The sequence below is a fragment of the Zosterops lateralis genome (assembly GCF_965231275.1).
Source record: "Zosterops lateralis genome assembly, chromosome: 1".
In the NCBI taxonomy this organism is placed as follows: domain Eukaryota; kingdom Metazoa; phylum Chordata; class Aves; order Passeriformes; family Zosteropidae; genus Zosterops; species Zosterops lateralis.
Genome location: NC_139762.1, coordinates 124,208,341 through 124,352,519, shown reverse-complemented (window position 1 = coordinate 124,352,519; position 144,179 = coordinate 124,208,341). Strand labels below are relative to the sequence as shown.

General features: G+C 39.6%; 4 protein-coding genes across 5 annotated transcripts; 3 read left to right on the top strand and 1 right to left on the bottom strand.

The window, feature by feature from the left end:
• Positions 1 to 37,549: 37,549 nt before the first annotated feature.
• Positions 37,550 to 65,862, top strand: SNX16 (sorting nexin 16). Of its 2 annotated transcripts, XM_083861846.1 has the most exons (8): positions 37,550 to 37,611; positions 42,162 to 42,627; positions 46,796 to 46,882; positions 51,682 to 51,830; positions 56,301 to 56,370; positions 60,551 to 60,687; positions 63,683 to 63,799; positions 64,064 to 65,862. In XM_083861846.1, the coding sequence occupies exons 2-8, from the start codon at positions 42,256 to 42,258 to the stop codon at positions 64,167 to 64,169; spliced, it is 1,038 nt and encodes a 345-aa protein (XP_083717972.1). In that variant the 5' UTR covers positions 37,550 to 37,611; positions 42,162 to 42,255; the 3' UTR covers positions 64,170 to 65,862. The 2 variants fall into 2 exon arrangements, with proteins under 2 accessions (XP_083717972.1, XP_083717973.1); XM_083861847.1 differs by lacking the exon at positions 63,683 to 63,799.
• Positions 65,863 to 74,524: 8,662 nt separating this feature from the next.
• Positions 74,525 to 90,888, bottom strand: CHMP4C (charged multivesicular body protein 4C). The gene is made up of 5 exons (XM_083881843.1): positions 90,662 to 90,888; positions 83,462 to 83,639; positions 82,149 to 82,263; positions 79,847 to 79,955; positions 74,525 to 77,652 (listed from the first exon to the last, which is right to left on the bottom strand). The coding sequence occupies exons 1-5, from the start codon at positions 90,855 to 90,857 to the stop codon at positions 77,588 to 77,590; spliced, it is 663 nt and encodes a 220-aa protein (XP_083737969.1). The 5' UTR covers positions 90,858 to 90,888; the 3' UTR covers positions 74,525 to 77,587.
• Positions 90,889 to 91,630: 742 nt separating this feature from the next.
• ZFAND1 (zinc finger AN1-type containing 1) lies at positions 91,631 to 99,778 on the top strand. The gene is made up of 8 exons (XM_083872930.1): positions 91,631 to 92,202; positions 93,228 to 93,270; positions 94,517 to 94,556; positions 94,911 to 95,038; positions 95,124 to 95,215; positions 96,033 to 96,157; positions 98,987 to 99,142; positions 99,286 to 99,778. Exons 1-8 carry the CDS (start codon positions 92,148 to 92,150, stop codon positions 99,454 to 99,456), a joined length of 810 nt encoding a protein of 269 aa, XP_083729056.1. The 5' UTR covers positions 91,631 to 92,147; the 3' UTR covers positions 99,457 to 99,778.
• A 3,450-nt stretch (positions 99,779 to 103,228) lies between these two features.
• IMPA1 (inositol monophosphatase 1) lies at positions 103,229 to 111,483 on the top strand. The gene is made up of 8 exons (XM_083867232.1): positions 103,229 to 103,473; positions 104,788 to 104,921; positions 106,794 to 106,898; positions 108,140 to 108,185; positions 108,336 to 108,444; positions 109,155 to 109,263; positions 110,560 to 110,711; positions 111,140 to 111,483. The coding sequence occupies exons 1-8, from the start codon at positions 103,411 to 103,413 to the stop codon at positions 111,256 to 111,258; spliced, it is 837 nt and encodes a 278-aa protein (XP_083723358.1). The 5' UTR covers positions 103,229 to 103,410; the 3' UTR covers positions 111,259 to 111,483.
• Positions 111,484 to 144,179: the final 32,696 nt, after the last annotated feature.

Sequence of the window (144,179 nt, the reverse complement as noted above, 5' to 3'; positions counted from 1 at the left end):
GGTTTGTTGGGACATTTCAAATCATTGATGATTCTTGATCCTAAAACAAATTTTGATTTTAATCAAGCTTCTGAGGAAAATACATCCTCTTTCAACTAATGAACTTAATGGAACATTAATCTACAAAAAATTACTAAGAAAAGCCCTGTTTTCCCCTTCTTTTCCTTTTATTCCATGGTGTTGTGAATAAAAGTTTTTCTGACTCAGTCTCAAGATCAATTCAATACTTCAACAATACTCCTCAGAAATTAGCTGTGGTGACAAAACCAGCACATATTGCATGTTTAAAATGCTACTGAAGTTTCTGAGTGGAAAGGAAACATTTTAAGGTCCTCATTGAATCTTATGCACCTTCACTGGAAAATAAGGGGGGAAAAAAAAGGAAAAACAAGGAAAAAATACTGTCTGTGCACTTCTGCCCTCTACTGGAAATTAAATAGAAAGGCACTTGGAAATAAAGCAGCATACTCCCTACAATACTACCCATAATATGTGCCTTCCTGACTTGATCTAGTAAGAAAATAGTTTTAGTTACTTGTGCAATTGCTTCAGCAAATTCATAGACTGATTTGTCTGAACTCCTAGGCTTTGTAGCATTTTTGAGTCTGTATTTTTCTTAGGTGGTCTCAGATGGTTTATTCCCACATATCACCTTCTCATCGCTTCAATAAACAATCTGTTATTTATACTAGGTAGTACAGTTCTTCAGACTAGGAATATGCCTCTTCTTTTACAATACCCTGAACATCAAATGTTTCAGCACATGGCTGAGGTGACACTTCAAATACGAAAAGATGCACCTCACCGAACTCCAGCTTTCACAAAGACCAGCATCAAGTTCAGTATTACCATTGAGGCTTCTTCTCTGCAGTCAGTGGAGAAAGTCAGACACCTCCAGAGTGTGATTCAGCTCTTCTGTTCCAGGACAGATAAAGCATTGACTGGAAATACCTGCCTCTCTCCTTTTGAGGCAACCAACCAGTCCAGAACTGATAGCTAACCCTCCAACACCTTCAGTTAAATGAGATGACTCCTACCCTGACTGCCTGAGGCTGTACCTAATTACCAAGAAAAAAAAAAAAAAAAAAAAAAGGCATACTTCAGGATTTTGATTGCTGATCTGGGATCCTCCAGGACTTTGCTTGGCTTTCCTTTCTGCAGAAATCAGGGCAATAAAACAAAAGGAAGAAGCAGCCTTGTGCACTCCAGGGTCACAGTCTGACCAGGAGCAGGATGCAGTCTCTGACAGCCCCTCAATAAGACTAGCAATAGCAGCTTACAGCTGTACAACCTTCCACTGCTGGAGGTGTGCCTGCTCAGCATGGTGCAGTGCTGCAGAGAGAGCCCTGAGGCTCCTTGGAACAAGCCAGTCTGGAAGCAAGGCAGCTGCCTTGACCCAGCCCTGTGTATCAGCTTTTCATCACAGCTAATTAGCTACTTTAATTCAGCACACTATCCTTGTTATACAGGCTCTACACAGTTCAAAGACAGCTTGGTTATATCTTTATTTTAGATTGAGCCAGAATGCCTGGGAGCTCACACAGACTTAACTCACTTATACTTTTAAAAGTGCCTCTGCAACTAAAGGATTGGAAACACATTTTCCCCACATGAAAATTTATTTTCTGGAGCATAGTTCAGGCTCAGGGAAGATAAGAGAGGAGACCAGGACAAGGACAAGCCCTGAACTACAGGGCTAGAGACAGTCTACCAAAACACAAAAAAAGGATATTTCCATATTCAGGAACCTCCACAACTCCAAGGTCAACCTGCTCCCAGTGCTTATAGGCTCAGATAAGCTTCTAAAGCAGAGGTGGAAAACAAGTGTCTTTTTCTATTCCTTCAAAAATTTTGAATGCTAAAACTTTCAATCACATGTTACAACCAGGTATTATACAAAAGTTTGTCCTCTTTGATCTATGTTTCAATGAAGAGGTTTGGAGAGGACGGTTCCTTTGGGATCTCCAGCAGTGACAGAGCTGCTGCTGGGAAGAGCTCCACATTTCAGTCTAGGATAGCTGAGGCATGGGCCCAGAGTGACCAGAATCAGTCTCACCCTGCACAGCTTGATTTCTTAAAAAAACTGGTATAAATACTAAAATTGCCTTGGGCCTCATCTGACAGTCAGTGAATTCAGTGCACAGTGATTGTATATTTGCTGTATGTCTTTCTGACACATCATCTCTTTTGTTGGGTTTAGCCTGCATGTTTTTTGGGAAAGAAGGTTTCTGGCTCACAATACACTGAAAGTCAACAGGGCAATTACTTTTTTTGCTACTTTTGGCTGGGGTAGAGTTAAATTTCTTCACAGTGTGGGGCTATGTTAACAGTGTTGATAATTCAGTGTTGATGATTGCTGAGCAATGTCGAGGCTTTTTATGCCCCTCCCACTGTCCCAGCAGTGAGCAGGCTGGGTGTGCATGAGGAGCTGGGAGGGAAAATAGCCAGGACAGCTGACTCCAATTGAACAAAGGGATATCTGATACCATATGACATCATGCTCAGCATAAAAAGCTGGGGGAAGGAAGAAGGAAGTGGTGGGGGAGACAGCAGTGAGAGTTGTGATGCTTGTCTTCCCATGTCACTACTATGTGCCATGGAGCCCTGCTTCCCTGGAGATGACTGAACACCTGCCTGCCTATGAGAAGTGGTGAATTAATTCCTTGGTTTGCCTTTCTTGGGTGTACGGCTTTACGGCTTTTGCTTTACCTGTTAACACTGTCTTTATGTCCTTTTTCTTTACCTGTTAACACTGTCTTTATGTCAACCCACAAGTTTTCTTTGCTTGTACCCTTTTGATTCCCCTCCCCACCAATGGTGAGTGAGCCAAGAGCCTGTGTGGGGGTTTATTGCTGTCTGGGGTTAAACTATGATATTTCCAGGGTATTCATGAGCAGACATCAAAATGACATGGAATTTAACTTTGCTATATATTTTTTCTGAGGGCAAGGAGCAGCTTAATACATCGACAGCATGTAAGGCCAAATGCTCTACTTCCACAATCATGTACATGGTGTGCAGAAATGAGTTGTACATTCCTCCTTCTCATAATCCCCCAGGTAAAGGGAGCTCTCGGAAGAAAAAGATCCTCACCATCACCTTTACAAAAAGCTCTAAAAACAGTGATGGGGACTGACAGGAACACAATATTTCCTAGAAGTCTCCAGCTAGTATAGAAGATATTACAAACTCATAAAACACTCAGCTTCAAGCTTCATATTGCCCCACCACCAATAATGGCAGCTGAGCAATCCTCTTTTTTTCCTTTTCCACACAGCAGAAGAGAATCCATACCAGAAAGATTTGATCTTTTGTCTACTAGGAACAATAACAGAATTTGCTAGAGGTAGATGTGGGCTTTTGATGGTTCACTGCAGTTATATCTGTGCAATAAAACTACCTACCTTTGAATTCTGTATTCTAAAGATGATTTGGTATGCTATGAAAAAGGGCCAGTATTGTTCCATGGGTTTCTGAGCACAGTAATTCCACAAAGCTTCCATTTTCACCATCTCAATAAATGTACCAGACCACCCACTGACATCCACTACTGAATATGCATGTCTTTAACTAAATTTACTTTACTGAAGCCTGATACACTATGTCAATGAAATCCAAGTGCAGTTTATTTAGGACCTGTAAGAAAAGGTTTTGAGGTATATCAGCACGCTGTGACTCTCAGCACAAACAAAACTCAGTCACTGAATAGAGTAGCCCTGTCTGCTAATACAGTCTGGGAAATAAATGTCAGGCACATTTATGTGCTTTCACATTTATGTGTGCTTTCAGCCACACTCAAAACTGCACCAAGTTGTCTAAAGGGACAACATACCCTTTCACATATCCACTCATCTAGAATTAAACACTTTCACCATGGTATGTGAGACTGGGGAAAAAAACCAAGAAATTAATTCCAACTCTGAGAGGAACTCTTTTTTTCTGTTTTTAATATTCAGATTTGCACACATTACTCTCTATGTCTTGTTTAAAATGTCTGATGGAAATTGGCTTCAGAGTTGATGACAGGTCTTGATCTCATGAGACACAAGGAGACAACAGCTTGAGCTACAAATGAAAGTACAATTAGAGTTAGTTACATCATGCTTTGATTTTTAGTCACCCCACAGTATCAATCACACATAGTTTATACTGGAAAATAAGCCTTAACCAAGGAACATGGGTTAAAAATCATGCAACTAAAAAGAAGTAAAAAGAAACATCAGTACCTTTCTAAGCAGTTTTGGGTGGGGGGTTGATTCCCCAGGAGAAACATAAATGTAGGTGTGTTTACTGTCTTCCAGAAGGATGCCTTGCTCCACACAGAAAGTTGGTCCAAATCAGATTCAACATACACAGTATCTGAAGGAAACACTCAGCTGCACCAACTGTAATTCAGATTTTTTAAAATACAAATAAGATTTTTTGAGAAGGGATATACAGTTTTTATAGTCTCTTCCCTAAATAATTAAATAACTAAAATATTAGCAGATTTTTATTTTTAATTATTTTGCTGTTTGAATAGTTCTGATCCTCACTACCCTCATATGGCTCCTACTAACCATGTATTGAGGAAAAACATGTATTTATCAATTCATATTTCCTACAGAATAATATGAATCCCAGCTCCTTAATGTTCAGGAGAAATGCCTAAGAGCAAGCATTTTGTTTATACACAACTTGGTTAAAACTAAACATAATGCAACTGCCCATAGGTGATGAGACAACTAAAACAATCTCCAGCTCCCTTCTGAGTTCTGGGGGAAGAAAGGGGATTCAAAATGAAAAATTAGTTTCAGTGTTTAAAATGAAATTATGTGAGCTATCCAGACACAGTGTAAACGCCACTGAATGTTAAGCCAGATAATCTTTTCCCCAGGGAAGAAAAAAGAACTTCTAAATTAATGTTCAAGCATGGGATTAAGTAAGTAAAATTACAGTCTAACCTCTGTTTCACCAACTCCAATCATAAGCAGCCCAATTCTACAAAGAAACAAGTATACTCCTTTCACACTTATTGCCAATAAAGCCAGTGTTTGCCAGGACTGTATCTTGGGTTGTTATTTATACCATGTTCACAGTCAGCGTTGATTGGCAAAGAGACCAAACCAGACCTGACTCCCAGCTGGGCTGTTTGCCTTACCATTAGTTTAGCAAGACAGAAGCAGGGAAGAACTCACTGTCACAATTTCTCAGTAGTTTCTGACAGCAGCTGCTGACTTCTCCTTTGCAGACAGTGGGACAAAGTCATTCCCGATTTAATAGGATTGCAGAGTAGTTTCACATGCAACCCTGATAGAATCATGATGAAATCAAAGAAACAGAACATAAATGAATCCTTCAGTGTGATAAATAGAAACCTCAGCCCAACCTCCAGACTCGCTGTGGTAGAAGAACTGATGTAGGTCCAGGGCATCAGGAACAGCCTGAAGAGTGATGCTGATGTGTGAAAATGTTTGTGCAGACATGAAGAGAAGTTCTTTCTCTGAAGAAAGCCCAAGGCAAAACAAAATGTTCTTGCTGTGTGGTGATTATCCAAGTGGTCTTGTACTAAAAACCCTTCACAACCACTCAAGCCACTTTATACCACTCAAGCCTTCTGAGCTCTCTTTCCTTGCAGGTGCCCCTATAGAGGGTACAAGCACAGGCACACTCTCAGGGTGCTTCTTACCTTGAATAACCTTCAGTCCATGATCCTGGTTTAAGAAAGGATTTAATGGCATATATCTGTGCTCTTTTAAGCAAAACTGGAAACACAAACTTCTGATATAGTGGCATCTAAGTTATGTTTAAACACTCTGCAAAATAAGTTTCTTCTAGAAGAAGAATGGGAGAAAGGATGAATTATCAACACTCCTCCTTCCTTTCAACAGACAGGGAAGAAGGCTCAGGACCAGTCAAAAAGTCTGTGGCAGAGCTTGGTACTAGCACTGTTAATAAGCTTAATAATTTTAACATCAAAACATTTTATCTATTACAAGAGTAATTTTAGCATGCAACTGGATAGAAGAGTAGACAATAAGGTGAAATGCACTACTCTAACAATAAAGAAGCATGTGTCCATCACTGAAAAAATGTGAAAGGCAATGTAAATATATTAACATAACATATCCAATTTATAATGTTTGGACCACTGATCAGATAGGAAAAAAAAAAGCTATCAACAGACCAAGATTGTAAGAATTCAAACTAATCACTAAGGTCTCCAAAATATTACTAAAATATTACTATTTAAAAATTTCTGAATTATATTAAACAGCTGTACTATTGTATCAAGAAAGTGAAACATTCTTATCCGTGTAGTATCTCAGGTAAACAGAGAACAACATCAAAGGAAATAACTGACAAAACCTTCCAAGCACATAAATTAGTCCACAGACACACTTTTATTATTTTTTATTCCTTGCAACCTGCTGGTCAGGTTTTTGATTTTAAAATAAATTACTTCAGAACTTGGCTCCCTCCTTTCACTTCAAGAAAAATGGATAAGAATGGTTCAACGAAAATTTCTTTGCATTTGTAAAATGTATCTTCTCCTTCAGCTAGAACCCATAAAAGGACATTTTCCTTATGTCAAATTTTTCCAGAGAAATGTAATTCTGGCTCAGTTACTTTAATTTCTCTTCTCACCTGCTTGATCAATTCAAATTATACAACTGGCAAAACTGAGTGTTGTTAACTGAGCTGCAGATTAGTTAGTTCAAAGGTAGCTGGGAACAATAGGTATCTTCCAGGACATGCCCAAAGAAGAGGAGAAACCTTTGCATTTGTTGGGGAAAGTCAGACTACAAAAATTTAAGAGAGAATTAAACCAGGCAAGAATAATGTTCTGTTTTGTCAGATGCATTCAACATTTTTAAACTGAATGGCAGAGTTGCAAGCTCAGGATTTCTCCCTTGCTGCCTGCCAAGCAAGTCAGACCTTCAGCCCTTTCTCAGTCTCCTTAATGAATGGCAACACAACACAAAATCCCTGATTCAGTTCTGAGCCTATTTACAATCCATCAGTCCAAAAAAGAGAATCCTGAGGTTTTTGCTAATAGGCTAAACTCAAAATGAGCCTGTCCTTGTGTTTAATATACAGACATTAGCAGAGAGGCATCATTTTCCCAGGGTAAATACAACGGGTGAAGTTGCAATGAGCTTCTACATAATATATCATCAAGTCTAAACATCTATGTTGACATCCTTACTAAAAGTTACAACTTTTAAAATCACTAGGTATTACTCATTTTTTACCTCCAAAGAGTAGGTACATGCCTAACACAAAATTCACTTGCTTTGAAGACACAGGTCAGAGGCCTTACTCAAGTAAGGGGATGTACTAGCAAGCTAGGTGAAAAATATGTTAAGCTTAACCTAATTTCTGACAAAACTTTATTACATGCAAAGTTTTCCAGAATGAAGCATTTGTACTTTTGTGTTGGACGCATGTCTTAGATTTGTTTGCCAGATCAGAGAACAGATGAAGAATGACCTAAAGAAGAGCCAAATGGTAAATTATATTGTATTGACCTCAGAAAAGAGAGATAACTATATTTAAGTCCTTGTTTCAGGCCAAGGAAAACAGAGATTCAGAGTTTTATTTACCATTATATAATTTTAGTGTCCTAAATACCTGAATACTTTCTGTTCCATTATAGCAGGTTTTCACCTTTGCAGTCATTATTTCCTAGCAAATTTCAAGCTATCTAAAGTTTTCCCTATGTTCAACCAAGGCTAACAAGAAAGGCTTATTTCAGATGGTGTTCTGTGCACTCAGAACTTTTGCAAACCCAACTCACAGCTCACTATACCACACTCAACTCTGCATAAGCAATTTCATTGACTTGCACAGATTTGTGCCCAATTCCTCAAGGTGTGATTAAACAATGATCTCTAAAACACTTTTGAGCAGACCTCAGAGCTGCTCACATTTATTATTTTGTATGACAAGCAACTATTCTACTATCCAGCATAAATTTAAAATCAATTGCACAGTACCACAGCCAGCTAGTTACCTAAATATACCTGAGATAGGTAAGAAGTGAAAAATACACAGAAGAAATTCATCACCAATTCAGATGGATCTCAAAAAAAGATATAATCAGCAAGGGATTGCATGAATATATAAGAATGTGTACCCATTTTGTGAGCTAATTCTCTTGTATTCATTACAAACCGTTTTCAATCATTTCTTTTTCTCATATTGATTAATTGGGTGGAGTGAACAAGACAAAACCTTTTAAATAGTACAAGTCTGTGCACAGAGCTCATGATCCAGCCCATAAAAATAAGTGATTTTTGTTGTTGTTGTGTTTGTGGGTTTTTTTCTGGTTTGTTTTTTTTTTTTTTGGGAGGGGGTTCTTTTTTGTTGTTGTTGTGTTTTTTGGTTTGGTTTTGTTTTGTTTGTTTTTGGGGTTTTTTTGTTTTGTTTTCTTGTTGTTGTTGTTGTTGGGGTTTTTTGTTTGGTTTTTTGTTTGTTTTTACTGCTCTTGACACTATCTTGAATTATTCCAATGACAGACTCTAGCCAACACTCAGACCATCTGGTAAATTTTATCTTGGCTAGGGTCTAGGTGTGGATTTCACTGGTGGAACTCTCCACATGGATTTTTCTCACCATCCTCCAGCCCACGAGAGCAGCCTCAGCAACACAGCAGATCCCAGGCACAGCAGAGCAGATTGCATGGCAGACCCAGACCTGGCACACAGCGCCAGGCAGAGCAGACTCTGGCAGGAGCAGTCAGCAAGTCACCAAGGACTGAAGGTTCAAGGTGACCAAAAAATGGGGTGGAAGCTGTGATGATGTTCTCAAGCCAAGCACTCTGAGGATGTGCTTAGAGATGTTGCGTAATAGACCAGGAACCTTAAATGAATCCCAACAACGCATTGGGTATATGATGTATTTAATAGATAGTATGAGTAGCTCAAGAGCAGTGGGAGAAACAGGCTGAAGGAATATTCCTCATGATCAAGAGCAAGCCAATGGAAACAATAGAAAGAGGCATGTGGCTCCTTTTCTCTTATTTCACCTTCCTCCCCTGAGAATTTTATTGGGTATTAGAAGAATTTGGATATTTATTCTCCTTGTTTGATAGATGCAAAGACAGCTGGAGTTACAGCTTATATACTGGCATTTCAGTTTTATGCCACACATGAATGTAGAAAAGCAAGTAAAAATTGAAGACTTTGGGACATCTACTGTCAGTCAAAGCCTCAAATCCACTCCATTTGTACAGTAGATTGGTTTTGTTGCTTCTTTTAATTTAAGGACAATAAAAAGTTTTCTTTTAGAATGAATAACACACAAAGCTTTGGAGCTCTGCATCCAAACAAGGCTTTAGGAGTGAAAGCATACATTCATCTTTTATTATTGCTATTATTACTATCACTATTATTGTTATGTGATTTTCTTTCCCAAAGCTTTGTTACCTGAATGAGTTCTACCCTTATCTATCATCAGAATAATTTATCAGTCCCGTATCCATGGGAAAAGGAGAGGTTTTTCTTTTCTACTTCCTTGAATGTTTTCTTCTCCAAGATAAAATATAACACCTGCTGTTTTCTATCAAATACTCATGAATAGAAAATAATAACACTATATTTGATATTGTATCTCTTTGTGAATGCCACCCAGTTATATTTTTCCATGGAATATACAATTAAGCCATATATACAAGAGAAACAAAGCTAAAAACAAGGATCCATCCAAGTCTTCTTTTCTAAGCAAAAAGAGTAGCAAATGTAGAAATAGGTAATTTTACAGAGCCTCCTGTCCCTACAGATCTGCAGACAGGTTTCTGATGGCTGCTGGGGCTCTGCTGGGAGTTACAGGCAGAGGCAGGGATTGCTGGTGTGATGCAATGCCCAGCCCACCCCACAGTGGGGATCTCAGCCCTGCAGCACCTGCAGGAGCCAGCCTTTGGGCTAACACAGCCTCAGGAGCACTCACTGACTGGGATGCTCACCTCCCTGCACATGTTGAGGGTGGATTTGATCCTCTTGGAAGTCTTTCCCAACCTTAACAATTCTGTGATTCTATGACAACACAATGGCCATAACCCTCTGCAGCAGGAAGGAGGAGAAACAATTTAACAGACACTAAAGCAAACTAGAAAGGCCAGAGTGATTCAGGGGCAGAAGAATATTTTTGACACATTCTGCATCCTATTTTGTCAGAGCAAACATGCTGGACTCTGCTGAGGATGCAAGCCTGTGCCTCTGCATGCATCCTCCTTTCTTCAACATGCACAGACACACTCTGGTCCCCTACAAACATTTGCTGGTACTAAGAGTCTTTGTGCCTGACATACCAGTGCCCTGGTGTCCTTGCCCAGATGTGTTTATTCCAGAAAAAACTGCAATTTTGCAGAGAATGCTGAAAGCATCCCATAATTTTCCTGTTACAAACTGTACCCTCAGAAAGAGCACTTTGATAGCAGAGATCAGCACAACTACACCAGCATATCCATACCAGCATGATGTCTGGCCTCAAGTCCTGCACCTTGACCCCTCTTTCGTCTTCAGCTTTCACCTGTCTGAATTACCACCTTTCACTTCCTCTTACAGCCTTTTCCTTCAGCCTTGATCATCAATTTCCCTGCTGCACAAAGGATGCTGAGGCAGGGTAATGTGCACAAAGATTTATTAGCAGGATCCACTGCTGATGACACACATCGACTCTAATAGACAAAGTAATCTTGAGAGGAAAAAAAAAAAAAAAAACAAAAACAAAAGCAGAGAAGGGCAGAGAAAAGAAAACAGGAGAGAGGAAAATGCAGAGAGGGAGAGAAAAAACTCTCTGGTGGCCTGTCAGTCAGAGCAGCCGTGGGGTCCCAGATGAGCCTCATCCCCTGGACAGTGTCGCCGGTGATGATAAAGGAGGAAGACTTTTCCCCTCAGCCTAAATGTTTTACTGAAACAAACTCAAATTCTCTATGGACTGCTACTGCTTATGATGGTGTTAGCACAGACCAGAGTACACTAAAATGATACAAGCACTGTACATCGGCTGATTTTTAAGCTTTTTTCCACTTTTATTATTGGATAATGTTTATTGACCATTTGGATGACTATTATCTACTTGTTGTACAAGGCCTTTCATTTCTCTAATATAGATGAAAGTCTATGCATATTTTAGTGATTGTAATTATCTCACCGTCTTTCCTAACGTAGCTCTCAACTCCTACTGAGATAGCAATGCCAGAACTGGGCATCTGTCTTCAAATTAAAGCAGAACTGAGCTTTCTGATTTCCAAAGACTGAAACCAGAATTTGTACCACCCTATCCCTGAATTAAACTACTATACTCACTACATTTCTGGTTATCACAGGTAGGGCAGGTTTATGTATGAAAACAGCCTCCAAACCACAGGGGTATCTCAGCAAGGAGGCCAAGGATAAAATGCACATGGTGAGTAAATTATCCTCTCATCTTCCAAACTGCTCCCTCTGGATGGCATTAATGACAGACATTAGTTGTGTGCACCAGCACAGAAAAAATCTGAGGCATGTTTCTGAACGATTAATGATCATTTTATTGAGATGGAACAGGTGGACTACATAGGATGGCAGCAGCTAGACAAATAAACTAAATTGTCAAATAAACCATTTGTGAACTTCATTTTACTTCCAAGTTTTAGCTCTAATCTCTCCATTTGGATTCTGTCCTGAGCTTGCATTACAGCAAGGTAAACTCACAAGTGTTTGATATGTGCAGCCTTGCTGAGCCTCTGATCATATTTCTCTGAATAAAGACAGGATTCAATTACTAGCATTCAAAGGTTAATAGGAGAAAAAAATAAGACAGAAAATTATTCAGAAAGTTCCAGAAAACGCACTGAATGTCAAAGACTGCGATCCAAGCAGTTACTTTCTAGCACAGCATATGATTAGGTGACTAAATCCACCTGTCAACATTACAGGCTGCTAAATGCACTGGGAGACCACTGAACCTGAGAGTGAAGATCCAGAGCAAGACAAGGCAGACAAACACAAGGACTCCAGTCCCTGAAGAAGTTACAAGTGATTTACAGACATTGGCAAGGGAGGGAAGAATACAGGCCCACTATCCTGCATCAGGATAGAGAGCCAGCCTGCAGGGCACCATCCTGGGAACTGGGAGAGGCAGAGACAGGCAGTGGGGCTTCCAAGAAGCCCACTCATGCCACAGATGAAGGGAAAGAGGGGTCAGTGAAGTCCATTCCCTGGGAAGCATGCCTGTGCTTATCTGGTGATCCAGCCATGCGAAGCACATGCCACTCCCCAGGAACAGGGCCTGTAATCTCAGTTTCCCTTGATTCTTGTGTAAAAGATGTTGACTTTTCAGTGTTCCCTGACTCTTGTAGAAGATGGGTGACAATCCCAATACCCAACTGGCAATCAGGACCACCCTGTCTGTCCTGTGGTTTCCTGTATTCTCAGATGAAATGTCCCAGTGCGAGTGAATTCCAACACACACTGGGGATGCTCCATTCCCTGGGCTGCCAGTAGAGAGAGAAAGGAAGACCACATTAGGACAACTAGATCCTCATTTGATGCTGGTGGCTTTTCTTATACCAATTTCAAGACATTTCCATGCTTACTTAGAATACTCAAAATTCATTTCCAAAGTGGTGATATTTTAAAAAATTGATGTCCTGGGTTTCTTCTAAACAACTCAAATTAAACCTGATAAAGCAATACTCCAGCAAATGAAAATCTTTAACAGCTAGTATCTTTTTTTTTTTTCATTATGAATATATGAACTTTATTTGGAAAAAGAACAAAAACAGGACAAAAAATAGGTCAGAAGAGTAATTTCAGAAAATTGGTAACAAAAAGCAAGTCTTTCAGCTCTCACAAAACTCCATACACACAAAACCATTAGGTCACACACTGTGGCAATGGAATAATTTGCCCTTTCAGGTACCTATTAAAAACTCAATTGTAAACCTTTGAATATATAGTATGCTGTTAACTCAGAAGACTGCTTGTGTGACATCTTTTACAAAAAGCTGGTATTCACTAAAAGAATAATAATAGAGAATGGGACAACAGATTTATATACCAAGAGGCTGTAGTTGCAGTTACAGACAGGATAGATGATCATCCTGTACTCTAAATTTCACCATTACAAAAGTTTGGTATAAACCAGAAAGTATCACCCAGTTAGAAACTTTTATAAAGAAGTCTTGAAAAAGAATAAACATAAAACCATTTCCAGCAAGCCTCCAGGTCCTACTGAGATGTGCACTAACCCTGAAGAATCAATCTACACGTAGTCCTTGGCCAAATTGTGCTAGTGCTTAAAACTAACAGACTCTTGCTAAAACTATGTGATTTAAATTGTCCTGGGATAGCTTAAGCTTCTCAGGTGACCACCTACTGCACAGCACCACAGGAGTGAATTGGTTTAAAGCACATGACATCCTCCAAGTACAAAGTTACAACCAGAGTCTTTTTTCTGACCCAGAAACTGAGACTGGCTTTTTGTTACAGAACAGATGGTAGCAGGAAATCAGGACTAAAGCATGCATCTTACAATTGGCATTTAGCAATGTTTCTAGTTTCTAAATGTGGTTTTCCTCTAAATAAATGCAACCAAAGCATTGTGAGAATTGCATTTTTGTCTTCTCTTATAGATTTGCAGGTTAAATATCTCAGTATACCAGCAAAATTACTTTTTCTTCCAAATCTCAGGCCCACAAATTCACTCTGGGGAACAGGAAGTCAAGCTGGTTTTTTCCATCTTAAACATTACTACCAGAAATAAAGGCTTCACAAGACAAATTTAACTCTCAGTTGTGCTTCTGTAAATTCCCTATGTTTAAATAAAGCTTTTAGTTTTGAACACCACATCAGGTTAGTTTAAATCTCAGATGGTTCTCAGGGCAAATACTTAGGTTTTGGAGTTGAGTTTGGAGGACTAGAGGTTATAGGAGCGCTGCTGATGCAGGGACTTGGCACCCTGATACATACTGTCCTATGAAGGGTCTCTGTTAGTGGTCACCCTCACCCTGCACACTTGAGTCTCTGAGCATGACTTGCTGTAATGTCTGCTTATTTGTCTTGAAACTCCTTTGGCCCTCAGAGTGCTGACTCACACGGAATCACAGAATCAACTAGGTTGGAAAAGACCTTTGAGATCATCAAGTCCAACCTAAGTGACCTAACACCACCATGTCAACTAGACCATGGCACTAAGAGCCACTTCCAGTCCTTTTTTAAACATCCCCAGAGACAGTGACTCCACCATCTCCCTGAGCAGCCCATTCCAATGCCCAATCACTTCTTCTGTGAAAAACTGTTTCCTAATGCCCAACCTAAACTTCCCCTGGTGTAGCTTAAGACCACGTCCTCTTGTCCTATTGGTGGTTGCCAGGGAGGAGAAACTGACCCCCATGGGGTTACAACCTCCTTTCACACAGTTGTAGAGCGATAAGGTCTCCCCTGAGCTTCCTTTCCTCCAGGCTGAAGACCTGCAGATCCCTCAGCTGCTTCTCACAGGACTTGTGTTCCAGACCCTTCACCAGCTTCATCGTCCTGCTCTGGACATGCTACAGCACCACACCACACTCACTAAATTTGGGGACCCAGAACCGGACACAGGACTCAAGGCACGGCCTCACAAGTGCTGAGTATAGTGGAAAAATCACTTCTCTGGTCCTGCTGGCCACACTACCCCAGATACAGGCCAGGATGCCATTGGCCTTCTGGCAGGGGACAGATGTTAAGCAAAAGCAGGCACACCCATGCTTAGCTCTCCTTCTTAAGTGAACACTCCACTCATGCCAAAAATTTACACAGCTCAGTTAGTATTCTCCTGCACGCTTCAGAGCTTGTGGAAAACTGCTTCAGCATTGGCTTGGGTTCAGTGAATTTGGTAAAGTCAGTTTGGGATCAAGTGCAAGGCCTGGCCCACACTGGCAACACATTCTAACCATTGCACTGAGTTGCATAAACAACAAAGTTGTTTCATGGGCAAGCAAGGGAAACTATTGCCAGACCTGCCAATCTGGGACATTTCATTAAAACTAAATTCAACTTTAAGCCCTGTCTCCAAGTCTTTAGCAAACCCATTAGTTTTAGACCAGCTTTAAAACACTGCAGCACAAATTCCAGAAAGCCCAGAAATTCTGTGCCACATCATTTTTACCTGTTTGTGAAATACTTCCTAATAAAGCAGACTGTCTTGATTGAACGGAGCCCCAGAGAAATCTGATAGATCTCCTTACTTATTTGGATGCACACAAAAAGCTCCACAGCAACATGGGTACATTTCTGAAAAAGCTGATGGCAAGCCATGTTTATTTATTTGTTCAGGTCTACAGGTTCAGATTGCCTCAGCTAACTTATTTGGAACTAATGCTATTATAAATATTTGTAAATGTCAGAGATTATCCTCTTGGTTGATTTTGTATTACTTACTCTTCAGTGCTTTAAAATGATACAGTGCTGTCCTATTTAAAATTACTTTCTCCAAGTACATGCAAAGGCACCAAATTCAAGAGTTTCCTATTGTTTTCAAGTTCTCAAATGGTGGCAAAAATCAACAACCTGATTCCAGAAATAAAGCTTCATTGTACTATCACTGCATTCACTTATGGGGGAAAAAATGCAATAAATAGCTTTAGACTGCAGAACTGATAACATTAAGGCTCTTACTTGTCTATCAGGGAACAGACATAATTAAATATGCAATTCACAGTATACACTAAAGATTTACTGCAGTTTAACCCCTGTACCCCAGAGTTATCAAAAGAGAAAGATAAATATACCAGTAGCACTTTCTAGGAGAAAAGCCAAATGTTTGCTTTGAAAAGAAGAAATTCTCCCCACTATTTCATCTCTAAAACCCCTTTTAGACAAATAGTTAGAAAGGGAAATATTATGAAAAATAATACAGAAATTACACAAAAAGTAGGCCAGGTAACAATACAACCAATCTTGTCATAACCAACACCTACCATCATATAATGGATACAGCTTCAGTGCATATTATGCTCCATTTTTATTTCTGAGTCTTAGGTATATTATACTTTGCTTGAAATATAAAGAAATAGGGGCCAGAGCTGTCTAAAGACACAAAATCAAACCTTACTTTAAGTACTAAAAATTGCATAGTTCTTGTGTACTTACAATCAGCATGACTCTTACTACTTAGAGAATGGAGCTATATATATGAGACATAACAATAGGAATTCATGTATTCAGAGTTTGTTCATTTTTCTCTTTTTCCTTCCTGTTACATTCTTAAAAAAGGCTAATAGTCAAGGATGCATATCACTGTAAATACTTGATAGCACACTAAAACACAACATTCCCATTTTAATCCTAAAATAATGTGAACAATAACCTAAACAGCAGCCCATGTATTTTTCTGTCAGACTACTTAAAGAAAATCAGGTTTTACAAAAGCAAAAAGTGGCATGGGAACAAAGAAGCAAAGAAATTACTTTGAAAGAGAATATCCAAGAAAGCATTTCTATAATTTTCAATGGTCAAAAAAATGCATTAATATTTGGATTTATCAGCTAAGGACTAATTTTGGTGATAGCACTAGATCCATTCCTGAAATAGGAGTCTCACTGTTTGGAAAGGTGGAATGAGGTAACAAACTGAGACAAATCAGGGGAAGTAACTTTGAAATTATGTATTTGCCAAGACTATTGAGTGTTCTATACTGAGCAAAACAACCTACTAAAGCAGCTTCACTGCAACATATACTTCTTCCTAACAAGATACAGTTTATGCAAATCTTAGCATTGACATACTTTATTATGTTCAGGAAGCCACTACATAGTCCATGGTAATTCCATATCAATAAAATTTTCCTATTTGAAAATTCTGTTTACATTGGCAACATTCCTAATCTAGATAACCAGATGTTAAAAACAATTCTTTGTGAATACAATTAATTCCATTCCAAAATACAGATTCTATTATGATAGCAAAAGAATTCTTTTCCTGATATAATACACATCTTCTTTGGAAGACGTGAGGGGTTTACCAGAAAATCTTTTAAAATGATAACAGAAAGCAATACTTCTGACTTCCAAAAGTGATAAATATGCAAGACACAAGTTCTTTATTGTCATTTTGTGAATGAACCTGAGGGGTTTTATATGCTGGATGAGTTCATAATATCTCCCTTGCGATTTATTTGAACTTTTCCAGAGAAGAAAAATTATTTGCCTGGCCACATTTTATTACTTCTAGCACAAATTAGAGAGAATCTTCCTTCCTCCCCGAGAAATATTGCAGGTCTCTTTGCAATGTCTCCTGAACACTCTTCTTTTGTGGGAGTCTTTCTTCAAAAATAGCAAAGGTGACCCCATGTAGATGAGGCATGTGATGCAACAAAAAACCTTAAGCATCATTAGCTATGGAGATCACACTGTTTTAGGCAAACTACCAAAGATGAGCAAGCAGTTTGCTGGAATGTTCAAAGTATTCTCACCAAATGTGAGTTAGTGATTCATCTCTGAGAAATCCATAATGCAGGATCAGCACAAATGCACACCATGCATACCAATTCAAATTGCCCTCCTAAATTCACAGAAGAGCACCTTCCTCATTTGTTTCTCTGAATAAGAATTGTTCTATACAGACAATAACTGATATTAAGAACTTTCCTAGGGCCACTAGATTCAACATATTATGTAAATGATGGAATTCATTACTTTTCTCCATCTAAAATGCAATTATAACTCTCATCTCTGATGTAGCAACAGAAAATCCCTTTCTGCAAGGAGATGATCCTAATCAGGTTAACCTGAATTTTGACATTGATTTGCATAGAAAAAATATTGGGACTCTGACTACTTATGCATGAAACAGCAGTTATCTACCTCCAAGACATCTCCTACATTGGTACAGACCTGTCACCTTGCATGACTCTCCCAGTTTCCAAATTGAGCTTCTGAAGTGGTCTAATTTTCACATCACTGTTCCAAAGTCAGCAGCTATTACCCATAACTAATATAATATGACAACACTCCTCAATGTCTCACTCTTCAAATGCCCTTAGTAATTGTCATCACTCAATATTCAGAGTTATGCATGCTGGGAAAATGTAGCTTTCAACTGTAGGGTCTGTTATGCACAGAGATTCCTCTCAAACTTTCAGTCTTGAGTTTTCAGAGGTAATATGAGCCCTGTAGATGCAAGTTCTTCTAAACAAATACATTTCAAAGCAATGTTTCCTTCTATGGGGAACATCCTTGAAAATATAATAGAAGGCATTTTGACCAAGTTGTCTTCTGTTTGGCTGCAAACAATCACGTTCAGTTCACATTAGTTAAGCCATCCGGTTTACCTGGATGCCAGCAACCCACTAGAGCTTATCCTGAGCTCTGCAACCAATTTTGCCAACACAGTTCTAGATTACAGAAAAGGAATATTGACAAATAATGAAGTATAATCACTGTTTGTGCTCCTCCAGGTGTGTTATCCTGCTGACTAGTTCTTTCTCTCTGAGAATCAAACATTTATTTGATGACAGCTTTTCTCCCGTAAGTTAATATCTCCGTGAGTTAATATCCTAACTGGGCTCAAGTGCAAACACCCTGATTTTGTTGCCCTGTCTCACATAAACAGATACACTGAACCAAGAAGCACTTTTAGCGCAAGGCATTTTATTATCTGAAATGAGTCAGGGTGACAGAACCAAACTCTTCCTATTTAAAGGGGGCTTAATCTGTAGATACATGCCACTGCTGCCCATTTGCACTGCTCTGCAAGTATAAAAGGACCTTGAAATGGGTGCAAATGCAGATGCCAGATCAAAACCAGCACTGTGCATGCATACTGCACAATCATTAGCAAGGTACAGAGTGTGAATGATGGACACAGCAGACTGACAAGTGACTAGAGGGTGTGCATGGCTAAATAACATGAATAAAAAGAACCCAAGAATCAGTGCTCCACTCTTTTATCAGAGGTTCAAATGTCCAGATGTACATCTTTGCAGAGAAAGAGGGGAACAAAAATGCCCTACAATAGCAGCAACTGCAACCCTTAGACCAGCAGTGGAAGTCACTGAGACCACAGGAGCTTTCCTGATGCTTTATAAAAGTCTATCATGAGCATTGAGACATGACTGGGGCCCAAAGAAGCATGGCTCAAAACTCAGTGTGAGAAAGTTGTCATTGAAAAAAAGTAAGCACTGTCTGAAAGAACTCACTCTGAAGGAAATTAGCTCATGTTCTACCAATGATACGCAAGATTAGGTTAAAAGAGTAAAGCGTGAACTAAGAAAAAGGCAGAAATGTAAAAATAGCTTTGGGCAAAAAGCTGTCTCCGAAAAAATTGGCTTCACATCACCTGACTTCTTGGCACCTTAAGGTGAGAGAAAGCTTTAACAAAAGCAACATTTTTCCCTCTACCCTGAAATCTCAAGACTGTGACTTGGTCAGTCAGCTGAGTGATCAACATACATTCCCTCCATCATCAAGTATTTGACAGGGTGTTATTTTACCAGTGCTAAAAAGCCCTGATGTCTCAGTCCATTACAGAGAGTTTCTGAGGGTAGAAGTTTTTTCAGCCTGCAGAAACATGTACAGAAGTGCCTAGAGAAATCTTTAAAGACTTTCAAAAAGTAAAACAGTCAATTTCGTGTACTTGACTGGTGACAAGTTTTTACTGTCACAGCCCTTGAAAGCATCCTCTATTTGCATGGAAGATAAAAAGTAAAGGGTATTTAATTGTGTCAAAAGCAAACTTCTATGTGCCAGTGTATCTACTCTGCAATAAGCCACATTTTTGGTTTTTTCCCAATGGAAATAATTTAACGGACTCAAACATACTGAAGCAAATGAAATAGAAGACAGTTTTCCCAGAACTCATTTATTTAACAATGTCTTTCTTCCTTTTGGGGATGTTAACCTAACTAAAGATCAGGTAAATTTTGCTTCTCTTAGTTTTAAGAGTTAGAAAAGAAACAGAAAAGAAAACAGGGAAAAAGAGAAATGGCAATTTTTTCTGATTATACTTAACTGAAAACATAGCCAAAGATGATAGCAAAAGCCACCAAAACCAGAAGAGTTTTAAACTAAACAAGCAGACAGCATATGCAATTAAATGGGTATAAATTTAGAATAAGCCTAGCAGCAAAAAAAACATCCCAAACTCTCTAAAACTGCACAACTTTTTCTGTTGAACAGGAAAATGCTAATATAGTGAAAGAGAATAAAGAGAGCAATATACATTGCTAACAGTTAATATGACCACTTATTTTTTGTTAGCAAAAAGGAAAATTGTGTTCTGTTGGTGGGACTAGTTATCAAGATTCAAAATTTTGCCTAGAAACACTTATAGCTCATAATGGAAGTAGTCTCTGGTCTTTAGGAATAAATAATTTTTTAAAAAGTGGAGATACTGCAGGTGAGATAGAAATTGAGAGCGCTAAAGTAGAATAACTATGAACAAGGTCTAAAAGTTTTGGAAAATAGTCCATTTTTCCCCCAGTGTGATTAAATTTAATTAGTGCTAATCTTTCATTAGAAACCCTTTTTGAAAATAAATTATGGACAATTTATTACACACTGTCCCTTTTTTATGGCTTTATAGAATAGATAATAAATTTATTGCCTTTTATTTTAAAAACCCTATTGAAAATATATGCGCTAATTTGTTGCACCTTTCAGCACTAACTAAGCTACGGGAAGACAGCAGTTTTGTCATCCAGGAGAAGTGCTTGAATTATTGATCTGCTCTTGGTGTGGCTGAGCCTGTATCTAAGTAAATATCCCAGCATTCATCAGCAAATCACACAGCATGCTCTATGCAGCAACTATCACCATATTATCTTTCAGGGACACCCACTGAGATTCCATTACTCCTACTTCCAGCTTTTAAAACTTGCATTCAGAGTCCCCTTCTGTCTTCTTTTCCTTTATGGGGATTCTCAAACTGAGATATGAGACTTAAAGGAAAGCTCAAATACATTTGTGGAAAACCTGGATGAAGACAACAGATTTTTTCAGACCACTCAGAAAGCTGGGATGCCTCATCCTTTTCTTTAACCACACTCACTTAAAATCACACATGACAATAGGGAGTTAGCACAGAAAATGATAGTCTTCTAATTTCACACAGCTTTATGAGAGCATTATTCTTTCACTGTTGGAAAGCAGAAGAAAATGGTTCCCATACCATCACTCCTGAAGAGGTTGCTGAGATATGTGTAGAGATTCAAACAACTGAGACTGATGCTGCAAATTGCAAAACAGTATCTCACTGAAAAACATAATGAGCTATTTCAGGAAGCCAAAGTGGGAACAGAAAGTGTTTCAGTGCATTTATCTAAGCAATCACAATTCACGCTTCAAAGCAATAGAAGCAGTAAAATAAGTATAATCAAAGAAACTCACTTGTCTAGGTACATTTAATAAATAGGGATGGATGCAGTCCTTAAGAAAGAGTGCCGATCTGTTGGTTCACCAGCGTATTTTCCCTCCTAAGTCCTAGTAGTGGACAGGCTATATAATATTGCCTTTTCAGTATAGAAAATGTGAATTCTCTGCAATACAGAAAGTACATACAGCTGCTAAGGGTAGAGGCAAAGAGGGACCTTCACCCAGAAATCAATCACGTTACGGTTAGTTATCTCTTTCTTCATTAGCAGCACTGGCTCTAGAATAAACATCTGGTCCAAACACATGAATCTTTAACATAGCATGGCAATAATTCATTTCTCAATTTCCCATAACATCCAAATATGTAATCAAGAGCACACCTTAGAGTAACCCTTATCCTCTGTATTTTCCCTCTGAAAATAAAATAAAATAAAATAAAATAAAAATAAAAATTAAGGCCAAAAAGGAACCACAAAGGAGGGCTCAAAAGCAGTAGCTGAAAAATGTCTAACTTACATTTGTTGCCTGATAGAAATGTGATAGATATCTAAGCCTATAACACCCACTTCAAGAGATCTTGGTGTTAGTCTGGGCCTTTGAACACATACAGCACATACCTACCACTGTTGACCTGTAATTCAACACTGAATTCTTAAGTAACATTTTTTGAGGGAGAGAGAAAACACTGTTTTCCCAATTTTATTGACTCCAAAACTGAAACAGACACCTCAATGACTAATTTGAGACCCCTGAAAGAAAAGTTACTATAGACAAGCTTTCACTGCAGGAAGTCACAGAAAGTCCATGCTTTTAAGTAACAGGAATCATTGCTTTCTGCCTCCAGGGTGAATTTCATCACTAAAATTTTCAGCATGAATATTTAACATTCACTAAAATATCACATTCTCCTCTTTTGCTTTTCTTTTCTTAACAGGAAGAGTATTCCCCAGCACATATATAATACATCTTCTGTTCATCTCTGCTCTTAATCTTGCAGATTAAACTCTCATGGAAAAGTTTAACCCATATGTCATTTTATTTGAGAGTTCTTGCATGCATTTCCTCTCTAGCCATACAAACAAAACTGAGACCCAGCCATGGATGAATTGACATCCAGTATTGATGTACATGGAAACCTATGCAAAATGATCCAAAAAGAATTTCAAATAAAGATTATCACAGAAAAATCAATGTCATCTGAAAATACTTTTGGTTTAGTACGGGCTACTAGGGATACCCACTTTGAACAGAAGTTTAGATGGCTAAACAAAGGTAAGAAGAAGCTTTGTTCCTGTGTGAGTAGGAAAGAGACTCCACTGATGTGACAGTAGACCAGATGGCACAAGAATCTAGTCAGCAAAAAGGACAAGTCTCCTCACCACTCTACATCACTCACTTAACTTTTTTCTAAAAGAACTGTCTGTCTGTAGTGTTAACTACAATTTTCTCTCTGCAATGAATTCTCAAACCACTGCTTATTCCTTAGTATCAATTGGGTTCTATCATTCCAGGCAATTTTTAATTTTTTTTTTTTAATGTAAATATCTAACAGGAAGGAGAAAAAACAACCAATTCATACCAAATAGACCACTGAATAATCTCCTGGTGATGACAACTTCAAACCACAATTGACATGGCTGGAAAAGGACTAATGATTTAGATAAGAAAGATGCTTTACAATATTGGCAATCCTTTTGCCCTCTACTTGCCCCCACATTACAATCTTTCTACAACTTTTCTTAACCTCCTCCATCATGGAAGGAGGTTAAGGAAAGATGGCTTGTAATGCAGTATCAGCTACAGTGCTTCAAAAACTTCAGCTTCTAATCACATTTCATTTTTAATAGTCATCTCCTAGATTATTTATTTTACAGACAGCAGCTTAAGTTATTTGAACAACTTTGTGAGCAATTTCCTTTACCCCATTTCTTCAGACATTTGCAGTAATTTCATAGGTACTAGCTCTTTACATTATTTTCTAGCTCATCACTTTTACTATCATTTTGACTCAGAGCTCATCTCTTTGATGTGCAATAATTTGTTGTGAGAGCACAGAATATCAAGGGACAGAAATATCTTCATCATCTAATGTGCAGCACGATCTACATGTCAGGAAGAAGTAGTAAGGTTGTTATTTATGCTTCCTCTCAACCATCCCTCTTGCACAATAGTCAGATTGCTACATTCAAATTACAGCACACAATTCATTTCACACCAAGAAAGCTCCATTTAATATCAGGCAAGGAGCCTTGTGGTATAAAATCCTGTATTCTACACTGCACAGACCAAGAAAAGTACAGCTCGCTTTGTCCCAAAACTGTTCACTGCTCTTTAAATTAATCTGCAACACCATCCAGAACAGGGTTTGGGTTATATATACAACTCTTTTTTTTTTTTTTTTTTTTTTTTTTTTTCTTTGCTCTGGTTTATTTTTGTTCTTTCCTATTTCACTTTTTCTTTTTGGTGGAAATCTGTTTTAGCCAACCAGCACAGAAACTCTCTTTATTTCATTGTCAGCCCATGCACTGAAAGGTGGTTGATGCAGGTTAGCCTGGGTTTTGGGCTGGATGCAGAGATGGTATAGTGTACCTATCATTCTAATTCACAAAACTGCAAGACAAAAACCAGCATAAACAATAAAAAGTGAAACAACAGCTTTTGTCGTTCTCTTCTCTTTTACGTCTATTTGTCTTGTTTGATTCCCAGCAAAATTATATCAGAGCAAAAAATTTGGGAAAACAAGAACTTGAATCCATTCCAAGTACATTTTTCTTTTTCCAAAAAGGACATTCGATAAAGTCTATAATATCACCTATAATATAGTTTAACTAGAGGAACTCCCTTCTAAAACCTTTTTATACACAAAGGAAAACAATTAGGGGATGCCAATGAAATTAACACTTCTTACTTTTTATCATATTACATATTTTTACAGATTTTATTTTAAAATGTATCTTTTAAAATCCCACTTAAATTATCCCTCAAATTTTCCAAATACTTTTCTTTTTTTTTTTTTTTCCCATATCTTTTAATAAAGATTAAAACAATTTGCAGTGTCAATTCTAGACCTAATAAGCCAAGGTCTTCATGCTGAAACTTCACTCTCATACAGGGAGTCAGAATAACATGAGACCATTTAGGAACACTTATGAAAGTAACACCATCAAGAATAAGAGGTTCTTTTCAATTATTCCTGTAGTACACATTTGTGGGAATGTGGATAATAATGTCTGAAGTGGTGAAAGGCAATATTGATTTTTGATTAAAACCTGACTGGTGCTGTAGGACAAAAAAGACTCCAAATATTTCAGAAGGCGAAGAACATAGAAAAAGAAGGCTTTATTGTCTAAATTCTTACTACCTTTTATAATGTGTTCCAATACAGACTTAACATGATCGGTGAATAGGAACAACAGCTCCCTAATGCCATTGGTTAAACTAGAGAAACAGCAAACATCAGCTGGACAAAGATTGTTTTGAGAAAGGACAGTTGTTTACCAAGATTGTTTCGAGAAAAAAAGCTTTCTTGAGAGCTTTTTCCTTGGGGAAAAAGTTAGCAGCTGCTAGCAGGCTAAAAATCTCTCAGGCCCACTTCTGATCATTCTAATATTGTCTTTGTTCCATTGTTTATGATGTCTCCTTTGATATGCCTGTGACAGTTCTGACAGCAAATCACCATCTTGCTTACCTTTCTTACATCCACTCTTGTTTTTTGCCACCTCACCCTGTGCTTTCAACACCTGCCTTTCCCATTACATCCAGCCACAGCAATGTTTTCATTCAAAGGGAATATTAATGACTGCCTTCCTCATGAGCACACAAAGGATATTATTCACTCATACAATTGTCTAATTTTCCCCTTGATTTAAAATTATTGAGTTTTGGGGAACACTGCAATATGCCAGTAATCAGCTGTGTCTGTGTTTCTAGGTGAAACTACCACTGCTGCCTCTGAACTGTGGTACCCAGGACTCTTCTCCCCAGTCTCCATGGTGTGAGACATGGCTGTATCCTACCAGCATGCTGGGACCACTCCAACTTCTGCTTCCTTCCACTACTCTTACATTCACTGGGAAATTAGGCACATGGGCAGTTCAGAAGGAAGGTATTGGCATTCCAGACCCTGGAACCACATGCAGATGACAGCAAGACAAGTAGTGCAGAAAACACTGTGAGGCAGCCTTGCTTCAGTTTCTGTGACTGGGGGTTTCCTACCATGCTTCCTCAGTGAGACTTGACACAGCTAAGATCTGCTAAGGCATTCCCTCTAGACCTAGTCTCTCCTAAGAAAAGTCTGCTCCATGTAATCATCCATCATAAATAAATACTGTCTGATGACAAATTCTAAGTAAAGGCCTCAGGTGAGTAAGTGATTGATCTTCCTGTGATAACCCTTGCTCTCTCCTACCATCTTGTCTGAAATGTCTTTTATCATCACTTTTTTCTTCCTGTTCAATATAAAGTTACAAATCCATCCAGAAAATAAGGATATTTTTCTATGTCTCTGCAAATATTTAGCATACCTTGGGCTCTGCAAGACAGCAAGAACAACAACCACTAAACAGTAACCTCCAGTCCTAGAATAGCCTGCAAATGTTAATGCTTAATTAACATGTCAGCGTGCAACATATCCTTTAACTGCAATTCACAAAGAAAAGTAGAAATAGAAAGAGACCAAAAGGCAAAATAAGCAGAAAACAATAGAAAATCAAGTCCTTCTGAAGAAGAGTTTTTGTTCTTCTTCAAAGCCAGAAGACCAAATTATCTGCAGGGTTTTTTACCATAAATTAAGTACACTATTGTATAATATTCATCTAAAACTAACTCCATATTGCTACTTCACAAGAGAAGAGTATGATTCTATCCAACTTTACATGTGTGGATGTCAGGTGTAGCAGTATTATTTCAAACTCTACTTCTAACACAGAAGGAAAAGCTGCTAGAATTTTGGCTGGCTGAGCAGAATCTGAGCACAATGCAGAAGCTTACTTAAGTGTGGCAGTAGTGAACATTGCCACCCTGGCACTTACTGAAGCACAGAGTGTGCTCATTTCCATATCAATGCCACACATGTTTCTCCTAGACAAAGCTGTTTCACACCACTGCAGCTATTTGAACTTTGGAAATAAATGGAAAGGTTCATGTGTTATTGTTAAAAAAACAATGAAACTTATATCCTTTGTGCACAGGATACAGTTAATAAACGCTATCCCTTGTAGGCCTGTATTAGTGATTTTGGGCAAAAGGAAAGCATTATAACAGAGCTGTGTTGTGCAGGAAAGACAAGCATTACTTTAAATTCAGAACACAGAGTTACAGAGTAATAGTAGTGCCTTTCAGAGTCAGAAGATTATATTCATTGCAACTTTGTTAGCTTGCTGAATGAGCCTATAGCAAAACCTGGGAATTGACAGTAAAGTGAAATTTAAGTGATTTGTGCAAGGTCACAGAGAAACACTGGAAACAATTAACAACCTGTCCCACTTGTGTGTCCACTCATGTTTTAACAAGACCAAATTTCTTCTCCTTACCCCACAGACAAAGAAATACTTTTCAGACTCTCACAAATCAATACTAAAATACACTGTACCATACAAAACAGTAAGCTGTAGAGCATTAGGAAGGAAAAACAAAACCTTCAAGAAAAGCTGTATCAAAGGACCAGAAGCTTTGTCACATCATATTAAAACCCAGGGTACCGTTGCATCCAAAAGGGTATTACTGGGAAAGAACCACCTCTTCCCTGCAGCAAAAGCCAGCAAATGGTACAGTGATGTAAAATCAAGACCATTTAAAATCACTACTTTTAGCTAAGAGCAAACCAACTATTCTTAAGCTTGAAGCTTCACAGCCATGTAAAGAACTCATTATTGTATACTAATATGACTCTTCAATCTAAATGCCTGTAATCTCTGCCATAATACTTTTATTTAGATTGAAAAGAAAACATGTAGCCTATTAAATTAATAATTCCTTATTCTCTGCTCCCCGGGTTTTCCTTACAATGCTCTTTTCACAGTGATTACAGGGAAGAAAAAAAAAAGAAGGCAAGAAAAAAGTACTTTATTCAGAAAAAAAAAGTATCAGAAAGTACATTCAAAGATTACCTGTCAACTTGCCAGAAGTTGAATTTTATTTCATCACACAACAGCAAATGAGAACAATTTTTTCTTCCATACTCTTTGAAGAGTAGATGCTTTTAAGAAAACAGAAATAGAAACAGTGCTGGTGCCTTTTTGTTCTTCAGCAACAGCAGGATGGAGGGTCTCTAAGCTCACAAAATCACAGAAGGGCTGCTGATGCAAGGAACCTCTCAAAATCATCTAGTCCAGCCCCTGCTTAAAAGAAGGGTCAGCTAGAGCAAGTAGCTCAGGGCTGTGTCCAGTTGGTTTTAAATATCATCAAGCAACTACTTCTCTGGACAATCTATTCCAGTGTTTGATCACCCTCACAATAAAAATGAGCTTTCTTATGTTCAGATGGAATTTTCTCTATTTACGTTTGTGCCCCCTGACTCTTTTCCTGTTACTGGGAGCCACTGAGAAAAGCCTGGCTCCAACTTCTTTGTACATTCCCATCAGGTATTTCTGCACATGGGCAAGGCATCCTTGAACCTGCTCCTCTCCAGGCTGAACAATTCCAGCTTTCCCAGCTTTTCGTTTGCAGATGTCTGCTTGTACTTGGCATTGGTGAGGCTGCACCTCAGGTGCTGTGTCCAGTTCTGAGCCCATTACTTCAAAAGACATTGAGGTGCTGGAGTGTGTCCAGCAAAGGGCAGCAATGCTCATGAAGGGTCTAGAAAATGAGCCTCATGAGAAGTGGCTGAGGGAGCTGGGTTTGTTTGGTCTTGAAAAGGCTCAAGGGGCACCTCATCACTTTCCACAACACCCTGAAAGGAAGCTGTGCTGAGTTGGGGGCCAGTCTTCCCTACCATGCCTGCAGTGACAGAAACAGAGGGAACAGCCTTAAGCTGAGATGGGAGATTCAGATTAGATATTAAAAAAATTTGTTTCCCTGTTAAGGTAGTCAGGCACTGGAGTAGGTTGCCCAGGGAGGAGGAGGGGTCACTATCCCTCAAGGTGTTCAAGAAGTGCCTGGATCTGGTGTTGGGTGACCCTGTTTAGTGTTAGTGGACAGCAGGACTGGATGATCTCAAAGGTCTCTTCTAACACTGACAGTTCTATGATTCTATATATTAATGACACATCATTATTTAGCAGCTGGTGATCATAACTACTTGTGCATTTTAAAGCTGAAGCAAGATATACCCAGACAGGACAGGAGCCAAAAATGCTAATGGTAAGTATAAGAAGGAAGGAAGAAGGAAGGACATCATTTTCTAGGCATTTCAATAACTGCTACTGGACAGAAGCAAATGTTACAATTCAAATTATTTTAAAGTTCGCATTTATAGTTCATTCGTCTGAAAATTCTGGCCATTACATCCATGAGTTTCTCTACCAATATGTGATCCCTGAGAGAAATATTCCTTATAATTCAAAGTAGAGCTAGCCTCTGGCAGGCAGAATTCTTTTAACTCCTTAGAGGCTTCTCCTTTCTTACTTGAGGACTCCCATCTAAGACAGAAGCACAACAGGCATACCTGAACAGAAAACTATTAAGTCCCACTCATAACTCAGTGAATTGCCCAGAATAATACACAAGAGCTGAACCCCACATGTGAACCTGTCATTCCACAAAAAGCCTATCAAGTCTACCTTTATTCCATAAATGGACCATTATCTTTATAGCACATTGGAACAAATTTAGGTGTAACAGGATACCATGAGTACAGTTAAAGACAAGCATCAGAAGATACTATACAGCTGCTACCAGGCTAGGAGGAATCAGTTAGGTGCCATAGAGGTAATCAGTCTCCCACACATGAAGTCACAGAGGGGGGTCAAGTCTGAAATTTAAAACCTGAGCTAAAAATCATAAATATCTACAGCTAACAAAAAAAATGGACTTTGGGAAAGCCTAGTCTTCAGCAAGCCACTTTAAACAACACCTGCAGGCTTCCAGGAGCCTACACTGTCCAAACAAGGTGCCCCACAACGATTTCAAAGGAAACTTGAACACAGTCAGCCACAGAGCAGTGAATCACAGAGAGCCAGACCAAACCTGCAAAGAACCAGCCCACAATGGAATCTAAATCCTCTCTCTTACTGCTGCCCAAATCCTTTCTGGATATCTGAAATACGGTATTACAACCTCCCAAGGACAGGAGTGCTACCCCAGCCTTTAGAGGGGCAACACGTTGTGACGTGGGAGTGGAGCCTCACAGAGGACAGCAGGCAGCAGCTTGGTGAAACATGGAAAGCTCTTTATTATCTGACTCCAATAGGCTTATATACATTTTGTACAGAGGGCCAAGATTGGCCCAAGGAGGTTACAACCTCCTGACTCCATTGGTCAATATGACCATCAGTCAAGTTCTCTCTCAGAGAACAAGAATGCAAAACATACAGATAAATTCTAAGAATACAATATTGTTAACATGAAGCAGCGTGAGAAAGCTGCTGCAAAGACTCAAACACTTGAAGGCAAGAAATTCAGGGACGACATCTCACCCTTTTTACCTTTAAGAAAAGAAAAAAGGAAAAAAGAAAATGAACTACAGTTCAATTTCTGTTCCCATGGGAGGACCAGTGGTTCCTCCTCTGTTGACCTTCATTCGGTCACGGTTTCTTGCCTTTCACATTGCAGGGTTAGTGAAATTCTGTGGCACCTGTAAGGTGCTCCATGGCATGCAAAGCCTTTGCCAATTAAATTTGCGGGGTTTCACCTTGCGTTTCCCGTTTTTGTTTTTGAAGAACTAGGCCTCTGTGGCACAACAAAAGGTTCTTCAGCAAATGGAACAAACAACATTGATGACTCCTTTTAAATTGAACAACCCATCTGTGTGCCATGTCGACCACAGAAGTTAAATCCGTGACTAAATGAAAAAGTTTCTGGGAAAACTGTGGAAATGCCATGACAGCAGCCCCAAACAACCAAATGGGCTGCCCATCCTCAGGGGCTTCCAAAACTTGCCCTCAAAATCTCCTTCCAAGGAACACTGGCCTACTTCATCCTCCCAAATCGTCTGTAAAGACAGTGGGCCCTTGCACTAAATTTCTGAATATTTTTGGGCCGCAAAAAGAAATCCAAAGGATTCTTGCCACTCGCAACAGCTCATGGCTCCAGAGCATTTGGCAGAAAAACACTGCTTGCAAAGCTCCAATCAAATTCCTCCCATAATACTGAGAGTATGAATTTTACAAAAATCTGCACCCATCAAATTCACAAGCATTGTTGCCTGCATTACCAATCGAGCAATGAGCTCATACAAAAATGATTGATTGCCATATTTGCGGCTGAAATCGAGCAATAGTTAGCTCAAACAAAAAAAAAAAAAATTTCATTGTTTGTTTTTTCAAACAATATTTTGCTGCCTTGTGGCAGATGGGGCAAAAATGACCCATTCCAGAACATGCAAGGAATTGGACATTCATCAGCCAGTGATACCTGCAGGATACAAATGAATCACAGAAAACAATGATTCAGATTCACAATTGAGGATTGGCTTTTTGGAGGTGTTATAAAAAACCTCCAGTCCCCAGAGTTCTGTTTCGATGCAGAACACAGGAACATCCCAGGACTGGTTGAAATTTCCAGATGATCCTGGTCCATCAGCTCCCAAACAAGTCACGAAGGGCGATGAATGGATCTTGAAAGACAGTCCATTCCAGCTGCCAAACAGCAAAGGAAAAAATCGCAATGTCCATTCTAAATTGTTCCAGGACAGTCTTTGATCAGAGCAACAGTCCAGTGAAATCCAGGCAGCTCAATACTTCAGAGCAACTGCCTTCTCACCACCGACTCTTTGTCCTGTGAACAGAAAACTCAAACACAAATTAAATAACTCTGGTCCCTTCAGGGACACTAACAGGGAGAGGTGCATATGGGACTGAACTTTCCCATCAAACCTCCATCGGCTGTGGGGACTGGGAAGACTCTTCTGTCCGAGCACACTTCCTCTTTGCACCTCACTGCTCTTTTGACAGAGGTTGGCCTTTCACATGGCTTGCCTTGCAAACATCTGCCATGTAATTTGGCCGTCCACACCTTCCACAAAGAAACAAGGGAGTGATTCCTCTTTTTTGCACTCTCTTTCTTTGTTTCTTGTTGGCCTTAGCATTAGTCTTGCCGGCCTGAGCATTAGATGAGGCATCATCCACCTCTGAATCCTGTCCCATGTGTTTCACAGAGACAGGGGTGAGAACTTGTCTCACTGCACCTGCAGAACTGGGGAATCCATCCCTGCTCTGCAGGGGGCGCCGTGCTGACCCACGGCCGCCCACAGCATCAGCCTCGGCTGGGACATCACCCGAGACTGGGGGGGATCCGGCATCCCGGGACCCTCTGCAATGGGGGAACAGCCGCTTGTGGCCGCGCTGTTCCTTTAAAATTGACAGTTCGGCCGCAGCTGCCTCCACAGGCACGGGGGGAGTGCCCCGCTCGGCAGGGAAGGGCGTGTCCCTCGGCTCCGCTTTCGGACCAGCAGCCGCTGCCCGCCCCGCGCGGCGCTGGCACGGGGGGAGATCGCAGCGCCGGGAGGGGCGTGTCCCGCTTGCCAAGCGCTGTCCCCACAGGCGCGGGGGGAGTGCCCCGATCGGCACGGGGAGGAGCGGGGGGGCTGGGAGGCTGTCCTGGCCCTACATTCCCAAGCGGAGCCGCGGCTGTGGCTCCGATGCTGACCGGCTTCGCTGCCGCTCGGCGCGGGGCTGGCCCGCCCTTTCTCAAGGGCGGCACCAGCCGCTGCAGGGGGGGTTTTCTCCCACCCCGGGTCTGTGCGGGGTGGCCCTGGGCTGGCCCCTTCACTCCTTGGGACCGCCCCGTCCCGCGGTGGCTGGGCAGGCTGCATTGCCCGCCCCGGGCCGGCCCCGCTGCTTTTCGGGGCCGCCCCGACCCTCACAGGCTGGGCAAGGTCCCACCCCCGCTCCGGCGGGGCACTTGGCCTGTTGCCAAACTGCGGGGACCTGTGCGTGCCCTGCAAGTCCCCGCCGCGGGGGGGAACAGCCGCCCTGCCCGGCGCCCTGGGACGGCACGATCCCACGCCGCCCTGCCACACAGAACATTCCACCGATGACCCACAGTGCGGACAATCCACAAAAAACACCCCGCCCCCCCGATCCAAGAGCGCTCCCGGCGCTTCCAAGGCCAGGAAAACATGGGGGGGAGGGAAGTGGGGGAGGCAATCTTCGCCTTCTGCCGCCGTTTTCTCGGCTGCGGCTCGGGACTGGGGAGCGCTGATCTCTCCGGTCCCGAGGGGGTTTCACAAGCCCCGAGGTTTTCCACACTCCATCGCCGATGAGGTGTGGGTGCGAAAGGGGTCTGCTCTGCAGGAGACCCCGTGCCCGCCTCAGCAGCTGTGCTGAGAGCAGGCAGGCTTCCCGCCAGGCTGCTGCGAGGAAGGGGAGTCGGCTGTCCCGCCCGTCTCCGAGGGGCAGGAACAGGAGAAATGACTCCATCGTCTTCCCTGGCACGCAGCCCGATGTGGCTGGAGCTGTCCTCAGAGCTGGAAGGCTGTACTTTAGGCAGCACTTTCTCCAGCCTGCTCCAGGTGGCTATCAGTTTCAAAAGTTTCACACTGCGATTTGCAAAGAAAACCTGGAGCAGATAGTCGCCCAAAGACTTCCACTCTGCTGTAGAAAAAACTTCTTCAAGGCTGCAAAAAAACCCATGAGTTCTAGCATAATAGAACAATTTCTGGAGAGCATCTCCAGGAAAGAAGACTTCTTGTCTCCGCAGGACCTCAAGGCAAAGGTCCACCATGAGGGTTTCCTCATCTGAGGAGGGTTTAGAGATCATTATCTCTTACCACGATTCCTCAGGCAGAGCAGCTCAGTCTCTCAGTGGGCAGACAGGTCCACCGACGTGCAGTCTCTCACACAGTTGGAGGTCACTGGCGTGACCTGTTCTTCCACGTCAGGAGTCCGTTCAGACATGGACAGTGTCCAGATGTGCCGTTCAGACACAAAGGGTCAGCAGATGTGACCCAGCTGCAGTCCAGACACGGAGGGGTCACCACATGCGATGGGAGACCCCTGTTCCCACACGTTCGGGGTCACCAGATGTTACCCCAGCCTTTAGAGGGGCAACACGTTGTGACGTGGGAGTGGAGCCTCACAGAGGACAGCAGGCAGCAGCTTGGTGAATCATGGAAAGCTCTTTATTATCTGACTCCAATAGGCTTATATACATTTTGTACAGAGGGCCAAGATTGCCCAAGGAGGTTACAACCTCCTGACTCCATTGGTCAATATGACCATCAGTCAAGTTCTCTCTCAGAGAACAAGAATGCAAAACATACAGATAAATTCTAAGAATACATATTGTTTACATGAAGCAGCGTGAGAAGGTGCTGCAAAGACTCAAACACTTGAAGGCAAGAAATTCAGGGACGACACAGGAGCTCTCAAAAGACATACAAAAAAGGTCATGGTCTTTTAGATTTTCAAAAACCAAGGTCCTTCTGAACATGTGCTGACATGACACAGGCACAGGAAGTATTAAAATACAACATCTACACACAGATACACCCCCTCTGAAGTGGAGACATTGGTATAACAGGGCAACTGCTGAAAGTATTACAAGGATCACAACTTAGGATCTGGATGCCCACATGAAAATCCTGCCACTATGAAATTCCCAGTTTCAATGCTTAAGTCTACTTTCAGAATATCCAGCTGTATATTTCTAAAGTTGTTCAGTTTTTATAATTTGGAAGGAATTAAAGAATTGCCTTTAGAAGAAGCTCCATAACTTCTAGCACTGAAGGCTCTACAGCTGAGAAAGACAATTGACTGTTTTGTCATAAAGCGTCCTCAAAGCCACTGATTTCATAGTATCCTGAGAGAGAAAGGTCCAAATCCCATTGGAATATAATGGGATTGAATGTATGCATTCTAAACTACAATGGAATTAAAGTGCCAACATCCAATTGAAATGCAATTAGATTTGAGTACCTAATCCCATAACTGAATCCCATGACTGAAAGTTTCCCTTTCGGGAAAGGGGACGAAATCTTGCGATTTCAGTGAGCATTCTTTTGGCAAGCTGCCGGCCTCTGTTCTCCACTTCTGCTCATCCCATTCACTCGCACTGTTTTTCGTCGGCCGCATCATTTTTTCTCGCTTTGCCCGCACTTCCCTTTTTCCCCTTGCCCTCCTGTCTCTCCACTTGCATTTCTGCCCTGCCTTCAGCAGTCCAATTGGAGTCATTTGGCCCTGATTTGGTCCTTCTCACTGCCCCTCCACTTCCGCTCATCCCCTTCACTTGGAATTTTTTTTCCCGTCGGCTTGCGAATTTTTCCTCCGCTTGCCCACATTTCTCTCCAGTTGCATTACTGCCCTGCTTTCAGCAGTCCAATTGCGCTCATTTGGGCCCCATTTGCTCCTTCTCACTGCTCCTCAGCTCCTCTCCCTGCATACGCCGCTCATCACTCCGGGCCCAAATCTGCCGGGATTTTTCCCTCGCACTGTTTTTCCTCATATCTCCTCTCCCCAGCCTCCGGGAGACTTTCTTCTCCGATTGCAAGATTTCGTTCCCTTTCACGAAAGGAAAGGCTTTCAGTGTTTGACAGGATCATGGGGGCAGGTGGGACTTTGAAAACATATCACATTATTACTCAAGTAGAACAAAAGAAGCTGCATTTAATTCAATAAGATTAAGCCAGCGTTCTCACCTATAGGATTATTTTCTTGGGTTTTATTCTTTTACGACAGAAGGTGGCATTGCTGAACCACTGGTGTTACACAATTAGCAGTTCTTGCATTCTTCTTCCCGGCAGAGAAAATGCTGGGAAGTTCACAGAGGTAGCATAAAGTTCTCTTATATTAATAGGCTTTCCTGATTCTTCAAGCCCCAGCCCCTAAACAAGGTTAAATTAAGCTAGTGAGCCAGCCAGCATCACCAAAAACCGTGGGTTTGGCACACAGGATTACAATGGCTGCACAGATTGTGATCAGGCCTATAATATACATTTACCAATCCTCTGTAATACTAAATAACTAGGAAATAGAGGCAGAACACATGTGAAATCTGGTAATAATATACCAGAAAAAAAAAAAAGAAAAAAAAAGCCATCAGTTTTTCCACTGTTTTACACATTCAGCAACCAGTGTCGTGTTCCTTTCACCTCAATTGCAGGGCACTGCCACAGGGTGGCTCACCTCGCCCGCGATGGGAGTCGCAGCCCTTGGTGCTCACGAAGCCGCTCTTTCTCAAAGCCGGATTGCCTGGCGGACTACACAGGGAAGAACTACTACAAAGAGAAAACCAGAAAGAGCACAGACCCAATTTTAACTCATCTTAACCCTGGATAGTTCCTCTCCAGGCATTGAACCAACAACAGTCATTCCTGATGACTTTGCGGTCGGATAGAACCTTGGGACATGAAGGCAATAAGCCCACATTCCTCAGCAGCCAAAAATCCCACCGACTTCCAGGGAATGTCCAAATGACAGAAGAAATTCAGCCTCACGCCTTGCTCCTACACCTGCTCACTGTGACAAAATTGATCTTGTTCTTTTCCAAGGGCGTGGGACAGGACTCCCGTTCAATGGACAGTGCCAGTAGGAAAACTGACTTCTCACCTGGGGGCTGGTAAAAAATTTATGCTAAACTCTGCGAGGAAATCATGCCACAAACTGTTAAGAAAGGAGACTAGCAAACTGGAAAAACTTACACTTTTAACTATCAAATGATTCTAGATGTGACAAAAATCCCCACTGTTTTTTTTTTTAAGGAGCTTCATATAGGTAGGAAACTTTATAAGTAACTATTTACAGATAAATTCAAACATAGAACATGCAACTAAATTATTGTAATGCTCAAACATTTTCAACTGCTATTTTAAAAAAAGTGTTCTGAATAACTGAAAATTAGAATTCTCTTGGTTTTTTGTGTTGTTTTTTTTTTTTTTTTTTTTTTTTTTTTTCTTTTCTTTTCTTTTCTTTTCTTTTCTGCTACTTACTCTATGTTAAGGAATATTTTCACCCGAAGTAAAACAAAGTTTAAAGTTCATAATAATTATGTACTCAGCATATCTGGTTTGGCAGTGCATCAATTTCCTCATATTTAATATGGCATTTTAAAGTCTAGTGCATTGTCTCTTCCCAGTACTACATATTTAAAACAGAATTGGATCCAAAAAAGTTCCCATTGCATGGCTTCTGAACCAGTCATTCACAAACACTTTTTTGACTGTATTAATTCTATCCATGATTAATGCAAGCTATTCTGCTAAATCTGAGGCTATTTCTTGAAAGACAAGCATCCAGAAAAAACACTAAATTCAAAATTAATTCCAGACAGTCCAATGTGCTGCTTAAACAATATGACAGAGTATGGAAAAACAAAACAAAACAAACAAACAAAACAAAACAAAAAACCACAAAAAAAAAAAAAAAAAAAAAAAAAAAAAAAACCACAAAAAAAAACCCCAAAACAAACCAAACAAAAAACCCCACAAAAAACCAAAAAAAAAAACCAACAAAAAAAAAACAAAACCAAAAACAAAAACAAAAAAAACCACTAAGCACAGAAAAAATAAATCCCTAACACGCTAAGAATATAACCCCAAGGAGAGAATTAGACTCCAGTGTTGTGTGGTACAAACAAGAGGTGAAGTATTTTCCAGAGCCGTGAACACAGGAGAGATTTCAGGGAGCGGGGATTGCGGTTTTAAATTACGTATAAAGACAGCGAGAAGTGATTTATTCCCGCCACTATTTAAGAACAGCGCTTTCCAACCCCCCCCCCCATCACCCAGGAAATTCCCAGATCACTTTGATCCGTGGAATTTCACAGGGCGCTCCACAGCCACTCCCATTGCGCGGCCCTGCGCGGGCAACTCGCGGTACTTTATGGCAGGGCCAGGGGAAACCACGCTAAGAGCTCGCACTCGGCAAAGGCCGAGGGCTTTCCTGCGCCCAGGAAAGGGGAATCCGAAGGCCCCCAGCCCCCCTATGCCTTCCTTCCCTGCGCGGAGGCGCAGCCGGCCGGAGGGAGCGCCCCCACCCCGCGGGGCTACCCCGTCACGCCGCAGAACTACAAGCTCCGAAACGCACCGCGCCCCCCGCGCCGGAAAGCGAGGCTCGCGTCAGCGCGCGGGGCACGCCGGTTGTTGTAGTCCCCGCGCGGCCCCGCCCCTCCCGCCGCTCTGGGCAGGCCCCGCCTCCTGCTCCGCCCCCGGTGCGGGGCGGGCGCGGCGGTGGCGCGGCGGAGCGGGGCAGCGGCGGGAGCGGGTGAGCGGGGCCGCCGGGCGGGGACGAGAGGACGGGCGGACAGCGGGAGCGCCACACCGGGAACCGGGAGGCAGGCATGGGGAGAGCGAGGCAGCCCGCGCGGGGCAGGCCGGGGGAGCGGAACCATCGCCGCTGCCCGTCCCGCGCCGGGCGAGAACGGCCCCGCCGCCTCCGCGCGGCTGTCCCGGCTCTCGGGCACCTGCGGGCGGCACCGCCTCGGTGTCCGGTCCTGCCCGGGCGGAACCCGCCGTGCCCCGGGGCGGGGCCTCGCCGCGCCTCCAGGTGTGCCCTGGGCCGGTGCCCGCAGCGTGCGGAGGGACCGGGGCTGTTCCCGGGCCTGGCCGCTGTCACGGGCCCGCCCTGGAGTTACGTAAAGCGGCGGCGGCGCTCCCCCAGCGCGGCCCCTCAGCGGCCAGACCGGGCCGGGCCGGGCGCTGCCCCAGCGGTGCCGGCCGGGCTGGTTTGGTTTGGTTCTCCTCGCTGTCAGAACTGTCAGGCCGTAGTGCCGAGTAGCGCTCCCTGATGTGCGGGTTTGGGGGGCGAGGTGCCTGCAGGTGTTTCTCGTTCCGTAACAGACTTTGGGGCAGGGATTACTCCTGTGTGTGTGTCTGAGGGGTGATAAATACCGGGGCCCCCCTCAATTTTGAGTTCATAAGCAGGTAAAAAATGTTGTTAGGTGACTTGGCTGAAGTCAGCACAAAATGATTATTTAAAAAATAATGAAGCCTAAGTCTGGAAGTTGTTTCCTTGTATATTCCACTCGTTCTTCAGCTGACATTGCTATTCCTCGGTAGCACTTAAACCTTAAACATGAGAGATCAGCTCGTTGCGTTGTCCAAACAGAGGCGCAATATATGTAACCAGATCACAAATAGTATTGCATAGCTAAAAGTCTTCTAAATCCAATTACAGCTGTTAAGCGCGGATTGTTTTGTTTCTAACCTATTATCCTTGAATCGTTCGGCTTACATGTTTCTCGCTGAATATACAAGCCATTAGCTTAAAAAGGTTTGGAACTGCGATAGCTGCGAGCTGCGGGCAAACCCTTTTTAAGTGGTTTTATTACAGCCTATTTGCTTCACCCGCAAAAAGGGAGGTGGCTGCTGTAAACACCGGGATAAGTTGGTGACAGGCTGCTCCTGCAGCATGTGACAGCCTGGGGACCGTCCTGTCCTGTCTCAGATCCTGCAGTTCTGCTCTTCCAGCAAATGTTCTCTTCCTTCTCTTTTCGTTCTTCACTCACAGCTGAGTATCAAGCTAAACAAAAACCAGGTTCCAAACAGGAAGCAAATTTCTTACAGAACGTCAAGTAAATAGCTAGAGAAGAAAGTGCAGTCTCTGGGGATTCTCATGGTTGTCATGAGCAGTTTGCTCTTAAAAGTTGGTGTGCTGCAGTGTTTCTGCTGGTTCTGTGCAGCTGGAGGAGGAGCAAACAAACCCTCCTTGCTGCACCAAGGTAAGTAGGGAGGGAGGTGGTTTGTTTAAAAGGATTGGTTTTTTTTAAACGAAATTGTTCTCAGTTCCTTTTAGTGCATGAATTGGCAATGAACTATATTCGTAGATAAGGCTGTATTCCTAGGGTTGTGACCCTCATTTGAGCATTGTATTTTTTCTCTAATATTCAGTAGCCTTCAAAAAGTGCAGATTGATGTGGTTTTGAACCCTGTTGTAACTCACAGCATGTAAATATTTTACATACTAGGAAATTGGGATACCTCTACAGTTGAAGATGGATTTACACTTGTATTTAGGAATATATATGTATTTGTGAATCTGGTAATGTAATATTTTTGTGTATTCCTTTCACCTTTTATAAAAAAAAATATTCAGGTTAGGTGAAGCTGTGTGCCATTTTCTCACTTGAACTGACATTTCTGTTACTCAGAGAATACTTTCCTGTTACTCTTCAAAGTTAGAGGAATCTGTGTGTGACACAGGTAGTATCAGCCCCTTTTATTTCTCTGTGGGCATGTTTACTGTGTCAGATTGAGTCAAGAATGTCCTTCAGAAGAAAACAGTATCATCATCACCATTAATACTCATTGAGTCATGGTTTGGGGTGGCCTTACAGAGTGGCTTTCTTACAAAAGAAACTAAACCAGAAAACGTACCCTGGAAGCAGGATTAGTGTAGTCCAGCTGCCAATAAGTATCCAGGCAGTGGTACCGAATTAGAGTTGGTCTGAAATGAAAGCTGCTGAAGCATGTACAGGTGTCAGCCTCTCAACAGCAAGGGCTTTATCCTCAGGGTGATCTGTGTGGAACTCTCTTGCTTGCCAGATTGGTGCAGCTGCTCAGAAATTTTTGTGCATTTAGAGGTAATATGTAGTAAGTAAACAAGCTCAAGATAGGAAGTTGTTGACTGGCATTTCACTTTCAAGCAAGACGTGCTTCTAGGAAAGGCTGTTCGCAAGTATTGTAACTGGTGAAAATGTCATTGTGGGGGTTTGAGTTTGGTTTGGTTCTTTTCATAAAGTGATGAAAAGCACAAGCTTTTTTTGCATCTTAAAATTCCACAAACTCCTAAGTTAACTTCAACAGATTCCCTAAGATGTGGACTTATTTTCCACTCCAGGTTTGTGTCATGCAACAGAGGATAGTCACTTTTTACATATAGATCATTTGATTTTTTTGCAGTCTGGACTCACTTAGGTCCTTCAGTTTACAGGAATTCAATCCTATACCCCCCAAGACATAGCTAGGTGAGACACTGTTTAAGGGCACACTCTCAACTCCTGGTGCTGGTAACATGGAACAGTGCCAAGTGAAAAAAAGTTAGCTTTTTTAGTGTTTCATTTAGATACTTACTTGTTCAGAGAATATTGCTAGAGAAAATTTATCAGACAATGCTTCACACCTTACATTAAAGAAAAAATATTGCAGAGGTTATTGTTCAAGGCAGAAAATAGATTTTCTTACTGAGATGTGGGTGAAAAAAGGGATTTAGATCTGATATAGCTCCAGGAGAACATCTTGTCTCAGAGACAGGTGTGACTTGCTTCTCTCCCAGTAAGTGAGGCTGAAGCAGGTCAGATGTCTGACACGTGGCTTCACTTGCACAATCAAGCACAGGACTGTGCTGCAACAGAAGCTGCTGGATACTTCAGATCCCATCTCTGACCAGCTGAGTGAATCAGCAGGGGTTTATGATACTGACATTTCAGCTCCCTCAGATGCTGCTGAATGTCCAGCCTCATTCCACAGTGAAGCAGAGATGTTCCCAAGAAATACTGCCCGTTTGAAATTGTTGTCCTGGTCAGGTTAACTGAGCTTTCTGACAGAGAGTGTGTGAAAACTTCCTGATGTAAGTGAAAGGATGACTGAGTTTGTTTTTTTCCTTCACTCAAGGAGAGTGAAGGAAGAGAATTTTTCAGTCTTGCTCGTGCTGGTTCATTCAAAATTTATTTCTTTATTCACGTGCTGTAGGATTAACTTAGAGCAGGAGTGAAAGCATTGCTTCACCCTCACAATTAGGAATCTCATTTGGTTTTGCTGCAGTAGATGATTGATTGTCTGATGTGAATCAGGTTGATGGTTTCACATTTCACAGCTTCCTGCAGCGTCCTAGTTGATTGGTTTATTCCTGGGTGAAATGGATCATGGCTCAAATCCTGTTAATCCAAAGAGGTGGCATTTAATTTGCATCTTGTAAGAGCTCTTCTTTGGGTACTTTGTTAAAATGAGGAGATGGGGGTTTTTGGCAGCTTGATACTACTGTCTTAATTTTATTTTGCTTTTTTTTCCAGAAATGTGTACATATGCACACAAAAGACTCGTTTGAAATGGTTTTGTTGACTAAAAAATACTCAGATGTTTATTTATCTTTTCTCTGTGCACTTTTTTTTTTCCCCATCTTAATCTTCTGGAATGGAAAACTGCCTGCTATAACAACCCTGCTTTTGATATGCATGCTTGTAAAACTTAATTGCTCCAATTTAGATTCCAGAAAATGTGTGTATTTAACATTGTGACAAATGTCTGCAGCATTATATACAACAGAGTTGTTTTGAAAAAATACTTTGCATTGAAAACAGATACATTATACTTCAGTGAATGTGCAGTATGTAAATATGTTTTCACCTAAGTTGTTTACTGTCATGTCGTTTGATTCATGTCATGTATATTGCCTGTGTGTTTGGCTTGCACAGTCTGCAGTGAATGTCTTACAGAACAAAATCTGAGAAAACCTTTTGTACTGTTTAGATGAAACAGTCACTGAAACAACTACTTCTTATATGCCAAAAAACTGCTGACTCTTTGGATGAAACCATATAATGCTTAAGCAAGATTACAAAAGGATTTTTCTCTTTTGTAATCTTGCTTTACCTCTTTGCCATTGTAATAGCTGTGGAAGACAGAACTCTTGTAAAGCTGTCTGTCAAATGGTTGAGGTACAACCTAAAAGCACCATTTTATATGAAGCCAAATTCTCAGTGTTTTACCATCAGTTCTGCTATGTACCATCTCAGAGCTAATACAGACTTTTTTCCAAAGCTCTTAGTGTTACTTTGACTTAAAAATAACAGCAGTATTTTCTGTCCTTAATTGCAGGTACTGTTCCTGAAAACAAGAGGAAACATGGTTTATATAGCAAATGAAGTTTAAATTCCTGGACCAAAAACTAAGGGCTTTTTTTTCATGAAGGATGGCAACACCATATGTTCCTGTTCCTATTCCTATTGGAAGTTCATCGTCCAGCTTTACAAACAGAAACCAAAGAAGTTCTTCCTTTGGGAGCATCTCAACGAGTTCAAGCTCCTCAAAAGGACAGCTGGAGGACTCTACAGTTGGTAGTTTTACAAAGATGAGCGTGCCTGACCAGATTGGTTCCACATCACCTGCGTGTAGCAGTCCACTTGTTAGGACTAAATTTACAGGTCTGGATACGTCCATAGAATACTGTACTCAGCCTGTAGAAGAAATAGAGCAGAATGAAGATTCCAGGAGCTGGGAAGATCGACCATCCACACCTACTATTCTGGGCTATGAGGTGATGGAGGAAAGGGCAAAATTCACTGTAAGTTTTGGGCATGGTATCGTTGATCCTGTAATGACAAGATAACAGTTGAATGTGCTTTGCATTGTCTTTCAGGAATTAATCCTGCAGTTCAGGGATGTTACCAGTTTAGCTTCAAAATACTTCCTGACAGGAAAATACCATTCCTGTTATACAGGTGGGAAGACTGGGCCTAGAAGGCAGTTTCCTGTAATAGTGTATGTGGAATAGAAGGAATTAATTCTGTTTCATGTATCAATTTCTGCTGGAAAAGTCAGGAATTCCTTGCAGTTACAATTCCTTATGAAATTGAACTTGTATATGTTCTGTGTAGTTAAACTTCCTAGATAATATGTAGTCTTTTATTTGACATGAATGATAAGAAACCTTGATGTATATAACCCTTTGCAGTTATAATTAACTTACAACATTTCAGTTAAAGTGCAAACGTGTAGGTTTCAACTTCTTGCCCAGCTCAGTTTCTAGTAAGGGGAAATATGTTCTGCAAACAGACTGGGAGGGCACTTCTGCCAGATCTTTTTGCCAGAACAGCAGCCTAACTGGTTTGTATTGATTTTTCTCAAAGTGCACTGCAGCTGGCAGTTCATTTTTTTTGCATGCCATAATTATATCAATTTACTTCCACATTTGTTTTTGTGGGTGTGGTTGAAGTATTTCCTTGAGATAGTACAGCAGTGCTTGTGGAACTAATGGAAGCTGTTACTGATTATTAATTATATTACTTAAGATGAATAACATTAATCAGAAATAGATAAGGAGAAGGAAGAAGCAAACTTTTTTTCCTCCTGTTTTCTTTCAGATTAGAGAAATGCAGAATCTCTATGACAGTTAAAATACTAATGAAATCGTGATCTTTTTGCAAAAAGTAATAATAATAATAATAATGCTGCTTTTATGTTATTTGAGAATGGGATCGCCTTTTCCTGAGATTTTCAGTTTCTAAAAACCTTTGTGCATGTTAGCATAAGAGAATAGCAGAACATTTTTTAACCAATTAGATTTAAAAAATTGTTTTAAATAATAACCTTCAAAGCTAAACCAACAGTTGATATTGTTACATGTGCAAGGATTACTCTGAAAATACCACAGAGTGATTTAGGTTGGAAAAGACCTCTGAGATTGAGTCCCACCATTGATCACCGTCTTGACAACCAGATTATGGCACAAAGTGCCACATCCAGTCATTTCTTGAGCACCTTCAGGGATGGTGACTCCATCACCTCCCTGGGCAGCTCATTGCAATGTTTAACCACCCTTCCCATGAAGGAATTTTTCCTGATGTCCAACCTGAACCTCCCCAGTGCAGCTTGAGGCCGAGTCCTCTTGTCCTGTCACTGGTTGCCTGGGAGAGGAGACTGACCCCCCCACACCTGGCTACAGCCTCCTTTCAGGTGGTTTTAGGGTCTATAAGGTCTCTCATGAGCCTCCTTTTCTCCAGCATGAACATCTCCAGCTCCCTCAGCAACTCCTGACATGACTTACCCTCTAGACCTTTCACCAGCTTGTTGCCCTTCTTTGGACATGCTCCTCTTTGTCTTTCTTGAAGACACCACTGAGGCGTATTCCTGTGTGCCTGTAAGGTGTTCTTCTGTATTAACAATGACAACTTTGTCTCCTTATTGTATGTGAAAGGCCAGGTCACAGTACAAATACAATGTTCTTCCATTGTGAAATGCTTGGATGCATTTTTGCTCTTCCTGATTTCACTTCTATTGCTCAGTTGGTTTCTGAAACCACACAATTAACTGTTTGTCTTCAGTTGCATGTTCTGCATGCAGTGTGCTGTTGTGCATTAAAGCACAAATAATTAGTAATTAGTCCTAGGAATTTGAGTTGCTTTTGCAGTGCTAAATCAGTGAGATGGAAGACAGTGGAAATCAAATTAAAATGACTTGTAAAAGAGAGGAGACTCAATTGCTGAATTCTTTTTTCTTACTGTTGGTAGCATCTCGTAGTTTCCAAAACTAAGAATCTGATTAAGCTGAATGATGTCCAGCCTTCAGATGTTAGTGCACATTAGAGTACATGGTTGCTGAAGCTTATGGGAGAAAAAACCTAGGCTGAAAAATGTCTTAGTGTAAACATTTAGTCTTCAGTGAATTCACAGTCCTGGAATTAGCACTTTTTTTTTTTTTTTTTTTTTTTTTTTTTTTTTTTTTTTTTTTAAGCCAAATAGAAATGAGAATGAGATGCTGAATCAGCCATAGAACGTTACCACATATGGGTATATTTTTATTGATGATTTTTATTTTTAGAATAAAGCAGTTCATGATTGAGTGGAATAAAATTAATTTCTTGAATTAATTTGTGATTTTTACCCAAGATCCTATATGAAGGAACTGAGAGGTGTTTTTGTAATATTCTGCATCTTATTTGTTAATTGCAAACCTTAAAGAAAAGCCAAAAAACAGCAAACAGCCAACCACATTTTTTTTTAACTTTGGCAGGAAAACAAAACATGTTTGTTTCAGGTTGCCCATAATTTTGAGGCCAGTAATCACAAGTTGATTGCACTCCCTGTTACAGTTAAGGTCACTGTAATTGGTGAACTTTTTTTTTAAGTTATCTAATGTTCACTTGGAAATGATTCAATTTTTTCTCATATTCATGTCTAAACAATGCTTTTGCAGAACTTAGAATACCAGAATAGAATACTGATTTGCAAGTAAATTCACATGCATATTCCCAAGTTTATTGTTCTGTGTTTTACTGTGTACTGGCAGAGTCTTCACAATTTTACATTTATTTCTTAGTTTTATTTATGAAAATAAAACTGCTTATACTTTTAGTATGACAGCAAAGTAATAAAATATTTGAATAAGCATTTATACATAAAATGCAAGGCAGAAAAATAATATTTTAATGCTTGTTTTTTTAAGCATGTCCTGCAGCTTGAATTTTAAAAGCTAATAGCTTTTTCTTCTGTCACAATCCATGACTTCCACAGATGAGGCATCTTGAAAGTGAAATTGTGTTTAAAACGTAGATAAGAGACGTAATTGCTGAAAAATTGCTTTTGATTTGCACCATAGTTGTCTGTAATTGCTGTAACTATCTGGAACTTAATATATTATGGAATACAAAATTGATATAAACAGTCTCAGACCTGTACAGAATTTGGCTGGCAGTGGGGTTATCACACGTTGGGACTGTAGTAAGAAAAATATACTTACTGGCTAAGACAACTTGCTGTGGCAGCATGAAGTACTAGAAGAGATTTTACTGTGTAACAGATTTGAAAATGTTTCAAATAGAATTTAGTTAAATGAGGCGTTGTTTATCATTGATCTAAAAATAACTTTTTCTTTCTTGTATTATATTTCTTACATACAGATTGGGAAAAATAATGCAGTACAATTGCAGAACCTGTCTTTCCTTATGTTGACAAGAGTAAGGTTATGACATTAGATACTGTTTAATGTTTTCTGGTTGAAGTTGTGTTGTTGGATTCCTTGTGTTCAGGCATTGGAATATTAATACTCCTAAAAATAACTGTAGTATCATTATCATCATTGTACTCTTTCTTTATCCATTTGCTTTTAAATAGGAGTACGGTACTGCTGTGCTGTTGTCTTGCTAAATCTGATTCAGAGTATCCATTACTTCAGTGCTGGTATAATCATTCTGATACAATTTTCTAGTGAAGTCATATTTTGCCTGGAAAGACAAAACCTAATGTTCAAAACAAATACAAAGGAGGATGAAATTTTATTCTGCATTGCTTCTCCTTGTGAAGCAAGTCAGATGAGACATTTTGAAACAATATCACACTCAGTACCTGATTATTAACAGTCATCTTAAAACAGAGGGGCCTTCAGGATTAATGGGTAAAACTATAATTTAGCAAAGGTTAAAGTAGATCACTGAAACACACTTCTCTTACTTTTTTGATAGCCAAGCCTTTTGTTCTTTTGAGCAATACATTTTTTTCTTACAGACAGAAATAATTACATGTATTTAGGAATTACAGGAAATCCGTACTTAAATTCTGAAATTAATTTAAACTCTTTGTACTGATAACTGTTATTTCCATTTCTTTTACTCTAATTAAGATTTTTTTTTTATCCACAAGTTTTGTTTCATTAAGAAACAGAGGATCATTTCAGCCATCCAGAAATGCAGTATGAAGTTTTGTACATTTTTCTGATACTTCTGTCTTTCCACACAGGTATACAAAATACTGGTGAAAAGAAGTCCAGAGGAAAGCTGGGTGGTTTTCAGACGGTACACAGATTTCTCCAGGCTTAATGACAAGGTGAGAATCTTAAACTGGTAAATTCTCAGCTGTCTTACCTCACTTTTGTGTCTTACATTCTTGTCACATTTTCTGGTGTGTGGTTTTTTTGGTTTGTTTTTTTTTTTTTTTTTTTTTTTTTCTGATTTTAATGCATAAAAAACACATACTTGTATTAATGACTGGAAATATGTGATTCTTCATTTTTTCAAAGAGACATGAAACAGCTACCACTGATGTAAAGAAGTAACAACTTCATCTGAAGCTGTTGATGTGCTTCAAACTTTATATTTATTCCTAGTTTATATGATAAAGGAATTAACTCTTGAATATTCATCCCCTGCATCAAAATAGAACTAGAGGGTTGTATTCTCTTGCAGGAATGATCTAGTAGTTATTTAGTTCTTTTCTGTGTAGCAAACTCTGCTTTTGTTCATCATAAAACAGAAGTTTTGTCAACATAAATATGTTCTTTGTATGTAGGTCAGTCTTTAGTTGTTTTCAGTGTCTTTAAAGTTAATAGTGAAATTCTCTTACCAGATCTTTAAAGATGGAGGAAACACCAGATGAATAGAGATTCTGGGTCAACAACTTAATATTTTTAGAATACTTGAATGGAAGAAACACTTGTCTGAAAAACACAGGTTTTTATCGTTGGTAAATAGTGTTTGGCTGTCAAAAGTAGAGAAACAATTGCACTTTTCTTTGTTCACTGTTCGCTCCTAAGAATAATCTTCCATTGCTGATTCAGCACTTTCTGCTAGTATGTTCTTCCATGTTTCAACATGAACCTTATAGCAGACCCTTTCTTTAACCACAGTAAGGGATTTTTTGTATAGGTTATCATTTTGGATTTATGTGCCAAATCAACTAAGCTAAATTCAGCTGGAATTTTGAAAATGTGCTTGAATTTATAAATTTCTCTGGGTTCTTGGTTTGACCTATTGATTATCTTCTAGGCTACCTTTGAATCACCAGTGGAGTCTGAAACTAAATTGCTAAATGTGAATTAGTTTAGAGATTTCTTTCTGAAGAAATTCCTGTATTAAATATAGTCTGTCTTAAATTAAGGAATGCCTTGATATTGGCAAAAGCCTGACTTCTTTTGACACAATGAGCGTGGTATTTCAACTCGGATTTTGGAAGTCAAATTGTATAGCCCTTTGCATTTTGAATCAGGTGTGTGAGGTATAGGTCAAGAATTGGCTTACCTCCATTGACTTTTAGTGCAGTTGTCAGTGGTTTGAAAAATTAAAATGCCAAAATATCTATTAAAATAAATATTTAAAATTTACATGTGAAGCCCTTAGTCTTTGCCATCAAATGTTTGGCAAAAATATTTGGCTTTTACCATTATTTCTAGGTATTAATATTTCTGTTTGAAGGAAAAAAAATCTCTATTTTTTAAAACTTGTGTCACTGTCTGAAGCTTTTTCATCTTTCAGTATACATTTACTGAAACAATATACTAAAAAACATATACTAAACCATTTGGTCTTTGGTCTGTAAGACATTATACTTTTTATAATACAGAAATGTCAGCTCTAGGAGCTTAAACATAGTACCATTCAGGAAATATTAGAGAATTACAAAATAGTAACATAATAATAAATTGAAAACAGATGAGGAAATGGCCAGTCTTAAGAACCAGGAAGTTTACCATTTCTCCACAAGACCAGGACTCATGACATGTGTAATGTGTTACATGGTGGTGTAGGAAGGAGAGGTGCTGGATCAAGTCACAGCCAGAATAAGTTGTCTGGCCCCTGGGTTTTCCTGCTGTGTCTGAGGAGTGCTCAAGAAACAATGCCCCCAGATTGTGCTGTTGAGAATTAGTCCACTGACAGCAGCTGGCACTTACCCTCTTCATCCACAAAAGGGTAATCTGTGGGTAGGCGTGCTCTCTCCTTAGAATTAAATTACAGGATCCATGTGACCAGACAAGTCAATGTACCATTAACCAGAAATCTGTGTAGTTGAAAAGCTTTCCCAGCAATGGTTATCTGTGGTCTTCTGTACAACTAACAGGAATTCATTTTGTTACATTCTGTGGGTTCTGTTCTATTCAGATACATTCTTTTATATATATATATATATATATATATATATATATGGTATTAATGACAACTTGGTAAGAGATGAAGGAACTTTGGGGGACCAAAGGTAAACGTAAAGATATAAAGAAGAGTCTAATATCACAATAAAATTCAGTAAGAGGAAAACATACTTAAATTCATACTTTAATTCATACATGAATTAAATTCAGAAATAAAGAGCAAGGCTTTGACAATAAGCCATTCTGTAAATAAGGAACTAGTATTTATCATTATTTATTTAAATAAACAATACTTGCGATGTTTAAAAAGCACCTCACACGGTGAAACAGTATTTACATAAGCAAAGGTGGTCCATTAATGTGGTTCTTTCTTTAAAGTGTGTCAAGAAGTTCTATTTGAAATGCAGTATCTGTTCTAACCTTTCTAAAACTTAATCTGGTGAAAGAGCTGTCCATTAGAATTTTCTATCACTGCAGCATTCATATTCATATATTCAGCGTACACAGAACATCTCTGACAGAAGTTGGCTAGATCCTGTATTCAGAAAAAAAGGTGAAACAATTCTTGTGGCAGCTGAGATATCAAATTTTATAAAACCTATTTGATTTTTCATGTTGGTTGTAAATCCTCTCCTAGGTTTTTCTTTGTTAAACATAACTTAGAAAAATTGTTTCTTATCAAAGTGTTCAAATTTTTTTTATTATTATGCATATTAGAAAAATAATTGGCACCCTTGGGGAGGTTCATTGTTGTAGAATCACAGAATGACTAGGTCGGAAGAGACCTTCAAGATCAACTCCGTCCCATGCCCCAACACCTCAACTAAACCATGGCACCGAGTGCCACGTCCAGTCTTTTTTTAAACACATCCAGGGATGGTGACTCCACCACCCCCTCAGGCAGACAATTCCAGTACTTTATCACTCTTTCAGTAAAAAGCTTTTTTCTAATATCCAAATTGTATTTCTCTTGGTGCAGCTTAAGACTGTGTCCTCTTGTTCTGTCAGTTGCTGTCTGGAGAAAGCAATCAGTTCCCACCTGGCTACAACCACCTTTCAGGAAGTTGTAGAGAGTGATAAGGTCACCCCGTAGTCTCCTTTTCTCCAGGCTAAACACCCGCAGCTCCCTCAGTCGTTCCTCACAGGGTTTGTGTTCCAAGCCCCTCACCAGCCTCGTTGCCTCCTCTGGATGTGCTCAAGTGTCTCAACGTCCTCCCTAAACTGAGGGGCCAGAACTGGACACAGCACTCGAGGTGTGCCCTCACTAGTGCTGAGTACAGGGGAGGAGTGACCTCCCTGCTCCTGCTGGCCACACCATTCCTGATCCAGGCCCGGGTGCTGTTGGCCTTCTTGGCCACCTGTGCACACTGCTGGCTCATGTTCAGCTGTCACCAGAACCCCCAGGTCCCTTTCCTCCTGGGCACTGTCCAGCCACACTGTCCCTAGCTTATAACGTTGCAGGGGGTTATTGTGGCCGAAATGCAGAACTTGGCACTTGGACTTACTAAACTTCATCTTACTGGACTCTGCACATCCATCCAACCCTTCCAGATCTCTCTGCAGAGAGCCCTCTTACCTTCCAACAGATCAACACATGCTCCCAGCTTAGTGTCATCTGCAAATTTACTCAATACCCTCATCAATGTTGTCAATAAAAATATTGAACAGAATTGGCCCCAGCACAGACCCCTGAGGAGCACCACTGGTGACTGTCCCCAGCTGGATGCAGCACTGTTCACCACCACTCTCTGGGCCCGGCCATCCAGCCAGTTCCTAACCCAGCAAAGAGTGCTCCAAGCCCTGGGCTGCCAGCTTTTCCCAGGAGTGTGTCAAAGGCCTTGCTGAAGTCCAAATAGACAACAGCCCTTCCTGCATCCACCAGGCAAGTCACCTGCTCATAAAAGGAGACCAGGTTGATCAAACACAACCTGCCCCCCTAAACCCGTGCTGGCTGGGTCTGATACCCTGGCCATCCTGTAACTGCTGTGTGATGGTACTAAATATAAATTGCTCCATTACCTTACCAGGACTGATGTCAGGCTAACTGACCTATAATTAATTTTATGCCTTCATTCACTTGTATATTTTATTTCTGAAATCAAAGAAAAAATCTGGGTATTTCTGATGTCAGCTATACACTGTTGCTGTTTAAGTAACTCAGAAATAAAATTTTGCATGTTACTAGGGTTTGAGCCATACTTGTATATTGAAATTTTATTATTCTGGATGTACAAAGAACTACTCTTTACCAGAAGTATCTCATGCATGTGTTGTAATTTATTCTTCTAGTTCCCCAAGAAAGATAAGTTACAGAGTTGTAGATCTGTAATGGGGTTTTATTCTATATATCTGTACATATAGTACTTATTATCCCTGAGTAGAAGAAATTTAGAAGAAATATGACTGAAATTATTATTCATCTTATACTTTTTATTTACGTTTTTCTTATGTTTACAGACTCAAAGGCTTTAAATAGCAGACTCAGACATTAAGTAACAAAGCACAGGTCTTCATTCCTATTTTTATGTGTTAAATTTGAGGATAGATACAAAGCACTCAATTGCGTAAGGCAGCACAGCAAGTGACAGAACAGTGTCCATATTTTAAGTTGTAATTTGGATTGTATTTATGGTTTAAACTTACCTTGTGCTTGAACTTAGCAGAAGTCAGAAATATCTCATAAATCTGAGTAAAGTCAGCACCTGTGGCAAAATGAATACTTTTCTTGAATTTTTAAGTATTTTGTCTTGAATTTCATTTTCAGCTAAAAGATATGTTTCCGGGCTTTCGGTTGGCCCTTCCACCAAAGCGCTGGTTCAAGGATAATTACAATCCTGACTTCTTGGAAGATCGACAGTTGGGGCTGCAGGCATTCCTCCAGAACCTAGTAGCTCACAAAGATATTGCTAACTGGTATGTGATTAACCTTTGCTTGTACATTTGTGGCTTTTTTTTCTGTCCATACTCCTCTCATAAAACTCCTGGACTTTAGCAGTGTACCTTTGGGCAGTGTGGTGAGGGATTTCAGTAACATTCATGTTGTGCATTTGGTTCATTATGTGAATTATTCAGTGTCCTTTTAAATTAGTCTCATCTTAGCATAAAAAAAAGTGGAACTGCAGTATTTTGAATTGTATAGGAATAACTAAAAACTGTAATATTTAAAATGTTAGAATAATTCCATGTTTATCTCTAAAACATTACTTTTGTGTTGAATGCAGAATTGATAATATTCTTAATTTATACTAGGTGTGTTAGGGTTTTATAATGGAGAGAACCTACACTTATTATGCAATTAGCTCTTAAAATGGGTATTAAACTACAGAGTTTCTACTGAAAATAAAAAGTAATTACATGAAAGTAATAGGAGTACCTTTACAGATTCCTGTACATAAATAAATGTAAACCACAAATGAAGAAAGTCTTAAGAGTATAAAAAATATAATGTGTTTAAGCAGCAAAGTGCAAAGATTTCTTTCAACAGAATCTTTTTTTGTACAAAGTGGGAGATTCTTCCTAAGCAGGAAAATTAATACAATGTAATTCTGACAAATGAAATGTAAAATAATTCTATTACAGACAAAGAAGAGAATTTAAGTAAGCAACTTGCTAGAGGCAAAACAGTTAGTTGTTAAAACCTTTGCCAGCACCAGAAATAAAAAAGTTAAGTTGCTATACTAGAGATTCTTTGAGGAATGAGTCTGAAAACCTGTCATCATCTGAAACTTCATTCAAAACAAAGAGTAAGAAATGTTCTAAAGCAAACCTAATTCCCTCGAGACTTTTAAAGGAACAAAATTTTAAAATTGCCAAGCTATGGTGTGGGACCATGAGACCATATAGTGCTCCTTCCTACTATACTTTTTAGTAGAAGGGCTATTAGTACATTTGACATATTTTTATAAGGCACTCGATTGCTGGGTCTGGCAAAGAGGGATTTGTACATCAGTCTGACTTTGGTACTGCTTGTAGTAAAAAATATAATGGTTAGAAGACAAGAGGAAAAGGATGGATGAAAATTTAGGGGTGATACCAGTGGAGTGTTAGATCACAGTTGTGGACACTGATGTTCAGAACATCTTTAAATTATCTGGAGAACGGAATGAACCATGAGATCACAAACGGTTGTAGAAGGATCCTGAGGTACTGAATGACTAACATCAATTTTCATGTCTGGAAGTAGAAAATGACAGTAAGTATACCCATACAGATTTATGAACTCAGCTTGTTTTTGCAACCTGGAAAATAACTATTGGTATTGATACCACTAGTTTCCTGAATCAATTCAGTACTCAGCAATAGTCAAAAAGTTTCATTAAAATTATTAGAGGAACTTAAAAGGGGAAAAATAAGTTATTGCTTGGGGAATCTGAACTATACTTCCACACAATTCAGTGCTAAAACACAGCATTCAGTTTCAAAGGCGATATCTGTTAGAAGTACAGAGAAAGCAAGGAAGAACAGCTGAAGCTGCAGAAAAACTTCCCTGCAAGGAGAGTTCTCTTTAGTCTGTTGTCGTAGGTGAGACAAACAGGGCCTGTGAAATCATCAAAGGGGAGAGGGAAGGTGAGTAAAGAATGTTAATATTTTGATGATTCATAGTCATGCTGGAGTATGTCATGCTGAGTGGCAAAGCTTTGCTGGGAGGTGTCAGAGACAAAGCTTAAATGGTGTCAGAAAGAAATTGGGCTCAACTTACGAGTTTCTATGTCAGCGGCTATTAAGTAAGATTATATGGGTGAGGTATGCAGCTGAGAAGTTTAAAAACTTCCTAATAATTAAATTACACAATAAGAGGTGTGCCAAAACAGAAAGGAATCAATCTCTAATAGTCCCTAAATGTAACTTCTGTTACACTGCTGGAGACACACTAGTGAATGGAATGGACTTGCTTAAATAGATCTGAAGTCTTTATGCTTCACACTGTTGCAGCTAGTTCAGCATTTCAGCTGGCTTGTTTGTATCTTAGTGATGGACCGTGTTGGACAAAATAGTGTTTGTCATAGTTTAAGGCAAAAAACTCCAAACTGTAACTTTTAGACTGCATTGGTTATCAGATACAAAAAGGAATTAATATAAAATATTTGTAGAATCAGTTTGTATTTTGGCTAATGAAGAGATGATTAACTGAAATGTGGTTTACAGAACTTTTGTACTGGCTCTGCATGAAGACAATTTTGTTTAATTAACTTTATAACCTATTGATGTAGTTCTAATGTTTGGATCTATAGAAGGTCTGAATTCCTCAAGAAGGGATTAGAATGAGGGAGATTTGATCAATCTAATATATTTACCCACTTATCAGAGAATAAATTTACTATTAATGGGAATTAATACTTATCCCTACATGAGCAGTGGTGAGCATTTCACCCTGTTTTCTCCTTTAAAGCTCACCATTTACTTTTCCAGTGTTGCAAATAAGTCAAACTGGTTGGGTCAGACCTAAACCAAAAAAGCCTTTTCTCTTTGTAGAGAAATCTGTTTTATTTCTCTTTATACTTTATGTACTGTATTGACAGGGGGAAATTTGCCCTTCAGGGATAGGAGACCTCATTTGTTATACCTATTTTTTAATAAAACTAGATTCACAGAGTATTTTAAAGATAAAATGGAGGATAATATATGCAGGTGGGTAAATTTAGAGTTTTTGTTTTGTAGACTTCCCATGTTTTACGTTGTATTGAAGATTCAGTGAAAGATCAAATTGAAATCCACCCACAGAGTTAAATCGTGTTCAGGAAAATTTCATATAACTCATGAAGTGGGAGAAAGAAGTTTAACCTGCTAAACAGAAGCATCATCTGGCTTTATATAGATGACAAAGCTGTCCTGTCTCCACCCTGTATAAGAAGCTTGGAAGGGAGGAACTCAGTTAGCTTGGAGTCAGGGATCCCATGTGCTGCACTGCCCCATGCTGCCCTCCCTAATGCTGGCCCTGCTCCTCCCTGGAGAGTGATGTCAGCCAGCACACATGTACAGCAAGCTCTGTCACAGGACAGAAAAGATCCCCGTGGTACATTAAAGGCAGAATCTTCCATTCATGAAATGAAAGGAAGAGATGTAACATGTGGAGAGGAGAGCAGGGTCAGAGCAGACTCTCTGACCAAAGCTAGGCTACGAATAAATGTTCGTGCCATTGGGTGCCTATTTTAGATAAAGAAACAACATAGTAAATGTTCAGTGCATCTTAGATAAATGTTCTTTAGAGTCTTTTTAAAACTAAAAGTGATAGTATAATGAATGATTAGTGTTTGAAGAAATTTCTCCTCATTTTGCTTGCCACACCTGAAGCTGGTTGATTAGGATAGTAGTTGGGTGAAAGTTTCCTTGTGTTTGTACTCTGTGAAAACCTCAAATGCAGAGAATGAGTGGAAAACAGAAAGTTACTGCCTTTTCCCCTCACCTTTCCATGGGACCCAGGTGGGAGGAAGAGACAGGAAATTAAGTTTGGATTCACATTTTCATTTTTGTGCACTCACTTCAGTAGATGATTTAAATATTTATAGTAGTGAGTGCAAGCACAGCATTGCTCCTAAGTTGCTACTTGCTAATTAATTGTGAATACAATGTTCTGATTTGAGGTTATTTGAAGAGGAATGAATACAACCGAGCAGGAAAGTCTTAAAAGGGACATGTTTGGAGGTTTTTAGGAGTTCTGTAAAAAGCAATCTAAATTTGGAAGGTAGAATGAGACAGATGCTTGAAATACTCTGTAGTAAACCACAGAATTACACCTACTTCCTTCTTCTGGCCTTTGCAAAACAACACACAGAGTGGGATGGCAACTGTTACGCAAATTGAAATGGAATGGGTTTGTTTGAAATGTGTGTTCAGAGGTGGCTATGTAGTAAATCCATGGCACATTATTGTCTTTTATTATTTTAAAACTTGTTACTAAAATAAAAATACATACTGGTGAACATGTTTCAGTGGTCATGCTTAAATCCCCTGATACTACCTGAAAGGATCTGTCTATGGATTTTTACAGCATACTTTTCATCTATCATATAATACTTATTTTATAATACTTATTTTTCTCCAGGAGAATTTTTCAAACCTCTTCAATACCAAAGTGATAAATTTGACAGTTGTCATGTAGCAACAAATTCTATGACAATTTTTAAAAAACATGAAAAATAATTTTCTAAAATTCATTATTCATCTTCATAAGTTACATTCTAAATGCTGTGCCTGGTCAACACATACAACTGAGACTTAATAGCTTGTTAACTATTTATTTGTTAATTTTTTTGAATACTTGGGAATAAATTAGAGGTTGTAAATTTTATGTCACTTAAAGAAATACCTCCATTTTGTAATCATTTTTAAGTGTTGTTGCTGGTTTTGTCCTTCAAGTAATTCACTCTCTTTTATTTGGTAAAGCCTTGCAGTGAGAGAATTTCTTTGTCTGGATGATCCTCCGGGTCCTTTTGACAGTCTAGAAGAGAGCAGGGTAAGTGCTAAATAGTAGGATAGAAACAGAATGCAAAAGGCAGGTGTTGTTAGAATATTATAAAATCTATGTAATAATATGGACTTTCTGTTTCTGTTCTTTTACAAAAATCACAGAAGTGTTTCTCGAATGGGTGCAGAATTGGTACACATTGATCATCTTTGATGGCTGTACTTCATCCCTCTCCCAAAATATATCTTTTTTTTTGACTTTTATGAGCCATGGATGAAGTTTGTTTTGCAAAGCAACTATATAAGTCACCTACTGAATATAAGGAGAGATTTTAGAAGTTTACATTCAGCGTGTTGTTACAATGCTCATACCTTAGACTCCAGGTCTCGCAGGGAAATGTTTCTTGCTATAAAATCACAGAATCATAGAATGGATTGTGTTGGCAGGAACCTTAAAGATCACCTACTTCCAACTACCCTGTCCTGGGAAGGGATGCCTTCTCATGTAATGAATGCAGTTAAATGATTAATTCTAACCACCAAAAATAGTGTTCTTGCAGACAACTAAGTAGTGTTAAGTAGTGTTGTATACCAGCAGCCTTTCAACGTGCATATGAGCACACTGGACAAATAATACTGTGTCCTGCAGCCTGTTTTATTAGAAGTAAGTTTTACTGACATGCAGAGCTATATCAAGGTTGTCTAGAGCAGATCATCTTAATTTTCTTGCTTTATAAAATAACTGTGTTTTAGAATTGTACATACATTTTTAGTCTTGGAGAAATTATGAATGTTAAATGATGCTCGTTCAACTAAATTTATACTTGCCGGTTTGTTTTGCATGTATGTAGGAGTGCCTTGGCTCTTGTTACATTACTATGTGCATGTGAAAAATTTGGTATGTTTTTGTGTCACAAGCTCCTATTTGATTTCTGTACAATCCCTTTTTCATCACTGATATTTAAGCTGATGAATTTTTTCTTAAAAATTACCATAATTATTTATTCAGATAACTTAAAAAATTTAAGTGCCTTCATTGAAATTTCAGTCTTGCATGCTGTGGTGAAATCTGTGTTATTCTTCCACTGGAATTTAATCAAACTATTAAAACAGCTATGCTGTTGTAGTTCTAGCTATTACCCATTTCTGTGAAGTTGTTGAGACAGCTATCATAAAATTCTCCAAGAGATACCACACCTTATTTATAGAGTGACTAAGGTTGGAAAGGACTTCTTGAGATCGTCTGTTCCAACCCTCCTGGCTCAAGTAAGGTCAGCTACTGCAGGTTGCCCATGACCCTGTCCACTCAGGTTTTAGTGCTCTGCAGAGGAGGCTTCCCAGCCTTGCTGTCCAGGCTGCTCCAGCAGCTGATCACCAGCACAGTAAAAATGTGCAACCTCTCAGGTCCTGTGGATGTTAGTATGTCCAATTTGTTTAAGTGCTCCCTGCTCTGGTCTTCCCCCACTGCGGGTGAGTTTGTCTTGACCTTCCTTCTGGTTGCAAGGAAGGAATTACTCAAGGCTGGTCTTTCCAAGCAACACAAGAAATCCATGGTTTCCCCTCTTTCTTTTGTTTGATGATGTACTTGTAGAATCCTTTTTTTGTTTCTTTTCACACGCCTTGCCAGATTCAGCTCTAGGTTGTCCTTCACTTTCATAATCCTGTCCCTGTAGATTAGACGGCAGCCTCCTGTGTCATCTATCTGTGCTTTCACCCCTAGCCACCCCTTGCTTTTTTATGTCTGAGCTCAGGAGGTCCTTGCCCATTCACACAAAGCACCTGCAACCCTTGCTTGACTTTGTACTTGTTGAGCTGTACTTACTGACCCTGCAGGTGGTGATCCTTAAATATCAGCTAGCTCTCCTGGACTGCTCTTTGCTAGAGGGTGTTTTCCCATGGATTCTTTCTTCCAAGCATGTTTCTGAAGAGATTTAAAGTCTGCTCAACCTGATCTTGTGGTCATGCTTTTTGTCTTGCTTCTGATTGTTAGGAGCCTAAACTCGTGCATAGCATCTATTGCCATCCCTTACTGTTTCTTGCTTTTTTTTCTTTCCCTGAACTGCCTTACACAGGAAAAGCACCAAGGTTCATGTACTTATTCCTGGGGTTCATTTTTAAAGATATCTTAAAACTTACTTCTGTTTTGCCTTTCTATTACTATCCAAAGTATTGCAGGAAAAAATCTTCTGTTTTCCTGATAATGGAAAATGTGGATATCTTCTATTTGGTTTATGTCTATTCTGTTATTCTAAGGACTTGTTAAAACACATTTATCTTTTTTGGGAGAGGGATACAGGTAGCTGCTCCATTAGAAGCTGATTAGGCCTAGAAATTTAATCACAGGAGGGTGGGCAAAATATTCACTAAATCTTTTTTTCCCCTCATATCTTTGCTAGTTGTTCCCACAGATTTTTTTCCCAGCCATATCTATTTCATGATCTGAAGAAGGAAGCAAAACTGTCTCCTGGTTGTCCTCTGAAGAATTACAGAGAAAATTAGTCCCACCTGGGTATTAAAACTGTTCCAGACTCCAGGTGTCCAGCTGTCTAAAGAACAAGACAGCTCATTACATGCTGTTCCCTTTCTCAGCTTTGGTTCACTCTTCTGCTATTACAGCATCCTTAAGAATATATCGATGTTTTCTTACTGAGTCACCAACAGTGCCTGTGTTTACTTGGGCAGCTCATACCCAGACTGCAGATAGGGATGAGTTTTTCCAAAAGGCTTCATTCAAATCTCATACAGAACAATGAAGCAGTTTTCGACACTTGTACAATATTTTTATCTACTTTGTGTAGAGGGAAGTTTCCATATGCATGCATCTAAATGTTGAAATAATAAACTTAATTAATATTCTTAAGGAAATAATGTCCAGTTTTCAGTTAGGGTATCTGCAACCTTGAATATTTTTACAAAGAGCAGAAAATTTTACTTAATTGGCTGGGCTGAAATGGGATGACTGTTTAACCAGAGTGATAGCTAAAGCAATCACTACAAATGCTGTCTCAAGAATGAGTTGCATGACACGTGCCCTTGGCTGTAGTAGACATGAATAAAGCTGTAGCTTAACTCATGACTGGTCTTCAAAGTACCTGTCAACAGAGATAAATTTGCTATCTGAGTCAATAAAATAAATTAAAATTCCATGGAAAAAAACACGGTTATTGAATTGAAAACTCCTCACTTGTTTGTATTGTATAATTACAGAAAACCTTAAAATATTAAAGATCATGAGTCTGCTTTGGTTAGTTAAAGCAAAGGATAGTGTATTCTTCATGTTTGTAGCCCGTTTTAAAACTTTAGGAAAACAGTGTCTTAACAGCATTGTTCTTAACCGAGCTCATATAAAATGTTTCTGTTCAGTGGACTCTAAATTAATGGTTAGTTGCAGGTAATATTAAGCCAAGAAAGCCTCCCACATGGGGCTCTTATTTATAGGGAACATGTAAATTATTAAATCAGAATTGCACATTACTGTTGGAAGACTTGTGCTTTCCAGTAATAGATGAGAAGGCTCTGTGCCAACGCTCCTGTCACTTCCTGCATTCAGTGGATGTTGCATTAGGCACGGGCTCTTCACATGAGGTTTTAGGATTGCTCACTGACACATCCATCAGGGTGTGTGATCCATACATGTCATGCTCAGCAGAGGAGCACAGCATATTTGTCATGGCTGAATCATTAGTGTTCACAGTATCCTATTAAATTTTTTCTAAATATTTTTGTACTGATTGTCATGATTTCATATTTGTAGCAGGTGTTTGGTACAGAACTGTACAGCTTTGTCTTTTTCCTAGGTAAGGAAAGAATATGTACTTAATCCAAATATTCCTCGCATCATGGGAATATATGGATACTTTGAAACTGACTTTCAAGTTATATGGAAACAAAACTTTTATGAGGAGAAAAGGGAGCAGGGAGTTCTGTTTATTTTCCATATAGACAAAAAGGTTAAAAATCAGGAACTACTCTTGTAGTGTCTCTCTTGTTCTGAGACAAACAATGTGATTGAAGTATGTGCATTGCAGTTTAGATAATAAATTCATCATTCAAAGCAAAGCAGCATTATGAAGATAAGAATTTTGTTTAAAATTTACAAAGCTTTTTATAGTAATCAATCTGACAACAGGCAGTTATAACACTGTTACAGGTTGATACTTCTAAGAGAAAAGTCAATAAAGGCAGTCCACTGAAGATAAATTGAAGATGCTCTTAAATTTGTCTTTTAGGCTTTCTGTGAAACTCTGGAGGAAACAAATTATCGCCTACAAAAAGAACTGCTTGAAAAACAAAGGGAGGTTGAATCACTGAAGAAATTATTAACTGAAAAGCAACTTCATATCGATGCTGTTGAAAGAAGAATTAGGTATGTAGAAATTTTTTAGGAGGTTATCTCCATGAAAGCATTTTCTCTATCTACTCACAAGCACCAGTTTTAGCTGTATCTTGGAAACAATTTTCCCTACATAATCACATACAAAGCAATTTTTTCAGTAAGATCTTTCTCATATGTTGGCTAAAAGCTATTTAGCACAAATGACTGAGAAAACTTGTCCTATCTTTTCCCTCTAAAGTAGCTGGGATTGTTTCCTAATCCTTTAAGTCATGTAAAGATAGAGCAAGATTCTGTTCTGCTTTTGAAATGTTGAAAACGTAAAATGCCCTGCCAGAGATGAGTGGGAAAATTGCCTTGAGTTATAAAATTCTGTCTGTACTCAAAGCTTTGACAGAGTATAGTGATCAAGCAGTTACATATATCTGTAATAATTTGTTTAACTTTGTTCTGAATTGCTTGGAATGAGATGCTGCAGGTACCATTTAAATAGCATGGGAGATTGTCCACTTAAACCCAAGGGAAAATGGTACCTGTCTGCTAAATTCTGTAGCAGGAGCTGAGGAATTGATGTTGTGCTATCCAGTGTCCCATTAGAGCTGCTGAGACAGTATTGCAGCATTTCCTTAGCGAAAGACTGAATTCCTATGGTCCCATTAGAACTTCATAGAATCATAGAATTATATGGGAACCTTAAAGATCATCCAGTTTCTGCTAAGCCAGGTAGCTCAAGGTCCCATCCAACCTGGCCTTGAACACTTACAGGGATGGAGCATTCGCTTGTCTGGGCAACCTGTTCCATGCCTCCACCCTCACAGTAAAGAATTTCTTCTTAACATGAGATGAGATGAAAAAACATCCCCTCTGTGTGTGTGTGTCAGATCAGGGACAGTGAAAAAAAATAAAAGAAAAAAAATTAATTTTATTTTAGTACTGAATGAGTTGCTGAGTCCAGCATATCCAGCTTGACTAACAAATCACACCTTAAAATGTTCTAGTGAACTGCATTTGGAAAAGGCTTTAAATGGAACTATTGTGGCTGACTGAAAATTCTGATCAGAATACCATATTCAGTTTGTTGCTTACTCCTGAAGGCAAGTAATTACATTTGGAAGCTACTTCCCCTGTTTGATGAGAAAGTTATGAAATGCTAACTTAAATAGTGAAATAATCAGGAAAAGTTAAATAACTTGCATTTGGCTAAAACATCATGATAGGAAATTCTGTGTGACTGAAAATAAAAAGGCACGAAGAGCAAGGGACTTGGTATTTTAGTGTTTTCCCTGAAGATAGATCATGTTTTTTAAATATTCAAACACACTGCTTGTTTCCCAGACAGAAAAAAATTAGTGTAAGTCAGCCCCATAATGGCTGAAGTTTTCATGAAAAATAACTTCTGTGATTTTTAGCTGTAAAAATTACCAAATAAACCTGTGATCTTGTTCAGCTTGTCTGATGGGAAATGAACCCAAAAGAAATGTGTCTGTCTTTGGCCTTGTTGAAGTAGAATTTTTATCTGATAGCCCAACAAGAATTAAGCATCTTATGCCTACACGTTCAAAAGGCCAGGTATCTACAATGGATATGAGGCAGAAGGGGATGTAGGACAAGTCCTGAGACTTGTAGGAGGAGGAGGAGGATGATGATGATGATGATGATGATGATTTTTATTATTATTATTATTATTATTATTATTATTATTATTATTATTATTATCATTGCTGGATTTGGCTCAAACATAGGCTGGTAGTCGTGTTACAGAATGCTGCTAAGGCTTTACATAAAATGCATACATTGAAATAAAATAATAGCAGCAGTAGTTAGAGCAATTTTAAAAGAGAAAGAAATATAGTAGTATCACGTTAAACACAAAATGGATCACAAGCTTTTTTCCCAATTCAAGTCACAGCTTTCAATGCTAAATTGATGCATGTTTTCCACATAGAGAAATGGTTTGGAAAAAAGGATGTTTTTGGTCAACCTACCTGACCAAAGAAGCCAAGCCCATTTGTAGCCAAGCTAGCTGGGCCATTACCATGTGTTGCCATTAAGAAAAAAAACTGTCTTTATTACTAATGGAAAAATGTTTTGCTTTGAACATTAGTGTGTGGTTTTGTAAAGTTACAGTGAGAAACTTGAGAAACTATTAAAGAAATCTTTTTGTCATCCTTGTGTCTTTCTTCTGAGTATATTTTGGTTAGAATCCTTCCTCCATTTAGGCAAGATGTGTGTGCCTTAGTCTGAATGTAATTTTTTTACCTTAAGTCAAACACACTCCGTTTAGATTTGAATTTTGTAAAGCTACTAAATTGTCATACAGCCAGAGAATGAATGATAAAATGGCCTGGGTTGGAAGGGACCTGAAAGATCATCTAATTCCAAAACCCCTGCCATGAACAAGGACACCTTCCACTAGACCAGGTTGCTCAGAGCTCCATCCAGCCTGCCCTTGAGCACTTCCAGGGATGGGGTATCCACAGCTTCTCTGGGCAGCCTGTTTCAGTGCCTCAGCACTGTCACAAATAAAGATTTTTTTCCCCTAATATTCAATCTAAACTTACCCTCTTTCAGTTTGAAGCCATTCTCCCTTAGAGAAACAGTCCTGTCACTACAGGCGCTTGTAAAAAGTCTCTCTGCATCTTTCTTTTAGGTTCCCTTCAGGTACAGGAAGGCCAGAATTAGGTCATCCCACAGCCGTGTCTTTTCCAGGCTGAACAATCCCAATTCTCTGAGCCTTTCCTCATAGGAAAGGTTCTCCGTCCCTCTAATCATCTTGGTGGTCCAGAGACTTAGAGGACTGAATTTAGTTTAGGAATAAGCAGCTGGACAAATAAACTGTTAAATAACTACCCAGTGCAAGCCCTGCCATTTCTGTACCAATAAAAGAAATGTGGCATGCAGGAGTGAGATTGAAAGGTTGCTTTCAGTCTTTTTGCAGAAACTGACAAGGTTAAAATGAAACAAACAGTTCTTGAGTGACAAATGTTTGCTGTATGGATTGGTGGTACTCTGTTCTTATCTGTTGTAGGGATTTATCTTTAGGAAAAATGACTCGTCAAATGTCAGGAGAAGAAAGTGAGTGCAGTGGTGAGGTGGAGTCTTCTGCAGTAGAAGCAGACCAGGGTACCCTGGGTGAGGACAGCTGGTAAATACTATTATTTTACTTGTATTTTAGTTATTCTTAAAATATGTTTTTTAAAATGTTTGGTCGTGCGTTAATTCTGCACAGCTGAGAAATTCACCATTTTACTGCACCTCTCTGCTGCATAAAGGCCTTCAGGATAGATAATTTTAGATCTAGAATAAGCAATAAGTTAAAAAAAGAAGCTTTGTCAATGTTTTGTGGATTGTCTGCATAAAATGGCTCTAGAAAATCATACCAGTTTCCATTATTGATCTGTCTTTGCAGCTCAGACAAAGAGAACCATGAGCCATGCTGGAGTGGCTCTTTGGCTGGAAGTTCTGTCCCAGAAATTGAAGTTGCTGAAGTAGCCTATACCGCGGATGAGGAATAGCTGAGCAGCAGCGGCTGTGACCTGGGAAAGGTTCATGTTGAGGGTGTTATCTGTGGGTAGCATCATAGAGTAGCTGTGAAAAATTTACAGCAAAGAGCAAGAATGCACATATCGAATGTTTACATAAATCCTTACAAATTTTAATGTAAGAAATATACCCAGTGCTGCTTTGATTTCAGTTTTTATCTAGCCCTTACATATTTAATATATTGAAATCTAATAAGGGCTAAAATCAGCTAAAGTTTAGATAATGTACATACACATTTTGGCTGACTTTCCTAGCAGAGTGACAAGAGTTTCACATTAAATCATGGAACACGTCTAACTCATATGTCATATATTGCCACTGTTGTGACACATTTGATGTGTTCATCTGTTTTGTATTTGTGTTTTCTTATAGCCATAAAATAATGCTTGCTGAAGTAAAAATGGACTTGTTTGTGTTCAGGAATGGAGAATGCGTTGGTTTTAAATTCTGAAGTTGAAGAAAGTTTCTCTGGAAATTTTATGCAATGCAATAGGAAAACTTCCAGTACCGAGAAAAATAGTTACAAAATGGTATAATAGTTGGACATTGTAAAATGGTCATTTTTGCTGAAAGAACTGATCTGAGACCCCCAAAACACTGTGTATTTTCATCCCAAGATAGCATGCTGTAATACTTTCTGTTCAGTGATGCTGCTTTGAAAATCTGGGATACCTTTGTTATATACCCACGTAACAACAAAATCTGTAAGTTTGCCTTTTACTCAGAACACTACCTCTTACCACCTTGCTAATGCATTCATGTTTGTTTAAAAATATTCCAGATTATATGGAGGTTATTGAAAGACTTGTAGAGAAGCCATATTTTTTCCTGCACAGTTCATAACTAGATTGAATCTGGTTGCAGTGTATTTTTGTTTCAATATATTGTACACATGGGGATGTTGGTACCTATGTTGTATAACCTATTTTTCAAAATGTATTAAGACAGGAGATGCACTTTATAATTAAGACTCCATTGTGCCAAGTTCAGTTGGCTAATTGGTTGAGAAATGGGAGTTGCAGGGAGAGGATTATGTAGTGCCTTTTTGTATTTTACTTGTTCATTACTGCAGAATTTTGTTACAGTGCTCTGGGTCAGTTCTGTGGAATCTTTGATACAGCATTTTTCTGTTCTTCACTTATTTACTGAAAGTGCCTTGTTTTATTATGCTTTTCCAATAGGAAGAATGCTGTTTTGTTTTATTTTTTTTTCGCCCTATACCACCCACATTGTTGTTTAATGTTGTCAATATGCAGTGTCTTTGTGCTGGAGTTTTCAAAGGGAGCTTTGTACTTCAGGCTATGCATACAATGACCTTTATGCAGAACTGTATAAACCTTCCTGGTGAAATAAAACTGGACAAAACACCTGTCTTCTTTTTTGCATTGTAGAAAAAAACCAAACATTTAATGCCTTGTCTAGCAGAAGGATAAAATACTGCTAGAATTAAACATTTCTTACCTCGGAGATTTCCTGCACTTACTCAGCCTTGGTCTGAGTCCTGTTTGTACCAAATATTGTCTGCATGAAAATGAATGAGAATGCTGTGACACCAGAAATCTTACTGTACTTTTCTTGAAGGTGAAAGTAAAAAACTGATTTTTTTTTTAATATCCTACATAAATCCTCATAGATGCTGAGTGAACTCAATAAAGATTTGGCACATTATTGAAAATCATTAAATCTTGTGTCAGATGTCACTTATATATTTGAAAAGATCAAACTTTGTCTGTTAAAATATTGTTAGGTTTACAGCTATAAAGAATTTTAAAATATCAAAAAGGTGCTTGGCTCATACATGCCCAGGATTTCTGAAGTACAGCAGGTAAATCTGCAAACCTAGACACTAAAGAAAGCATTAATATCATTTACAGTTTAGTCATGAGAGGGCAAAGGAATGAAATCTTCAAGATTTAAAAGATATTTTGCTAACTCAAACTGTTTAGTATCCTATGGATAGACATTTTGTTTAGGTGGACCTTGTTTTAACTAAACTGAGCTGGAGAAAGTGAATTTGTTGAGCAGCAGTGTGGTATCACTTCAGCTATGTTACTGGTTAATGAATGGTTATCTTCTCTAAAGAACATGCAGAATTTGAGGTGGACAGCCCATTGTGGCCTTTGAATATTTTGATCAAAGTTTATTCCAAGTCAATCCCATACTGAATTTTTTTTTGTGCACTTGCATCCATTCTGGCACTATTTTCCACGTGTTTCCTTCTTTTTTCACTCACTGCTGCAATTTTAGTACAGAAGAAGCAAAGTTTCCAATGTTTCATTTGTGAGATTTGACAGTGGAGTTCTTTGCCCTGCCAAAAGCACAGAGGAATATTCAAAATGGAATTGTAGCAGAGTGAGCTGGTTACAATAGCAACCAGTAACATTGTTCTTTTCTGTTGTAGGTGATTGTCTTTCTTAGTAGTTCAGCCACTGATTTACAACAGGGTTTTCCCCCTTAGTTTTAGATTTTAATACATAGTTTAATGTTAATGAGGGTTTGCTTTTCTTTAATACTACATCTTCTAATCCTGCAGGATTTTTTTTATCCTCCAAAGCACATGCAGTCTGCCCACCCCACTTCTCTGTTTTTGATTTGTGTACTGCTAAATCAATGAAAATGCTGACTAGTATTCAATCAAGAATGAGTCCCTATAAACACCCCCTCCATACCTTTCCTACTCTGACAACCATTAGTTGGGTGTAGAACACAGAACACAACATCAGTTGTGAGTTAGTTGACAATAGTCCCAATTGAACCAGCTCAAGCAGGGGAGGAAGTGAAGTCACCAAACAGCACCTGACTGTGGTAGGAGAGAGGAACCTCCATGGTGCACTTTCCAGTGGGCTTTTCTGCTCTCCTCTTTATGTTAAGTATCTCTTTTTAGGGGAAGGGGTTGGGGTCTTGCAGTTGAAGTGAAAAGGGACGAGGAAAGCTCCCATTCCAGGTGGTACATCTGCCCCAGATGGTTTTTACTCTCTGCAGCTCATTAGAACACTAAGTAATTTGATTTTTTTTCTCTGCAGTTTCTGTTCCTCTTTTGAAATGTAGCTACAAAGGAGCAGTATTTATTCTACTAGAAAAAAACCTGATTTTGAGTAGAACTTTCTGTAGGAAATTTCATGTGGTTTGTTTGTGGAGGAGTTTTTCCTATGCTAGTGATGACAGGGTCTGATACATGCTTGGTGAGTGGTGTGGAATTCAAAAAAGTTATGTTCTGAAGTTGCTGCTAAAATCAGGGGGTTTTTTTAGAGATGATAGATAACACAAATAAATAGATCAAGGTCACAAATAACCAAGGAAGGGAAGAATCCTAAAGGAAACACTATGGGATGCCAAGTCTTAGGGATCTTTCATTCCTTTCTATATTTCAATTAAGACTTTGTGCAAGAGATCAGAACATTCAGATTACTAGATAGGTCCAACACTCCAAACTAGATACATATCTTTCCTATAAAATGCAGAACTTGCTTCAAGGGATGCATGGGTAACTGAACTGTATCCTTACATCCATGTTTAAATCTAATGAGGACTCATGGAACTGATAATGCAGCCATCTCCAAAAGATGTCTCTTTTAAGAGTTTGTACTCTGGGTGAGCGGTCAATGTACTGACAGTGGAGTTGGTTGTTCTACATTTTTATGATCCGCAACGCATTGTTAATGCAAAGGATCTTAACCTCTTAGAGGGAAGACAAGAGATAATGGAAAAGAGATAAGGGAAAGGGGATTGCCTTGTCCATAATTTACACTTGAGCATTTTTCCCCTTTGAAAGTAAAAATTTGTTCACTCTTGTAGTTTCTGTGTTGTAAGTGATTTAGGTTCTGTGTTAATTGTAACCCATTCAGGAACACCTCTCACAGCACTGGTATTTCTTCATGAGCCTCACTGTGCTGACCTTTACCCCAGTCTTGTTTCAGAGCACAACCTTTTGTGTTTGGTCCTTCTCAGGTTATGCATTGCAAAGAAAACACTGAGCCCGGGACTTTTGTTCAGTCTTTTTGATGTGCCAAGATTTTATTTACCTTTTGTTTCTGATGCAACAATGCAGATTCAGAAGAGTGGAAAAACAGGGAAAATGCTAAACATTCAGAATAAACATGCTTTATGCTGCACAATAAACGATTACTGTATCTATAGATATGCTTATTTTGTATATAGGTATAAATGACAAACATCATCCTCAGAGTAATAGAGACTGTTGGTCAGTTTACAGATAATTTTCCACGTGGACAACTTGAGTTTTATGCTGTAATACAAAATGTTTCTCTTGAAATTTCTCCTTGGGTTGATGTGTTCAGAACCATTTTGATGGTTGTTCTAGAGTCAGGAAAAGGCTGTCATGAGACATGTCTAAGCATAACCCTTTGTCACATACAAAGCGTCTTTTTTCTTCTGGTGGTCATATTTAAAAGCCCCAAACTGCAAATTTATCCAGCATCATCAAAACAAGGTGATACTAGGATTGAAGAATCCTGTTTAACAAGAGTCAGGTTACACTGATGCTGCCCAGAGCACAGGATGTGCACAAGGAGGATGTTTCCAAGACAAGCATTTTTCACTGTTATGTAACAGGAAGGCTGAAGGAGCTCTGTAATTGGCTGAGTTCTCAAATGTAATTCTGCTTAGCTGGATAAATTAGAAAGCCTGATGTGTAGGCTGTTCTTACTTAAGAGAATGAGAACCTTTTACATGAAGTCTTCCTGCAACAGAACAGCACCTGACATGGAAATTAAAATTCAGGAAAGCTAGTGATGTTCTACTTCAACTGGCAAAGCTTCTCTTTGTCCTTTTATACCTTTAACCTCCACCCGACATTGAGAAAAATGGTCTTCAATGAATTTCTTTTGTTTATAACCCAGATCCTCACTGTTTTCCTGCCCCTGTTTGTATGTCTTAGGCTTTTCTGTCTCATTAAGGATATCAGAGCATCCAGCCCCCAGGCTGGAATTTTGCAAATATCAAACCGCAAAGCAGGGCAGCGTGGCTCTGGAGAAAGAGGAGGCATGGACATGGGAGTGCTGAACTCAGAGTAATAATTTCAGTCCTCAGAAGTCACTGCTAGCCAGAGCTGAACCCTTCAGCTTTGGGAGACAGGGATACACATCACCTGTCCGAGAAGAGATCACAGTGTAGACAGTGTAGAAACCCTCGGCATGGGTCTTCTTCTAGCAAAGGCTGATTAAAGCACTGGCCTAATAAATGGGATTCTGGGATGAACTCTCAGCAGTGGCCAAGTCTCATCTATTTTAAGGGAAGTTACAAGGAAGTTACTGCACCTTAACCCTTTGCTAAACCTTCAAAAGCAGTGCTCCAACCTGTGTTTTCTTGGTTTTCAACACAATCTTCCTGGAGATCTTTCCCCCTTTTAGCCTTTTTAAGCTCTTCATGGTGACCCTTGCTGATTGATACTCAGCACTTCTTTGAGGATTTGGTGAGTGCTCACCAAACAAAGTTTGTCCCCACTTTGTATCTAAGAGATAGGTATTGTATTTCCCTCTGCTGTGCAAACAAGGAATCTGAGGAAGAAAGCAATTACATGATTCACCTTAATTGCACTGTAAGTCAGTTGGTGCAGTCCTAGGATTACTGCTGATCCCCTTACCTTGTCAGCAGCAAAATTAGATGATTTGCTGATCTAGTGAGACTTTTGCCTGTACAATACAGGAAGTTTGTCTTGGAATATCTCAACTGGATTTCAAATAGGTTTAAATATCCTTGCTTATAAATTATTCACTGCTTCTAGATTTATAATATTCCATTCTCTAACCAGTTCAAATTGAACACAGTAGGATGCTTGCATGTGGTGGAGAAGCAGGCCTTGGTTTTCTCAATCCCATGTGGATTAATGCTTTTCATTGAGAAGAAACCACAGCTGCCACAGCTCTTTCATGGTAATGTTGAGGATGACTATGAAACGCTGCTTAGTTTGTTCGTAGTTAACATGGAACGCCACACGTGTTTGTCAAGCATTGTTCATCTGGCAAGCCCCTACTAGAAGGCTGCACACTGACCTTTCAAGATCTCATTATTGCTTTGCATTGTCTGAAAAATAGTCAGCATTTTAATTGATTTAGCAGTACACAAATCAAAAACAGAGAAGTGGTGTGGGCAGACTGCATGTGCTTTGGAGGATAAAAAAATGGATCTGAGAGATGGATCTGAGAGAGAGAGAGATGATAGATAGATAGATAGATAGATAGACTGATAGATAGATCGATCGATCTTAGGAAGCAGCTGCAACATGTGGCAAAACTACAGGATCTCTCCTCCCAGATTTCCTGTGGCTCTTTCCTAGGCATTTGTGGTAACCAGGGGTGGATTGTTTGTGGTGTGATGGAGTCTCCATCTCCCCCTCATTCTGCAGGATAAATACACCCATTATAGAGATAAGCAGAGGCAACAGCAAGAGCTCTACTCTATTATGGCAGCTGCTTTGTACATTTAGCAGGAGTCTTGCCCTGAGAAGTTCATTTTTTTGTGTGTGGATGTGCAGTATGAATTTAGAAATCTTGCAGCACAGCTTGTAGGATAATAAACAAAAGGATAAACTTAACAAAAATCAGGAGGTTCCTCTTCAATTGTAATTTGGCAAGGGATAATAACTTGCATTGGAAAAAACAGATGAGAAAACTGTCTCACTCATGTAATCTTTTGCAAAAAAAATTACTAAGATTCAGTGAGATGTTTGTCTGCCTACAGACATTGCTCCTGCTTAGGTGTACAAAAGCAGCCCAAAATATGTGTTTCTTGTTGAGATAACTGCAGAGAACCAGTCAGATCTGACTTAGTTATTCCTACCTAAACAGGCAATTAAAAATAATTTAAGAGTGGAGCAAAATTAATGTGCAAAGTATTCTATGATGAAAGAGCATTAAACAATCAAAAATTCAGCTCAACTTTGCTGTGAGTTAACATGAGAAACAGAACACATGCAAGTAATTACTTTTATCTGTTTTTGCTGTCAGCATGCTCTAGTTCACTACTGGCATCCTCTGTGAGACAAGTTTCACATGTGAGTCTAGAAAACCATGAAAAGACTAACATCTTCCACTTTTCAAATGACCTGAGTTACACAAAACTCATGATTATCCAAAGGTCACAGGACAAGATCTCAACAAAGAGGCTTCTATGCTCTGCTCTGGTGAAGCAGCTGTTGACTCACATTTCAGTTTATTCGGACACAATATGTGCTCTAGACAGATCCTCAGGCTACATAAATTAGTGTCTCAACTTATCATCATTTTCCTCCATCATTTTTTCTATCCTATTGTCTTTATAAAATTAAATCCTTTGTGTTCAACCACAAGTGTCTGCTACAATACAGATAAGATCTGTTCTCAGGTAAGTACTGTTACAAACCTTTTCCAGAACAACTTGGTTCACACAAGGGGAATTTTTTTCCCTAGCTCAGTAAATTGAATTGACTAAAATATTTTGCCAACAGCTTGCAAAGCATTGGGAGTGAACATTTTAACCTGAAAAGTGCAAGGTGGTATCTCCAACTTATGTTTATCTAGGAACTTCTGAAACTGCATTACAGCTGTAAGAAGGTGGCAGTTCAGATGGAATTTCCTGTGCCAAATAAACCCTCTCCTTGGTAAAGTTACCTTTTAAGATCCAAATCTGCAATAAATCAAAGTGATTCATTTTACACATGAACATCAACAGCCTCAAAACCAGCAGCTGCAATACCTCCCTATAGGCACGTCCCTCATAGCTAACCCAAAGTAGCACTGACATTACCTCACAATGACTGAAGTGCTCTGAACCCTCACAGGATCTGAGACAGACTTGACTGAGAAATCCCTCCTGCAATTCAGTGTCCTCAGCGTGTTCCAATGACATCCAGCTTGCAGCTGGTCACTGCACAGCACAAACCACTGAAGTGGTATTAAACTTCTTGAAAATGAGTATTTTAAACAGATTTAAAACTTCGAGGTTGGTCTTAGGTCTTTGCCCTGGCCTGAGTGTGTAGAGAGGGGGCTGGTAAACTGCTGCATGACGATCTGCTTCAAAGCTCCTGCATCAGTCCCGAGCAGGGAACAAAGCTGGGTGCCATGGTGGCCATAGACAGGGGGAAGGGAAGAAAAGAGACAGAAGCCAGAGAAGCAGCCGAGAAGGGGGGTTAGTATTTAAAAGAGCATTTTAGCTCTGAACAAGTGGGGATTTGCAGGAGGACTGGGAAGAGTGGGAGGGCTTCACCCCTGGTTTTTGAGCAGCATTTCCAAGCAGGCCTTTTCCTCCAGCGTGAGCATTAAGACTGAAATCAGGTCCTATGAGAAAACTGCACCCTTTCCAGCCTGCTGGAGTTTCTTGCTGTATGCTGAACCCAGAGCTCCTCCTGGAGGTCTGCAGAGTGCCAGCCCTGCCACTGATGCAGCTCACCACTGCTGCTGAGCATCAAAGCAGCTGCACCAGGCACTCCAACACCCCATATACTGACAGGGTACAGACAATAGGAAGGTATAGGGTAATACAACAGTCCTACACATGCCTACATATCTGCAGTCCCAGCTGAGTTTAGTTTGTTCAGCAGCTGCACCAAGGTCCCTTTAGTAAGCTGAATACAAAAGTAAAGCTAAGATATCTGGATATATTTATAAATTAAATGTATCTGAAAACTCACTTTACTCCTAAAGTGCAAGTTTAATTTTTTGAGAAAAGGGTGCTAAACTCAGGGTAGAGTTGGGGTGTCCATGTAAATCCTGTTTGAACCCACAAAACACTCCTTGCCCCATAAGACTTACGTTGTGAAAGCTCATGTCACAACAATGGGAATGGGAGGTATTGACACTTATCACCTCCATGGGAGCAGACCACCAGCTCAGACAATTGGCCCAGCACCTATCTGATTAAATTTAGCTCAAATCACAGATCCTCAACTTGCCTTTCAATCCTAAAAGAACTGGATGCCTGCCCTTTGAGAAAGCCAGCTGAGGAGTACCTACACTGCCCTGCTGCCCTAAAAACAGCCTAGGTAGCAGTGGCTGCTGAGACAGCACAGGCTGTAAGGGGCTGGGTGAGTGTCAAGTCCAAACTCCCCAAGACGGCATTTGCCCAGAGTTTGTCTTGGTAAAGAGGAATTTGACAATCAATGGTAGTAAACAGCAACCAGAAGACGTCTAGTTGCAGGGGGAAAAGTCAGCTAGCATGCATACAAGCAAAACACGAAAACACAAGTGTGGTGTGCAGGAGAGGAGGGGAGCAGGGCAGCACAGAGCCCTGTGTGACCCTGCCAGACACAGCTGTCTTAGGTATACAAGGTTGTTCAGAAATTTCTAGGCACATTTCATAACTATATAATTTAGTTTTATCTGTAGATATTGATCCTGAGAGTATAGTTCAGTAGTAACAAAGTAATTACATGCTGATAACAAAACAAACCATTTAAACTATGATCAAAGTCACATAAACCAGCTCTACTTTCCCTGCAATATACACCTGACTTAACAGTGCCAGGAAGGTGGGTCTTGCCACAGTCTCTGCAATGGGGACAGATGTGAGAAAATATGACAGCTACCTGAGATTACACTACTTGTAATTCTTAAGATGTGCTGCTAAATAATTTTTGAGACTAAAATTTCCTCCTTATATTTCTAAAAAAAGTGACATAATTAAAATAATAAAGATGGTGTGATTTTCTAAATATTCCCTCTGCACTGCATTCATCCTGTTCTTCCACACCCCACAGCTGTAGTGGTCCTAAACCACTGCTCCAGCACTTCATATATACATGTAAATACATGTGTGTATACATAAAAGGTGAGACACTATACACACACACAGACTTTAAAGAGATTCTAATTAAATGAATGAAAAAATGCCTTTTGTATTTGTCTCACTTCACCCTTCCCTATCATATTTTTTTCTTTTTCATTTTTAAAAGACCTGATCATTCTTCCTTTCAAGTAAAGCCTGGAAAGTGAGAAACACTTATTACTGAAACAATGATGAGATCTTTGGGTCAGAGGGGAAGGGAGGAGAGGGAGGTATTTTTTATTTTTAAAATAGAATAATTTCTTGCAACACAGTGGTAAAGTGTGAAGGTATGCAGCCCAAACACCACAGGTTACACTGGGGTAGGGGTTTTTGTTGGTTGTTTTTTAAACCAAATCAACTTCAAAGAATTCTTGAAATCTAACTGGCTGCTGAAAGATTAATACACCAAAAATGTTTCAAAATATTCTCACATCCTTTAAAAGACCCACCTTCATATATCTTAATGACAGTGTAAGGAGGGTACTTACAATTCTGCCTGATAGGAAAAGAAATTTAATAAAATCATATAACACAAACATGACATCAAAATATTTATTTACAGTGTGTATATATATACATACATGAATTCATTTTACTTTTTATTAATATATTTCCCCTTTTAAAAGTTTTCCAGGTTAAAAATGTCTAAGCCTGTTAGGAGAAAAAAACAATCTTAGAATAAATAAGCAACAAGAAAGGAAGTCAGTTACAGTACACCATCTGCTGCTACAATCCTCCTGTAAAATATGTTCCAGTCAAGAGGGTACATTTACAATAACACATTGACACTATTCACTCTTCACTGCTTACATACTAAACAAGTAACATCTTGGCATGAAGAGAGGCATATGTTCAAAAAAGAAAGAGCCATTTTCCCCACTGTTATCTGGATTTACACAGGAAAGAGCCACTCCCTCAGCTGAATTAAATCCCTACAACCCTTTTGCCCTTGAAGAAAACTGGTATCCCAAAAAACCATGGCAATAAACACTCCAGTTAAGCAGGTCCATGGTATATTTAGGTTTCCATACATCACTACAATGTTTCTGAGTGTTTCACCAACCTCACATCCTGGCCTGTGAACTGGTACCTGAGTCTGTCTTTCAGACTATATGTAAGCTCACCTGACTATCCAGTTTCATTTCCTCATCTTTCAAAAATTTTGGATAAAACCAAAGTGCTTGGTCTGAGATTAGTAAAATGAACATACTTGAAGCTTCTTCAGGATTAACACTTGGCCAAAACATTGCTGGAGGTCAGCAGTCAAACACTGGTTTACAAAGGAGGAGATCTTCTCTACAGGATTTTTTTTGTCTCCAGTGAGGGCTGTTCACATGGAAAGTTCTTATTCAAAAACAGCAGGCCCACATTTTCCAAAGCAGACTGAAAGTCACTTTAGTTTCAAAATGGAAGCCTAGAGACCCATTAGGTTGTAGAGCACTTCAAATATGCCAAGTGAGAGCCAAGCTATGTTAAACTACTAATTCAACCAAGAACAGAGGCAGGAAGCCAGCTTTTCCAAACTATGGCACTATGTTGGCATGGCCTCATATTTAGAAATACCACAAGTGTCCACAAGCACACTGCCAGCCTTGCACAGTCACATACCCAGTGTGTGCTAATATGTTCTGTATTCAATTCAGAGACCTGCATAAACTGCACACCTGGAACACAGGATTTAAGCTAGAAGGGTTAACATATGGATTTGAAATAACTTTGAATATTTGCTATTTTACTAAATATCCCTGCTTTCAGCTAGCATCTCATGCTGAATTTCAGCAAGCATTAAAACCAAGTAGTGTTTTGTTAGTGTTTGGTTTCCTACTCCTTAAGAGTTTAAAATGTATTTTTAAATTTAAAGGCAGCTATATCTTTCCTCTTTTTTATGATTTATTTTGTATTTAAAACAAAAATTAAATAATTCCAGACTTTTTCTACTCTCAAAAAAAAGGGACAGTTTTCTTGGTAACTCCAAATTTTAGGACAAAATGAACACACACAGTTTTTTCCTGTAAGAAAATTATGCAAAGTGGCAGGGCTTGATTCAGCTCTCACACAGATACAATCCAAAATGAAAATTCTGAAAAAGTCAATCTTTTCACACAGTTTATACATTTTGGGTTTCATCCATGGGGCTCAACTTGAAAGGCTCTGAGCAGGCCATGTCTAGAAACACATATTTGCTTATACTTAACCTAAAATCCACTAAGCTGAAGGCAATTGAGGCCTGTTGAAGCTGAACACCCAGCAAATCACAGGTTAAAGCCTACAGGAGAAGGGGTCAGTCTTCTGTTGCTGAAGATCTACAGAAATCAAGCCCACCATTATTCCCCAAGTGGTCCAGTCATCACTAAATTTAAATTCATTTGAAAACAAGAAACCTAGATCAAGGACTCTGCTTCCTACACTCCTAGGAACTCCACAGTGTTTTACTGTTTCCTTGTGATTGACAGCAGGCTACTAGCATAGGGCTTAAGACTTATTTAATACTTTGTCAGGACAAAGCAGCCTATTTAATTTTTGGGTTCTCCATATATGTAGTAGTTTAGCACTCAAGAGTAGCATTTACTCCTTAGGCTAAAATGCTGTCAGTTAGACAGTAACACAACAACTTTACAAGTAACCCAGAATCAGCTTTTAACCTGTGTTTAAAAGGGCACTACAAATGCAACACACAACGGTATTATTTCCATTCACAAACTGAGTAAGAGAAAAGAACCAGATGCTCAGAAATTAAAAATATTTTGAAATGGTAAAATTATAGTATGTTGCTAATTCCTCCAATGAGGATGAGTAATATCATACAAAGTAAAGACTCATCCTAGAAAGACAAGGTAGAGCAAAAGAATACAGGAAGGTCAAATCTCTTCTGAATTTTTGACAGAGTTAATGAAAATCAGTAGTGTTTGGCAGGAATCTGTAAGAACCTAGACATTTCACTTTCCTTGATCACTGTAATTCTGTAATCTAGTCAGAAATAGTCCAAAATACAATTCAAGTTGACCTACAGAAGTGCATGGGAGATTTTGGCCAGTTAAAACAAAACAACACATCCCACTTCAATAAGGCTACAGAAGAGCTTCCCCTTAATATCTAGGACACCATAAGTTGCCCCAGGCAGACTGTTTATATCTTCATGTCCAAATGAATAGCTATTAGTTCTTGGGCTCAAAGAACTTGCATATGACGATATGTATTAAGCTGTTTTGCTAATATTCAAATAGTCTGAACCAAATAATCCTCTAGTTATAGGGCCCTGATGACTGACTTATTTTCTCATTTCTTAAATGAATCCAGCTTTGTGCATAAGTGAGGCACACGGGTTTTACAAACCAACAGATGTGGTAAGACAATATCTATTAAAAACTGATACTAATAATAAAACAAATCTCTTGACAAGGCTGAAAAAAAAATATGCCTGAAGGTTTAGGCAACTACTTAATTCTTTTGTCTGCTGGTCTTTAAGCTAGTTTTGTAAAATGACAGTAACACTAGTCTCAGCAAGATGTGCCATAAAAAACTCACAGCCTGTATGAAATGCAACCACAGTAGATCAGTGTGGTTATAAAACATCAGTACAGCTCTTTACATTCTGCACTATAATGTTTGGTGTTATAAAAAGACCGTGCTCTTATGAAGCCCAGGCAGCCAGTTTCTTCATTTCATCTTCATCCTCCGCTCTTTTCCTGGTCGATGCTGCAGATAAAGAGACAATAACCATCAACCACTGTAACAGTCAGAACCATTCTGGTGTTAGCATGAGGACTTGCACAGTGCTTTTCTGTTTGAAGATCTCAGATCAGTTTACTGAGTAGCAAGCTGAACATGAGTAAAGCAGGAATGAAGCTCATAAGAGATGGAACTGTTTCGCCCCATCATTATTTCCTAGAGAACCCTAAAGTTCCCAATATAGATCTGATGTCATTCCTACTGAAAGATACACACAGAAAAAACCATTTAATTTCTAAAAGTTGTCACAGCCAGAAAAGGCCCACAAGAATGCTGTCAGTTCTCTCACCACCATGTAAATGAGCAAAAGTGACCTATCCTGGCCAGCTACACATCCTGCTACCTTTTCAAATAGTGCTGAGAGGTTCTGCATATGCAAGTCTCTGAATTAACTCACCCCATTTAAATGGGTGATGTCATCTATTAAATGGAGAAAGACATTCCTGAACTTGCTTTGCTCAGGTGACATCAGTTAACTGCTGTGTTCACAGCAACAGCAATTCCCAGCCCTGGATCAGGTCCCAAACACACTTTGTACCCAAATCTCCTATCACACATCACCTGCATTCACTAAATTAAAACCTCACCCAAACTGTTTCCATTTGCTGACCTGCAAACTAGATACCCAAGAGCCCAGGCTCAACCTCAGGCTGCCTCCTCCATCTGTGGGCTGTGCAGGGCAGGAGTGGCATCTCTCCAGCCACCAGTGGAAGACTGGTACTGAGTCCAGCACCTGCATGTGCACCTTTACAGCAGCCAGCTGGCTCCCACCTGAGGCAGCCACAGAGCCAGGAGCCAACGTCCTGAAGGGAACTGCAACTGTCACCTTCAGGGACTAAGGGTGGGAGAAGCACATGGAGGACCACAGGTTCAGTCCCTGTTCTGCAAGAGCCACAGGTTCACTGGGGAAGGTCACTATGCCTCGCTCCATTGCACTTTCCTCATCTTCAAAATCAGGAGGGCAACATGCATCGCCAATTAGAAGCATTATAGATCCATCAACTGGTCTGACTTTGCTGTTGCTGTGTAACAGTAACCAGAGATTTTCAGAAAACATGAGCCAGTTTTTCACAGCCTTGAACTATATAATTGTAACCAGCTCATCTTGCCTGAAGCAGCCCATACAAACAGATGAAGAAAAAAATTAAAATAGTGAGAAGCACATGGAGATGGTCTGGGTTTAATAAAAATGTCAACTGGCACAGCTGGATCTGGATCTGGAAGACAATGTATGAACAAATCATAAACTGCCAGACTGAATTTTCACTGTTTTTCTAAATCCTTTTTTTTTTTTTTTTTACTAGCTGTTCTGCAACTGCGTTCAGTAGATGAGGGCACAGTATCAGCTTGAACATCTTAAATGGCTTCTCAGGATTTAAGTGTCATCTGCCAAAACACATATCACTGTATCTGGGCTGAGCTGATCTAGGTACCTGTTCTTCAGCAGAAACCATAAACAACCTGTGTCACACATGTGCTGTCCTTACCATCAAGTATTTACATTATTTTACTAATGTCAGTACACAGCAAGTCTTTCAGCTGACAGTGAAAAGTGTAGTAAAATTGACTGCCTCTGGCTGAATTCAAAATGAACAGGGCAAAGCTGCAGAAAAATAAAACTACAGCTTAATACCAGGAATAAGCCTGTTCAGTAGAAAGAAAGCAAGGGAATGAAAATATGTCTTTAAATACGTACTTCCCGATGCCTCCTTCATTTCTAATTAAAATACCAGTGGAAAATACCAAACCACTACCCTGCAAAGCTGGATCTTTATGACATAAACATCTGGAATCTAGGTCAGACTCTAATTGAAAGATTTAATTGCCAAAAAGAAGAGAACAAAAAAGGCAAAAAACGATCATTCCTCAATGATCTTAGTACATTTCAGTAGAAGATTCATCAGTATATGTGCAAGGTCAAGCTCCCTGAGTTTGTCACCCCAAATCTACAGAGAATTTGGTCCTAAAATGCTTTCACAGAGCAAAATGGAATCCCACTCTGCTTTTTCTGTTAAGCAGATACAAAAATAGGAAAAGGAATTTATAACATTTTTCAAGTTATAACAGAATCAAATGCATATCTGAAGCCCTCTGTTCCTCTCTCCTTTCTCACAGCATGGCTTAATCATGAGAAATGTAGAATGGCAGGCAGGCATTTTACCAGGGCGAGAAGGCAGCGATGTGGACGGAACACTTGGCAACCTGACATCTCTCATTCCCTTGTTCAGTTCTTCTTGCTCCAGTTCTTCTAATTCTGCCATCAACTCATCCTAAATTCAAGGAAAACATTATTTACAAATACTGACAGCGATCACACACAAGGGCACGTTTAACCACCGTGAAACAAAGTACTACTGAAAAAAACAGTTTACACCTAAAGGACATACCAAGAAACAGCATATTAAAAGTGTAATTTTTACTAAGTATGGGCACTTAAGTAAAACTTAATTGAATATTGAAAATAGGACAATGACAGAAACAGAAAAGGAGTAAAATTAGAAACAAAACTAAGAGCAGTATAATACTTGCCAAAAAGGCAAATATGGCAGTAAAAAGCCTCTCTGCTGTCCTCAGGTTTGTTCCAAATCTAGAGCCTGTAATCTTCAATGAATTTTAACTTTAATCGTGCCATTTCTCTCATTTAAAAATGCAAACACTTTCCACTGGTTATAAGGCAGACTGTCATTAAACATTATGCTTCAGCCCTATCACATAAGGCCAGGACAAGTGATTTCAAAGCAGCACTGGAATCAAAACTGTCCTCCTGGGTCCTGTTATTTCAATCTTGGAGCACACAGCACATGTGGGCTTTTAGGTGCAGAGGCTGATTTGGACAGATGACCTAATTGTACGAGGCTAAAAATGAAAAGGCTGTATGCTTTTTTAAAAAGCAAGGAACTCATTCCCCAGCTGAAGTTTCCCAAAGAAAGGAAACTAAATGTTATGTATTTGTAGAGAAATAGACCTTTGCCACATTGATAAAATGTTTTAAAAGAAACAACAGGCAAAAACAACTGGAGAGAGGCTGGGTAAGTAGTCAAGTAGGAGCTATTAGGTACTGAAATGGACTTTGCCTACACATTTATACTTTGTTTATCACCAGTGTAGAAGTTAAAATTATAGTTGCATAGCCACCATAGGACTTCATACCTAAATTTACTTTCTCATGGTTTTATAATTTAAGGTAAATATATACTGTGCCACTCCAGGGAGAAAGAACTGTTATGTTTCTGTGCCTGTCTGGAGCAGGAGAAATCACATGCTTCCATGGTCTTGTTACAGCCATGGCACACATGTGAAGAGAAAATGCATCCAAGTACATGGAAAAAACATCCTTCAAAAAAATTAAAATTAAATATTATCCTTCAACACAAACCAGCTTATATCCCAGAAATTAAGTCATTGATTCTAGCACTCTTAAGGTGCTAGAAAACCAGGTTTCCCAGTTACTGCCAAGTGCTGTAAGTATTAGGCTCCTTTGCAAAAAAGCTGGTACAACGATGCTCCAAGTGACAGAGGCTTATTTCCCAAACAGGAGCAATCCATATCAGCCTCAACTGGTATCCCTTAGGAACTTCCAGGTCAATCTACAACATGCTTACTAAGCCTAGATTCCAAAAAGTTAAGCACTGTTGAGAAGTAAGACACTGTACAGCTGTTTGGGGTGGCAGGATGTTTTTCAATTGTTTGAAGCTCAGGCCAAATCCCATTCCTTGTGCCAGTAATGACTAAATGTTTCTTGGAAAGTCTGTTTACATTCAAAGTGGAAATAGAGGAAAGCAGGTAATGGGAACAAAATACAAAGAATCATTCTTATTTTCAACAAATTAGAATTGTTGAATAAAACTCCCTCTTCCTCCCAATCAAGCAAATATGTGCAATATAGCATTTATATTTTTCTTTGTTGTCCATTTGGGGACACAGGAATAAATTGCCTTCAACAGGTATTACTTCTACCTATCAGATCTACTTCTGTGGTGTGGGCAACACGGAAAGGACCTGCACCTCCAAGCACCAAAAACAACTTTAAAAAAATGGTCCAAATATTCAGAATTATAAACAGCAGCCAGGCTATGACACAAGGACATGCACTTTAGTCAAATGGATATCTATTTGGAGAAACAAAAAATTATGTTTCAGTGTCCACAAATTACATGTTTTAGTGACCTTCGTCCAAGGCTCAAATAAGAACAGTAACTACAGGAATAGAGTTACAAATGCTTTTCATAAAATTTATATCAAAATAAAAATATTTTTTATATTTTTACTTTAAAGATTTTTATTTGCTACATTATATGTTTTATATCTAATAGTTTTAATTAATTTTTATATTTACATTAAAATTATACAATTGTCCTAGTTAGGGTAAGCTAGAACCAGGGAATTTCACCTCCACGCTTCTTGAGAAACCAACCACTGCACAGTAAATATGGAGTTAAAACTCACAGGCCTGAAGTACTAACCTCATCAAACTCATCACCAAAGGTGCCTCGGCTCGAGATAGCATCTGAAATTTCCTGGGCAACATCTTGCTGTTCAGTGATATCTTGCATCAAATCATCAATTTTGTTCAAATCCCTGGCAAGGTAACATGGAAACATTTTTTTAAAGATGTATCACTCAAATCCTACAGAACACACTCACTTGAACAGACCCTATTTGTTTTTTATGCCCATGACTCTATAAACAGCAGAATTCACAGGGAATGATTTTCCTCACCTACACCCAGTCCAGCTACTTCCATGTCAGGATTATAAGAAAAGTCAAACTGCAGCAAGTGTGTCTCTCCCTCTCTGTGCTCCTCATACCTCTGCCAGCCAGCCACAGCCATGGGCAGATCCCCAAGGTCAGCATCTCTACAGGCCTTTTGATACTTAAAAAGGGTTTGTAAGAAAGATGGGGATAAGTATTTACATGGCTTGTTGTGAAGGGCAGAGGGTAACAGCTTTGATCCAAAAGAGGGTCAATTTAATTTGATTCAAGGAAGAAGTTTCTTACACTGAGGGTGGTGATGCACCAGCACAGGTTGCCAGAAACGTTGGATGCCTCATCACTAGAAATATCCAAGGTCAGGTTGGATGGAGTCTGAGCAACCTGATCTAGTTGAAGATGTTCCTATTCACTGCAGGGTGTTTGGACAGGAATATCTTTAAAAGTCCCTTTGAACCCAACTATTCTATGATTTCATAAATCTTTTTTGATGTTAAGCTTTCACCAGAACTGGGGGGAACTTAACAGAATTGTACACCATTTAAAGGTTTCCCCTTATTGTTAACTTCATTATTGTTTTGATTCCTGTTTATTTCTCCCAGAACAACCTTTCTGATTTAACTCTGTTTATTCAGGCAGAAAAACACCCCTTGAAATAATATAGAACATATGAAAAAAAAAAAAATTATGTGGGGTAGGGAGGGAAGGGGGTGGATCCAATTAGTACTTTGAATCCTACAGAATCCTTATGGATTCTGAAAAAAAAGAGTCCACCTAGTTTCTATGACTAGATTTTCTTCTAGACAAACCAAGCACAGAGGCTGCCTCCACTGCCAAGACAGACTTAAGAAAACAGATCTCACTAGTTAAGTGAACTTCCTTCTAAATTTATTGTTAGGAAAAGATGTTTTTCTGCCAAATACAACACTTTAGCACTATTAGCTTTCCTGACATTCAATGCCCAAACCAAAAATGAAGTCAAAACTATCTAACTTGATACAACAGTCTGTAGTGATGGAATAATTTGAAAGTAAGTTCAACTTGGAAGCTACTAGAAAACACTTACATATTTTCATGTACTTTTTTCATAGCTTGTGCAGCATAACCCATATTCTTGAGGACTTCTGTGTTGGTGTGGGAATTTTCCAATGCCTCTCTCTGGAACTCAATGGTCGAAAGTGTCCCATCAATTTGATTCAACTGTTTCTCGTATCTCTTTTTTCTCTTCAGTGCTTGTAAGGCAGCTGGAATGGGAAGAGGCAAAGTGCACTGTGTGTTTTCATAGCAAATGCAAGGACAAGTAGTTCAGCACCAAGCTGATCTGCAGAATTTATAATTCTCACCCTCCTACCTTACTATGAGGGAGACAAACTTTGACCACACCAGATTGGCAGCCTGTTAATCACCAACAGGCTGTTGCATGAACATGGTGGGAAGCCTCTTTTAGATTAGCTCCTTTTAGCACCACAGGGAAAAGCAGCCTCTTCCTCCACTGTGGGAGACCTTGAACTCCATCCTGTGCACACAGGCAAAGAAGGGAAGACGGGAAGGGAAAAGAAAAACATCAGAGAGAAGTCAGAAGGGAGGAAACGGAAGAGAGAAGAAAAGAATAAGCTGCAAAATGTAAGTAAAACCTAAGGAAGACAGTGCAAGAAGATCTGCCATGATAACCACAACTCCACCAATGGCCCTTTCTAAACTTTGAGCAGGAATAATTGTGCTGTGCAACCAAGGGGCCAAAGGCCCAGCTAGGCAGATGGGTTAGATCAGAGAAGGATTTGCATTTCTTCAGCTTTTAGCTCATCTATTTTTTACATTTAGGAATGTGATCTTTAAACCTTAGAATTTGAAAACATAAAGAACTTTGTAGACACAGGCACAGTCAAATCCAGCTACACCCTTATTACCTTTGTAAATGGTCGAGATTAGTCTTTTATATTCACTAAGTTATGAGCAGCGTACTCTGCCCAGAGTAAATCATTACCAGAATAAAGGCACGTGACAAGCAGGAGGAGAAAAGAACTTTCTCTTGGCCTCAGGGTGTGGAACACACACAATTTTGCCACAAGCATTTCCTGATGACAATCCTTTCCAAACCACACATGTGCCAGGCAAAAATAACACACCAAACTAAACTAAGAGACTGAGTTAACCCATTGTTTGGTTTCTTTCAATGCTATTAGCACCCCCATTCCCTTCCTTGTCTCCTACATTTAATTTTTTAAACAGAATCAGAGCCTGCAAACCCCAGCAGCCCAGCAGCCCCCCAAGCTTAACCAACAGCAGCAGCTACTACTGCAATCCTGTTAAAATTGCCCATGTGCAACAACACTGAACCTTGACACTGGGGTACACAACTTGTCAAATGAAATCAGGATTCCCCAAGGAGGGCACAAAGATTTATGGTGTGTAACAGCACACCAAAAAATAATGCTTTGTTTACAAATGCTTGAATCAACATGATCCAAATTGCTCTTTATGAGCTGCACAAGGACATGCACACAGGCTAAGATGCCTTCCACCACCTGCAGTGAGATGTTCAGGACAGCAAACCACAATCCCAACAGATTAATCATGGCATTCAAATTCAAGACTTTCCCAGATTTTGGAGGATGGTTCAAAGATTATGCATATTCTGCAGAAGTTGCACAAACACCAGATGATGTTATGCACAGAGCAAATGTAGAGAATTGTAAAATTCTCATTGGCGATTCTAAAATAATTAATTTTTATTTAATCCCAAACAATCTTTACCTACTTATTATTTCCCTATTTATTTATGCTTAGTATTGGTAGAGTTAGGACACCAGCCACTTCCTTTCTTAGCTTCCACTGGATCAAATTTGATCCTGGATTCTTAGGTTAGGAAACTGGAGGTTCCAGACAAACGTAACCAGCTGGGCCAGAGAGGACTCTGAGGACTGAGGAGCACTAATGAGCTGATGCAGAAGGACTTCAGCTGGAGCAAACATCTACCGTGGGGCAGTCACTCCAGTCAGTGTCCTTCAGAAATGGGACTCTGCAATGCTGCTGTTATTACTGGCTGCTCACTGAGAAAATGGATTTCCTCAGTTACACACAAAGGAGTTGTTTTCAAAATCCTGAAGATCATTTAATTAAACCACACCCAAATCAAGAAAACACATGAGAAGCTAAACTCTCTGCGACTTCAGCTATTCATAAACAGCTTTTCCTAATTATTGTGGTGCAACATATTATCTTTCTCTTCTTTGGTTTTAACAGTGACTTACAGAATAAAGTGACTTACAGAATAAAGCACTTAATAGGAAATAAATCCATACTCCTTCCTTATCAATCAAAGCATTATGAATTCTCACACTACACTATATGATCTTCCTGATTTGTGTTAAATGAATGCTCTTTATTGCAGAATATTTTTGCTACAGTACCTCCTATCAGTAATTTATGATAATTTCCTTGTTATTTGAAATCTATTTTTCTGCGTTTTACAAAGTACCTAGAACTTTTAGTGCTTTTCTAATGCATATCACAAGCATTTTTAAATTTCTGTCCAAGTCTTACAGGATTAAAATGCTTCTGCTTTATAATGCTACTGCATTCTAATTATCAAACTGGAGAGAAACGTATCTATTAAAATATAATGAAATTGAGCAGAGAACACAAACTCACTTCATTGAAGGTGTAAGAATGGCACTGAAAAATGGTGTTTCCCATTCCAAAGATCTCAAAGAAGGAAGACAGCCTGGAGAGGATGAGTATGAGCAGAGATAGTCTGAGGAAGCAAATGTAATTAACAGCAATTCATTCAGGAAGAGGTGGAGGGCTTCTCCAGGGGAAAAAAAGAAAAAAAGAAAAAAAAAAAAAAAAAAAAAAAAAAAAAAAAAAAAAAAAGCCATCTCATACACTTTGTGCTCCAAAGAAGTCAATTCAACTCCTGAATTTTATAATGGTCAGCAGCTGGCTGGGCTTTAGCACATTTCCTGTACTCCTGAGTCCAGTAAGCAGGATACAGCTCATAGATCAGGAACTTTATAATATGAGTTTTTATTTTATAGTCAAAGTGTCTGGAACAAAAGAAGACTATGATGTCAGTTTAAATTTGCATATTAATGAACTCCTTTTATTAAGAAGGAATTATATTTTCTGTAGAAGGGTGGTCACTACAATGCTGACACTCCATCAAGGAAGCAGAAATGGCCAGATGGGCAATAAGAATCCTGGCCACACTGAATATCCAGATTTCAAAAGGAAAAATAGAAGTAATGACACAGGAAGAGTTGTGGCACCCTTCTCACGGTTTCATGACAGATCAGACTGAAAAGCAACAGTGCAGCAATACCACCTTTACCTGTCAAGCCCACCACCAACACCCATCAGTAGAGAAAACACCAATGATCTCATCATCTTCTGAAGCAGAAATAAAACTATTGTCTAATAATCCTTGTAATTCCCATGAGGAAACTACTGAAGTAGGAAAAGAGTGTGTATTCTGAAGATGTAACACTCCTGTGAAAATATCAGGTCTCACTCTTGGATACAGTTCACAAACCTTCACCTCAGGCCTGCAAGGGATTCATGGACAGCAGCTTCTGGTCTCCCTCACTCCAGAGACAAACGAAGGCAATGCTGCTGAGGCCATAAAAATCATAGAAACCTCAATAGGCTGATTATCAGCACCTCATAATCCTTAAAGGATTATGAGGTGGCTTCCTTGTGGAGGAAGCCACATGCAGTTACAACTGAGGAGTAAATCAAGAACAATGAGTTGGACCAGTGGTAAGTATTCCAGTTGAAAGCCAGAGAACAATCATTGTAAGTCACAGTGCAGAGACACACCAAGGGCTTTTATTTATGTCCATGCCAGAAACCCTCACTCCCAACCTGTCCCACAGCCTGCCGTAGTCATGACTGTCCTGTCCATCATAGCACACAACCACCACATCATTGTTTGGCTTCCCCGGACTCCTGGTTACACCTAACTCATGGAAAAGGAATGTAGCCACACGGCTACATAAGCCCTGCCCAAACATAACACACAGCATATTTAGCAGCATCTACTTTTGTGAAACCCTCCCTGTTATTCCCACTTTCTTCACAGGTTTTGTCCTCAGTAGTACTATGTGGTTCTTTATGGTTAAGAATAAATCCTATTCTGGACGGCTTAACTTTATTCTTTTTATTATGGTTTTTTAATATTTTTATGAGCTGTGAAAGACACTAGGCTGATACAACACACATTCATGTGTATGTTATTTTCACAATTATAGGCACAATTCAGAAAATACATTCCCTTTTAAACAAAGTTCTCAAATATTCAGTATCACTTCCTGTACTTTAAATTTTCTTTTGCGTCCTTCAAAATAATAGAGAAGAAAAGCCAATATGTAGATGGAGTTGGCAGCTATGCACTGGCTGAAACTGAGAAACCCCAAAAAGTACAGCAAGACATGAAAAAAGAGTTTGTTCTGGGGTTGGAGAGACATTAGAACTTGGCGGTAACTGTGAAAAAAATATTGCTTCTCATGACATAACCTCTTCAGGAGGAAATTCAGCAAACAAAAAATCCTGAAGTGGTCTAGTTACAATCAGATATTAATGGAGAATGCTGGAAATGTATCACCTGAAAAGTATAGCTAATTTGAGATTAGGTACAGGAACTGCAGAGATACTTCATAAAGGAAAAGCCGGGAGTATTTCAGTGATGTTTCACACCAATGGCATAGCTAACACCTTACAGCTTTTCAATCAAGCTAAGCCTACTGATGTCACATGAAACCCATTCAACAGTCATATGGAGTCATGAGAAATTGCTGCCGCTTGAATCTGCTCTCACTTGTGTTGGTGCAACTGGCTCAGACTCATGCACCTCATAATGAAGTGAGATCATGCTACCTTGGTGCATTTTCTATCCCTAAATACATCTTGCTCCAGTTGCAGACAGCCCCATTTTAGTTTCCATAGGCTTCTACACAGACACAACGAAGAAAAAAAACGCTACATTAAAATTACCAGTTATGTCCCTCTGAAACACTCACTTCAACAAGGCAATGTATATTAAATCCTTTATTCTCTAATTTGTGTTTATTTTTACATAATGCTACAAAAGATGGTGGTTAGCACAGATTTTCTCTGAGCTATACAGTACTGTACACCAGATAATATGTTGTCAATGTAAATCAACAGTAATTAAACTGTAAAACAACTGACATATCAAATGAAGACATATTATTGGGGACTTAAGTTCACTGACTATCCTGCTAAATTTAAGCACTTTGGCACTGTAAGGTTATATTTTAAATGATTTACAGTTCATATTGTTTCTCCTCTGACTGTACTTAGGTAGTCCCATTTTGATTTTAGAAGCATTTCTGGTATGAATGAAAACTGCCACACTGCACTTTTAGCCCTACTCTTGCCTCTTTACCTTCTTAACTGTTGGTCCCAGAGCAAATGACAAAATAAAAGGCAATTATTTTTAACCATGATCAGCTCAACACTACAGTCTGCAATACGACTCCGTGAACAATTTCATAGATTAAGAACTAGGGCAGCTGCACATTGAGTACTACTGTTGTGGAAACAACAACCTGGGAGAAAAGCTTCAGATATCAAATGCTGCATGCCTGAAGTAAAAGACCAACACACACCTGAAACCACTATCAACCAGCTGAGTTAAAGAACAAGCAGATCCACCTTTTCCCAACAAATTCTCATTCCTGTCTGTGCCCCACTCTCTCCTTCACAGGTGCACAAGCACTCATGTAGCTACCGGGTCAACTGGATAAGGGGCATTTAAACCATCCTGGGTAAAAAAATAACCTAGACAATGAAAAACAGTATATTTTACAATATCCAGCTTTCTGAAACACACCCTTCAGGGAGCTCTGCTAAGGGAAAGGAAGGGAGTAGCACAAGATCAGGAGCAAGGCAGGAAATGCTTCTTTTTTCTGCAAATGTGCCAGCTTATAGTTCAAGTTTGGGATGAAGTTCCAGAGCACCACGTCTGGATTTAAGCAGGAATTGCTACAATCCTAGGAACCAACCTGTTTTCTTGCACCAGCCCTGCAGCTCAGGCTTTTGCACAATAAATTCAGCCCCAGGAGCCACCGGGCCATTTTGTCCCATAGCAAATTAGCTCCCACCTGGATCATCTTCCTGAACTAGCTCACTGCGACAGTACAGAGGTGCCAATACCTGGACAAGGGGCCAAGAGACACTCCAGCTGAAGCCAGGGGAGTGGAGAGTGTGAGACTGGGACAACTGTGACAGCTCCCATCCTCTTGAGCAGCTGGCTCAGTTGAGCTCTCAACTAACTTTACTCCCCTGACTGTGCCTTCAAACCTGTCCCGTCTTGATCCATGATTTAAAATCCATTTTAACTAAAAGTTAGTTTAGTTAAACTGCCTTTTTCTAATAATTATTAAATGCTTAAGTATTGCAAATACATTAGAGGGCTAACCAGGACACCTCTAATACACAGCTCCACACAAATTCAAAGTTACGGGGCATTATTTTTTAAATTACTGAGTAATAGACCAAGCGGGCAAAAGACCTTTCTTGTTACATCACAAATCTTTAATTCAAAATGTTCTTCTTCTGTTTTGAAGCATTAAAATTAAAATACAGCTTAGAGTAGACAAACAGGCCTCCATGTGACTTGAGGAAGTAATTAACTTGTTTCTCTGAGGCCCGTATATCCCCGAGACACTGACTACCATCATTTGCTTCCCAGGGATGACAATGTCAGTACACACAGGAGCCAGACATTCTGGCCCCTTAGAACCCTCTCCTTTGTAGCCAACAGCATCCCAGAGCAGTAGTCACTAATGCTCTGAGCTATCATTCTTTTTTTGGTTGCACATCTACTTGTTACATGATTTGGACAGAGCATTGCATCACTTTGTCCCTCAGTTGTCAGCAATGGGGATAATGTGCATCTGCTGATGACTGTACAGGAGACCGGCACATCCTGCATCTCGTTCAGGCACTGCTGAGCCCCCAGACACTGATTCCCTCATTGAGGAGCAGTGCTTTGCCCTCCGTGTACCCAGCCAGCACCTACATCGCCTGCGATGCAAAACACCAACAGCAGAATCATACAGGAAACCTCAGACAGGAAAATCTGTGAGGAATAACAAATTCCCATCCCGCTTTATGAATCCGCAGCTCATTAAACACTAACAGACGCCAAAGACCCAAGCCCACCGTGCCGCCCGGGGTGCGGTGGCCCTCGCTGGGAGCCCACAGCCCGGGATTTCCCCGCGGGGGCCCGGCCCGCACTCACCCCGCTTGTTCCTGGTGCCGTGCTGCCGGGCCAGCGCCAGCTCCCGCTCGATCCGCGTCTCCAGGTACTCCTGCTTCTTGCTCAGCATCTCCTCCGTCTCCCGCAGCCGGGCCAGCGCCTCCTGCGGCGAGGGGCCCCCGCGGCCCTTGGCGGCGCCCGAGCCGCCCCCCTTGAAGAACTTGGAGATCTTGCTCATGGCGGCGATCCCGGCCGGGCGCCCGCCGACGGAAAGCTCTGGCCAGCGGTGCTCGGGAGGCTCCCCGCCCGGCACACAGCGCTCCCTGAGCACACAAACGGCGGTGACACCGCACCTGGCGGCGGGGCGGGCCCGGGGCGGCTCCGGGGAGGCCGAGCTCCGCTGCCCTCAGCGGGAGGAGCCGCCCAGGGGCCCGGGCCGGGCCGGCGCTGAGGCGGCCGCTGCTGAGTTTGTGCTTTCCCTGTGCTTTTTCCCATGTCATAGAATGGATCATCCTAGAGCACACGGCTCAGGATTGCGTCCTGTGCTTTCCCTGTGCTTTTTCCCATGTCATAGAATGGATCATCCTAGAGCACACGGCTCAGGATTGCGTCCAGGCGGCTCAGTGTCTCCAGGGAGGGAGACTGCACAACCTCTCTGGGCAACATGTTCGATGGCGTGATCACTCGCAATAAAATAAAAAAAAAAAAAAAAGAGTTTTTCCTCGTGTTCAGGTGGAAATTCCTGTGCATCAGTTTCTGCCTATTGGTTGTCACCAGGGAGAAGAGCCTGGCCCAGCCTCCAGGCCCCCCCCGGTAAGCGCTTACAGACATTGGTGAGGCCCCTCGCAGTCGCTTCTTCTCAAGGCTGAAGAGGCTCAACTCTCAGTTTTTCATCCGAAGGGAAATGTTCCATTCCCCTGATAAATTCTGTAGCTCTCTGCTGGATCCTCTCCAGGAGCTCCGTGTCTTTCTCTGTGAGGAGCCCAGAACTTGGGACAGGCTGCAGGAAGGTGTTTAGGGAGGGCATCGCTCTCGGCCAGAGGCGGGAAAATAACACTAAATTCGGAAGGAATATGATTTTTTACAAAAGCGGTGAGTGCGCCGCTAAGGAAACCTCGGTAGGACCAACCAACAGGTTACAGGGTGCACGAAGGGCTCCGGGAAGCCGCGTTACCTCCACTCGGTCTCCGGGACCAGCCTCTGCGCCGAGGGGCGACGCAAACAGCGACACAAATAAGACACAAAACATGAGGGGTGGTGTTTCTTTTTTTTTTTTTTTTTTTTTTCCTCTGGAACAGCCCGAGGAGCAGCAGCCGCGGCCCTGGGCCCACTGAGGTCTGAGGGCTGGGCCGACACGGGCTGCTCAGAGCAAGCAGCTCTGTGACACACCGGGCCCCGCCGGCACCACCGCAGCCCCGAGCCGGCGGGGCGGGCCCAGGCTCAGCCCAGCCCAGCCCCGGGGCGGGTCTCTCCCGCCCCCGGCTCCGGCTCCGCCTCAGCCGCTTCCCCGCCTCCTTTGTGCGCGGCCATGGCGGAGCTGGAGCTGGGGCAGCACTGCGGGGTGCCCGAGTGCCGGCAGCTCGGTAAGGGAGAGAGCGGCGGGCCCCGGCGGGGATGGGGATGGCGGGCCGGGGACGGTGCGGGGGGTGCTCAGGGGTGTCTCCCCCGCCCGGGGACTCCTCTGTGCCGGTCCATTGCCGGTGCCTGTCACCTCGGCCGTGTCACTGCGTGGTTCATAGCCCGCTGCCCCTTCCTCACGAGTGCCTTCAGTGGTCCCGGAGAGCGGGACTGGAAGTGTCACCTCTCAGAAAGAAGCAGCAGAGCCGCCTGTACCGAAAGCTTTCTGAGAGACCACTCAGAGATGAAAGGATCGAGATAATCGTGACCTGAGCTGCGTGGTCCCGGTGCGTGGTGGTCTGTCAGCATAAAACCCGAAGGGATGGAGAAGCGAAGTAATGGGCTGGACCTGGCATTTGTGGCCATTAATGATGTGGTAGAGTTCGGCAGACAGTGAAGTGATTTTATCTGTCAGAATTTATGTGGTAGGCAGGGGAAGTGTACAAAGGCTTAGGAAGTGTATGCAATTTTAATCACCCAAGGACAGTATGGAGGATATAATGTGAAGAAGGGGCAGGGTCATTATGACTGTCCGGTGGAGGATAGTCCAGTATTTTCCTTTCCAAAGAGCCAGCATCTCCTCCAGTTGGCAGTCCATAAAAAAAAAAAATGTAAATTGTTCACTGTCAGTAAATAGTGTTCTGAGTGGTCTTGCAATAAATTCAGTTTTTAGCATAACTACTAATTTTGATAGTTAGCCATATGTTCCAATGTCATGGCTTGATATTGAAGAAAATGAATTTAAAGCCTAACTCCAACTTCTGGAAAGTATATAATTTACCTGCTCATATGTTTTTCTGTAATACTAATTAGGGGAGTTAACAAAAGCCACTTCTGGCTAAGGTGAAGATGCGGTTGCTAAGTATTCTTACAAAGATACTTACTGTGTGATGTTGGTAAGCAAAAGTTAATCATGTGAAAATCAAGCTAGAAACTATTAGCAAAACAACAACCATGTTGTCTTAACTGAAAACAAATCTCTTTGTTTCAGATTTTCTTCCCTTTGTATGTGATGGCTGTTCAGGTATCTTTTGGTAAGTTCATAGAATCACAGAATATCTCAAGTTGAAAGGGTCCCACAAGGGTCAACAAGTCCAACTCCCTACTACTCATAGCACTAAAAGGAAAGCATATGACTAAGTGTCATTCAGACAATCCTTGAGCTCCAGCAGGCTTGCTGCCATGACCACTTCCTTGGGGAGCCCATTCCAGTGCCCAACCACCTTCTCTAAGAACCTTTTCCTAATGTTCAACCTGAACTTCCCGTGACACAGCTTCTTTCTATTTCCTCATGTTGTATGCTGGTCACCAGGATTTCCTCATCCCAACGAAAAATCCTGGACTTGCTCTCATTAAATTTCATACAGCTGGTGACTGCCCAGCTCTCTAGTTTATCCAGAATCTCTCTCTATGACTTCTTCACCCTCAAGGGAGTTCACAGCTTTTCACAGCTGTTCACAGGTATGGTTGGCAATCATAACGTGGATCTGGATAATTTATAAAAATATTAAAGAGCACTGGCACTAAAATTGAGCCCTGGGGAACTCCACTGGCCAGCAGATTAAAGCAGTTTAATTAACTGTGACACTGTGAGCCCAAACCAACAGCCAGTTGCTCACCCATAGTACTACAGACTTGTCTAGCTGTGTGCTGGACCTTTTGTCAGAATTACATTCTGACAGTGTCAAAAGCTTTGCCAAAATGCAAAACCACATCTGCTGGCTTCCCAATGTCAACTAAATGGGTGACCTTGTCACAAAAGGAGATGAGTGGCTGATTATGTTTTCTTCTTGAAAAAATTTTGAGGTTTCTTGCAAGGTTGAAATCAGGGCCTGCACTTTTATTTACACTTTAGATTAGCAGAGGGCAGCTGAGAGAAACTCTGAGATTGGGTGTACATTTCACTTCTAACATATGAAAAACCTTCAAGGGATATCTGCCATTATGGAAGGTGATTGAAAAATCCATTAAAAGAAACTCTGGTTGCTTTGAACTGAACTCTTAAGCATGCTAATGTCTTCCTTCTTTTGAAATGGTTTATTTATCTTGAGGCATAAGTTCCAGAAGCTAAATGTTTTACATTCTGAGAAAGAATATGATCTATCCATTCAAGAAGTGAAATGCATAGGATAGAACAAACTTTGGAGATTAATTATCTAATTGAAGTTTTCCCATGATGAAACTCATCAGAACACTCTTTAAACTCTTAAATGTTTTCACATGCAGGGTTTTTTTCCTCAAATGTTGTTAACAATGTTATTTTCTTCTTTTTCCACAAAGCCTTCAGCACAGGAGCCGGGATGCTCATGGGTGTTCTGAGGTAATCTAATAATATATGATAGCCTTAAATTAAAGTTCCATGCAATTTAGCTGTGTGTTTTCAGACTAGATGAATGCATGTGGTATATAAGTATGAATTATTTAACTGAGAATGCGAAAAGCTTAAGAAATTGAGTCTATTTCTTCCTCTCGGAAGTAAATTGACTTTGAGCAGGATGATGGTTCTTTTTCTACCTCTGAGCTAAACATAACCAGGGCAAAAGTAGGAGAGAATAGCTTGACCAGATTTGCCCATAGAATGGAGAGATAGCACATATCTTCGAGAAAGCTGGGATGGTAAGTTATATCTGTAGTATCTGTTTATTTACACAAAATATTTTGTACTTTCTCCTAGGTGAATATAAAAAACAGTTCTGTGAAACCTGATCAGCACAGATTTTACCCATGCTCATACAAGGACTGCAATGGAAAGGAGCTTTTGCCAGTGTTATGTCCTTATTGTGAAAAACATTTTTGTCTCAAGTGAGTGGAACAGAGTGTTTAAGCATCAATATTCATTCACTAATATATGGAAAAGGCAACAGAAATTTTACTTTGTTGTTTACAGACATCGTCATCAATCAGACCATGAATGTGAGAAGCTGGACACACCAAAACCTCGAATGGCTGCCACCCAGCAGCTTGTTCAACATATTATAGGCAAGTACGGGGGGATATATATTCTTTTCCTTATATTTTTTTTTTCAGAACACTATTTGAGCTTCTGACCTCCTTTGAGGGTCCAGCTTTGGGGGTCAGATTTGACCAAATAAAAACAAACGATGGGAGTTCTTGGTTCAATAGCCTTAAACTTACATGTTAGCATTTAATACTGTTCATCTAAACTGAGCCAAAACAACAGTACAAGAAGAATCTCTAAAAAACAACTAAGGTGTAGATTTCTTTCAGAATTATTGTCTTGTTGTCATTCTACAAGCACGATAATATAATGAATTGTACCTAGCCATTATCATTTACATATTAATTTAGTGCAAATAATGCACATAAATTGGATGTGCATGTCAATCTGCTGGGATCACACCTACACAATCAAAATGGCCAGAAAAGTCTGATTCTACGATATTTTGCAGGTTTTACACAAGCTTTAGGATGGGAAAGAGAATAAACAGCACTGTCCAGCTGGAAAGTGGGGTTATATGTAGAAAGGAGGACCTGAAATTGTTGCCATATGAATGCTGTGATGGCCACAGGTTTAGAAACTTAAGAATTTGTGTCTGTTTGGCTTTTGCAGCCTGTGTTTACGTGGTGATAATCTTCATCTACCTTTCAATGTAAAGGAATTCAGCTAGAACTAAAAAATCTGATAAACGACTTTGGGAGAATATGAAAAGACACAAAAGAGGATGGGATCCTTGGCAATACAATGAAACCCAACAGACTAAGTGGGTCTATGTCATATAATATGCTCAAAAAACTGTGAGAATAACCACACTAATGGAAATAATATTGTTCTCAGATTCTAAAAAAAGTGATGAAGTGAAAAGCAAAAAACGTAAAGGAGCGAAAAACAGTGAGACAGCAGCAAAAGTGGCATTAATGAAACTGAAAATGCATGCATGTGGGGACAAGTCCTTACCTCAGGTCAGTGATGTTTGTTTTCAAAAGTTGAATTCTCAAAGGAACTGGAAAGTTCTCTAAATTGCTTGATTTTCATTGATTTCCCTCAGCTTGGTTTTGGATTTAATTTTTCAAAATCACAATCCCTTAAATGTATATTTTAGCATGGTACCCAAAAGCAATCTCACTAGTTTTATGTCTGTTATAAGATGTCTGTGTGGGGTTTGAAGCAGTGGAGTCAAATTCTATTATTTTATAGCAGTAATGTATTTGCCTTCCATATGGCTGTCACATAGCACTGCAGGGACAAATGGGGTCTTCTGGGGATTCTTGGCAGAAAGATGACAGCACTAAGTTGTATTAAAGCTTATTATTTTAGCAGAATTTGGTGATCAGTAGAGCATGGAATTTTATTATTAGACTAGAACAGGATTTCTAGAATCACTGTAGCACAATTTTGTAAGTAGTGCAGCACAGGATTTTATAGCACATCTTAGCTTGTGGTTCCTTATCACTTGGACCCTTTGCAGATAGTGTCAAACCTTAACACTTGGGAAGCAATATCAGTATTTGAGATCATCTAGCCCTGAAACATGCAATTGCTTGGTTTTCCCACCCAGACTGAATTCATATGTTGGGGCATTGCAGTGGACAATGTAGTCTTATCATAAGAATGGGCCTTAAAAGTTTGAGTTTGCTAATTTTGAGAATGTAGAGGGATGAGTATGCCAACTTAGATTGGTAGCAAAATGTTTCAGGTGCAAGTTCAGCTACTCACCCAGAATTAGCATCTGAAGATTGAGGGTGTTGTATATACAACACCATTTGTATGTGTAAAAAACCCATTTGAGAAATGGGATTTTCATAAACTGAATGACATGATTATCATCCCATTCCTGAACAGGGAGGAAGGAGGTACAGATAACGGTCAGTACAATACAGTGGGTGTTGTGATCATCTTTTTACAGCTGCGGTTTCTGTTAAGGTAAAGTGATGATTCCTTGGGCATACTCTAGGTTTGTTCAGACCAAAAAATCTGTCCAAGTTTCACTCATTTCCTGAAATGATAAGAAATTACTCATTCTTAGGAATTATCCAAACCTCAGTGAAGGTAAACAGAGTCCCCATTCAGAAACAGTTTTTCATGTACCCTTTACTTTGGGAATTAGTAAAGGGACAGACAGGTATTTTAAACTTCATAAGGGTAGTTAATAAGAACACTGTCACCCTGAAAAAAGAGAAGGGCTGACAGTCAGGGGTTTATTAAATATTTTACTGGTTGGAGAGCAGGATAATGAGCTTCTTCCACTGGGCATCTGGTGGGTGTCTGCTGGTTATCTTAAACATCAAACAGCTTTAAGTAGGGCTTTACCCCATTTTCCCATAAGGAAACTTTGCCCTAGAGCTCATTTTAGTGGACCATTCCACTTCTTGACTGCACCATTACTTTGAGGACAGGTGGAACACCAGTCATCCTACCATTCCTGGATTTTTTTTGCTAATGACTGCCATTGTCAGACTGCACAGCAGAGGGCATAGGAGTGTCAGCAAACTTGATTAAATCCTGCCAGAGTGGTAAGACCATCAATTTTACCACAAGCAAAGCTTTCCCTAAGCCTTCCTTATTTTATCTCTAGTAAGGGTGTAACACCACTCCTCAGGTGTTCAAGGGAGAAGTCCAACATAATTAATTTGCCAAGTGGACCGGGGGCTTATTTCCTGCCCACAATCTATTTGGTCTCCAGAAAAGGTGACCTCCTGTGTGAGGCCCTGGCATTGTTTTTTCATCAATTGTTTTAATAGCCCAGTTGGTGTTCCCCTGAATGCAGTTCACAGAATGTATTTACATTTCCTGGTTGCATTTGCTGGTTTTGGGGAATGCAAGGAGACAAAAGGGAGTTCCAATTTTACCTTAACAATTGAATAAGAAACCACTGCTCCATTTACTCCAGTTACTAATATTTTCTGATGTTTCAGGGGATAGCTCCAGGACATGATTCTCTTTTCTCCTGTGTGGAGAACACTCAAATTTCAAGGAAAAAGCACGGGTTGAAATTCAGAGTCAGTTTTATGAACATGGTTGAAGTAGTTCCATATGTTCCTAGGGAATGCTTAAATAAGCCCTTTAAAAAGAAGACTTCTCTCTTGTTTGATAGTTTCTGGCTTTGACTCAGCAAGGATGATCCTAAATGATGAATATATAGCAGCCATGCTTGCTATATTTTTACCCTAATCCCATTCAGAATCTCTCCCTCATAGAACACTCTTGTCATTTCTTAAACAAATCTTTCAGTCTAGTAGAAAGAGTGTTTAGTACATAAAAGGAGAATACAGTACAGGATAAAGGATTAGCTGGTCATGATCTGAATGCTGGTTTGTGAAGCATTTCTAGTATAGTGAACTGCTCTAACTGCTTTTGCATTCCAATTTGAGACACTATACTGCTGCCAAAAAACAAATGCTGCTTATTCAAACTCACCTTTTTCTCACAAGGGCAGATACCTTTTCATGTCTGTCTGTATAGAACAGTGTGCTGTGGGACTGGTGGGAAAAGATGTTCCCTCCACCTTTAAGAACTTAATGTCCACCCTGTATACACTTGGAGCTGGAGAGGATTGGATTTGGTCATTTATATTTTGCACCTTGGTCATTTATATTTTGCAGTAGAATTGTCCTGATGGAATAAAACAAATTTCAGTTGGTAATTTTGGGGCTGAAGTTTTAAGGTTTTTTTTACTGAAAAACTTTAAAAAGTTTTAAGTTTTACTTTAAAAATACTTACTAGATGTATATGACTGGAATGATGTGTTTCTTCTGTGGATAATTTTTGTTTTATTTTTCATGTTTTTGTAGATAGAAAGAATTTACTTCCAAGTATTTTTACCAAAAGGGAACAAAGAGAAAAGCAAACCCATGTTCTTTTGCAGTAAGTGGAGTATTGGCAAAGCAGTAGATTTTGCAGCTTCCTTAGCAAGCCTTAAAAATGACAACAACAAATCAACATCCCAGGTAAGTCAGTAATAACAAACATTTTCCAGGTTGTTGCATTTTGGTTTTAGTTTTTCTTTATCCTTTCGTGCCTCTCCCACCCCACTTCTTTCATCTTGGATGGGCAAATCTTAGTGTTAATTTCTGTGCTATTTGTCTTACAGAAGCTGAGACTATGCCATACTGCCTCTGGAGAAGCCTTGCCATTTGAGCACACACTGGAAACATGGCTGTCTGATAAAGACTATCCACTCTACAATGGAGGGAATATAATTCTGGAGTATCTTGATAATGATGTTCTATTTATAGAAGATCCAGATTCCTACTTTAGTTAGTCAATAAGTTTTCACAAACAAAACAACCCAATATTTTTTAGAAGCATGGTATTAAAGCAAGTCCAGTTTTCTTCTAGAGTCACTGGTATGCCAGAATGTCTTCCGTTGTAGACACAATTCCCAACTTCTCAGTTGCTTTCCTGACAGAAGAACTATGTCCTGAAAGGAAAATTATAGTAACTAATATTACAGATATTCACATTCTAGAATAAATTCTTGCTCTGTTGAGCTGTATAATATCAACAATGTTTTCTTAAATTTAGTATTTATTTTTGTGTAAGTGGTGGGGATAATATGTTTTAATAAATAATGAAAATATAAACTTCAGTGTGACAGTTTTCTGAAAGAAAGAAACATATTGCAGCATCTTTTCTACATCTACACGAACAGATTTGATTGCATTTGGAAACCAGCACTGTCCATACACCAGGCCCACATTTCTTTCTTACAATAGTTTAATGACATTTAGAAGGAAAGCTTTATGAAGCGAAAGTAAATTCACTCAGGTGTCTTCCTGATTGTAAATCTCACTGTGTGATTTGGTGGGGAATAAAAGATCTTGGTAAGCTTGTTACTTACTTTGCTTTAGAGTACTCTTTACTGTAGTTTTAACATGATTTAGGTATGAATAAATTACTTTACTGGATGTGGGATGTATGTCACACAAAGAAAGGTGGTTTTCGTTTCCATGAAGGAAAGGGTTTTCAGTGGCTGGATATTTTGGAAATCTTTGTCTCCTGGCAGCTGAAGGTACAGGAGCATTTTTCTGCTTTCCCCTGCCTGTCTCTTAGTTGTTATCTTGCTTTCCAGTACAAGAAGAACAGTTCCCTTTTCCCTTGTTACTTATTTTCCTCCCTTCCATCTGCAATTGTCTATTTATCTTTCTTTTCACCTTAGGCTGCCGTGGTACAGAATATGCAGTAAGAGCCCAACCAGCATTGTGGAACCAATGAGCTGGGAAGAGCACAAAACAGAACTTTTCCCCATACTGTTGCTACAAAAGCAAGTGAAAAATACTGTGCAACAAGATCTTTTTTTTTTTTTTTAGCAGAAAATTATCTGCTAAATCTTCAAGAGTTTTCTACTTACACTCTTCCTCCTGCCCCTGATGTTTATGCCTTAGCATTTGCAGGCAAAATAATTGAAATAACACTTTTTTGTGGATAAAGAGAAGATAGACTTGGGATGCAGGAAGTAAATGTTTGGGGAGAGCTCAAAGGTTTTACCAGGGTGGTTGCTTTCATCCATAGCCAGTATCGGCTAAGGCCTATCAGCCTCTAAATGACAGTACAAACAGGGCAAGTCACAGTTGGTAAGACTCCAAAAAGTTTTCACTATCATCTTACTCCAGGAATGTGTCTAGGACTGTACACAGAAGCTCATTCCAGGGAGTTTTCAGAAACTGAGAAGCAAAACCAAATTAGTCTGACAGATAAACAATTGAGGTGAAAACTCCACCCTAATCAATGGTACTAGGAATAAAAGCAGAAACTTTTCCAGAGCTTTAGAATCTTGCCTAGGCTAGAATTGCTCTCATTTTACCTGTTCAGATTCCAAGATATCTTTGCTTAGCAATTTTTTTTGATTTTTTGGGTATTTTTAAAACTTACTATTATAGCACATTTTCATACAGAAAGTAAAAAACCCAGAAGACTTTGGAGAAATCAGTACACATTTGAAACCACTGGTAATTTTACAGGCCTGTGCTTAGAAGGTGCTGAACTGTTTCACTTCAAAGTTAATAAATAAACCTTATAGTAGAAGGAAAAAAAAAAAAAAGTATGTAAAGTTATGCTAGCAAGAAGAGGAATTTATCAAAAGAAATACTTCCAGATTTTACAATAAACACTGCTTTTAGCCAAACTACAAAAATAGGTGAAAATCAAGCATTTTAGTTGTTCTAGCTGTAGTTTTAGAGAATGCACAAGGTCAAGGATATACAAACGTTTTATGAGATGCTGTGGAGCAGCTCCTGGTCTTGTTCCAGTTCAAGAATTGCTACAAGGTTGCCTGGCATGTGTTTGTAATATATGCAACAGTTGGGAAGGTGTTAATAGAAATTAAACCCAGGAGTTCAATTCTGCATTAATATGTGACCTGTTAGATTGGCTAGGCAATGCTGTAGTATACAAAAAATAATATATCACACTGAGAAGCAGGCAGTAATCTCTCATACTTTTATTTTCACAATTTTCTGTTTCTATGCCTGTTTTGGAAAAGTATGCACCCTGGGGTGTGATCAATCTGGTTTGCAGACTTTTTATCACTAGGTCACCTCTGTTCATCCAGTTCATAAGGTGATACATAAAAATACATCTTGCAGCTTAGTTTTCCTTCTAGTAGCCTAGTACATAGAATACAAAATTTCATTTCAGCTGAAATAGAAATTCTGGTTGGATTAGGAAAATTCTTACACTTGTTAGGAGAGAACTTTAGGCATTCCTGTTTTACTTCTGCTGATTTTGGTGAATGTAGAATTTGAAATCTCCTGTAAAACCCTTGCTATAATGTTAAGTATACATTAATTATGTAAAAAAATATGTATACGTAATTATACATTAAGTATACAAATATACATTAAGTATACATTAATTATGTCATTTTTGATAACAGTTGTGCAGTCCTATATAGGTTGTACTGAGGCATGTTCAGCTGCTTGCCTCAACAAAAACTGAATCTGAGCCAAAGTGCCTCTTTCCATGGTCTGTGTGTGTGCTTTTGGTATAACCTTGTAAAGAATGATTTTGCAAAATAATCAATAAAAACACAGCTTAGCATCTCTGTAGTTCTTTAATGACTATGAACACCTTAAAAAGCAGGCTTATTCCTGTTTATGAGATGGAGGAAATGTGGAACTGCAGAGGGACTTGCCTCACACAACAGATACAGCGAGAGTGAAAACTGTTTTTCACTGATGTGGAAAGGACAAAACTACCCCCTTTGGCCTAGCTATGCCTTGGGTTGGCACTGGGCAATGGGGTAAGACTGCTTCTTTTGGTGTGGTAGACATTTTATGATTATTTTAAGCATAAACCAAACTGTAACCCTTGTCCTGTTTAGCCAGATCACCATTTTATATAGGACAGTCAGGTACATCAGTTGCAATTTGTGAGGACAAAACAAGCCCTCAGTGTATTGCCTTTACGTGATGACAGAAAATAGGTTCAAAAGACCACAGGAAAAAAAAAATTAAACGGGTATCAGTCAGGCTTGGAACATTTTTTTTCCTCTGTATGATTTTAATTGTTACTGAAGATGCATCAGCTGCACTGCAAATTGCTTTCAAAAACCCTTTATCTCTGTGAACTCGCCCTCCGTGAGGGATCTGAGGCACTGACACAGGTTTCCCAGAGATGATGTGGTTGTTCCATCCCTGGAAGGGACCAGGGCCCGGCTGGACGGGGCTCTGAACACCCTGGTCAAGCGGAAAGTGTCCCTGGCCACGGCACAGGGGCTCCTTATGACCTTCAGAGCTCCCTCCAACCCAAACCATCCTTTCAATTCCATGATAAACTTCAGCCGCGTGCTCCATTGGGGAGCTTTTACGGTATCTCGGCCCTGCCATATCCAATTATTAAACAGAGCTCGACATCAAAGTCTAACTTCAATCACTTCCCCCGTAAATTCTGACAGCGCCCGGCCCGGCGCTCCCTCAGGCGCATGCGCGGCCACCCCTGAGCGGCGGCGGCGGCGGCGGAGGAGGTGCGGCGCCTGCGCAATGGCGGGAGCGGCGGGAGCGGCGAGTGCGACCCGCCGCCATTTGGGGCGCCGGGAGGGGCCGCGCGTCCTGCGGGGCGGGGCGTGAGCTCGGCTTATTTCCGCTTCTGGCCAGTACTTAAACCAGGGGAAGCAAAAAACTTGTGATTGGTAAAAAGAGGAAAGAAAGGAAACAAACCGTAACAATTTTTTTTGGCCTTAATTTCTCCTTTGGCCAGGCTCTTTATCTTGGGAAAGATGGCAGATCCCTGGCAAGAATGTATGGATTATGCAGTTGGTTTAGCGAGGAAAGCTGGGGAGGTATGTATAAGCTCTTTATAAATAATAACGTGATTTATTGAGTCTGATATGTCTATAGCTTTTGAAGGAGGTTGGTATTGGGATTTCTTTTGAAGAGTGTTTTGTCAAAAACCTGAATGGTTTGTGCTGTTCAAGTGCAAGATTAAAGTGTCTTTCATGTTTGCAGCTTAGTTAACTTAAGAATACAACTTTGTGTTTTTCCTTGGGCTGGAGTCTGATTAAAGACTAAGTAGTAACTTTTTGTTCCTTGAGTTTGATTTAAAAAACCAAATTTAGAATTGTGGTAAACGAAGAACATCTTGATTTTTGTCCTTAAACTACTTCTGTCCACTTTGTTATTTTTCCACCTGAAAGCTGATGAAAGTCTTTGTTGTGAACACCTCAATCAGCTCTATACAGTGGGTTGTTGATGGCACAATCCCGTATTGTGTTCTCTCCATCCCTGGAAGTGTCTGGAGGATGGACACTTGGATGGAGCTCCAAGTCTGCTCTAGTGGAAGGTCTCTGCTCATGGCAGGAGGGATGGAACTAAATGGTCTTTAAATCTCCTTCCAAAGAAAAGCATTCTGTGATTGTCTCTCTTCGTGAAGACTGCTTTGCCTCTGTAAATAAGAGCCGTCCCTTACCGTGATGATATTTTGCCATTTGAGATCTAAGGTGGCTTAGAAAAATAAAAAGTTTGTACATCTTGGCAAAGCTGTACAACACCAGCGGTTACCAAATGTTTTGGTTCTTAGTAGTTCTGCTCAGTGCATTTGAAGGCAGGCAGACAAGATGGTACCTGTTCTAATTCTGTCCCCTGGAGCTGCAGAATTTGTGGAACGTTGTCTCTGCAACGACCTCATTAAAGCCTTCCTGCAGAAAATCTTTCTGAGTTACAGCACAGTGATTCTGTGGGCTCTGAGGCATGGATTCTTGCTTAAGCTGATACTGGTAGTTTTAAGATCATAAATGCAGGGTCTGGCTAAAAACAGCTGTCTTGAGTGTCAGTGTTAGGTGTTTTATTCAACTCTGGTATTTAAATTTGTAAATCTAAATCTTGTCCTTCCAAAATGAGCCTCAATTTCATTTACCTGGAGATCTTCCTTTTGTACTGAGATTTAAAGCCATGTAAAACTTTGTACTGAATAGGGACTAGAGATGCAAGTCCCAGCTTCTGCAGTTAAATCCAGGTTATATCACTGTTTGTGTTTTGTGTGTGCAGTAGAAAATGACTGTAAAAAAATATGCTTAAGTTTTTTTTTAAAAAAAAACTAGTGTTTTCCATATCGTTAACAGTGAAAGATTTTTTTCTGTTTGATTTTGCTTTAACAGATAATCCGTGGAGCACTCAAAGAAGAAATATCTGTTATGACTAAAAGTTCACCTGTAGATCTAGTGACAGAAACTGATCAAAAAGTAGAAAACTTCCTTATTTCTTTGATAAAAGAAAAGTATCCTTCTCACAGGTATGGCTTGTTTACCAGTGTGCTTTTGACATAAGAAAAATGGGAAGTTTATGATTTTGCTTGGTGAAGTTTTGTTACAAGTGACATGCTGGAAAGTTGTAGCATTCTCCTTTACCTTCAATAAATTAAGTGTTTTAGAGCACTCGTGGGTTGAAGTTTTGCCCAGGGCTGTAGCAACAAAATGAGGTGTTACCAGGGCTACTGACATGGGAGAAAACTTAGACCAGAAGTCACTTCCAGTTGAGCCAACTGGAGAAACTTCTTAGTTATTGTGTTAGAAAATCAAAGGTGGCCACAGGAGACTGGAACCCAAATTTCTTGTCTGCATTGAAACTAGTGTTCCTTTGCTGTGTGTGTTGGATGGGTCCTGTGGAACTGAGTGTGCCTTTTCCTAATCTCATACAGTTTTACAACATAAAACGTCCTTAAAAGAAGACAGGATCTTCTTGTTCTGCATAACAGAAAGACTGTCATACAAAATACTTGTTTTCTTAACTGTTCTTCCCTTTTTTTCCTTCTCCTGCCCCTCTCTATACCCCTGTCCCCAACTCCTGAAAAATGTATTCTTGAAGTGTGATCTGTATATATTTTGCTTACATGGGTCTGTCTTCAGCATTTTGACATAATGGCTCAAGTTCAGTACAGTTTCCTTAAAGTCAGTTTGCTATTTTTTTCTTTCATTTTCTTGGAGATTTTGTTATTGTGGCTGTATATGTGAAATGTAAGAAATCTGTGTAGAACTGGAACAACTGAGATGGTGCAAAAGTTCAGTAACCAAATCCATACAAGCATACAGGCTTGTGGAATGACCTTGAAATAACAGTTTCTATGACATTAATAAGCATTTTAGAATACTTTAGCTTCTTTTTATTTTAGGTAACCAGTGTCACATTAGACATAATGGTGCTGAACTTCTCTTCCTAGTGAATTACTCATCCACTTATATTCAGTTTCTTTCTGATTAGTCATCTTCACTTCTGTGGTTAATCATAAAACTCCCAATCAATATTAAAGGGACCTGATTTGTTTCCTCTCAGCAGTTATTTTACATGTGTTTGGAGGAAAGCATGTGTTTGCTGCAAACTTTTCATAGGTTGAGCAGTGTGTGATAAATTGTGACAACCTGAAAAGGCCTCAAAGAGAATTCCACCCACTTAGACTCATTCTAATAATTTTGCAGTCTAAAACACTTTCATGAGCAGCAAAACTTGTGAAATTTGGGGTTCTGTGGCACTCTGCATTCTGTGTCCCTGGGGTTTAGTACTGTGGCTGAACATTCACTCATCTTCAGGAGCTCTGGTTTGAATTTCATCCCTTCATCATGTTACCATTTTGTCATGCTTGTAAAACTAAAGTTTCAAGATTAACAACTTTCTGTCATGTTTGGGTTGAAATCAGTCTTCAATTTTAACATTGGCTGCAGTGTTCTAACCAGGTAGGTAAGACCACAAAGGCTTCATTGAAAACACAATGTTGTGTAGCACAAATAAGCTGAAAGGTGTAAATAGCTACTGGTACTTTGAACAAAATTTGATTATGCTGTTACTGGAAGAAAATTATGAAAACGTCAGTGTTCTGAGTGCTAGTTTCTGGTATTATTCTAGTATATTCTGAATTCTGGTATTATTTCTATGTTGAAACATAAAATTCTTTCCCCTGCATATTGTGTTATCCTTGACATCATAAATACTCAAGCTTGGTCAGACATGGTTGGTGCTTTCTGGATAAATCCTGTGTTTCCTAGCTTTTTGCATGTGATTACTGATGGTTCTCAAAGCTTCATCTCACTTCTATGAATTTCAGTGTCAAGGACAATGTTGTTATCCAGACTTTTTAAACAATTTCTGTCTTTTAAATGTGTTTCCACTGTAGCTTTATTGGAGAAGAATCTGTTGCAGCTGGAGAGGGCAGCATGCTGACAGATAACCCCACATGGATTATAGACCCCATCGATGGAACCACCAACTTTGTACACAGGTCCACCTTTCATTTTTTTCACGTTAGCAACCTCAACTGATAACCCTTTTTCTTTCTCCACTTTCATGAAAGTAAGGTTGTTTTTACTTTTTAAACTGCTTTAAAAAACATACTAGGAACTTGTTAACAGTTACAAATTGCTACTTATTGAGAGGTATTGGGCAGTTTTTGCAAGTCTTTTAATAATCCTGTGAGTATTGTAATAGTCTTGCTCTGTTACCTACATCAGTTCCATAAAAGGCCAGTATTACATAGCAGGGGTCAGCAGCCTTTGGCATGGGTTCCAAAGATAGATGGGCAAATTTCAACAGGAACAGGATTCAGAATAAAAAACATCCTCAGAAAGGGAATAACAGCTTCAGGTGCTGATTTCTAAGAGATTTCAAATCCGTTGAGATCTAGGAGCCCCAGCTCTGAAAGAAAGCAGGGTATCACCAATAATTATCAGTGGTATTTCACACCCAGATGGGGAGGGGTAACACTGACAGCCAATTCTTTACATCTTTTCTTTATGATAGATTTTGGTCCCAGTGAGCTTTTCTGAGTCTGCTTAATTTCAGTTTTGGAAAGACTGCTGTTATGTGCACAATGGCTTTCAAGCATGTTCTGAATCCTGCTAAATAACATGTTCAGAAAGTTATAAGAACCCATTTTACTGAATCTACAGGCTTAAAAGTTGATATTTTTTTGTAGCAAGAATAAAAACAAATGTCTGGGAATTGAAAAAAAAAAGTAAAAAATAATTAATTGGTTGATTGTTTCAAGCTCAGACTGACATGCAATCCACCATGTCTTACACAGTCCCACTGTTTTCACTCTTCCTGCAATCTTCAATATCTGTCTTTGTCATGGCTTTGCTGGAGAAAGGGGAGGTTGTGGGAGAGGTAACTTTGTTCTTTTTATGTGACCATTTTGGCCAGCTTGTTTCTTCTGAGAAAGGTTAGCAGCTTAGGGGCTTTTTTGCATTCTTCAGCTGTCAAAAACAGTCCCTAGGCTGACAGCTGGAACAGGAATGGTAGCCCCTAGTGGATAGGAAAGTTTGTGTTTCAAATGGTGATCAGTGTTGTGTGCTCTATTTTCAGCTGAATTGTGCTAATTCCAGAAAACTGTTCTATATAGTCCAAGTTTGTTTTTGAAATATACATTACATTTAACTGAACACTATTGTTATTTAGAGTAAGCATGGCAATAAAAGTAATTCAGTATCTCACCATAAATTAGTGAAATGTTTTGTTTTGTAGGTTTCCATTTGTGGCAGTTTCAATTGGCTTTGTTGTAAACAAAAAGGTATACTTTTTATTACTTAATATCTAATCAAATCCAAATTAATTGCTTGTCTCTAGTTATAAGTAAGTTCTGTAATTTCCTATTTCACAGTAAATAGGAAAAAAGGAAAAAAAAAATAAAACCTCAAGGTATTTTTCCTTTTTGTTGCAGATAGAGTTTGGAATTGTGTATAGTTGTATAGAAGACAAGATGTATACTGCCAGAAAAGGAAAAGGTGCATTTTGCAATGGTCAGAAACTTCAAGTATCAGGCCAAGAAGGTAAGCTCAACTGAATAGCTGCTTTCTGGTAATTACCAGATTGCAAGTGAGACAGGAGAAATTTGGGTCCTGGATATATTGTTTTCTTAGCTCATAGTTTTGTTTTGCAAGACTTTCTTTGGCCATGGGCTGTTTACTTCTGAGAAACACCTTTTGTGTTCTCTTTGATGCATATGATGTGGTCTGTGCAGAATCAGGACTCGGCAATTGAAGATTTTATTTCCCATGTATTGTGGTTTTGTTATTTTGTTTCTTTGTTTCAAATTCCCTGCAGTCTGTTTGAGATTGTTCTTTAGAGTGAAACAAATCTGCCAAACAATTCAGCTTCTCCCAGGTGTGACCTATTGGTTTAAGTCAGCACAACTCTTCTGTGCTTATGACTCTACATGAAGTAAAATCTGTACTTCAAATGAGTTCTTCAAGTATCTCAAAACTGGTTTAATTTTTACAGAAATAGAATTGTATTTAGTACTGGTGTTGATTAATGTATATGCACATTGGAGCAGATCATGCTTCTTTCATTGTATTTTATTTTTTTCCTGCCATTTTCCAAATAGTAACAGATTTTTATATGTTTGATATATGTAATATTTTATTAAGATACCTCACTTTTATTTAGTCGTGTAAGAAAGCAGTGAAGTAAACTCTGCTAATTAACTGTGACGATTTAATTTGTGCTGTTGGAAGAGTGAGATTTTTTTCTTTTCCAGACATTACAAAATCCCTTTTAGTAACGGAATTGGGGTCAAATCGTGATCCAGAGACTATAAAAATAATTCTTTCTAATATGGAAAGACTTCTCAGTATTCCTATTCATGGGTAAGATACTTCCTCTTTTTATATATTTATTTATAAATATTGGCAGTGGTTAGTAACATAAATAAGATAACATTTTAATATGATAATTGTATTTACTAGTTAAAAAAAATAAATACAAGTTTGTGCTTTTTTTTTCCCTTAGATAAAACTGGATGAACAGAGGCTATGTTGCATTTCTTAGTTTTCTTTCCTTGTAGCAATGAAAATTGGTATATATATGTATATATATATAAAAGACAAAAGTAGATCTCCATTTCCTCTTTTAAAACCATAGAATTTTAATTTGTCTGAATAGTTTAAATTGTCCATAAACTGCTCTTTGGTTGCATTCCCTGCTTCTTCTCCTCCAGATAAGCCAAAGTCTACATTTCCACAAACCATTTTGTGTAAAGTTGGTTTCAGTGGACAGTTTTTCATCAACTATATTCATGTTTCTGATCTTAACAAGTTTTATGCTGAGATTCTCAGGATTCTTGTTTTGACACTTAACATATAGATTTCTTTTCTACTTCCAAAAAGTCTTCTGATGTTATTAAAGAATATATGCTAAAACATAAGTAGGAAATACATTTTAGATGTATTGTGAGTTCAACTTAGGCATTTTATTTGTAAACAATAGTTTGAGAGTGGAGTTGAGTTAAATTGCTTCTTGCAATAGTTTAGCTGCTATCAGTTACAATTTAATTTAACAGTTGACTGTTAATTGGAATAACTGCAGTTTTCTGTACAAATCACACTTACTTGCTAAGTACATTGACATTTCCAAAAGAAACTGGAATTTGTGACACAAGGGTTTGGTGAAGTTATCCAGACCAAAGTTATGCTGTGTAATTTATTTTTTGTGATTACTGTTAGTGGGTTTGGCAAGTCAGAGATGTTTACTGAGTATCACCAGAGAAACTGAAAAAAATGGGTTTTCAGAACTGAAAAGTGTACACTCTCCTTGAATTCTTGTATTCAAGGAGCAGAGCAGACTTTTACTCTTTCATGGGAAATTATCTTCCACACTATGTTTAAGTTTAAGAAATCATTTAAGATGTGTTTAAACAAAAAATGATTAACAGAATTTATAAACATAATTTCTAGAAATGTGTGTATTTTGGAAACTCTTTAAGATACTTAAGCAACACTTCATGCCCATTTTTTTACATTCCACTGCAGCATTTCATCATGCTTTCTCTAGTTCAGTTCACTTCCATCATGACATTTCTGTGTTCTCTGTGCAGTGCTCCCAGACACTTTGTACCTTTCTTGCAAACTCTTCTCAGTTCAAGCATCATCTTGTCTCTCGTTTAGGATTCGAGCTGTTGGTACAGCAGCTGTGAACATGTGCCTTGTGGCAACGGGTGGAGCTGATGCCTATTATGAAATGGGGATTCACTGCTGGGATATGGCAGGAGCTGGAATCATTATTACTGAAGCTGGTGGAGTATTGCTGGATGTAACAGGTAAATGCACAGGCCTGCATAATAATTTTTTTGTCCTTTTAAATGGGTAACAGGGAGCAAAATGTAGCTGAAGAGAAAGCAAGAAGTTATTTTCAGTCCTCTTCCCAAGCTACCACTCCTGAACAGTTCCCAGCCTATTAATAGATGAATAACAGGTTAATTGTATGTTTTTAAGCAACAAGACAACCTTTACTCCCTTGGCTGAACTCCTGGAAAAGTGAAAAAAACCAGTAAACATACATTGAGGAGAATTTAAATGCAGCTCATATGATACACCTGTTGTGTTAAATGCATTTTTGTCCAGAGGAAACACTTGGTCCTAAATAATAATCTATGATTTACACTCATTTTTTTCAGTGCTTATTTTCATACCAACTTTTCATTTTCTTCATATATAAACTGGTGGCTTTGTTTGCTTTGCTTTCTAGGTGGGCCATTTGATTTGATGTCTCGAAGAATAATTGCAGCAAGTAGTCGAGCTGTCGGAGAGAGAATAGCCAAAGCACTTCAAGTCATTCCTCTGAGAAGAGATGATGCAACCAACTGAACACCAAAGCTGCACCATATTAATGTTAATTATTAATAATTAATATTAATCCTTATCTAATGTTGTCTCATTCCCCCATGGTGGTCATTCTACACCTTGAATAGATGGTAGTGTTTCAGTGCTGGTGTGTCTGCTAAGTAGAGCTTTGAGATTGGACAACATTCTAAGTCAGCTTTAACTGTTGAGTATTTCATTTAACATCACAATTAGATAAAAAAAAATAAACAAATATATGCAACTAATAATTTCAAGTTTTATACTACACTGGAACAGATAGCAAGAGACTCTGATGTATAGATAAATAAAGATCTCTAGTTCTGTAAGTGACAGAAATAAAACCCACTGTCCTAACACCACATCATCACATCTGATCCTGAACCCAAAAAGATAAAGGCATTACTGTTTATTCAGTCTTTATCTGGTCTCCAGTGTATGTTGTAGTTTTTGTAGAAGTGGTTCACACATTTCCAAACTTGTTGGCTGCTTGTGATTTTGGCTACAATTTAAAGCCTTTATTATTTATCTGTCATTGATTTTGTAGTCATTGTTCTACCTTTCCAGTGGTAGATGGACACGATCTCTTCTTTAGTCTTGTATGTGGCCAGTACACTTGCAAATCCATTACAAGTTTGAAAGTAATAGTTATTGTGCCAGAGAATATGTGCATCTTCCGGAATTAAGTTCTGGGCACACCTCTCACCAAATGTACTTACTTGAAATTAAGATGCAGTATGATTTGCATTTTATTCATTTCGATTTCGTTTCTTCATGGATGAGTGTTTTCAAAGTCTAAGGAATCATTAAATCCAAGAGTTGTACTTCAGCTGGCAAAAAAATAAGCCCATAGTCCATATTTTTAATATAATTTTCTAATTTATCATAAGGTACAAAAGCAATGACCAACCAGAACTAGGTTTCCATTGTGTTTTACAGAATGTGCACAAGGCAAGATATATACCTGAACTTAAAGAGTTCATAAATTAAGAAATATTAGTGATTTAATTCTAGGTGTCAGTTGTTGTAAAATTTGAAAATTATACTGGTTCTCTGCATTTTTGTATTTAAGATTGTTAAAAGCATCAGTGCACTGTTCAGATAATTAATGCACTTTAAAAAAAAGATATCGGATTGTTTTTTAGACTGCGGGTTTTTTTGTGTTGAAAAGTTGTCTCATTGGTTGTTTAATTAAGACACAGCAGTGATTTGGAAAACCTGACTTTTGTACTGCTGTCCCACTATTTTTACTTTGAAAAACGGTATATTGAAGTCTCAACAGATTGCATATTATAAATGTCAGGGTTTTATATCAGTTGATTTTTGCAGATTTTTCAGAAACACTTAGTTTTAAGATGTATCTAATGCCAGGTGATTAATGTTAACAAGATCAGCCTCCTATTTAAAGGTCTTCTCAAAAAGCCAGACTTAAAATTACTTTACTTTTTAAATTTCTGTTGACAAGGATGTAAACCTTTTGAGCATTTCACTGTAACTTTATTGCTGTAAACAATGTGTGTGGGATCAGGGTTATTTTTGGGATGTCTTCTGTACCATTTCTGTGGCTTCTGTATAACAAAATCTACGTAACTTTATTTGTGAAATGGAGGTATGTCTAAAAAGTAGCTAAGATGGGAGAATGTGTTAGAAATAAATACACTTTAGCAGCAGTGGCTTTAGCTGTGCTTCCTTTCTTAGCATTCAACAGGTCCAGTGCTGTGACCTGTCAGACTGGATCTGTGGGCCTCAAACTCTCTGAGTTGAACACTCTTTCTTCTTCTTGGCCGCTGATGTGGACAGATCATAAACTGTTGTGCCTTTAGATGTGGAATTATGTGTGCACCTGCAGTTGGGATTTGGAGTGAGTATTTAAACTTGTTCCAATGATATCATGGTTCATTAATCATCTCCAACCTTAGACTCAAACTTTATGGATTATCTTGTCAGTCATTTGTGTTGGAGGTCTGTCAGCTGATTGAAGCATGTAGCTTTCGTCGTTAGATTTCCTAATAATGTTATCTGAGGAAAAAAGGTTATGTCTTTCTTGGCTTTCTTCACTCTATTTGTGTTGGAAACTAGTAATTTTGCTAAGCATTATCTTCTCAGATACCTCTTCAATATTTGCCCACTTCTTTTGCCATGTGAAAGGACACTGAAATGTAATTATTAAGTTTAAAGACATTTTTGTCTCTGTTCTAGCCTGGAATTTTGGCAAGTTTTTTTTACGTAAAAGAGAGAAGTCAAGATTGCTGTGTAGTCAAAATGCTTTTGAGAGTTTATATAGGAGGTAGTCCCTGAATGTTCAAAACTATAAGAAGTGTGGTTTTGTTGCTTTGAAAGATGGAGTGGCAGAATTAATCCTCTTAGATTTTTTTAAAATTATTTAAGATAAAATTACGTATTTACAAGATAGCTTTTGCTGGGCAATGAGACAATTAGGAAGGGCAGTTAACACTGCCCTTGACTGAATAGACAAACTATCAAATTAAGGTCATTGAATATTCCTCATGAAGGATCAAGTATACAGGAAACTTTCTTGCATAGCATTTCAGTGGATAACATAGGACTTTCACTAAATTCCACTGTGGTTTGAACCTCACCTTTGAGTGAAGAACACTCAAAATTTACAGGTGCACGAAGATCAACTGGACAGAGTCAGCAACTGGAGCAAGTTGAATTTTTTTTTAAAAAATACTACTGGAAATTAAAGGACTATATGAGCCAATTGAACCAATCCTTTTGCCTTTACTTATAGAATTTAAATGGTAAAAATTGTCACTACAGTTACTGTAGAGCCTACTGCTCATCTTAACGTAGGCCTTCAGAGTAGGGGGCTGGTTTTTAGCCCAATGCTAAAGCAAGTAATACTACACAATAGGTAACAGTGACTTCTAGCACTGCTGTGTATGCAGGAGGGGAGGTAGCCTTGGTCTACTATCCTGGCAGTCATCCACACCTGGCTCCCTGACCCTCTCCATTTATTTATTTGCTGATAATTTGTGATTGTTTCCTGTGATGGCCTGCAGAGCTTTGCTCTAGATGCAAAGCAGAGTATTCCAGTAGATGCAATCCTGCAGAGCTTTGCCATAGTCACAGAAGGCTTCAGGCTCTTGCCCAGCCCTCTCAAACAGCCCTGCAGATAATTCCTCCTCTGCCTCCTCTCCCCTTATGCAATGTGGACTATCCCTCATAATATCTGTGACCTAAAGCTGTGGTTTAATTTTGCTTATTCTAATGTCCGTGTGAACTAGGCATTCTGACTTGATCTAAAATGTCATCCTGTAGCATTGGTAATGAAGCATTTTAAATAAGGAACATCCCTTTCTTTTCCTGAGGTTCTTCCCATCCTCTCAAAGCCAGCAGCTGATTCAATTCTATTCATTACCTGTGGGGGAGGTAATTCCTTCCTGTTACTAAAGTGCTGGCAGGCCAACAGCACATTGGTTTGGGATGTACAGCAGCTGGCATGGCTGCCTTTATTTGCACAAACTCCGAGCTTCACAAGGATGTCTATGTTGTGACACCTCAAGACTCAGCCAGATCTCCTGGGCAGCAAAATCTATTCCGCCTCTGGGTTACTGCTTGTCCAGCCCCAGGAGCAGCAGTGAATGTAGTCTGTCACAACACTCTGCAGTTTGTGTGATCTTCACACAAAAATCTGCAGCTTCTTCAAGATCGGCATGAGCTTCTGAAATGTCCTCTGAGCCCAGTATCTGCTGTCTGCCTGCTAAAATAACAGGGCAAAGAAAATCTGACACACTTCAAAGGCGTGTGCAGCATTTGGAACAAACAAATGGGAGCACTGCGCTCACCCGAGAGCATATTATGGCACTGTATGAAAGAGCTACACACTCCCGCCTGTTTGAGGAGGAGAATGGATTAAAGAATGGAATGCTCTCTCCCAAAGCAAAGCAGAACTAAATTTCTAGCGCTATTCAAGCTATTAAGATGCTAAAAATAATGGTGAGTGTACGTCCTGTTTCAGAAGGTTTTAGCCTCTCTTGATGACTGGTACATTGCCTGCATACGCTGTGCCATACTTGGTTTGCACAATCCCAGTGATGATTTTTACACGGAGGTGATTCTGTCAATACAAAAGCTGCTTTATTTGGGATTTGGGCCTTCTGTACTCCCATTAGAGTGGAACGAAAAGAGAAGGAAAATACAATAGCACTGGCTGTGACACAGCAATACATAAGCCAACCTCCCCTTTTCATGCAGAAGCCGATTCAGGTTTACGTTTTGTTATGTCTCTCCTTAGCTCAGCAGAGACTGCGTTTACAACCATGTGAATCACTTTATTTAGAAGCGGTTGTACTGCAAATACGTGAGAAATCATTTCGTAGGAGCTCTTCCTCAGCTTTCTGGGTTACATCTCCCTCTGATGCTGTCCCGGGAGAGGCGGTTCCCTGCTGTTTTATCCTGCCGGGGGCGCAGGGGAAAATGCGGAGAAACCGCTCCCAGCATAACACTAGATGGCAGCCGGAGCCAGGGAAACACCAGGAGGCCCAGGGTTCTTTTCCTTCAGAGAACATTCCCACGCCTCCCTTCCACCCTCCTCCTGCTCGCCGTAGTTGTCGTTGGATACAATAACTGAGAGCTGCTCAGAAGAATTATGCCAAAATTTTTTGAAGACTTTAGCTCTGTTTTTTTTGTGATGACAAAAGAGTGTGAAACAGTATTTGTGACAGCAGAATTAATGTTCCCTCCTTTTCAATGTATGTTGAAGGCTGTGGTATCAACCACAAATGATCACAAATCTGAACTCTAAAATAAGACAAAAAACATGAAAGTCATTAGATTATTCTGCATTTCAGTCTGTAGTAATTTCCCCTGTATTTTTTTTCTGTCATAAATTAGGACATGACTTTTTTAAAGCCTTTCTTTAAGCCTACCAGATAATCTTCTGGGCTTGTGTGCATTAATCTGTATGCAGATACAGCCCTGGGACAACAAACCCATACATGAATAAGCTGGTCTTTATGAGTTTTGAGATAGAACTCTTTATTTTCCAAAGAGAACACAAACTCAATATTTTGCCTCCAAATGTGTTGTGATGAAGTAAAGGGACTATAATAGCTGTGTCTGCATTGTCTCTGTACAATGGTATATTCAGACTATGTTTTTCAGAATCTGCTCAAGCATGGACAGGTAATACATCTGCTTATTTCAAGGTTTCATGAGTCTCTGTGCTGCATCCTGTAAAACGTTTATTTGTATTTATGATCTTGTCTACAAAGGCAGTGGCCTAGAGGTTAAGTGCCAATGCATTACTGACAAAAGGTTCACTGTTTATCTCCGTGTGGCTGTTGAGAAGTATTGCCTCCCACTGCCTCTCAGGAAAAGACTTTTCTCAGGAAAAGACTTTCCTGCCCTCCCTGTAACACATCTGGAGATGCCCTGCCAGGGCCCACCATGCAGAACATGCCCAGGATAAGGATGCTCCTGAGCACATCTCCACAGGCTATTGGGGAGGCCCCAAGATACTCCACTTCCTAAAGCAAGTAGTGAAAGGAGAGATATGTCCTTTACTGTCTGCAATGCCCTTTAATACATCTCAGGGTGAATTAAAATAAGTTACTCTAGTGGCGATCAGCATGGTATATCTCTTTTCTGACATGACTTCTCTATGCTACACTGTCCTTACTTCCTCAGTTGCAAATTTCCCTTTGGACAAGAGAAAAGCTCCTATTGCTGTTTCTGGCACTGGGGTTCGTGGCCAAGGACAAATAGCTGTGGGAAGAGGGTCCCAGCTGAGACATGTTGACCTGGGGTTTGCTGCAGTGTGGGATCTTGGGGAAGGTAGGAGAGGGACCTGGCCAGAACAGGCCAAGAGCAGCAGAGACATGAGGTCTTAGTTTGGTACCACCTTATATTTGTACCTGCAGGAAATTATTCTAGTTTTAGAAATATCATTCTTTTCCAGCTCTCATGACAAACAGGTATGACATCTATAGAGGTATATAGAAAACCTCTGTAGGGATTTTCAGTTTTCTATAGGTTCTCCAGAATTAAAACAAGTAAATTCAGGTGTAAAAGTTCATCAGGATGACTTTATTTATTATTAATAGCATAAGCCTCCACTTTACTGGATGTTTGCATTGGCCTGTTGTAGGCAAACAATCACCTCACTACTGAAAGGTAAAAATAATAAAATCATCCTTTATTTCTGCTTCATTACACTAGAAATTGTGGTTACAGTTCTCGACAGTCCTCCAGCAAAACACATTTAAAAGAGAATAATGGTTAATGTTATTAGAAATTCCTGTTTCAATATTTATTTAGTTGCAATTAGCAATGTAATAGCTGTGTAAAAGTAATTTGTACCCCACTTCATCTGCGCACCTTGTTCAGCTCCCTGTGTTGAAATGGAATTCATAATGACAAACTGTCATAGCAGAGGGAGGTAAAAAGCTTTACTTCTGTAGGCACTTAGATGTTAATAGCAGTTTCCACTGAAAGGAGATGCAGACCTGGACATAATGATTCCCATCAACAGTCATTTGTGTGGCTGACACTGAAAAACACTGCTATTCACTCAGATGAATCAATTAGTAGAGAAAAAATGTTTTCCACAGTACACATTCCAGTTCAGTTAACTTCTCCTATATTTTATTTGAATATCATGGAAAATTAAGTAGTTTTTAAAGTAGTTTTTAGCCAGAAGTTATTAGTCAGAAGCTTTTCTTTCAGCCAGTTGTACCTGCCAACTGTTAAGTCTAACACCTGGGGTTTTAGGAAATGCCACCTTAATTCTATATTCAGTTAGTTCCTCCAGTTCAGCAGACTGTTACTAGTGTTTATTTCTTCTTTCCAAAATTTTCATTGTAATCTTCAGTGCATCTCAGCTGAAGTCAAGTGGATTATGTCTCCTGGTTAATCCAGAATAGAGAGTTGATTGTCTAGATTTTTTTTTTTTTTTTTTGAAATGAAAGAATTATGGACAAAATATTCAAAGGGTGGGAAGGAGAGAGAGAGAGATCACAACCCCATTCCCCCTCTCAGATAAACCTGTTCTTCATTAGAGTTCTTTAGGATAGAATACCCTCCTGTCTTCCCTTTTAGAATGACCCAACTTCAAGAAGTCAAGGGAAAAAAAAAAAAAAAAAAGACGACAAAATTACTTCTCTTGATTTACTTAAAATTAGCACTAAATGTAGTTACTTCCAGCTCCACACATGGCTCTGGTCCAGGAGGGTCTGTACCTACACAGAGCCCTGTGGATCTGACGTAATCCATAGTAAAGCTTTTAGATTGAGCTTTCTGGAAAACAGATATTTGCATCTCTTTGAAAAATAATTTTATTATGGCAGAACACCTAGGAAAATAAATAATCAGTCAGTTTTCCACAAATATTTAAAGCTATTTAATTGGCTTAACTTTCACAAGAAAAGGCACCATCTGCATAGAAGCTGAAACAGAAGATAAGAAAGGAAAAACCCAGTTACAGTTTAACCTATAAAGAGACTAATGATTTTGTAGAAGTGGCATCTGTTACAATAAAATCCCCCAAATCAAATTATGGCTATTGAGATAACCTAGGCAGCAAATCAAATAAAAGAAGACAGATTTTTTTTTTCTGCTCTGTTCATCTTTACCTGAGCATGTTCATTAAAAATTTGTTTCATTTGAAGACTTTTTTCTCCCCCCTTGCTTTATATCTTCCCACATATGCAGGATGACACACGGAGGCAGTGTCTCAGATGTGTGACTTTTCCATTACAGTCTGTGAAAATTTATCCTTAGCATTTCCAAACACAGTGCAGGAAGTGTAAATCCACTCCCACCCTGCCTGTTGCAATGTCTTCTATCAATGACTTCAGAGACAGCATGAACTTAATGAACTCAGACAGCAACACCATTGACAGGATGCATTTGGTTTTGAAAAGGGCACATAAGGGGGGGTTGAGGGTGCTGTCTTATGGTGGCAGAGATCTTGCAAGCTAATGATAGAAAGGACAATTTGCAATAGCTTTCCACTAGAAGGAAGATATTTGGATAAACAGAAGATTCATGCAACAGAATTTGCTTGGTTTGGTTCAATTTTGGCTCTTAGCTCACCAGCTTTTTAAAACAAACACATTCACAGCAGGTATGTAGGTGGGCATGAAGAGACATACAGCAGGTACTTTGTCATGTTAATCTAGACTGGAGTTGATGCAATTTGAACTAATTAGGTGACTGAAGGCAGGGGAGGAAACCTAGATGGGCAAGGTAGTTCTATGTGTAATTCTACTAATTTCATGCTGTCACATTCAGGAGCCACAGAAATGACTCCCACTGGCATGAGGAGAAAATGTTACGTTAATCTACCAAATTCAATACATCTATATTATACATATTTATCACCTAGCCAATATCCACATGCATAAAGAGAGAAAAGCAGGTTTGGAAAAGCTAAATTTCCTGTAAAAATTCATGTATAATGAAGTTTAATTTTTTTAAGTTTTATTTGATGAATACTAATTTAACTTGTACCGATCAATTTGCTGTTTTCATGGCTAGGCTAGGAGACCTTGAGTCAAATACTTTCTTCTCATCACCGCCAAAATTCTTTAGACCCCTGAGCCTCCACTTTCAGCAGTGACAAACCAACACCATGCCAGAGAGGAGGAGATGGTTCTGGTAAAATGTCCCTTTTCCCCTGACTTCTGAGGGGACAAGTGTTCAGATCACCCACTGCTTCTGGCCTTGTGATCAGCAAGTGATCAGCTCAGTGGTCAGCCACCAAACCCTGCAACACCACAGATCTGAATGAAGAGAGCGGCCTCTTCTCAAACATCTTCAGTGGGTGACAAGCCATTTGATTAATGCAGCTGTGTTTTCCCTTTATTGAACCTCCTATGTTATCCTGTCTGGGATGTTACTGGTTTTTACAGCTTTGTGTACATCCAGCAAAACATTTTGTCATGTTCTTACCTGCAGGTCCACTTGTATTCCCAATGTACCATGGAGCATGGTTAGGGAAACTAAGCACATGCCTGGGAACATGTCACAACCTAATGGGCTACCTGGCTTGTGAATGGGTAGAGGTCATGACTGTGGTTTCTAGGACTCCGTAATACACAAAGACATGGAAACTTTTATCCTCTAAATTTCTGTATCTTATTAAAGGTTAGCACTAGTAGCACAAAAATCAACATTAGCAAGTGGATATGATTAATAAAATGAAGATATACGAATATCAAGCAATAAAAATGATGATAAGCAATCAATAACATAGTATTGATCATTAGTATGGCAGATAATATCAGCAGCCAATTGTGTAGTAGCAACAAAGGGGGTATTCATTTTTACAGGTTATTGCAAACATAATTAGTGAATAGAGTTACAATAGATTATTTCTATCAGTATATAATACTGGCCAGTATCAAATGAATTAGACAGCTTTCAGAAGAAGCCAAACCATCCCAAAGGAGAGGACAAACTGACCCCAGAGGGCTACCCAACCATCCCAGAGGTGGTAGGATAATCCTTCAAAACCGTGCCTAAAGGGAATACCTTTATAATTCCAGCCAGACATCCCTGGTGAATGTCCAAGTGCTCACTGAAAATTTCTATGGGATTTAACTTGTTTAAGAAAGAAAAACAAGTGAAGCATAGGAAGTACTCAGAGAGTCATTTCACTTTGGATGAAAATGCCTTTTAGATCATAGAGGCAAAAGGAGTTGTGGGACATCACCACTTCAAGCAGCCAAGAGATGCTGTGACTTTTCATTTTTGCACATGTAACAACCAACAGATGATGCTGTTTGCTGTTCCTTTAGAACCATTTTATTTTCCTAGACTGTATACAGTTTTTCAGACAATAAGTTGCTGTTAGAGCTTATTTTGGGGCCTATCACTAGTGTATCAGGATGTCTCTGGTTTACAGGTACACAGCTGTACTTAAAAAACGTCGGCTGCATTTCTCAAGCAAATTTCTCTTTCCCAAGCCTGGTACCCTGTATCACAGTTCTAGGCTGGCAGACTTTTTTCTGTCAGTACTTTTCAGCAGAACATTTTCTTTTCCTCAGCAGTTTTCATCCTGACAGTTATATGGCTGTCCATATCAGGACATGCAAAGATTTGAGGGTGTTGCTGGAGCAGAGCCCCCCATCCCAGGAAGCTGAGCCTAAGGAGGCAACACTGACATTTCTTTTTGATAACTGGATCTGCTGAAGCTCTTTTGTTATGTTCACTCACTGGAGTTATTTTCTCCATGTTGCTGCTGCTTCTCTTGATAAATGCCTGCATTTCTATATAGCTCTTTTTCTCCCACAACAAACCCTTTTTAATATTCTCTGCCATCAATGTTCATTTTTTGATTAACATCACCAGAGACTAATAGGTGTCTCAGCTATGCCACAGCAAAGCAAGAAGCTTTAACATGAACCACAACAGCAATACTGGAATTTAATTATGATTGCAGCTGCTGGAAGCAAAGATAAAAGATATAGATGAATAGTGATCTTCACATACATCATAGATAATTCTCAAAGCTGTGCAAGTGCACAACTCCATGAATTAATGGGAAGGTTCTTCTCTTTCTAGAATTAGGAAAAATTATTTTTATTGCATATGCAGGGTTTTTTTTTTAATTCTTCTAATCACAGCAAAAAATAATATTACTCCTTCTTGAACTGTAAGCACAATTATCCTTTTGAACAAGAAAATGTTGAAATTACATAATTTCCTCTTGACATATAGTTTGTCAAGTAACAGAAATTTTTTACAGCACCCAAATACTTAGAATTGGGTTTTAACTGTTGTTAGTAAGGCCCATTATTCCCTATGTCCCCTCCAGTTCTTTTGTTCCTTTCCTGTATATTCTCCACTGAATTTGCTTCACCCTGTCTTTAAATATCGTTCTGAACAATTCATTAGCCATGCTGAAAGATCAAATATATAAGAATTTTACCTTCCAAGGTCTCCCTATTCCATCCTTCACCTAGGCTGAAATCTTACCATTTTTGGACTTATATTAATTATTACAGACCTGTGCATCACTGAATGTTTTAAGTAAAAGCAAAAGAAAGAACTGAATATTTTGGCCTTCTCCACATCAAGCTGGTTTGCAAGTGAAGCAGAGGCCTTCCTCTTGCCTGGTCCTTCCCTTACTAAGGCTGCTTAAAGCCGAATTTCTTGTTATTTGACATCTTTTATGCCTTAGTCTTTTGGATACTGTCTGTAATTGCTCAAGCTCATTCTTCTTTTCCTGTAACTGTGAACATGACCTCCTTTTCATTTCTTTTTCCTCTTGATTTTGAGGGCAGTGATGAAATGACAGGGAGGCAAGCTGCCTCTGTGTTCTGTCTGATTGTTTCTGTATCCATCTCTCCTATTAATCCTCTCTGAGTGACAGCCATTCTTCTTAGCTTAACCCTCCCTCTCATCAACTTCACATGAAATTTTCAGGATGCACTACCTGAATTGAGTCAAATATACCTTTTTGAAGTCTGTTGTTTTGCTTTCCTACTCTGCCTTTTTCTTCACCTCTTAAGTGTGAATTCTCTTTCTTTAGTCCACATTTATGCAAGCCAGTTTCAATACCAGGTTCCCTCCACCGGTTATTAAGTAATTTCCGGAATTAACTTCATGACACCAGAAATTAAAACAACAGAGATAAGAAACTCTGTGAGAATTAGGCTCTAAAATACTCCTGAATGTCTGAATTAAAAACATGTACCCTTAATTAATTCATCACATTTACCAATACCACAGTCTGAAACTCCCTGAGGAAAAGTTTGTAGTAAACTACTATAATTAGATAAAATTTCTTTGATGAAGAGTAGTAAGAAGGTTACATTAATTAATTGGTGTCCTGATCTCTAAAATGCAGGATAACATTTTTTAAAGCAGTCAACCTCCCTAACACATTAGTGATATTATAAGGCTAAGTTTCATTCACCAGGACATGAAAAGTTTCAGATTTATACTTCATTTGCACGTTGTTAGGAAGACAATTTAAATTTAGCTCCAGTTGTTTGCAGTAAATTTAGCTCCAGTTGTTTAACTCTCAAGACCTGTGTTGGTTAGTACTTCACCATGAAGGAAGGGGGATTTCTGCAATGGTCTCCATTCTGCAACTCCATTTCTGGGCCCATTGGGATGGCTGTGTGCAGCTCAGCCCCTGCCCTTGCTTGTCTGTGTCCCCCCAGACACTCTTCTGCCTGCCTTGTGGGCCAACAAGGTCATGCTGAGCTCTCAAACTTGGAGCCACATGAAGCCCAATGGAAGCTGCTGTTTTGCTTCAAAATGTAGCTAGATAGAAAATATTTTAAACACTCTGCAGCAGTCACCAAGAACTGGGATACAGGGTTTGTTCTTCTCTTTGTGGGAAAGGATTAAAACCACCATTGCTCACCTCCCAAAGGGTGTGTAACCAAGGGCAGGGGAGGCTCTGCTTCACCTGCTGAACTTGTTCCACTGTGTGGAAAAGTTAAATGCTGGGTGAGTCACAGAAAGTAAGCATGATTCCTGAGAGAAGCAGTTGGGCTGGAGGGTGATGCTCTTTCAGCCAAAGTTTGTGTTTGCATTTTACATGAAACAAATATTGCATAAAATATTGATGCAATTCTTGTGGCCAGACTAAAAACAACTGTTCCAAGCTTCACTGTAAGAATCTAATTGCAATACTGTAAGTCACACTCTTGCTTTCCAGTGCAATTAATTTTTTTCCATGTCAAGCAGGGCATTGCAAAAGAGGGAAACTGAGCAATCTGAAAACAAGTCACCTGAGTGCAAATTATGAGTCAGGACTCACTAGGCAGGAGAGGGCATTGAACCCAATTTTCCTCAGCTCACATGAATGCTCCACAACAGGGTGATTTATAAAAAGAGTTTGTTCCTCCTGGCAATCTGTATTGATGAATGGGAGTGAGGTCTGCACTTGCTGATAAAGGAGACACCCCAAGTGAAGGCTCAGAAATCTGCATGGAGGGAAAGACAACTTCACAGCACTGGCTCAGCCATTGATGGCCAAGAGAGGGAGGAACTTCAGTAAAATACCAGAGCTCAGCACTTCCAGCCACCTTGTTTGCATGACTCCCTGTCAGTTTTGCTGCTGCCATGTTCAGATCGACGTATGAAACCATACAGAGGTTTCTCTGGGTTAGTGTTTCAAGGTATATAAATGTGTCACTCTTTTATTGCAGTTGTACTAGTGATAAATAGAAATATTACCTTTCTATGATCATACTGCTTTCTTCTCTAGAGATAATTCTGTCTAAATTACACATTAGGAAAATGACTGAGTATAGTTAAGCACTGCAATAAATTGCCTAAGGAAATCTGTGAAAAGCTTTATCATAAGAGACTTTTACCAAGACATAAGACAAATATCTGCCAGGAAAGTTGTAGGTAGAGTTTATCCAGTGTCTGGGTGGGAGGTAGAATGGCTGATCTGTGGAAGCTCTTTCCAGCCATAATTTTCTATGATTCAAACACCTCTGACTGTAAAGATTGCTTCACACTGTGTGTGTATAAAACTTTGTGATCTTGATAACAGCACCATATCCAAACTTATTATGTCATTTGCAACTTCATACTTCGTAAAACTTTATTTAGTGAAAACAGCATCGAAAACCTTTCCAGCACAAGGAAGTTAGCCCTGTGTCCAGGCAGCAGATAAGTTGTACTGGAAAAAATGAATGTTTCTGCTGAGTTCTCAACAGTCTGCTGAATTGTCATTGTAGGTAGAGGAATGCAGGAAATAAATGTTTATGGGGAAGAGACAATATGATGCAAATCCTGAGGATGCTCTTAGCATTTCTCACAGGTGGTTGATGTACTCAGGGCTAGATCTGCCTCAACCATCACCATGTGACTGCATGTGTCAGGAGCAGAGGCATGGAACCAGCAGAAGCTCTGCTTTACTTTCTGGTGACAAAAGGAAAATATTCTGGTCATGGAGAAAATGTTCCAGGTAGTGTTTGAACACTTTTAACCAGCTGAGTTTAGACTGAACATCCAGAATACTGTTCATACAATTTCAAAGCATCACCTTGTGTGTTTGCATGCTGCAACCCCCATATTTCTATTTTCTCTGGTTAGGACCATTAATTCCTCATTTGGAAACTCATTTCTGCAATTTCTGCTCATTTGCCTCACAAAGAACCTGCCTCTCTTTCTACACATAAATGGGTCACTAATTGCCTCTTTTCCTCCTACTTGCAAGTCTGTACATGGAAGACTTTTGGAGCTCTTTCTGCATAAATGTTGCTGTATTTCTGCCAGAAGGATGACTAACTAAGAAAACAAAGCTGAAGACTGTAACTATCCTCATAACCTGGTTTTATACATCTCAGAATGAAAGTATTTTTTTAAACTGGTTTCTGCAGAAGGACCAGACACAGAGTCATATTGAAAGTTTTTTGCTAGTCATTACTGGAAAATGTGCTTAGCATTGACACCAATAAGGAACCAGCAAGTTAAAAAAGACCATCTTGCTGTGTTTGTCAGGGGAGGTCAGAAAAAGGTGACAAAAAGGATCAGGCACCTGAAAGACTTGGACTGTGAAGGAGGAAAGTTGTTAAACAGAAATGAGGAAACTCAGGGCATATTTAGTATTACCTGAAGTAGAATGAACTTTCAGTGAAGACAGAACAAGACATCATAGATTTAAACTGCAGCAAGAAAGACTAATTCTCATAAGAAAAAAAAAATTGGGAGAGAGTGGGAAATATCTACTTGCAAGTTCTCAAGTACAAGCTCTACAGATATCCACCAGAAATGCAGTGTTAGTGCTGATCCCTTCAGGGCCAAAGTCCTCTCAAGGTCCTTTCCAGCTATATTGCCTGACTTCTATGATGAGATACATACAGATGCAGATTTGACAGGAGAAGTTAGCAGCTGGAGGAAAATCCAGCTAAAAATTTTAGAAGATTCTTCACCTTTGCTTCTTCCCCTCAGGAGATTGGAAGTCCCTGGGACAGTGTCTGACTATAAAAAGCAAACAAACATGGGAGCAGAAATCAAAACTTCTGCTTATATGTTAAATGTAAGTACCCTTAGAAGTTGGAAACAGAATCTACTTTCATTCCTCTAGGGCTTGCTGCAGAGTTGGGAGATGTATAAATATTTATAGTAACAAGTAATAGTAGGTTTCTCATCTGCAGTGGCACCAGGAGGGAATGGAGAGGTTCTCTAATCATCAGTGTGCACCACTACTACAGCACTCAAGATTCCAACCTCTGTTATGGCAACACAATCAGGACCCTAGCTATTAATTATGGAGTTAGTTAAACCTCTAACAAAATGGTAGAGTTGAGGTCACATACAGAAAATCCTACTCTTGAATGGGCATGTTGGACCAAACGCAATGACTTGTATTTTGTACAGATGAAAGTGGGAAAAATTGTTGATTTATGAAGACAGCGAAAGGTGTCCCATTTGTTTCTGCAGCTTAGCTCATCAAGCTGTCAGATGTAAGGCACTGGAAGAGAATGGAGCAGTTACACCACCTGGGCACTGAAGTTTATTCTTTGTTACTGTTTGCACACTCAGCAAAAAGCCTGTAGTGGATTCGACTTGCTTGTTAAAACAAGACCTGCTGATTTCTGATCTCAGGTTTTTGGACATTCTCTCTCTACTCTCAGCTCCATTTGCCACAAAATTACAAGCAGCCCAGCCCAGGCATTTTGTAATGCAACCAAACTCTCTACCTATTATGCAATGCTGGGAAAATATAAAGAGATTCTCCTGTAAAATAATAAAATTATCCAGAGTCAGGCTGACCTGAAAAAAATTTGAAACTAATTTTACAAGTATTCTGGAACAGCTGGACTGAACTAAAAGGGTTCATGGGTGCTCACTGGGCAGTTGGAGAAATAAGACCCAAGTTGAAAAGCAGGAACTGACACACAGAGAAATACAGGTGCACACCTGGTGAGATGCTGTGGTTTAACCCCAGCCAGCAGCCAAATCCCACACAGCCAATCCCTCACACCAGGGATCAGGGACAGAATCAGAAGGGTAAAAGGTAGAAAACTCACGGGCTGACAGAAAGACAAAAAAAAGGCCAAAAGCCATTCACACAAGCAAGGCAAAACAAGGACTTAATTCACTGCTACCCATGGGCAGGCAGGTGTCCAGCCATCTCCAGGAGAGCAGGGCCCCACCACACAGAACAATGGCTTGGGAAGACAAATGACATCACTCCAAATGTACCTCCACCTTTCCTTCTTCTTCCCTCCATTTTACATACTGATGTCATATGATCTGGAATATCCCTTTGGTCACCTGTCCTGGCTGTGTCTCCTCCAAGCCTCCCAAGTACCCCCAGCTTCCTCACCAATGTGGCAGTATGAAAAGCAGAAAAGGCTCTGTGCAAGCCTCACTCAGCAGTAACAAAAACATCTGTCTCTATATTATCAACACTGTGTCCAGCATAAATTAAAAACACAGCCACATACCAGCCACTGAGAAGAAAATTAGCACTATGCCATTCAAAATCAGCACACAGGGTGGGCAAAGTGTGTCCCAGCAGGCTCCAGGGAGCCTGGCTCCAGCTGCCTGGAGTACATAGTGTTCTGTCTCAGGTCTCTTTCCTTTAGAAGTCAGCAGAGATGGCAGGAACAAAGAACAGGGGGAAAAGGAAGAGTCATACAGAAGGCACCCACAAAAGCCAGAACATGGAGATGGGAGTAACTGAGCATGGTTGGAGGCAACTCAAAGTAGGCAAGGAGTGGAAGAATCCCCACACAGCTCAGATTTACTTGGTTTTTACTCAGGTCAGGGAAAAGCTCATCCATCCAGTTAAAGACCAGCTCTTTTCTTGGAGTCAGATAATTTTTTGCCCATGCCAGAAAACAGCTAATGAGGAATCCTGGATGTCCGTATCTGGAATAGTTTGAAATGGGAAACCCAGGCTAAATTACTTTCTACACCTAATTTGGCACAGCAAAGCCTCCTTTTAAGATTCATGACCTAGTTGAAGAGCTGTAGGACATTGTGGAAGCCAGATATCTCAGCCCACCTCTGTCATGCTGTGCTCTGCTGTGTATGAGCCACATTTTGGAGCGAAAAAGGAGAGCTAAAAATTACTGGTTAAGTTATTTGGGTCTCTGCTATTTTTAGGAAAATGTTTCTTCCTAAAAGTGCTGTTAAAATCTGTTGCTCTTATCTACAAACTGTTTAATTACAAGTGGGTGATACTGAGTATGACGGATGCTCAGTAGCATTCATATGTAAGATGAAGGGAGAGATGCAGGTTTATAGGAGTCCCCTGAGTTTAGACCCTTCAATTTTCAGTGCTCTTGAACCAAACCAACATCAGTAATTTCCAAAAGAAATCACAGCCAATTTCACTTTTATATGTATGTGCTCTGCTTGGATCAGGCATCTCTCACTCAGTATGATGGGTGTTAGTCACACTGTTCTTAGAGGCCTTTCCCTGTCCAGGTATTTTGTAATTCACCCACAATAAGCCAGAACCTTTCTTTTGTTTTTCTCCTTGTTTCTATTATTGGTTACCAGACAATAATATACTTGACAGTAATATATGTCTAATTTATCAAGATAAAATAAACCCTTTTTTTTCTGCCTAGACCATCAGTCTGACAGCATCATTTGGCTTCATAAAAACGTGCTGCCTTCTTTTTATGGCCACAGTGCAGCTATGCTAACTGTATTGCTAACTGTATTGCTAACTGTACTAAGCTTATGCCAAGCTGAAGAATGTTTCATAAATTCTGTGCTTTCTTTCTTGGTTTCAAGGATTTTTGTCTTCTCAAAACCCAGTCAGAAGCCAAAAAACTGCACTTACAACTTCTATCTGAAGAATGTGTTTTTCACTCTCCTAGATGCATTGAAATTCAGAATATTCTGAAGGCGCAGAAGTAAATGGAATGAAACTAAACTATATGATGAAAATTGAGTTTATTTTAAGGTAATTTCATTTTAGGGGATTGGTGAGAGAAGCAGAGAGGCAAGGGACTGTTTTGGAGTTTATTTTGTTCTGTTTGTTGAGTGCTTTGTCAGAGTGTGTCTCCAAAATACAAAAAATGCCTCCCCTTACTGGACAAAATTAGAGAGCAGTAGGTTGAGCCCTGTAGGTTTTTTTCTCATGTAGTAACAAAGAGAAGGGAAAGTTTAAAGAGCCTGGGAATTGTTTTTCAAATAACCCACCCAGCTATCTCTGTGTACATGCACAATGTATGAAGATGAGAAACCCTTTTGAATCTGTCATTATGATGATATCAGAAAAGTGTTGCTTTATCACAAGTAACTCTAAGGTTTCTTGGATAATGGGTCCATATGATTACAGGTCCTGTGGGTAAAACTTATCTGGTCTGCTCACCATCTTCCCATTACAAGCTCACTGCATCTGCCTCTGGATCTGGGACCTGTCCTCAGGAGAACTCATTCTGAGCAGAGGCTGCAATGCCAGCAGTGATGGGAAAAGGTAGTGATGCCATGCACAGCTCACACTGCAACTGTGACCTGGGAAAACCAGGAGGGGACAAAGGCCAGAGTCATGACTACCATGGCAAGAGACAGGTGGCCAGTGCTCCTGGTACTGTTGGGCACTGTAGTTGTTCAGGATGATCCCACTGCCCATGGCTGGGAACCTGTCTAGGTCCAGGAGCTGACACCTAATTTCCCTTGAATGAGCCGTGTCCAGTTCTAATGCCTGGTGGGAAGCCCTTCAAACAGAACTGACCAACCCAGCTCACCATGATCTTGCTACAGCTTGCAGAACTCATGGACACACTGACAAAACTGCAAGTTTTGGAGCTGTTTGTTGGAGTTTGTGTGATTTTGAGCAGAGGGCCTTTTGCCTCATGGGCAGTAGCCCACAGGGGTGATGTACCTGTGTACATAAAAGACTGAAAATCAAAGACAACTTTCCCTGGACTGGGAAGTTAGCCTACATTTTTCTTTCATAGATCAGATTTTCTGTAAACACTGTTATTATCTTTACAAACCCCACCATTCTTTTAAACATCTTCATGGGTTTGAGTCAGAGGAAATTTAGAGTCCTCTGATGGTACAAGCCAGAGGAGATTAGGTGACATGATATTAGCAAAGACAGTCAGTCAACACCAACCTTTGACTAGCCACATTATAGAGAAATAAATATACATGTAAGAAGGTCAGTGTAGTCAGTCCCCAATATTAAAAAACCCCAACAAACAATGGTGACCTCATATGGCTAATTTTACATATATATTTTTTCAACTGATAAATTAGGTGCTATTTCTTTTCAGGTACACATCTTTAGTGGGGTTTTGGTTTGGACTTTTTTTGTAGTCAGCAAAGCTATAAACTCAGATTTTAAATTAAAGCCTCTGTCTCCCATGGGACTTAAAGGAAGCTATGAACGAGAAATGCAGGTAAAAACATCAGCTGGAAACACTGATGGCAAAGGAGAGATATTCTATGCAGATAGTACGGAGAATGATCCCAAAACTGATGGAATCAGAAAATAGTGACATTTCTTAGGAAAAAAAAATAGTCTAGAGAAAGGTCAGATCTATTATAGTGCTTTGACTGGTTTTAGATGCTTTTCAAAACCACTTAATAATAGCACAGAATAACTCATGTTGAGAAAAATAAGGTGAATAGTAGAAAACATCAATGTCTGTGTCATAAAAGAATTTCACATGTCCTTCTGTGAAGGAAAGAAATGCTTGCTCTGTTCTACACAGCAGAATATATCCTGTTTTGTTAGGAAGATAAATGGTAAATTTTAAAAATATATATTTTTTTTAAATTCACAGCTGGTCAATCTTAATGCTGACAAGGCTTCCAGAGCACAGTTATGCTCACCAAAGGTGAAGCCACACCAGCTACAGGCTCTTTTCATCATCAGTTCCTCTCAGGGCTTTGGCTCAGCTTGAGCTGCTTTTCTTAGCAAGGCACCTGCTACATTTTAAAAACAAACAAACAAATAAAACTTTATTTCTCTGGAAAGAAAATGTTGTTGCAGCAATCTTCCAGCCTTGCTGGTACATCTGAGGCTTTTATCAGCCAGCTCTGCCTGCACATGTAAGGCTCCCATCAGGTACTGGAAGGTGCATGTATTTTTCCAGATATCTTCCCAAGGGCAAACTGTACATGGCTTGTGAAGGTGTGGGAAGAGTGTTTGGACTGTTATGCACTAATGGTGATATAACCGCTGTTTAAAGACTCTCTTCTTTAATAACAAGTTTTCACCACATCACAAAGATATATCCATCACCAGGTTTTGAACATCATTCAGTGTTTTTTATACACAAAGTCTATGACCAGTTAAGGATTTATTTTAAAACTTCAAACTCAGACTATTTTTCCATTTCCTCGATAGGTTTCTACATGATTGTCTGGGGCAGTGTGCTGGGGAGGAGAGCCTTAGGGGAAACATCAGCAGGTTGTCAAAATCCTTTTAATCCTATTCAGCAGAAGTAAACTAAATCTTAGTGGCTTTCGTATTTGTGAGATACCTTCATTTTTCTGAGTCTCAGTTCATTGAAAAGATCAGTATTTTAATCCTGCTTTACCTGGTACTGCTTCCTCTCTTAAGTAATTGTTTAGAAAAGGATTTAGTGGAAAGAAGATTAGGGAAATGGTAGGGGCACGGAGAGCTGGCCACCAGAACTAACCCATTGGTAGCTTGAATAATTGGTCAGCATTACCTGCAGTGGGATGTGTCTCATTGGGATTAAGCTTCAATGCACCTGAGTTTCCCAGGTCCTTTCACAGAGAGTCATGAAGCAACAGACTTCCAGAAAGAAATATTAATCTTAGGAGCTGTAATTGCTTACATCACCCTCTGTTGCTTACATGACTCTCTTGATTTGAGCACAAACCCTCTGTGGGTGTCCTCCTATTGCACAGTGCACTGAGCAGAGGGCCACCCATCGTCACTCTCCCCAGGCACAGGTCTAACAAAGCATTCTAAATCTCTACAGTAGTGGTTGGGCTATGTTCACCCACCATATCATGCCAAATTTTGCACAATCATGGGTTTGGACTGTCTGAAAACCCTTCAAGGTGACTCCCAAGCAAGCAGTAGTTTTCAGCTGTGTTGTGTGATTATAAATTACTCTGGAACCTGAATGTAACACACAGGGGAAAAAAAGGTGGTGATGTGATAAATACATCCATTCAGAAGTAAGAAATTCCTTTGAGAAAATCTTTGCTTCCAAACCAACCTTAGTTTTTCCAATGGTTACATCCATTTCAGATCTGAAGAAAAGTCTTATGAAAGTTGAACTAGGCTTGTCTTTGTCCTCAACAATTTTAGTTGGTTTAGATTACCAGATAATAAAGATATTAAGGATAGTGCATCCCTATGGAAATAAGCCAATCCAAAAACATGAAGGTTTTTTGCCAAATTCAAAGATAATTATTTGGTCAATTTCTTTATTTTCATTCAGCAGACATTAAGTATATAATTAATTTTAAAATGTTATGTGCCAGATGACCTACATCAAATGAAATAGTTAGAACCCCAATCATGATGATAGTAAAAGATCACAGAATAAGATGCTGCTTCTAACACCAAGGAACAACCTCAGCAATAGAAAGCATAAAGAAGAATTTCAGCACATCTCTCTACTCAGTAAACTTATTTTTCCTTCAGTTCCTCTATTGGGATCTTACTCAGAGGTTAAATTATTCACCTTCTCAATGGCTACTGCAAAAAAGGCAACACTAACAAGCACCATGGTACAAAATGTGTGGTGTGGCCAGACAGCCTGATGGGACCTGCTGGTCTCCCAGCTCCAGCCCCTGTATGCCGTAACGGAGAAGCAGGATCAAAACCTCATAGCACCAGCAGAAGGCAAGGGCAGTTGTTTAGTTAATATTTAAACATATATACAGCTTTCAGCCCTTGACAACAGCATGTCCATCAATTACACAGAGAAATCCTTGAATACTGCCTGGATAACGCTCAACTCATGTTCTTTCTCTGGATATTTGAAGCTGTTTGGGCAAGTTTTCCTCCATCCACTCAGACTATTTGAGTGGAGTTCTTCATATTGTCCTATTTTCTTTTCTGTTTGCTGCCAACATACAGAAGTGATTTCTCCATTTCTCTACTCATAGCAAACCCCTGAATCTCCTCACCTCCTTTTCAATGGCAATCTCTCCTTCCCAGTGCCCCTAGACATGTCTTTCAAAGGTTCCAGAAAAAGTCTTTTGTCATTGTTCTTAATCAAGTTCTTAACCCCACAAATTCTTGTCCTCTGAAGTCTCATTTGTTCCTCTGCTGTTTTCTTCAGCATCACTGTACGCTAACCTTAAGCCATCATCTGCCACATCTTAAACCTAGATTTACTAGATATCCCCATGTCTCCCTTTGATATTTCCCCACTCCCTCACTGATATTTTCTGCCTATTGCTGATGCTCAACCAAGGACCAGAACACTGAACATCCTTTGCCTCTGGGAAGCCATACCAGCATCATCAGCCTCTCTGCAAAACTGCCAAGTCATCTATCTAGACTTGCTCTCTTATACCTCTGAGGAGGGAGCAGATGAGTGGGAAGCAGGTGAAGGTTGTTAATAGGATTTCAGACTCAGCTGAATTGTTAATGGGAAAAGTGAAATACTGTGGCTTGAAGACTGAGATATGAAAGTGAAGGGCTTGTGGATTGGCTTCTGAGACACTTTTTAAAGTCAGCTCTGCCTAAGTAGCATGTGTCATCATTCACTAGAAAATTCTGGGGTTTATGTGTCACACAGATAGGATTACTTAGGGACAGAGTGCAAATGAATCTTTTTTGGATCATGATACCAAAACAGTTGTTTCTTTTTATCCTTCACCATATCCAGAAAGGTCACTGATCATCTTCTGGGAACTTGAGACCAACCTCCTGCAAAAAATTATTGTAATATATGAAAGAAGTTAATAAGACATGTTTTGTATGTATATTTTTATATGTACATACACACATATATGTATATAAGTATAGAATGTATGTGAGTGAATATATATTATATTTTAAAAACTCCTATTGACAACATTTGAAAACAGAAATAAGAGAAATAGGGATAGAAGAGAGGATGAAATAGTTTACTCTCTTATTTGCAATAACTATGAAGACAGAGAATATCCACAGAATACCTTGTAGGCAAAGAAAGAATAGACTCAGCAAAGGCTGGAAATGAAACTGCAGGAAGTAACCTGCTTTGTGAGGTTTTCATGGGCTGTGTAATCTGCTTCACTTGGAAGAGAATTGTCAACTCTCTGCTATTACATCCACTTACTAATAACCCTTATGTCAGTCTTCTGACACTAGCAGTTTTGGTAAAAAATTGTATGTTTATCACAGAAATAATGTGAAAAGGTAAGCTAAGTTTTAATATCTTAAGGATCATTTTTATTTTCCATAAGAAAAAATGGGAAACATTTTTGATGGGAAACATCAAAACCTTAATCAAAAGGATGAAATTTTGCATCTAGAAGGCAAGGAAACAATGTTTTAATGAAAATTATTTTAAATACTAAGAACACTTTAAAAAGAGTCAACGTTTGAAGGACATAGTAGATAATAGTAGAGGCACTTGTTCTTCATTTGCTAGAAATGAGTAAGTCACTCAGGTAGGGGGGTGGGGGAGTGTTGAGTTTAGTTTTGCAATGTTCTTATTTGGATTCTAATATAGAAACATTTAAAACTGATCTCAGACATCTTTTCTACCCTGAGATATGTCTGTTCAATATTAATTTTCCAAATCTATGGTTCTGGGAAATGCTCCCTGGACACTGAGCTGCCTCAGTTTAAGAACACAACTGCTTTTCATTCTTGAAAAATTTTGCTGTCCTAGAGGTATAACAGAATATCCCTAGGGGATTGCAAGCAAGATTTTCCTGTGATGGTCCTTCATTCAGACTAATCCTTGTAAGGCATGAAGCTTGAAGAGGTTATTTTCTCTTGGTTTTTATGAACTGTAAAATCAGTGATATTTGCACGAGAAAAATACTTGCAAAACTACTCTCTATAAAACATCTTTATCCAGCGCTGAGCAAGTCAGAGAGGTAGGGTTCAAAACATGCTAGCAATGCTCAGGGGAAAACCTCATCAAACAACAGACATAAGGGCATTTGCCATAACAGGAATTGTACATTATATATTTTCTTTTTACTAATCTCCTACTTCTGAGAAACTCATGCTGGAAATAAATAAAAGGCAGATGCGATAGACCAGGCTCTGGAGTAAGTTCCAAACAGCTTTCTGCAAAGCACACAGAGCTATAAATGTTGCAAATATTTTTCATGAGATTGATCAGTTGGAGTTGTTTCAGCTTGCTCAGTCTAATTCAGCATCTCTGGGAAATCCTGGACTTTTCCTTCAGGCTTGTGGTTCATCTTCAATTGGTTTGGGAGAGATTTTGGTTGTGCAGGTGGTGCGTGGTCAGGTAGATGCAGCTGTTTGCACAATGTGGTGCTGACTGGCAGGGACATCTCTGCAGATGTGAACATCCTCCAGTCCAAAGCAGAGCTGTCACAGCCTCCTTGTCAGGGAACATTAACACATCTGTGTCTACAGCATGCAGTGCATGTGGTGACTCTGGCTCTTTTCAGCTTTGGACCACCCAGGCACCTCAGATGCAAGTTCAGGATAAAGTCTCCTGGTTTTTTTAACATCAGGCAACCTGACAGTAACTTAGCTGGTATCAACCCCCAGAATTAGCAGGATGCTGCATTTTGCTCTTTCTCAACAATTTATAGGTTCTACAGCTGCTGCCCTTTTTTTCTGAGTACCAAATCTCTATGAGACTCTGGCTTCTCTGACTCGAGATCACAGAATAAGCTGAGTTAGAAGGGACCCATGCAGACCACTGAGTCCAACTCCTGGCCCAGCACGGGAGGCCTCAAGAGTCACACCATGGGAGCATTGTGCAAACGTATCTTGAACCCTGTCAGGCTTGGTGCTATGATCACTTCCCTGTTTCAGTGCCCAACCTTCTTCTGGGTGAAAAACCTCATCATGATATGCAACCTAAACCTCTGACATATCTTCAGGCCCCTGGGTCCTGTCACTGGTCACCAGAGAGAAGAGATCAGTGCCAGCCCCTCCTCTTCCCCTCACAAGGAAGTTGCAGACTGCAATGAGGTCTCCCTGCAGTCTCCTCTTCTCCAGCCTGAACAGACCAAGTGACCTCAGCCCCTCCTCATTTGGCTTCCCCTCAAGGCCCTTCACCATCTTTGTGGCCCTCCTTTGGATACTTTCTAGTAGTTTAGTATCTTTCTTACATTGTGGCACCCAAAACTGCTCCCAGCACTGGAGGTGAGGCCACCCCAGTGCAGGGCAGAGCAGGACAATCCCCTCCCTTGTCTGGCTGGTGATGCTGGGCCTGATGTACCCCAGGACAGGGCTGGCTCACCTGGATTTTGTGATCCTTTATTTCAGTATGAAATGGGATGGGTTGCTTGTAAACTGCAGATTGAATACCATACAGCAATAAAATCTTCGCAGATTCATTTTTCATGTAAGGAGCATCTCAGATAACATGATTCAACCAGTTGGAATATAACACGATCTTTATTCTTCAGTCCTCTCTGGAAGAGTACTGCTAGAGAAATTACTCAATCTGCCTCTCTCCTTAGTTTGTTTTCAGGCCTAATCCTTGCTGGATGTTTAAGTCTTCTATTTCAGCTTATCTGGTCATGAGCAACTTTAGCGGTAAATGGAGCTGATGGGCAGACTCCTTACAGCTCTAAATGTTATGCACATTTATTTTTTATGAAGTCAGTTCATGTGCCAAAAGCATGTATTCTTATTTGTTTTCAGTTCCCCATTTAGTGATCAGTTTTTAACACTATTTTATTTCACTAGGAAAGCTGAAAAGGGTAATGAACCATTGCCCTTAACAGTATTTCACATTATGAAGATGATTTAATGTATGCCTTTACCCTCACCTCCTAAAGTGCATTCTGATCACAGCTTCGGGGTCAGGGTCACATTCAACATATGTACAGAATATTCTACAAAGCACTTCTAAGGCAGTTATAAAAGACAGCAGCGGACGGCAGTGTTGGAAAATGTCTTTCCTACTTAGCAAATAAGAGGCACTGACTTTAATAAATGATAAATCACGTCCTATCTTCAGCAGGAAATTAAAATTTCAGATGATAAGAGCTCTTCAAGATCACATGCTGTGAAATATTTGCATTTCCCATCAGTGCCACTTTTCTATTTACAAGACATTCAGTTCCACAGGATTTTGCTAATTTTTCTGGCAGAGATTACACAATTTGAGGGTTTTTTCTTTATTTTTATTTTCCTTTTTGAGTGGATTTATCCTCAAGGAAACCAGTCAGACTAGCCAAACACAGCATGACAATCAGTGCTGAAAAGCATATGATCACCATCAAAACAAAAAATGCCTTTAAAGCAACACAATCTTACACTGGGTAAAGAGTTCAAACAAACCACATGACTGTAAAACTGAAGTAAAAATGAAACATTTCCATTAAGTTGCCCATATTTCCAGAAAAGTGAGAAAAGAAATGCAGCTTATCAACAAGAACATTTGTAAAACCCAAATGCTTTTTGGAAAAAAAAATACTGAAATGGAAATAGGTATTCCATATCAAGAAGCAGACATGACCAAGGGTTTTAATAAAACCATAAGGGGTATGTTTTCTACATTAGATTCATAGAAGTTGAGGTATTCCTCTGGCCAGAGTTCAGTATTTCCTAAATAATTCAATTTCACACAGTAGTTACTGCAAGTGGAAGAGATAATTGGAATTTGAATTAAAAATATCTTCTGGAGACATCATGATGATGATGATGGTTACAATGATGATAGTGATGAAAATAACTGGTACTGACTTTTAAACTAGATACAGAGAAAATCTGTCAGGTTTTATTAAACTCAGTTGCTCAGTTGCTAAATTCTATGTTTAATTTTTCATGTTTCCACATAGACAGGCTGTTACACCTTAGTGTGAGGAGCTATATTAACATAACAGTAACCTTTTGCTGTGTGTTTGAGTGAAGGCAAGATGACTGTACTGCCTTCAGCTTCCTTCTCAGTCTTTGTTTCCATAAGCAACTCAATCCATGTACGTTCCTCACTGAGAGACACACTTTCTATCCCTCAGAAAAATTTGTGCAGCTCATTCTGCATCCAGCAGTCTTTTTGCCAAAAAAAGTATTGTACTCTCCTAAACACCCTCAATAATCATATTAGCCCTGTTTGTCACATTGGTATCAGCACTTGGTGGTCTAGTAGAAATCCTTTACAAATGTACCTTTTTCCAGTATTCCATTATTTTTTACCCATACTGCAGCAGATTTTGTTTGTTAACAAGTCCAGCTCATGCTGCACTACCTTCATCTGTCATAATTTATCATTCTTACAGTATTTGTGTCATCCACTGGATTTATTTGTGTTCTATTCCCATTTTAATAAAACTATTAGATTGAGTCAGTACTGACTGTTGCCCAGCAGTTTTACACTAAACCTGTTAAGTGGTTGATCTGCAGCATACAGTCATTTCTGAGTGTTGGATAATCACTCCTTGATTCTGCAAGACCAAAATCTGTGCAGGAACGAGGTTTAATTTTAAGATACTTATTCATGTTCCCTCTATAGCTAATGGAAAGATAAATTTACTTCCACGTGCATCCTGCTATAAAATATACCCCATTAGTATGTGGCCTGGACTGGCTGTCTCACTGCACCTTGTCTGTAGCTGGAGCTCAGTGGACTAACTTGGCTAAGTTGAATAATTAACTGTAAAATGGCTGAAATTAAGTGATATGAACCCAAACCTCTGTGATTCAGTAGAGGAGAAACACCATCCTAAGAAGCAAACTGAAATACCACTGTAATCTCAAGCATCACTGTAGCATGAACAGGAGCCTTGTGATTACATTTCCTCACAGCAATGTGTCTGTGGAGAGCAGGTCACCCAAACAGGTCCAGAAACAGGACAACACAAAGTACATAATCAAGGGACAGACAACAGAGGGGGCAGAAGCCTTTTCTCAGCCTCCAGTCCACTGAAGTGTCTCAGCATGTGCCTTGTTGACAAGGATCCATTTTGTCTGGATGGTTGAATAAAACACCAGGAACAAGACCCACTGAATGGCAATTTTGAGGTAAATTAACATGATGGAATCAATGAAAATTAGATGTACATTATGAAGAACAGGTCCTGATTTATAACCAAGTCTAAAATAACTGAAATAATCTTTTCTGGACCTGTGGCATATCCTTCCCTCTTGGGTGAAGAAAATTCAAAAGAAGACAGAGGTGTATCCGTCACATCAACGTCTGAAGTAGGAAGAGAGTACTTGAGTTTCTTGGAACTTCTTACACACTGCCTGGAATTCTAGAAAAGTCAGGGGGGTTGCTGTGACTACCTTCCCCTCTTTGACTGCCTCTAGAGCTGACAGGATGACTGAGGGTTAGGGTGCTTTCTTGTTCAGTCATTAGACATTGTTTCTTAAATACTGCAGCACTTGACCAAAATTGTGGAAATGATGTGCCATATTAAACCTTCTACTTCCACCAAAGGAAGTCACAGCACATTTGCTAACAGTTTGAACACTGTTTTTCAATTCATCAGAAGAATATGATCGTCTTTGGTTAAGAAATAATAATAATTACAAAAAAGAGTCAGGAGAATATTAAAAACATCATCCTTCTATCTAGGAATAGTTCTTCTTTCCCAAAAGTACATAAAATTCTTACAGTCAGGATTGACAGTCTTTGCAATATAGTTATTATTCATTATTGACTTAAATGTTACATTTCTGAAATTATTTCATTTGCTGTACTTTATTAGCTCCCTGATGATTACAGGGATACAAAGCAGTAGTTACTGAGGACTAAGATATCATCTGGATATTAGAATTGCAAAGACAAAGAGAAGACACTGAAGGTCAAGGAAAGGATTTATGGCTTTATACGTAGAAGATTGAATGCTGATCAATGCTTTGAAATATGATTGGAAAATTACACTTAGTGGCCATGCAGTTTCTGATTCAAGAGAAAAATACTAATTACTAGGGACAGGGAAAATCATTATTTTATAATCCTCAATTGGTCAAGTTCAGATAGTGCAAATGGATGAAAACCTTGATTACATCCAACACTCATCATTGTTGTCATCATGTAGAACGTACCTCGTCTTAGGTTTTGAAATGAAGTACAAAGGAGCTTCCCAGAGGAGCACTCCTGCTTATTTTTATAACATATTAACACAATTGACAAAGTATTCTAGCATAGGGAATGACCTAAAAATGAGAGTATTTGTACTCTATAAGGCACCACTGAACCTCTGTTCTGTATAAAGAAGAGGTGACTTGCTGGGTATCTATAATAAAGCAAGTCAATCCAAGGTGACTTGCTTTATTATAGATACCCATTTTCTAGATATCCACATTTATCCAGAACACTCTCATCCAAGGTATCAGCCAAATCACAGTAGTCATAAATTATGAGTTTATTAAGCTTTCCTTTAGCAAAGTTTAGGGTTAAATCCTCTATTGGATGTAGACCTGGGCCACAAGGACATAGTCCAAGTGCAGATTATGCTCTTGGTGGCCACAGAACAGCTGGTGAATTGCCTGTACTGCAGCTCAGCAAATGACAACCTTATGACTGAATTAAAGTTATCTGCCTTTATCATAGGTGAAGCTGAAGATCCAAGCCATCAATTCCTGGTTTGCAGGTACATGCTAACTCTGATAGGGGGATGAGCAGATTTACAGTGACATTTATTTCAGTTTTTTGAGAAATGGATTACTTAAAACTCAAAATATTCTTGGGGGTTGATCTTGGAGTTTAATCTGATCATGAGACTCTTTTATACATGTTGGTTTATTTCAGCAATTTCACAGCACAGAGCTTCCAGTAAGAATGTCAGACACAAGCAAGTAGCTCATCTTTTCCAGATGCCAGGAGCCAAACATCGCTTTGAAATAAATCCCTGGATAATCCCCCAAAATAATTTCATTATAAAACATAAGGAGTAAGAACCTTCTTCCTTGTGCTGTAGAAAGAGTTATTCAGGGAAAGGAAAAAGGTGTGGGTGATTTGCTTGGTCCCTATAGCTGGAAACACACACCTTCCGCCATGTACTTGTTTCATTCCTTGGTGAGGTGAACAAATAAATGACATTTCTTTTACTCTCATGCCCCAGAAAACTAACCTGATTTTCAAGTTTTTTCTGAGAAAGGAAGATGCTGCTTCCTCACCTATACTGAAAGAATTCTATACAGTAAGGAAAAGGAATAAAGTTATTTGATTTTAAAGGAAATGTTATATCAAATTTGTAAAAGGCTTTATCTTACCATTCTGTTAAAAAAAAATAAAATAAAAAGGTTCAGGAGCCTTGCCTTGTTTTTATCTGGCTTCACATATTCACCCAATTATGTTCCTCATTTGATAGGCACATGGAGAGAAAAAAGTCATCAATACTAGAAAGAGAGATGTGAATATCTGGGCCTGAGGAGGGGAAACAAGACAAAGCCTTCAAAATGCAGGGCTTGAGTTTGGAGACTAAAAAGTGTAGGCAATTAAGAAAAAGAGCATCTTTATGGCATGAAAGGTCACTAATATACACAGAAAAGAATAAATAATGCATCAATTCTCTTCTGTTTTGCCTTTTCACAAACCTGATTGAGAAACAATTAACTCAGTTTTCATCAATCTCATTGATGTAGCTCTCTGGAGTCTGGAGTCAGTGCTTGCCTTTCCATTCATCTTGATGGCGTTAACAAGCCCTAATTTAGGAGAGAGATGCTCTCCTCTCTGAGCCCTCTGGTTCCTGGCAGCACTCCGGCCCTCTTGTTCACACTGTAAAGCAGGTCACATATGATCACAGACAGACACATCTCAAGCTCAACAACTGCCTTTTTTTTTTTTTTTTTTTTTTTAAAAAAAAAAAAGGTTTTGTCTGCCAGCTTTGTGTAATAAAGGAAAGAAAAGGAAAAGATAGAGAATCTTGTGTACTTTCTGCTCTCCGAAGAGGCTCATTAGTAGTCTAGTGTGACAGGAAGCAGAAAATAGGTTTTGAAGTGTGAGGGACATACTTTCTTCAAAGTTGTGTTAGGTGTTAATTTAGCCCAGGTTGCCCAAACACAGAGCCCCCTCTTGCCTAAAAACAGATTGGAAATTTGGCCATCCAGTAACAGAGATTTGAACCATTGTGACTTTGAATAATACTAAACCAAACAATCCAAAGAGATTTATTTCAGTCTTCAGAATTAATGTTTTCTATCTATGCGCAACATAACTTTTCTGGTTCAAATATGTTCCTTTGAACAATACAGTCAAATTTGAAGGTAAAAGGAAAGGTGAGGCGGGAGGCAGGTCAGCTTGCCTCTGAAATGCACTAGAGAGAAATTTGAGATTGAAGTATTCTGGTTGCACTTGAACTCTCCCAGAATGAATAGGAAAGTTGCCACTTCAGTATGAAGACTAAATTACAGAGTTGGTAACAGCTCTTGGTGGTTGTTACACAAGAGCACTCAGTAAGGTGTTTCCACAGATTATTTCAGTCATTCAAGCAACATTCAATTTTGAGATTTCAGCTGGCTGACATCACTGCAGACTCAAGTAACTAACAGTCATTGTCTCTTCTCACATGTTAAGCAAAATTTTAACCTTGAATTACCCTGGTGTGTGTGCTTGCAGACCTGAACTCCTTTTATCTCCAATAAGACATTAAATGACCCTTTTAGAATTAAACTGTTCTTTTAGTAAGCAATGTTAATAATGTTGCATTTATCTTCATATCAGAAATATGGTACAAGTAGAATCATAGCATCACAGCATTTTTAAGGCTGGAAAAGACACGTAAGATCATCAAGACCAAGTGTTAACTGAGCATCACCATGTTCACAACTACACCATATCTCCAAGTGCCACATCCTCATTTTTTCTTGAACACATAAGTAGAAACTAATCAGGATGGTATTAATTATGTAACTTTAAAATAGTGTTCTGCTAACCTAAGGTATCAATATATTTAACACACTGGTTTTTGTCATACACACTTCACCAGGAAGTGAGGGAACCTTACAAATTTCAACTTAAATAAAAGTGAATCCAAAGATCACCTCTTCTGATTTATTCAGGTTGATTATGAATGTAGGAATTTTACTCTAGATTCCACACTTGCCCAACTGTATATGGGTCATAAGATACAAGTCCCCTCTGGATAAGGCTTCCTTATCCTCATCCCAGCAACTTTGAAACAGGAGGGTCAGCAGTGTCCTAGGGGCATTGGGCCCAGCATGGCTAGCTGGTCAAGGGAGGGAATTGTCCCTCTCTGCTCTGCCCTGGGGGGCCTCACCTCAAGTGCTGTGGACTGTTTGGGCACCACAATATAAAAAAGACATTATGGTATTAGAGAGCATCCAAAGGAGAGCAACAAAAACGGTGAAAGGTCTGGAGAGGAAACCAAATAAGAGTGGCTGAGGTCACTTGGTCTGTTCAGGCTGGAGGAGACTGAGGGGAGACCTCATTGCAGTCTGTAAATTCCTTGTGAGGGGAAAAGAAGGGGGAGACGTTGATCTCTTCTCTCTAGTGACCAGTGACAGGACCCAAGGGAATGGCCTGCAGTTGTGTAAGGGGAGGTTTAGGTTGGGTGTTAGAAAAAGAGTTTTCACCCAGAGGGCAGTTGGACATGGAACAGGCTCCCCAGGGAAGTGGTCACAGCACCAAGCCTGACAGAGTTCAAGAAGTGTCTGGAAAATGCTGTCAGGTCTATGATGTGACTCTTGGGGATGGTGTTGTGTGGGGCCAGGAGCTGGACTTGATGATCCTTATGTGTACCTTCCAACTCAGGATATTCTATGATTCTGTGATTCTGTGAACAGCTCTTTCAAGTGCCAGTGTGGATACTGGGTTCAGCATCTTTCCACTTTGATCCTGTAACTGGCTACCAAACAGAAACATTTCTTTTTTTTAAACAGTTACCATAGTTAGGTTCTGTACTAGCAAATGTTCAGGAAACATATGGGTAATTTGCTTAACCAGTTGAGAAAGCAG

Coding starts and splice junctions, on each gene's coding strand:
- ZFAND1 (XM_083872930.1), top strand. CDS start 92,148: ATGGCGGAGCTGGAGCTGGGGCAGCACTGCGGGGTGCCCGAGTGCCGG. Junction 95,216..96,032: donor GCTTGTTCAACATATTATAG/GCAAGTACGGGG, acceptor TATTGTTCTCAG/ATTCTAAAAAAAGTGATGAA. Junction 99,143..99,285: donor ACAACAAATCAACATCCCAG/GTAAGTCAGTAA, acceptor TTTGTCTTACAG/AAGCTGAGACTATGCCATAC.
- SNX16 (XM_083861846.1), top strand. CDS start 42,256: ATGGCAACACCATATGTTCCTGTTCCTATTCCTATTGGAAGTTCATCG. Junction 60,688..63,682: donor GCTGTTGAAAGAAGAATTAG/GTATGTAGAAAT, acceptor TATCTGTTGTAG/GGATTTATCTTTAGGAAAAA. Junction 63,800..64,063: donor ACCCTGGGTGAGGACAGCTG/GTAAATACTATT, acceptor CTGTCTTTGCAG/CTCAGACAAAGAGAACCATG.
- CHMP4C (XM_083881843.1), bottom strand. CDS start 90,857: ATGAGCAAGATCTCCAAGTTCTTCAAGGGGGGCGGCTCGGGCGCCGCC. Junction 83,640..90,661: donor CGGCACCAGGAACAAGCGGG/GTGAGTGCGGGC, acceptor TTCCCATTCCAG/CTGCCTTACAAGCACTGAAG. Junction 82,264..83,461: donor AAAAAAGTACATGAAAATAT/GTAAGTGTTTTC, acceptor TTACCTTGCCAG/GGATTTGAACAAAATTGATG.
- IMPA1 (XM_083867232.1), top strand. CDS start 103,411: ATGGCAGATCCCTGGCAAGAATGTATGGATTATGCAGTTGGTTTAGCG. Junction 108,186..108,335: donor GCTTTGTTGTAAACAAAAAG/GTATACTTTTTA, acceptor TTTTTGTTGCAG/ATAGAGTTTGGAATTGTGTA. Junction 109,264..110,559: donor CTCAGTATTCCTATTCATGG/GTAAGATACTTC, acceptor TCTCTCGTTTAG/GATTCGAGCTGTTGGTACAG.